Source organism: Branchiostoma belcheri, unplaced genomic scaffold (assembly GCF_001625305.1).
Source record: "Branchiostoma belcheri isolate BF01 breed outbred unplaced genomic scaffold, Haploidv18h27 scaffold5, whole genome shotgun sequence".
Classification (NCBI taxonomy): Eukaryota; Metazoa; Chordata; class Leptocardii; order Amphioxiformes; family Branchiostomatidae; genus Branchiostoma; species Branchiostoma belcheri.
Window position 1 is genome coordinate 447,108 of NW_017804131.1, and position 144,179 is coordinate 591,286.

At 42.6% G+C, this 144,179-nt stretch overlaps 8 protein-coding genes across 8 annotated transcripts in view; 7 read left to right on the forward strand and 1 right to left on the reverse strand.

Moving 5' to 3' along the window:
* The first annotated feature begins 7,827 nt into the window (after positions 1-7,827).
* On the forward strand, positions 7,828-10,180 carry LOC109479615. Its single transcript, XM_019781602.1, has 3 exons — positions 7,828-8,097; positions 9,432-9,464; positions 9,600-10,180. The coding sequence occupies exons 2-3, from the start codon at positions 9,449-9,451 to the stop codon at positions 10,178-10,180; spliced, it is 597 nt and encodes a 198-aa protein (XP_019637161.1). The 5' UTR covers positions 7,828-8,097; positions 9,432-9,448.
* A 34,382-nt stretch (positions 10,181-44,562) lies between these two features.
* On the forward strand, positions 44,563-65,798 carry LOC109479933 (nectin-4-like). The gene is made up of 8 exons (XM_019782005.1): positions 44,563-45,384; positions 52,049-52,399; positions 59,883-60,176; positions 60,680-60,958; positions 61,805-62,038; positions 63,801-63,869; positions 64,316-64,498; positions 64,869-65,798. The coding sequence occupies exons 1-8, from the start codon at positions 45,336-45,338 to the stop codon at positions 64,943-64,945; spliced, it is 1,536 nt and encodes a 511-aa protein (XP_019637564.1). The 5' UTR covers positions 44,563-45,335; the 3' UTR covers positions 64,946-65,798.
* Positions 65,799-74,344: 8,546 nt separating this feature from the next.
* LOC109479972 (hemicentin-1-like) lies at positions 74,345-89,699 on the forward strand. Its single transcript, XM_019782055.1, has 8 exons — positions 74,345-74,911; positions 81,898-82,248; positions 83,692-83,985; positions 84,404-84,682; positions 84,951-85,193; positions 87,778-87,846; positions 88,227-88,409; positions 88,623-89,699. Exons 1-8 carry the CDS (start codon positions 74,860-74,862, stop codon positions 88,697-88,699), a joined length of 1,548 nt encoding a protein of 515 aa, XP_019637614.1. The 5' UTR covers positions 74,345-74,859; the 3' UTR covers positions 88,700-89,699.
* Positions 89,700-91,593: 1,894 nt separating this feature from the next.
* Positions 91,594-107,121, reverse strand: LOC109479931 (hemicentin-1-like). The gene is made up of 8 exons (XM_019782003.1): positions 106,938-107,121; positions 97,576-97,929; positions 95,149-95,442; positions 93,622-93,900; positions 92,982-93,227; positions 92,732-92,803; positions 92,370-92,552; positions 91,594-92,203 (listed from the first exon to the last, which is right to left on the reverse strand). Exons 1-8 carry the CDS (start codon positions 106,993-106,995, stop codon positions 92,136-92,138), a joined length of 1,554 nt encoding a protein of 517 aa, XP_019637562.1. The 5' UTR covers positions 106,996-107,121; the 3' UTR covers positions 91,594-92,135.
* An 11,092-nt stretch (positions 107,122-118,213) lies between these two features.
* Positions 118,214-126,482, forward strand: LOC109479616 (death-associated protein kinase 1-like). The gene is made up of 14 exons (XM_019781603.1): positions 118,214-118,334; positions 120,094-120,196; positions 120,503-120,598; positions 120,805-120,906; positions 121,150-121,248; positions 121,744-121,842; positions 121,989-122,087; positions 122,494-122,550; positions 122,758-122,901; positions 123,224-123,466; positions 123,753-123,858; positions 124,531-124,694; positions 124,824-125,015; positions 125,409-126,482. Exons 2-14 carry the CDS (start codon positions 120,095-120,097, stop codon positions 126,480-126,482), a joined length of 2,577 nt encoding a protein of 858 aa, XP_019637162.1. The 5' UTR covers positions 118,214-118,334; position 120,094.
* Positions 126,483-129,305: 2,823 nt separating this feature from the next.
* LOC109479955 lies at positions 129,306-133,122 on the forward strand. The gene is made up of 7 exons (XM_019782035.1): positions 129,306-129,375; positions 129,883-129,933; positions 130,382-130,516; positions 130,950-131,063; positions 131,371-131,563; positions 132,042-132,214; positions 132,849-133,122. The coding sequence occupies exons 2-7, from the start codon at positions 129,886-129,888 to the stop codon at positions 132,945-132,947; spliced, it is 762 nt and encodes a 253-aa protein (XP_019637594.1). The 5' UTR covers positions 129,306-129,375; positions 129,883-129,885; the 3' UTR covers positions 132,948-133,122.
* A 2,997-nt stretch (positions 133,123-136,119) lies between these two features.
* On the forward strand, positions 136,120-138,037 carry LOC109479958. Its single transcript, XM_019782044.1, has 3 exons — positions 136,120-136,777; positions 137,173-137,367; positions 137,657-138,037. Exons 1-3 carry the CDS (start codon positions 136,343-136,345, stop codon positions 137,741-137,743), a joined length of 717 nt encoding a protein of 238 aa, XP_019637603.1. The 5' UTR covers positions 136,120-136,342; the 3' UTR covers positions 137,744-138,037.
* Positions 138,038-139,031: 994 nt separating this feature from the next.
* The window catches only part of LOC109479925 (threonylcarbamoyladenosine tRNA methylthiotransferase-like), a 6,071-nt gene continuing 923 nt past the window's right edge, over positions 139,032-144,179 (forward strand). Inside the window, exons 1-13 of the mRNA XM_019781992.1 lie at positions 139,032-139,186; positions 139,457-139,569; positions 139,947-140,056; positions 140,353-140,424; positions 140,530-140,578; positions 140,795-140,915; positions 141,146-141,249; positions 141,683-141,849; positions 142,236-142,381; positions 142,704-142,764; positions 143,044-143,226; positions 143,539-143,622; positions 144,072-144,179. The exon at positions 144,072-144,179 is cut by the window's right edge and continues 63 nt beyond it. Coding sequence (XP_019637551.1) covers positions 139,032-139,186; positions 139,457-139,569; positions 139,947-140,056; positions 140,353-140,424; positions 140,530-140,578; positions 140,795-140,915; positions 141,146-141,249; positions 141,683-141,849; positions 142,236-142,381; positions 142,704-142,764; positions 143,044-143,226; positions 143,539-143,622; positions 144,072-144,179 — 1,473 coding nt within the window. The remainder of the gene's footprint in view (positions 139,187-139,456; positions 139,570-139,946; positions 140,057-140,352; positions 140,425-140,529; positions 140,579-140,794; positions 140,916-141,145; positions 141,250-141,682; positions 141,850-142,235; positions 142,382-142,703; positions 142,765-143,043; positions 143,227-143,538; positions 143,623-144,071) is intronic.

Below are 144,179 nucleotides of genomic sequence, written 5' to 3' on the forward strand. Positions count from 1 at the left end.
GGTGACTGAATCTATTACTCAATGGGTCACCTTTACTTTCATCTAAAGTCAACTCTCAAATACTCAGCTATACCTTTATGAAACCAAGCGATTTAATAACTGATTTATATAGTACTGTATTAATTTATAATACCTGGACGTTACCCATGTGACAATGTTTTGTTGTAATTTTTATTTTATATGTCTAGTGGTGAGCCATATTGCTTGAGTGTATGTATTGTTTGTATGTTGAAAATGGTGACTGAACAGTCTGACCAGCTTTAGACCACGCCTACATGTAACTTTCTATTTGAATCGAATTTGAGTTAAGTTTGAGTCAAATTTGACTGCCAACCACGCCTCGATCTACCCCAAACATCAGCCAACCACTCAGTTCAGTTCAGGTCATCCTCTATGAGGTGCCATTCATAATGTCTCTCCACGAGACTCTGTCGCGCATGGCGGACAGAAGTTCCTCACCCCGTAGTCCAACCTCTTCCTCGATCAGTTTCTTTAGCGTTAGGCACGGGCGGCCTATCGGGGGCCAAGTGTTGCAAAATTACACACACACAACTCGTGCGCATCACACACACACACAGAGCATACATCACACACACACACCGTAAGAGCATACATCACACACACACACAGAGCATACATCACAGACACACACACAGAGCATACATCACACACACACACAGAGCATACATCACACACACACACAGAGCATACGTCACACACACACACACTGAGCATACATTAAACACACACACACACACTGGCAGCATACAACACACACACACAGACACAGAGAGCATACAGCACACACACACACTGGCAGCATACAACACACACACACACACACACACACACACACACACACACACACACACACACACAATGGAAGCATACAACACAGTCACACAAAGCATACAACACATACACTCACAGCATACAGCACACTACCGAATGTTATAGCTTTAATCTGCATCATTTGCCTTCTACTATATAGCTATAATCGGTATCATTTGCCTGGTTTGTTTACAGATACAGAGTAATCTGTGTCGTAACAAATTGCGATAAGACTCGAGGTCACTAGTCAAACCCGATTCGTACACGCTTTATCGATTAGCAGGCAGCTAAGCAGCCCGTTGTTTGGTCGAGAGAGTCATCGAAACAGCCTATACTGGTAGTCTAGACTACCTTAGCGACTTAAAGCCGTGGAGTAAAGGCAGACGACAGCGCTGTGATTGACAGTGGGTCAGAATGTACGAAATGACGCACATCTATTTTAATAAATAGAAATGAAAACACCAATTAAAGGAAAGTCACCTCACACACACACTGACAGACACCCACAAAGTACACAGACACTCACACAGACACCCACTCACAAACACACAAACAAAAAAAAACGTGCGCACACACGCAATCACAGAAATACTTCTGCAACGCACACACAGAGTGCACTGAGCCACACACGCATTCTCTGCCTGGCCTACATGTGTGTGTTGCATGATGATCGGTATCTCGAATACCTTACACCATGATACGGCCAATAGTTTCAGCTGAGGATGTGCCTAACGGGTCGTATTAAAGGCAGATGATTGACAAGTGACAGGTTCAAGGCAACATAGAAGACATCAATAAATGCAACAAGATACATTTATACACACACACACACACACACACACACACACACACACACACACACACACACACACACACACAAACGTAGATATACAACACACACCGTGACTCTGCGCACCGCGACACACACACACACACAGTCGGGGCCTGCCAGACGTGTGTGTTGCATTTCGCTCGGTGTGTGTGTGTTTTGACTCCAGTGTGTATATCTGTGTTTATTTACTGAAGTTTATTACACTGAGTCTTACCTCAATTACCAATATCTTGTGTTGAATGATTCATAAACGAGTGTATGACCATTGACATTATCCCGGTTAAAAGGCAAAATGACAACGTTGTGCCGTATATTTTACAGCTGGATCAATGACAAGATGACAAGTTCAAGGTCACATAAAAGACGATAATGGTATCTTACCCATCATAAAATGCACGATACATTCTTGACATAATACACACACACACACACACACACACACACACACACACACACACACGGACTAAACACCACACACACTATGTGCACTAAAACACAACACACACACTCAGGGCCTGCCGGACATGTGTGTGTTTCCATTCGCCCAGTGTGTGTGCGTTTTGACTAGTGTGTGTGTCTCTCTCTGTGAGTTGCTTGTGGGGCGTAGTACCATAGCTGATTTGGTTTATAAAAGTTTGACATTGAGTTCTCCGTCACCACCATTATCTTTCATGTGGTTATTTATACACTTGAGTATGACCAGCGAAACACACACACACAAACGTACGTATAGACACACACACTCACACACACACACACACACACACACACACACACAAACGTACGTATAGACACACACACTCTGCGCACTGCGACACACACACACACAGGGCCTGCCCAACATGTGTGTGTTGCATTTCGCTCGGTGTGTGTGTGTTTTGACTCCAGTGTGTATATCTGTGTGTGTGTTTCTGCGAGACGAATTATATTGCTCTTATCAATTTTGAGTTCCTCAATTAATGCCATAATGAACATTAATACCCGACGTTTGACAAGTAGTTTTGCGTCATCACAATTATCTTCCCTTTGGTGATTCGTACAATCAGCAACAATATCGCGGTGTAAATATCAAAGGGGCTAAACCGAGCGGTGCTGTATTTTACACCCGGATCATCGACAACATTGCAAGTCTAGGCCACAAACACACTAGGCGATATAATGGTATCTCACACATTTATCAATAAATGCACGATGCATTTATCCAACACACACACATACACAATCACACACACACAACACGGACGTATACAGCACACACACACACAGTGCGCACTGCAACACTCACACGCAGGGCCTGCCTGACATGTTATTTATATATATGCAAACATACACACACACACACACACACACACACACACAGAGAGAGAGAGAGAGAGAGAGAGAGAGAGAGGCAAACAGACACAAACGGACCTACACACCACACACACTGTGCGCACTGCAACCCACACACACTCAGGGCCTGCCCGACATGTGTGTGTGTTGCAATTCGCTCAGTGTGTGTGTGCGTTTTGACTACAGTGTGTGTGTGTGTCTCTGTGAGTTTCAATGAATTATATTACTCTAGATGATTTAGCGTAGTACAATAGCTGATTTTATTTTAAAAGTTTAACTACGTCACCAACATTATCTTTAATGTTGTTATTTATACACCTGAGTGTGACAAGCAATAATACCCCGGTGTAAGGAGCAAAGGTGCCTGCCTAGCGGAGCTGTATGTTACAGATGAATGACAAGATGGCAATTTCAAGCGAATTATTAAGAGACTGACGACAACGGTATCTCACCGGTATTACATATAAATTTATCCAACACCTACCTACACACACACACACACACACACACACACACACACACACACACACACACACACACACACACACACACACACACACACACACACACACACGAGACGACAGAGGCAAACAGACACAAACGGACCTACACACCACACACACTGTGCGCACTGCAACACACACACACTCAGGGCCTGCCCGACATGTGTGTGTGTGTTTGCGTGCCTGTGAGTGTGTGTTTTGATTTATATTTCTCTCATAATTTTGCGTTGATGCCATAACTGATATTATCATCTGAAGTTTTAAACAATACGTTCTACGTCATCACCATTATCATAGTTTCATTGCTTGATTCAGACAGGGCCTGCCCGACCGTCGATGAATGTCCTTGGTGTGTTGCATTTCGCTCAGTGTGTGTGTGTGCGTTTTGACTCCAGTGTGTGTATCTACGTGAGTTTCTGTGTTCAGTGGATTATATTGCTCTAGATAAGTTGGCGAAGTACCATAATAGCTGACTTAATTTTCATAGCTGACTTCATTTTAATAATGTCTAGCCATGAGCTCTACGTCACCAACATCATCTTTCAACCATGTGGTTATTCATACACTTTTAGTATGACCAGCGATAATATCGACAACGGCATGTCACCCACGATACATTTATCCAACACACACACACACACACACACACACACACACACATACATACACGATCACACACACACACACACACACAAGGACGTATACACAACACACACTGTGCGCACTGCAACACACACACACACACACACACACACACACGGAGCCTGGACGACAAGTGTGTGTTGCATTTCGCTCAGTGTGTGTGTGCGTTTTGACTCCAGTGTGTGCGTTCCTACTTCCTACTATGTGTGTGTACGTGTCTTTGAGTACGATTAATTATAATGCTCTTATTCATTTTGCGTTAATGGCATCACTGATATTAGTTCATATAATAAGTTCTACATCATCACCAGTGTCTTTCTTTGGCTGATTCATACACGAGTGTATGACCGGATGGTATTCCTGTGTAAATAGGAGAGCTGAACGTGTCGGACCTACATTTTACAGCCGGATCCGTGATTACAAGATGGCAAGTTCAAGGCAACATAAAAGAAATACATTTGTATAATGTTAAAATGTATCGTCACACACAGACATACATATACATACAAAACACACACACACGCACACACACACACACGAGTACAACACACACACACACACACACACACACATTGTGCGCACTGCAAAACACACACACACTCAGGGCCTGCACGACATGTGTGTGTTGCATTTCGCGCAGTGTGTGTGCGTTTTGGCTACAGTGTGTGTGTGTGAGATTACGTGTCTGTGAGTGTGTGTCATGAATTATATTGCTCTTATGAATTTTTCGTTGATGCCATACTAAGTAACTGATATTATTATCTGAAGTTTAAAGCAATAAGTTCTACGTCATCTCCATTATCATCATTGGCTGATTCATACACTCGTGTATGGCCAGATAGTATCCCTGTGTAAATAGGAGAGATGAACGTATCGGACCTGCATTTTACAACCGGATCTGTGATTACAAGATGGCAAGTTCAACGCTACATAAAGGAATGCATTGTTATCTCAAGTATTCAGCAATTGATGACAGATACATTTATACAACACACACACACAGATACACATTCACACACAAACACACACATATACATACAAACAAACAAACAAACACACACACACACACACACACACACACACACACACGTGCGCCCTGCAACACACACACACTCAGGGCCTAGCGGACGTGTGTGTGTGTTGCATTTCGCGCAGTGTGTGTGTGTGTGTGTGTGTGTGTGTGTGTGTGTGTTGGCTTGCCTGGATTGCGTGTCTGGATTTATATTCCCCTCAAGAATTTATGTTGCTCATAACTGCCATCTTAAGTTTTAAACAATACGTTATACGTTATCACCATTATCTTTAATTGCTTGAGTCATACACTCGTGTATGGCCAGATGGCATCACAGTGTAAATAGGAGAGATGGATGTAACGGACCTGCATTTTACAGCCGGATCTGTCATTACAACAACGTAGCGTGCGTAGTCCAGTGGTTAGCGATCCTGCCTCTGGACTAAGAGGTTGGGAGTTCGAATCCCGACTGATGTCGCTCACCCGACATGCACGCTACTGTTTAGGGTCGCAGTCCTTCGGACGGGACGTTAACCGTGGTCCACTGTTCATTGTGCTTCAAAAAAGCTAGGGGAATTTCCCCGGTACAATGAACCTGTAAATACTGTATATAGCGTCTGTCTTCTCTGTCACGACCAGTGGAAGCTCTTCAATGAGCTAAACTGGATCGAGATCACTTTCATCACTTTCATTTACAATATGGCAAGGTGAAGGCCACGTAAAAGACTGCATTGTTATCGCAAGTATTCACCAATAAATGACAGATACATTTATACAACACACACAGAGATACACATTCGCACAGAGAGATACGTATACAACACACACACACACTGTGCGCACTGCAACACACACACACTCTGGGCCTAGCTGGTGTGTGTGTGTGTGTGTTGCATGTCGCGCAGTGTGTGTGTGCGTTTTGACTACAGTGTGTGTGTGTTTGCGTGCCTGTGAGTGTGTGTTTTGATTTATATTTCTCTCATAAATTTTGCGTTGATGCCATAACTGATATTATCATCTGAAGTTTTGAACAATACGTTCTACGTCATCACCATTATCATAGTTTCATTGCTTGATTCAGACACGATTGTATGTTTAGATAGTATTCCTGTGTAAATAGTACAGCTGAACGTACCGGACCTGTATTTTACAGCCGGTTCCGTGATTACAAGATGGCAAGTTCAAGGCCACAGAAAAGACCGCTTTGTTATCTCACGGTATTCATTAATAAACGCACGATACATTTTTACAACACACACACAGATGCACATTTACACACACACAGATACATACAAAACACACTCACACACGTGCGCACTGCAACACACACAAACACCCAAGGCCTGCCCGATGTGTGGTTACTTGTCGCTCAGTGTGTGTGTGCGTTAATCACCTTTTCTGTGTGTGTTTACGTTTCTGTGTGTGTGTCAATGGTTATATTTCTCTTGATAATTTTTCGTTGATGCTATAACTGATATTATGATCTGTAGTTTTAAACAATACGTTCTATGTTATCGCCATTATCTTTCATTGCTTGATTCATACACGAATATCCCACTGTAAATAGGAGAGATGAACGTATCGGACCTGTATTTTCTAGCCGGTGTTCAGGAAATACCGGATCCGTGATTACAGACGTTGTGAGCCGACAGACCCACTAGAGATTGCATTTCGTCTTCCTGCATATTAGGCCATCAGTGTTTTAACAGTCTTCTGTTTCTTTGAATTACCGACTTGTACGATGACAGTTTCTGCTGAATAAGAACGTAAAGAACTCGAGGGAGCTGCCGGACGGGACAATAACACAGATCTATTATGTAGCTTGCACGAACAAGAGATCAAATGAAGATTATACAGCAAAAATGCATTCAACAGTATTTTCCCCTTCTTTCACAATCGCCTACGTACACCCGCAAACGGACGTATGGCACTTCACACTGAAAAACACACTCTCGGGTCCTGCCCGACATGTGTGTGTTAACGTTACATGCAGTCGTGTATAACTACAAAGCCCGCTGGACAACCCACTGCGTCCACTGTCGGCTAACTGATGATCACTGATGCACTGATGAGCGGCCCAAACTGGAGCAGAACTCCTACCTTTTAGCGGATCAAATTCTTGGCGTTCTTTTTTTGTCTCTGACTCGGAGTCTGACGGTGAAAAGACTGACGACAGTGGTAACGTTATCTCATACATTATATTTACGATTTATTTATCCAACACAAACTCACAATCATCTACACGCACAAACGGACGTATACACCACACACACGGTTCGCACTGTAACACACACACACACACACTGGGCCTGCCCGACAATTTGATACTGTATGAAACATCTGCTTGGAGATTAGCATTGCACCATCCGAGCTTCTAGTTTTACTTTAAAGTCAAATTTAATTTTATTACTGCAAGGTTTTATCTGTTTTCGCCAGATAGTTAGAACTGTCATAAAATCATATGGGTTCTTTCAATCACAGTGCATCTTGGGAGGTGAATTGATCATGAAAGAGTGCCAGTGGAAAGAGTGAAAGAAGATAAAGCATTACACCAGGCCAGGCTGTGAGCCTGCAAGGCTTTTGGTTTGACCCGGAAGTAGATGGGATCATCGCCATTCAGATTCCCACAATTCCTCGCGCCACCGGAGACTTCTTAGTTGTTCTACCGTTGACTGTCGAGCTGATCGAGCTGCTGCTTTTATTTGGTTGAAGATCACCAGCTAGGCTTAAACTTAAACAAGGTTTGTTACCTTCGAAACGAAGGAGGCCAGGGCTTTGACAGTGTCTTCAGGCAGATTGTTCCAATCCCGGATAGTTCGGGGGAAGAAGGAGTTGAGTTTGTAGTTTGTACGGCAGGCAATGTGCTGAAACTGTCGGCTGTGACCTCTCCGACTTCTCCTGTTGTTTCCGGGCAGAGGGTTCAAGAATGGTGACTCGACGGAGTCGTCGTCAGCGTGTCGTAGTGGAAGGTTGCCAGTCCAAATGGCTCCCGGTGACATCAGGTGTTCCACAGGGCTCCATTCTTGGGCCCTTTCTCTTCCTTCTGTTTATCAATGACTTACCTTGTGCAGCAACTCAATCCACTGTAGCACTCTTCGCTGACGACTCTAAATGTTTTAGGGAAGTCAGCAAGCTAAATGACTGTGTTAAGCTGCAGAATGACATCACTGCTATGTACAACTGGAGTCTTACTTGGAAGATGTCTTTTCATCCTTCCAAGTGTAAACTTATCCGTTTAACTCGCTCTAAGAGTCCTATTGTGTACTCTTATCACATGTCTGATACTACAATTACATCTGTAGACAGTATGCCTGACCTTGGGGTCATTGTCCAGTCGGACCTTCAGTGGAACAGTCATATCTTAAAGATGGTAGCCAGGGCCAATTCTATGACTGGTTTCATCAAAAGAACAGTCGGGTTCAACTCTAGCACTGATGTACGCAAGGCACTGTACACCACATTGGTGAGAAGCATCTTAGAATACTGCTCACCTTTGTGGTCTCCTCAGTCCCGCAAACTCATGTCCCTTGTAGAGGGGGTGCAACGGCGGGCGACTAAATTCATTCTAGGAGCCCACTCGAACACCCTGACCTACAAGGAACGTCTCTCCACCCTTGGTCTGTTGCCTCTTGCGCACAGGCGTGAAGTTTGCGACGTCATGGTGTTTATTAAGTCTAAACCAATTGTTCACAAGTATGTATCCTTCCCTTCCAGACCCTCTAGATACCTCCGATCGCACATGCTTACCCCCATTAGAGTAAGGACATCAGCCTTCAGCTCTTCTTACATACCAAGGCTGGTCACCATCTGGAATCAGCTGAGTCCTGTCCTCCGTAATATTGGGGTTCAAGCCTCTGAAACGTCCAACATCTTGACATTCAAGCGATCGCTTGTGAGTGCCACGTTTATGAGATTTGACACCCAGTTCAATATCGACGTTCCCTGCTCCTGGTCCACATCTTGTGGGTGTGCCTCATGCACTGCTTTAAGGCCGCATTAGTATCATAATTAGCTTTTTAATCTGTACATAATGACATTTGATAATTTTTGTACATAATCAATTCTCTGTATAACTTTTACCGAATTGTATATTTCATGTCTACTGATTTTTGATGTCTTATGTCTAATGTTTATTGTTTGACTTGGTTCCGTATTGTTTTGTATTATCATTTCAGGTTTGGGAGGACAACTTGTAAAGGCGTTGATACACCTGTTTTGTCCTCCCTTCCACTTGTTTTTTGCATGTGGTGAATTCAAATAAAGAAATAAAGAAATAAAGAGTGTGAGTGAGGCAGAATGGCAAGCAGTGCAGGTAAGTACTCATTCACCTGTAACTGAAGAGTACAGGGTCGACTCTTCGGTTAGGAAGTTGTTGTTGTTGCAGTTTGATTATTATGTGATCATAATTTCAATAGCCTAAGAATGAATGGATGGTCTTATTTTCCAGAAAACAACTTCCGTTCATTCACAAGACATCTAGAAGGACTGATCAGAGATTGCGATAGAAGAATAGACACGAGGGACATAGCCGAGATAAACGTTTTCATAGAGAGAATCTTCGCTCTGACCACAAAGGCGACGAAATTGCAGAAAGCATGCCCCAGCCTGCCAGCTAATGATGACTTTAGAGTTGCAATTTCGGATGTGGCAGGGGAACTTCGAGCCCGTCTGAAACAATGGAACGGGAAACGTCAACACGCTCTTCCCAAACCAAAACGGGTAGAAAGCTTCCATCCGGCTGGGAACGTGGAGAGGGAAGGACCTGGGAGGCCACGGAAAGACATTTCTGTTGAAGATGTTCTTCACGACATCCTGGACCTAGACTACAGTGTCACTGACGTTGCCAAAAAACATCAAGTAAACCGGTCCACCATATACCGCAGACTTGACGAACATGGACTCAACATACAACAGGAGAGGTACACTGACATTTCCCAACAGGAAATTGAAGAGATCGTAGAAAGGGCGCGGGTTGACTATGGATTCCGGGAAATGGGCCAAAAGGTCATGTTTGGTCACTTGCGGTGAGTCTTTTCTTAATCGTGTCAAGTTCTACATATTATTACATGCCTATAAAGACGGCACTGGCACCCAGACAAGGAAACGTTGCGACCCGAATTTCTTTCCTCTTATACCATAAAAGTCAAGTTTATTGATGAGCCTAGTATGTCAAATGCTTTAGAGAAATGGAGAGTAACGATGTCTACAGTATCTGTCTGCCTTTGTCGAACCACGAGGTCAGATCGTGCAAGGTGCATACATGATACATAGGAGTGTTTTAGCGCGGAAACCGTGTTGGGCGGGGAGTAGGATGTGGTGGCTGTCTAGGTGCTTCATAGTTGCGGAATACAATATGTGTTCAGGGCAAGTAGTTAACAACTGACACTGGTTAGGGATACTGGACGGTAGTTAGCGGTGTTGCTTCTGTCACCCTTTTTCGTAAGTAGTGTGCACGTACATACGCGTTTTTCCAGTCTGCCGGGACCTGTCCCTTATCTGGTGATAGACTGAAAATTTAGTTCAGTTAGTTTAGTTAGTTAGATAGTTCAGTTAGTTACTATTTAGTTTGGAAAATTTCTTTTGCCAAATTTTGTTTTAAGAAAAGGGCAATACTGCCTGAGCTTCTTTTTGACCGTTTCCAAAGTTTCGGGTCACTTCGAAAGCATCGATAGCCGTCTACATGAAATGTATCATTAGGTATTTACAAGGTCTCCTGAATACAGACTACGTCGTACTTACGTATACTCTCTCCAAAATCTACTTCTACCCATTTCTTACTAAGACTACCTTGTAAATTCCAACTAGTTAGGCGGAAGGCCACATCACCAGTCATGTGAAGGACTAGAAAAGCAAAAATGTCAAGAACAGTTACATGTGTTGAATACACACAAAGACAGTTATGGCATACAGTTTAAAGTGAGTACCTTATATCGTAACTTTGTATCTAAGTATGCAATTCTATAGTTTGACTCGATGTATTGAATGACTTTATCTTATGTGATTGTCATCGATAAAATTTCCCTGTGATGGGATGTCTTACTTGTCCACGTAGATTTAGCCTATTTGCATGTATTAGCTTTTGTTCTGCATTTAAACAGATTAATATCGTGTTGAAGATTAAAGTATACTGGTTGATCCACCAATAAATGACCGCTACGTTTTTACAACACACACACAGATACACAATCACGCACACACACACACACACAGGCGCACACACACACACACTCACAGACACTGTACGCACTGCAACACACACACACACTCGAACAGGGGCCTGTCCGACATGGGTATGTGTTGCATTTCGCGCAGTGTATGTGTGTGCATTTTGACTACAGTGTGTGTGTGTGTGTGTGTGTGTGTGTGTGTGTGTGTGTTTACGGGTCTTAAAGTATCTTTCTTTGGTTGGTTCATACACTCGGATGGTATCCCTTTGTAAATAGGAGAGCTTCCCGTAGCGGCATCAACGAAAAATTAATAAGAGCAATATAACTCTTGACACACACACACACAAAGAAACGACAAAACACACACTGAAGTTAAAACGCACACAACACTGAGCGAAATGCAACATACATGTCTGGCAGGCCCTGTGTGTATGTGTGTGTGTGTGTCTGTTGCGAACGCTAATTAATAAGATTAATATAACCCTTGACACACACGCAAACACACACACACACACACACACTGTAGTCAAAACAGACACACACACTGCGCGAAATGCAACACACACATGTCGGGCACTGCTCAAAACACACACTCACAGGCACGCAAACACACACACACTGTAGTCAAAACGCACACACACACTGCGCGACATGCAACACACACACACACACACACACACACACACACCAGCTAGGCCCAGAGTGTGTGTGTGTGTTGCAGTGCGCACAGTGTGTGTGTTATACGCCTGTGTGAATGTGTATCTCACGGTGTGTGTTGTAAAATGCATCGTGCGTTCATTGATGAATACTTGCGATAACAATACAGTCTTTCATGTGGCCCTGAACTTGCCATCTTGTAATCACAGATCCGGCTGTAAAATCTATGAACGACACGTTCAACTCTCCTATTTACACAGGAATACTATCTGACCATACACTCGTGTATGAATCAAGCAAGGAAGTTAATGGAGATGACGTAGACTGGCTTATTGCTTCAAACTTCAGATAATAACATCAGTCATTCCATCAACGCAAAATTAATAAGAGCAATATGATTCATGACACACAATCCCAGACACATAAACACACACGCACACACACACTGTAGTCAAAACGCACACACACTGCGCGAAATGCAACACACACATGTCAGACAGGCCCAGTGTGTGTGTGTTGCAGTGCGCACAGTGTGTGTGTGTCAACGGTTGTATACGTATCTCTGAATGTGTGATTGTGTGTGTGTATTGTGAAAACGTATCGTGCGTTAATTGGTGAATACTTGAGATAACAATGCAGTCTTTTATGTGGCCTTGAACTTGCCACCTTGTGATCACGGATCCGTCCGTGAAATCCGGGAAAGACACGTTCAGCTCTCCTTTTTACACACTGACAGGAATACCATCCGGTCATACACTCGTGTCTGAATCAACCAATGCAAAACAAAAGAGATGACGTAGAACTCACTGTTTACAACTTTAGATAGTAATATCAGTTATTGCATCAACGCGAAAATGACGAAAACGCGAACAATACAACTCGAGTCACACACACACATACAAGTAAACTTACACACATACTGGAGTCAAAACGCACACACACACTGAGCGAAATGCAACACACACATGTTAGGCAGGCCCAGAGTGTGTGTGTGTTCACGCAGTGTGTGCGTTGTATACGTATCTGTGTGTGTGTGTGAATATGTATCTTTGTGTGTGTTGTGAAAATGTATCGCGCGTTTTTAGTGAATACTTAAGATAACAAATCGATCTTTTATGTGGCCTTGAACTTGCCATCTTGTAATCTCCAATCCGGTTGTAAAATACAGGCCCGGTACTATCAACTCTCCTATTTACACTGGGATACCATCTTGTCATACACGAGTGTCTGAATCAAGCAATGAAAGATAATGGCGATAACGTAGACAGTGTATTGTTTAAAACTGTAGATGATAATATCAGTTATGGCATCAAAGACAAAATTAATAAGAGAAATATAACCCTTGACACACACACAGAAACGTAAACACACACACACACACCGTAGTCAAAACAGACACACACTGCGCAAAATGCAACACACACATGTCGGGCAGGCTCTGAGTGTGTGTGTGTTGCAGTGCGCAGTGTGTGTGGGTCTGTTGTACGCCTGTGTGTGTGTGTGTGTGTGTTGTAAATATGTATCATGCGTTTATTGGTGAATACTTGAGATAACAATGCAGTGTTTTATGTGGCCTTGGACTTGCCACCTTGTGATCACGGATCCGTCCGTGAAATCCGGGAAAGACACGTTCAGCTCTCCTTTTTACACACTGACAGAAATACCATCCGGTCATACACTCGTGTCTGAATCAACCAATGCAAAACAGTAGTGATGACGTAAAACTCACTGTTTACAACTTTAGATAGTAATATCAGTTATTGCATCAACGCGAAATTGCTAAGAACAATACAACTCGAGTCACACACACACACTGAGCGAAATGCAACACACACATGTCAGGCAGGCCCAGAGTGTGTGTGTGTGTGTGTGTGTGTTGGAGTGCACGCAGTGCATGTGTTGTAAACGTATCTGTGTGTGTTGTAAAAATGTATCGTGCGGTTTTGGAGAATACTTGAGATAACAAATCGGTCTTTTATGTGGCCTTGAACTTGCCATATTGTAATCACGGAACCGGCTGTAAAATACAGGTCCGGTACGTTCATCATTACTATTTACACAGGGATACTATCTAAACATGCAATCGTGTCTGAATCAAGCAATGAAGATAATGGTGATAACGTAGAACGTATTGTTTAAAACTTCAGATGATGATATCAGTTATGGCATCAACGCAAAATTTATGAGAGAAATATAAATCAAGACACACACTCACAGGCACGCAAACACACACACGCTGTAGTCAAAACGCACACACACACTGCGCGACATGCAACACACACACACACACACCAGCTAGGCCCAGCGTGTGTGTGTGTGTTGTAGTTTGCGCACAGTGTGTTTGTGTTGTATACGTATCTCTGAATCTCTCTGTGTGTGGATGTGTATCTGTGTGTGTGTGTTGTATAAATGTATCTGTCATTAATTGCTGAATACTTGAGATAACAATGCAGTCTTTTATTTGGCCTTGAACTTGCCATCTTGTTATCTCCAATCCGGTTGTAAAATACAGGTCCGATACGTTCAACTCTCCAATTTACACAGGGATACCATCCGGTCATACACGAGTGTATGAATTAGCCAATAATGATAATGGAGATGACGTAGAACTTATAATTATTGCTTTAAACTTCAGATAATAATATCAGTTATGGCATCAATGAAAGAGCAATATAATTGATGACACACACTCACAGACACGTAGTCTCTCACACACACACTGTAGACAAAACGCACACACACTGCGCGAAATGCAACACACACATGTCGTGCAGGCCCTGAGTGTGTGTGTTGCAGTGCGCACAATGTGTGTGTGTTGTACTCGCTTGTTTGTGTGTGTGTGTGTGTGTGTGTGTGTGTGTGTGTGTGTGTGTGTGTGTGTGTGTGCACGTGTGTGAATGTGTATCTGTGCAGTCTTTTATGTAGCCTTGGACCTGCCATCTTGTAAATACAGATGCGGTTGTAAAATGCAGGTCCGATACGTTCATCTCTCCTATTTACACAGGGATACTATCTGGTCATACACGAGTGTATGAATCAGCCAATGATGATAATGGAGATGACGTAGAACTTATTGCTTTAAACTTCAGATAATAATATCAGTTACTTAGTATGGCATCAACGAAAAATTCATAAGAGCAATATAATTCATGACACACACTCACAGACACGTAATCTCACACACACACACTGTAGCCAAAACGCACACACACTGCGCGAAATGCAACACACACATGTCGTGCAGGCCCTGAGTGTGTGTGTGTTTTGCAGTGCGCACAATGTGTGTGTGTGTGTGTGTGTGTGTGTTGTACTCGTGTGTGTGTGTGTGCGTGTGTGTGTGTTTTGTATGTATATGTATGTCTGTGTGTGACGATACATTTTAACATTATACAAATGTATTTCTTTTATGTTGCCTTGAACTTGCCATCTTGTAATCACGGATCCGGCTGTAAAATGTAGGTCCGACACGTTCAGCTCTCCTATTTACACAGGAATACCATCCGGTCATACACTCGTGTATGAATCAGCCAAAGAAAGACACTGGTGATGATGTAGAACTTATTATATGAACTAATATCAGTGATGCCATTAACGCAAAATGAATAAGAGCATTATAATTAATCGTACTCAAAGACACGTACACACACATAGTAGGAAGTAGGAACGCACACACTGGAGTCAAAACGCACACACACACTGAGCGAAATGCAACACACACTTGTCGTCCAGGCTCCGTGTGTGTGTGTGTGTGTGTGTGTGTGTGTTGCAGTGCGCACAGTGTGTGTTGTGTATACGTCCTTGTGTGTGTGTGTGTGTGTGTGATTGTGTATGTATGTGTGTGTGTGTGTGTGTGTGTGTGTGTGTGTGTGTGGATAATGTATCGTGGGTGACATGTCCGTTGTCGATATTATCGCTGGTCATACTAAAAGTGTATGAATATCCACATGGTTGAAAGATGATGTTGGTGACGTAGAGCTCATGGCTAGACATTATTAAAATGAAGTCAGCTATGAAAATTAAGTCAGCTATTATGGTACTTCGCCAACTTATCTAGAGCAATATAATCCACTGAACACAGAAACTCACGTAGATACACACACTGGAGTCAAAACGCACACACGCACACTGAGCGAAATGCAACACACCAAGGACATTCATCGACGGTCGGGCAGGCCCTGTCTGAATCAAGCAATGAAACTATGATAATGGTGATGACGTAGAACGTATTGTTTAAAACTTCAGATGATAATATCAGTTATGGCATCAACGCAAAATTATGAGAGAAATATAAATCAAAACACACACTCACAGGCACGCAAACACACACACACATGTCGGGCAGGCCCTGAGTGTGTGTGTGTTGCAGTGCGCACAGTGTGTGTGGTGTGTAGGTCCGTTTGTGTCTGTTTGCCTCTGTGTGTGTGTGTGTGTGTGTGTGTGTGTGTGTGTGTGTGTGTGTGTGTGTGTGTGTGTGTGTGTGTGTGTGTGTGTGTGTGTGTGTGTGTGTGTTGTATGCTGCCAGTGTGTGTGTGTGTTTAATGTATGCTCTGTGTGTGTGTGTGATGTATGCTCTGTGTGTGTGTGTGATGTATGCTCTGTGTGTGTGTGTGATGCGCACGAGTTGTGTGTGTGTAATTTTGCAACACTTGGCCCCCGATAGCGGCCCCTCCTTCTTTTTACATCCGGTTGCCAGAGAAGCACTTTGGCCGCCATCTCTTCGTGGCGTACCACATGACCGGCAAGGGCCAGTCGTCTGTTCTGAATGGTCTGGGTAATCAGGGGTAGACCGTTGTAGAGTTCTTTGTTACTCATGTGGCTCTGCCATGGAACATTCAGCACGCACCGAAGCAGGCGTGTGTAGTTACCATTCAATTTCTTGGACAAGGCTTTAGTTAAAGTCCATGAGTCGGAACTATACAACAAAATAGGCTCTACACAAGACTTAAAGACTTTTAACTTAGTGTTATTCTGGATGGGGGCCTTCCACACCTTTTTTAGGGCGTGGCATGCTCCCCAACATGTGGTGGCAAGCCAACCACTAGCTAACCTTGACCCAACCCTCCGTCCACACTACAATGTTTTACAACATTTTGAAACCGTGAGTAGCCGAACCACAGCCAACTTGCTCCCGACCTACTCCTAACCATGGTTGGGGAAGTTCGCCTAGTGTTCGGGAGGCCATATTCGGCTATGTGTGACAGGAGCGTTACGGATCTAACTTTTACAGAAGAATAACGCGATGTCTTTTCATTTATAGTTGCATTAAGGACAACATTGATTGATTCATTAAACTTTTACAGTGCATTACGAGGGATACTGAATTAGGGAGTTTTATATTCACTACATAAACGTATGTTTATAGTCAGCGTCATTGTAATATCGGTGGTTTATTGTCAGAACTGTCCAATTAACAAAACTGTGTTTTTGAGCTCATAAAGGTTTTATCAGCGTGTTAACACCAGACTGGCTGCCATGTGTAAAAACCTTGTAAATGTCGACGTTAATGAACTCAGTTTTGATAAGATAGGATGACTAAGCACTCTGCATAGTAAAGTGTGCCACTATTAAATTTAGCTATTTCAGGAACAACGCATATGAAGTAAAGAGAGACCCGCATATTTAGTACTTGGGACGCTCTTTAATTCATTGAGCAGACGGTATGACAACCAAAACAGAAGTACTCAGTGCTTCTCATGTGGCACTACTCGCAGGGACTTGGGATTATTGGGAAGTCTTACCACTGTCATATTTCATCAACCAAAGCCATTCACCCATTCATATAGCCAAACACTAAGAGCTTTCAGTTTGAATCCTACAGTTTAGTGGATTACACGTAAATTGGCAAAAATTGCACCAATGACGTAGTTTTAATAGATGGTTTTAACTTGTTAATTTCTGTCAAATAATAATGTTCCTTACAGAGAGACATTTGATAGTCAAAGAAAAGTTCGCTTCCCAGCATGTATAAACTTGTCCGTGGCTTCTCGTCTCCAGATAGATACTCTTTTATTGAAAATATGACAGAAAGTAATCTGCTAGTCGGTATCTAAAGCCACAGCTGGATTGGCGGCCGCAAAATGATCGATACAGATTCAAGACGTTTGTCATTTGCCGGAAACCTTAGATAAGTAAAGTATATCCCTTCTCTATCAAGGCTGGATGATTGAAAATATTGAACGGATGCTGTGACGACTGTCACCTCAAGGAACGTTCTCACGGTTGGATATTGGTTAAGAAGGGAGATTAAGCATTAACTTTAATCTCATGGTTGAGGGCGATGCGCCTACTCTGAAAAAGTAATCAAAGTCTTTCTAATCAGATAAAGGCATGTGCTTTGGTACAGTAAGAAAATACGCCTTTTGTACGCATTATAACTGTTTGTTTTCCAGCGATACGAGAATCGAAGATGCAATAATTGCCTCTTTACTCCCAAACGCCAGATGTTTTGCGGATTATTTCTTTAACGCTTGGATTGAGGAGGAAATATCAGAGGTCGTTCCGCGGGAAGTAAATGTAGTCCTCCGCGGCGGCATTGGTGATAAGACGAGCCGCGGCGTCGCACAATCAGACGTGATTGATACGAATTACTTTTCGTAGACCCGACGGAATGGCAGATAACGCTGCTACGTAAAGCGTCGATGTAAAGCTAATGAGCATCTGGCGGCAGGAAAGTCCTTGCGTGATCGATCTTGGAAACTTTTCCTCTCTCTTTATCTCTCTTTGCGAAATTAATTGTCGGAAGTCTGCCCTAGACTTGCCGTCCAAAAGAAACCAGGTGTATACTTGAATAGTGCGGCGTTGATCCCTGAGATCCATAGGAGCGACTTCAAAGAGAGGGATCTACCGTGATATCCATGTCTAAGTACACGATAAATTGAAGGGCCACCGGAAAGCGACAGGGTCATCTCCGTAAGTCACCCGGTTGCTCTCCGTAAGTCCCCGGGCATATCCATCCGATAGACCTGAATACGCCCGGAATTTTTGCGACCTTACACAGCGTGAATGCAGTCACTAGGTACATGCGTCACCGGCAGATGCAGCAGATGTGCCAAGCAGATACAGTCTACAATCTAATACAAACGGAAGCCCCTAGATAATACTTTTATGCATTCTGACGTTCACCTATTCCTGTGCGTACAAACGCGTGCTTTGGCAGGCTATATTGGGAGGCTGAGATATCCCAAAAGCCATCTTAAATTTATTTGATACAATAAAATTTTATAAAAGATCTGCGGTAGTTTTCTACTGCGAGGAAATTCGGCGACTCCCTCGATTAGATGTATTCAAAGTGATAGTAACATACAATACATCATGCACTGATGCTGACTACTGACTACAACAGCCACGTTCGGAAAAGGGGGCAGTCACCTCGTAGTAATTACCATTGTTTATGGGGCTTTCGTAATTACTGCAGGCTTCACTTGTGCTTTCCTTGGTGCTGAAAAGTGCGCTGTTGTCATTTTCTTTCATTGTCAACAGTATGTTTTATGTACGTGTGTTTAAACTATCCCCAGGTGCTAGTCTTGTCTTATTTGCACAGCTTATTCATTTCTGCATATAACTTATACATTTCTGTACACTGTATATAAAGCATGAATACACATTGTGGTTAAAGTTGCCTGTACTTACACGCTCTTGACGGCAACCGTGTCTGACTGCGCGATTGAAGCACTCCTATGGCAAACATGTACACTCGTGATGACGGATAATCCTCTCGCTATCAGTTCAGTCCTCTAGCTATGAAGGGGTTTAATTCTCTGTGAGCCAAAGAAATGGGACTTTTGAAGGGGCCATTCATTTGCCCGCCACTTCCTATCCGCTTCAGCGAGCACCGCATGAGACGCGGATCAGGATTCTCCCTCGCGCACACGGGACATGTTTGAATGACTTTACTCGACCTTCTGGAACAAAGCAGGAGGGATTTTCCTCGAAACTATCCTATTATGATTTAATTACAGTCATCTACAATATCATCTGGTGACGAACCTTTAGTGATAACAAGGGCTTAACGGTTGACACGCAAGGCTGCCTACGAAAATCCAGGTAATTCAAATACGACATAGCAGAAAACGTTACGGGATTGTAAAAGTGAGTGAACCGTGGCGCTGCGCGGAGGACAGAAATACAATTTTCCAGATAACAGCATGATACGTTCATGCTATCTTTGTTCTAATGTGGCCATTGACTGGTGTGCAATTGAAATTTATTCCCGCAGAGGTAACGAGATTGTTACCACAGTGAAAGGTTCAAACATGATAAGCCGGGAGGTAGAGCCCTCGTATATTTCTTCCGCCTTCTGAATACGCCCGTCTTCTTTGGCTTTCTCCACTCAAGCCGCTTCTAATTTCCGCCCTAATGTCCCACCACAAGCTATTTTTGCTCCAAATTAGTGCACAGCATCTGGGGCGAGACTAACCCCTGATTGAATAGCGTGTCACACGCCAAATTGGCACCCAAGAACGCAGCTGCGCGTGCGGTGTTGACTACCAATACGTCACGTGTACCAAGACAAAGTACACACCGTAATGGTCAATCTTCAACACACTTCCTACACCTGGAAGATTCTACTCATAACCCAAAAAACTATCTGATCTCTCGCCTTAAGCAGGATATGCCTGGACTTTTGCAATTACAGCAAGACGCACGGCACTGTTCAGAAAAGTAATAACAGCTAAATGATAAAATCAATACTGCAAACTCTGGATCTTCACCTCAACGCCTCATTTGACCAGAGGGTACAGCACGTTAAGTCTGAGAGATTAGAGCAGTAAAAGGTGTTGTTCACTTTTCTCTTTCCTGTCATGTTCAGAAAATGAATACCGTTTCTGTATTGTGGGCGCGTATGTTGATTATTTATCGTATTTGCTATGTTCGTCCTATACAGTTTTTATGTTTACCGAAGGAAAACATATTGTTTTTGCTATGTTTCCTCTTCTTCTCCAAACCAGAAAGGTCAGTGACCTGAACCAGACTGTCCGTTACCATGGTAACTAGTGTTGGGTTACATCATGTTGCAATTTTATAGCAGGAGGGATTTAGACTCCTGTCTGACCATATATATGAATGTGTTTGAGTAAGAATTATCAGAGCAGACGATATTCGAAGGTAAACATTATGCACTTGCTTTGCAAATGTTACCTTTCTATTTTTTTAATGAGATCTTCGTAAGAAAACCACGAAACGTCTTATATAGTTTGCACTTTACAAAAAACTGTGATGATTAAATGTTCGACTTTCAAAGGTATTTATCTCAATTTTACTAGATGGAAAAATGACGGTGCGTATAAAACCGTTAGGTGTTAAATGGCTTGCCTTTGATGGCAGTTTTGATCTGAGGAAGTTCGATTTATTTTTGTTCAAAGGTGCGCTGGATACACAAAATCGTCCCGGGGCGGCTGTGATTTACAACTCCGAACAATACACTGACGGGAAGAAATTATTCACCAGAACGTATAGCCCAAAAATGTCAATATTTCCCCAAGAAGCATGGCTCTCACTAAGCCGTGTGATATTTTTCCGTGAATCAATTGAAACATACGGCCCGACTTTATTGGACGTGAGTGCACCACTGTGTCTGAAATTCTGACTGATTAATTGCAGGGCATTAATAAGGAAACGGGAACGAACAGCCGGGTCAAAATAAAGAATAATGGATTCAAGGCGCGACGTAGAGCAGACTGGGATATCTGAACAAAGGCACATCAATCTTTATCGCAGGTCAGACAGAAATGCGATGTCTTTCGTCCTTTGTTGTACTTTAAGCTTCTGTCTGGGGCTTGGGTCAGATAAAATGTTACAGGTCAACGTCGAATCGAAGGTTTTAACAGCGGTATTACAGACGTACAATGCGCCAATCAACGACACAGACACGTGGGTGAGGCAGAACGAAGCCTTTTGTACACCTGCTATACAGTAGAGCTGTCTACAGATCCAAGCTATAGAATTCGGTATCAGAAGTCGCTGCCATATCCTTGCATGCAATGGAAGTTCTTTTAAAGTTTGATGGCTCACAATACCATCCACAGCTTTAACGTGTAACGGTATGCATACGTCTTACCGCACCAATGTCCCCACATTGATGCTGTTCTATACGGCATTGACAGATGCAACCGTCCATGGATTGACAAATCAAAGCAGCATGGCGGGACCAACGTGTTCCATCAGCGAAAGGTGATGGATGTCATCCAGTCTTCCCGGGTGTCTTCACAGAGATAAACCCATCTGGCGTTGGTGTGGAGATCGGGGTCGCACATCGCTGGAGGGACAGATTGGAAATATGAAAGAATATGACATGGACGTGCACCATATTCTCTCTACACAACCTTTATGATTCCGTCGGTATGACTATAAAATGACTCTGCCATCCACATGAGAATATCTCAGCACCTTGCCAAACCCATTTCAGATTGTAATTGTGTTCCCGCAAGCTATTCAAGAACTAGGGTATCTTGACGCGAACTGACACCAGAGCCAGACCAACTTTTTTTCTCAAAGGCTTCTCTCAAGCCTCAAATATGCCAGGTGCCTGTGATACAAGAAGTGAAGCACTAATAAATGCTGGTTAGTGTTGAGGATAGGTTCGTGGTAGCGGAAATGAGATTGTGTACAATATCATATCTTCAATATCAAGTGGGTCAGACGGTCATACTAGCATGCAATGAGATATTGTTGAGACTCGCCACCGGCAATGGTTGGTTAATAGAAGCTCCCAGACGTTTAAGGAAGGGTTATCCGGCCATATTAACCATTCAGGTACAGGGAAAACGCGTAGGCGCGGTGAGGATAACCTTGACACGTTGTGAAACTGTAGGAGATCCTTCCGTTTCCCGCAGAGTTGGCGGGTACAATGATTTATGACAGGATCTACCCCCGGTTCAACAACAACCACATCATCAATCATCGACTCCCACAGGTCTCGTCCTTACCTCAATCCCCGACCTACTCAAGCACACGTTCCCAGGGGGCCCATGGGCGCGAACACGTCCTTGGCTAGACGGGAACATGGTGATGATATCGGAGAAGGTGGGAGATCACGAGTCCGCGGAGCAAGGAGAGTTCACTTCCGAACATGGAAACTTCTACCATCATTGCCGTTGCTCCTACTTTTGGAACTAGGCCATACTTCATCCCAACAATTTACTTACTATTTCAATTCAGTTCCAGTACGAAAGGAAACTACGTATCAAGACGCTAATAAAACACTCGTTCTTTCACCTACGACTAGTTTGATCAGCATACATCTTAAAGGTTCGTTTCTTTCTGCATATTGAGAGTGATGACAAACTGTGACCTTTCTGCAGCTCTTTGCAAAGGCAAACTCTTACGTATATCTTTATTCCTTCAGCTGACGATAGTTACAAGTACATCATACTGTAGCCTGAGACATTCAGAGAGTTCGGCCTTTACTTTTTTGACTTGTTTAATGGGAGAATGGTACGTACTGATACACACAGTTGCATTTATTACATATGGCTAAAAGAAAATCTGTGTTCCCGACACGTATGTACCATAACTCCTAGATACACCAGCCTATCTTCCGAAGCCATGCTTTTTGCAACATTTTTTATGTGAGGCAGGGTCACGAGAAATGTGCTGTTATGGTAATACCAGATATACTCCTAGCCTGTTTTCCCCAGAAGTTACTAGAAACACACAACCAGGGATCACAGTAACGGCAGCGGCAGTTTTGAACGTTATCCCAGTTTAAGTAATATTATGCACAGAGTCAATAGACGCAATAGACATATCATCAAAAGTCCACTTTGCCATGCAAACTGTGCCTTCTTAGTTTTCTGTTTCCCTTGTACTACAAAGAGTGCAGGAAACTATGGGCAAAGAACTAACCATGAATAGCAAGATTGCGTTTTTCTTTTACACAAGCAGCGTCCATTGAAGTCTTGGTTTTGTTACTTTGCCATGCAAACTGTACCTTCTTAGTCTTGTGTTTCCCTTGTACTGCAAACAGTGCAGAAATCTAAGCAAAGAACTAGCCATGAATAGCAAGATTGCGTTTTTCTTTTACACAAGCAGCGTCCATTGAAATCTTGGTTTTGTACCTGCCTTTTTATCGTACCTCAGCCGTGATATAGGCCGACATTTACGAGGAAAGCGGGCCGATGTTTACGGTCGGACTCTGAGTACAAAATCTCATGCCGGACCGTTATTCTACACAGATGATTTGTGGTGCAATCTTCTGGGACCTCCGAATATGCTGTCCACCTTTTTTATCACTTTTACCGGTCTGTTTACTACGTCGTACATGCTGGGCAGATTGAAGGCTGGCCGGTTTCACTGCTGAGTGTAGTATTTTTTTACTGCTTTACGTGGGGGCTGTAAATGTAGAAAATGGAAAATTTGCACACTTTAGTACCAGTGGCCTGGTTAGTGACAAGCAGGATAGAAAGTTACGAGTTAAACTTTTGTAAGAAACATTTCCTCGTCAGCAAATATGTGCAGTCTAGTATCCAAACATTGGGAGTATAATGTGAGAAATGCATTACAGTTTAGTTGGAATATTTTGCATCCGCTATCTTTACTTCCAGCCGAAATTTCCCGTCTACCTTTTCCTGAACATTTGACCGCAAAATAGGATCATCAGCTTTTACGACGACTTTGTCTGAGTTTGTCAATTTGGCGAACGCTCATTAACCACGTCGGGATCTTATCATAGCATAGCACGACTGGAGTTTATATCAGCCCCATTTCCATTCTTGGAAAAAGGCAGCGTAAAGCTTTTGATAGACATTACAAAAGACATTAATTTTCAATCGGAAATCTGTGGTGCCCTTTTTGGTCGATTTTCCATAACGCCTTTAATAGCCTACTGATGATGATGTAGCAACTTTATACAGATCTAATGCTATAGACTGTCTAATACATCACGTGGCCGTAAAATGTCTAATGACTTCTAGCAATCTATTCAAAGACGTTAGGGGATATCATTACACCGAAAACCTTTTTCCGTGGTGAACTTTAGAATGGATCGATATGACCAGGAGAAAGGAGCGGAAGAGAGGGCCGTTCAGTCCGCTTTCCCCAGGAGAAATTGCGGGGATATGTTCTTTTTATGGCCACATTTACGGCGTACTTAATAAGACACGATATGGAGAATGATTAGGACCCACCACTGCTGACGCCCACCCACTAATGTCCGTAAACTGTGTCTGACTCCTATGATGAGCCGGGTAGGTCTTATTGTTTATCTGGAGAGAAGAACATTCTGGATATTTCGTGCTCGACGGATCTGCAATAATTGCTAACAATCCACTTCTACCCAATTTCTGGCTCCGCTCTGCAAAGTTCACTCGCTTGACATCATCCTAACTACCATCATCCAGATTTGCCCTAATCTTGCAGCTTCTTCTTCAGGCGTCCGAAAAGCTCAGAGTAAAACACATGGACTTTATGAATAAGAACTCAGCTCTGTAACAAACTTTGGCATCTTTGTTCTCATAGGATTACACGGCGTAGGCATAACTGTTTCTTGTTCTTCTCTGGGCTGGTATCAGATACTTAGTGGTTGGTACGCCCACCAGTTTGTTAGTGAACTGTTTTTGGCAATGATGTTTGACAGAGACAGCTGAAGGATTCCCCGTACTTTGTGAACCCTCGCGGTAACTAGTCCCGTGACGGTACTTACCCGCCCGTTTTAACGTTGCACCAAATGAAACGTTTTATAGTCATTCCCACAAAACGTCACACGGAGTATAACACAAAATTACATCTCGAGTGGATTCGATATACAGGTCTTAACAACGTCATTACATGCTATCAGTGGTTCTGGGATGAGAAAGTGACATTTTTAGGCTACTTTTGTTTCAGTTGATTTTATGCTATAGTGACTACATGCAACAAGACAACTGAGCTTGAACATTTGTGACAGGGCTACGGAAGACAAAGTGCTATGGAGGAAACTGTCTGGATTGGTTCGATCGCGAGCTCTAACTAAGTAAGACTGTACGTCTACGTTAAACCACAGCACTTCATATATTCTGTTTATGAGAGACTAGCATTTTGCCGTGCATACATCAAATACATTCCATACAATGTCATTATACAATATCAGAATAAGCCGATGCAATCAGTAGCAATATTGTCGTGAGCGTTTTGTTACTACAAAGAAATTTATCCAGCACCTCCTTGCATTCAATACTAGAAGTGCATCTTTTCCCTTACATTGCCAAGGTACATGTAGCAAGCGCCGCCTACTGGTGCATTTTCGCACCACAGAAGATTACGTATGTCTATAATTTCAGGGGTTTACTTTCTTCTTTTTCAAAGGTGTCCTTTTATACTGTTCACCGTCGTAAGGCCTAGGTGGATCATACATGATTATTATAATTTTCACTACGGACGTCAAGCCGTAAGGAAGACTCATGAAGAAATTTTCCCATCACGGTGGATCTAATCACTTCGTACTGTGTAAAGCGCATTGGAGTAAGTTTTCATTTCTCTGTGCTCTACAGTGTAGGTAGGGAGGGCTATTCAAAAGTACAAACATGACTAATTATTCTACAAATAAGGCCACACCGACTTAATTTTATGGATGACATCCGCGCGCGCATTGATTTTCGCCTGTTTAAAAAAAAAAGATCACGTCCTCCGAGGCTCTGGCCTAGCTCTAGGCCTGGGTAGTCCATGGTAGCATGCGACAATACGGCACCTAGACTACAGAAGCTCCACGACTCAAGAACTCAATACATACGTACTGTGCCGATTCATTAATTCCGCAATGTGCCGGCTTGTCGTATACGTACGTCGCTATGTACTGCCGCAAATTCACAATACCAGCTTTGTATTCCTGTGGATTAGTAGCATTTTTATTTTTGGACGAAATTTTTTTTTTATTCGCCCGCGCGTACTAATTTTGGGGTCTTCGGAGGATGTCATCCATAAAATTAAGTCGGTGTGGCCTAAGGTGTCCCTACTTTAAAATCAGCATAAGTGTAGTAACGTCAGACGCGCGGAACGATACGTGTTTTCAACAAATGCCAAGCGTATCAAATCAGACGTCAGTGCTACGGATTAAGTCTATTAATCACGTTATAAACTACGTGTTCCTCCGCCCCAGTATACTAGTAATTATATCTTAAGTACCTAAACTGTTTCGTCCATAAAGATCTCCATGGCACGGCGAGCGCAACTAAGGGGGTTATTTGACCCACTCTAGCGAATTTTATAATGATTTTTGCCAGTAATACGTCAGTCAGGTTCCTGCATGATAGTAATTTTACGTTCATGTATCAGCAAAACTAGACAAACGGGCGACAATTTTGCACGCTCGATGCACACTTATCCTCCTGAACTTAGACAGATATATAGCAGACAGATATCATGATGTATAATTGCAAGGACGTTTAGAAATCACACTGCATTTAAACCCTGTTGATGGGCACTTGTAGATGGTTGTTTCCTGGCAGCTGTTATCAAGAACAGAAATGACGGATTACAACAGTCGGCGGCACATACGGGATACCTGTAAAAAGGCTGTAATTATACAAAAGGTACGTCGATGAAGGTTAGACATGCAGGTAATACGATACGCCCAAAAGCAGTTACTCTCAGTCACTGACGAAAGCTAGTGGATACTAGCTGAAACGTCTGACGTTTTCAAAATCATATACAGAAGGTATTACAGAGAACTCATTTGAGTCGACATTGTTTCAGCCGTCCACCCCCTTCCTGTCGACATGTCTTTTACCGATGCTGACATATAGGTAGTCTCTTATATTTGTTGATGGAGGGCTTTTAGAGTAAAAACTGGAGGAAATTTCACGTTTGTCTGTCAAGAATGTAAAGAACGCTGTGTGTTTTGTTTATTTTTGTTTATGAAGGAAAACATGTTTTGCTACGTTTCCTCTTCTTCTTCTTCTCCAAACACTGACCACTGACCTGGTCAATGACCTGAACCAGACCGTCTCTCTGGTGCTGGGTTACATAATGTTGCAGTTTTATGGCAGGAGGGATTTAGACTCCTGTTTGACCATATATATATATGAATGTGTTTGAGTAAATGTGTTTGAGCAGACCATATGCGAGGGTAATCATTATGCATTTGCTTTGCAAATGTTACATTTTTAGTCTTACTTTTGTGTTTGAACAGGATCTGGACCTTCCAAGGTACTTTTTCTGTACTTTCCAGCAGTCTACTTCTGATGTAAAACTTTGTCTGCTATTACTGCATGCTTTTCGATGAAGTATGGCCATCTAGAATGACTACTCCAAGAGTAGTACACATCGAAGGCTGCAGGAATATTACTTACTCATAGAGGGCGCTTCGGGTACATCTCGCGTGATGTCCATTGGACGCGAGTAAGCGATGTATGGATCCGTGCCAATAGCACATATGGTACTGGCAAACTTTCTCATGACTGGACACTTACTAACATTTCAGAAAGCTTCAAACTTAGTGAAATGGTTGCAGTGATACCAAGGAAACCCACTTAACGTACTATCTGTATATCACTGTATACAGACTAATAAATCAAATCAAACCGAATCCTCTTATCGGAAAAGTGGATAGTAGCTTCCTTCTTTATCCATATAGGCTACTGTAGGAAAATCAATAGTGTATAGCAGTTATAGGATAAAGGGTTTGAGTTGCCCACCGTCTGAGCCTAGAAGCAAACCCCAAAGTTAAACGATGGTCTAAGTCATTCACATTATTTTATATTACACCAGAAACAATATGACAGGAGGCAGTATGCGTATTTCACAGATAGGAGTTTGTAATTTTCACATGGTGCATTTTTCCTGGGGGCACTGAACATTTTGATGGAATCTAACCGCTTGTAGGTTGACGGAAAGTTATTACAAATGGTGCAAATAAACCGTTGGGCGGCAGGGATTCAAATATCTGGCGACGGCCCGCTCACAGTGGACGATGGCGCTAGAGGGAACGACGTAAATTGTGTAAAAAAATTCCCTAAGGCCGGGCCACCGATGAAAAATGAACAAATCAGCAGGAACCTACCACATAGCCCGGGGACGAGCTGTAATATCTCCGTTTACCATGCATGCTACAGGCTATGGTGGGACCCGGCAAACGTACGCTTCCTTGGTTTACTTATCTTCTTCTGAGCAGACGAAACGGAAGACCAGACCACCATGAATAATTGTCTTAAGCATACAAATCACTTGAGGCAAAAGAGAGACGGTACACTGTTTGTCCATCAATCAAGATTACTCGGATAGGCGTTTTTTATCTTCCCTTCAAACATACTGAAGGGAGGAAGTTATGAAAGTAACCGTGCGTTTGTGCCTTGCGTAACAATATCCTTATCATTTGTCACTCAGAATCAAAGCGATTGCTTGCAAAGGTCAGCCATGTAAACGGTAGCGTTATCTGGTGCATCTCTATTGGATCCCGCTATCAGTTGTGGTACATGTAGAATTTGTTCCTAGAGGTCCGGTATGTCCACGGGCATTTTTGATGGTACAGAATCAACCCGCCGTACTTTGCCAGAGAAATACAGGCTGCTATTTCTATTTTCAATTTTTCAGCTCAAATTAACACACTAGAATGAAAAGCTTGTAGTTTTGTTGCGTAAGAAAACAAAATAATCTTTAAGTATAAATATCTTTTACTGGGGTTTATTGATCGACTCAGGGAACCGCGAAATGGCTTCAAACCCTCCTTTCTGTTTCACCACAATGCTGCTATTACTGTTTTCAATTTCTCTGCAGCTCTAATTAACACACTAAAGGTACAATCAAAGTTGTTGAAGTAATTAAGACAACCGTTTTTAAGTACGTATATGTACGTATTTTGATATCTTCTGCCGGTTTATCGATCGACTCAGACAACTACGAAAGGGCTTCAAACCCTCCCTTCTGTGTCACCACAATTCTGCTAGATCTGTTTTGAATTTTCCTGCTTCTCTAGACCCAATTAACACACTACAGATGTTCTGAGTACGTATTTTGATACCGTTCGATCGACTGAGACAACTGGAAAACAACTAGGACTGAGGCAACTAGGAAAAGGCTGCAAACCCTGCCTTCGATTTCACCACAATGCTGCTATTTCTGTTTTCAATTTTAATTGACACACTACAGATAATATTAAAATTGTAATTCAGACAAAATCTTTAAGTATGCATTTTTATATCTTCTACCGGTTTATCGATCGACTCAGACAAGCAGGAAAAGGCTTCGAACCGTCCCGTCGGTTTCACCACAAGATAAATGGCAGCGACTTTAAAAGTCATGATCGATCTGCCACAATATTAGGTTTGTCCTTATCTGTCTTCTGGCATCTTTGTAGTTTGGAAACGCTATTTGGATAGCTTTAGGCTGCCATTGCTGTTGATGGTGATAGCATCTGTGGATAGCTTTCAAATAACATGTGTACTGGCCGAGAGGGCCATACTATCGGTGCTTTGGTATGACCAGAATGTAGTTGAAAACGTGTCATTGTCAAGCCCGAAGACTTGAATCTAAATCAAGAATTTATTTATGGAATTTGTAATGAAAATCATTTATTCCATGTATATATCATTCAGTCCATGTGAGCCATGGTCTGGATTCTAATCTTGGAACAATATTAGCCTGATGACCAAACTACCATAATTGAAGACCGTGCGCCCTAGTTCCATGAGTAAACATGCATAATAAGTAAGGTGATAGTCAATACGGGACCCTCTTACTGAAAGTGAGCAGCAGATATCAGTTATTCCCTCCGGACCGAGTCAGCTAAGGTTAACCCTCAGGTCAGGTCATCATTAATCAATAGTACCTCATCCACGAGCGTGTATCTCGTCGCTCAAGCTTCAGGATGTCTAACTTTATTTTCAGCTAACGCAATTATATTCAAACGTCGCCATACGGTCGAATATAACTGTTTACAACGTGATGCCACATGATAGGGGATCTGGTGTACTAATACCCAATAAATAAGACCATCTGTACCATGTACATGATTGATACGCTCCACAGTTTATAACCTAATAGAACTGTAATAACGGGGCACTCGTTAAGTTCTCAGGTCGCGACCCACTTCCATAATTTTACATGCAGGATTGGCGCCTGTGATCAACAAGGATGAGATGGGAGACCTAGTTTTACTTATGAAGGGTCGGTTTTTATTTCTCACGTTACGGCGCTCCAGGGGCTGGTTGTCTTAAAGTCACCCTCGAGATGTAAAGGATCTGGCAATTGATGAAACCGACACTTATTCAGACAGGAATACTGTTATGTATGCCATCAGCTTTGAAAGAAATGGGACACTTATTGCTCACTTGAAATATTTGATTCCATGAAGATTTTGGTGAAGTAGGAGGCTAGCCAAAAGCTATTTCCTTTGGAGAGCAATTTGAGATTATGAGTCCATCCGCTTCGCCTGTCAGAACGGCACTGTCCATTTCCAGCGGCTGACATATCTGCTCTCTCAAAGCGCCGTGCCAGACACGAAGGCAACAGGGCTTCCCGTGAAATCATTTTGAACTGCGTCCAAGAACATCACTTCTGTCTAAAAGTTCAAGTCATGCACTTTCACCATCAATCTCACAGCTTCTAACACAAACGAATATAGAGTGTTCTGGCAGCTCTTGAGATGGAGACCCACAGAACCCATATATCGCTTTGGAGAAATATCAGGCAGGTCTCTGACTTATCTTCTGTAGTTTCACAAAACTGCTAAGTCAGTGTGTACTGCTACTCTTTGATCAGCCAATGTGTTTGAGCACACTACCCTGATAAACGCCATATAATCCGTCTCTGTCATCATGAAGGGTTTTAAATCTATCTCTTTCAAACGCAACCGTCCTCCTTGGTCTTCAACGCTTTCTACATGGAAAGATAATGAACGTTTATTGCAAGTTCTTGCCCTGAGGCTAGTTGCAAGTACATGTAATATAAAAATTTGACACTAACTTCTAACTTTTTGGCTTCTTTCCGAGACAGTGGAAGACGAAGAATTCCACCTTTTCTGTAATGTGTGGGTTTTGTGATGTTAAGAGGGGAGTAGTTGTCTTTGTTTTTGTCTATAAACATGCTCGTTGGGAAATGCTCTTCATCATTTTTCGCTTCGACTGCAAAGAGGGGAATTTCACTTCACTTTGCAGAAATCCAATATCACCTCACGGCCCCCTCACCTCTCTACACGCCCCGGCACTTTCCAGAGTTCACAAAGGTAGGAGCACTTAGTACGGTCTGCAGAATCCATCCAAAGATTTCCTCTAAAAATACGCCTATTCCTCAAACGGCCTCGCCGGAAGGTAGACTCCGTGGCGGAAGCCATTCGTCACGTAAAGATGTTTGATGTCCTGTCCTGTAACATCGCCCCGAGGAGACATCTGTACGGGGGAGACGGATGTTATAGCAGGGTCTGTCAGAGAGAGGTGATACGGCTGGACCTGGGGTCACTACTCTTCTATATCTGTGGGCAATGGCCAAGCGGAGGGGAGGGGGTTAAAGGTGAAGTGACATTGGTGCTGTGTACCGGTTCGCTGGATCCAGCCTTTTTGTTTGTTCTAAACCACCTGAAATCTTCAATAGTCAAAAATTTGCGATGCCCCACAAACAACATATCTTGCGGTGCTCGCTACAAAATTTTGCGATGAAGATGCCCCATTTTCCGATCCAGTTGGAAATATTACCTGAGAAATCCCTTCCGTATTTTGTATATGCCCTGGGTTTCGCTCCGGACTTACAAATCCGGAAATAATATATAAACCTAAACGTCATGAATCCGGACCTGGACCTGAACGCGGAATAGGTACACAGCACTAAGTCGCATTCGACCAAGTTGAGTTGATATATTTCTTCGAAACGAAAACCTAGAAAAGGGGGCAGAGACCACAAAAACACACGTAGTTCCAATTGCCACCTTGAGATTAAAAATTGCAGACCATGTAGCTGACACATACCCAGCTTCAGTACTTTCGGCAAAAATACAGCTCAATACAATCATGCTCACAGCACAGTTATTGCTGTTAATTATGTTAATCTGATGTTGACTAAGTATACATATAAATGCTGATGTACCATGGCAAACATGTATTCGACAACCAACCTATTTAGTTTTTGTATCGCCATGCAAAAACCAGGTTGAAAGAAAGTTACCGTCCAAAACCTTTTGAATAATTCTGTTCACATGCACGAAACTGAGTTGTTTATCTTCTGTAAAGTGTTGGTAGTTGAATAATACCTGTTTGTTCCTCTCCACACACGCTGTGAGCCTGCAAGCCTTCTGACACTGACCGATCAGCTTGACCACAAAATCCCGGCTTGTAAAACAAATCTCCATTCTCCTGGAATCCGCAAATCCCCGCCAGAACGCAGCCGAACGTGAACCAAATACAAAATCCACCTACAACCCAGCGGTGGATTCTTTTTCTCTGTCAATTTTTATTTATGTCAAGAGGAAGATTCTGAAGGCCTGCACCTACTCTCACCTTGAAATGAGGTTTAGAAGTACTCCATTACCCCTGTGACCCCTCCTCCAACGCAAATCATTACCACATCTAACCACTACCACGTATGAGCACTTGCTGATCAATCATACTCTACAAGCAACCGTTATTGTGAATTCTGTGCGGTTATCTCTACTTAGGGTTTGATATTTCAAAGAGTTTCTTTGAGCAGATATTACCTGTTAAGTGTACGTTTTCACTGAGATGTGAATGGGGTCGTTCTAAAAGGAGAACAGAATTCGGAATGAAGTGCAACACGTTTTCTTCTCACAGTTGCAGCAACGGGAGGCATTGGAGACTAAACAGGTGGTGAGAGGAACGGGTTGTCAAGCTGACGTATGGATAAACTAACACTTGTGTAGAGTGAATCGAAGTGAAGAACCAGTAAGATGGAGTGAAAAATGCAACACAGAGACAATGTATGGATAAAGTAATAGTTGTGTAGAGTGAATTGCACTGAAGAACCAGAAAGATAGAGTGAAAACTGCAACATAGACAAATGTGTAATGGGTATCACCGGATGAGGCTTTCTGCAGAACAAACGTGATATACAATGTGGATAGGCCATTGTAGAGGAGCAATATATAAGAAAATGCATGAAAGGAAGTTGAGCATGTCATCTACGATGCGCAACATATCCGTCGCCACAAAATATAGGCGCACTTGTAGAAGTTGTATGTACATAAAGATGAGAGAAGAGAGAGCTAAGACATAACGATGTACCTTCTTTCCCTACGGGGGACGTAACTACACCGTGCGGTGCTTTTACAATGAAGGATTTATGTATGGAGAAGGCCTTTTGTGTTGGTTCCCGGCCATACGTTATGAGATTATTGACCCTGCTGAATTAGGGCGCGCCCTGGCGGAGTCGTCAAGTCCTGGTGAGTCACAGTTTACCGTTCCGCTGACTGCAGAGTAACGGCCGCCCATTTGAACCCGCGAATCAGGGCGCCTGTCTCGGACGACCGCTCTGCTGGGCAAGTTGACGAAAAGGGCAAGTTTTCTTTGACAACATAACTCAGTGAGTAATAGGATTTTTTATGCTGGAGACATCGTAGTGAAGACATAAAATGGAAGAAGGTATTAAAGCTTATAAGAGCGGCCGCCCGCTAACTTTTTAAATTGAATCGCCGTTTTTACGCCGATGTGGTAGTTTGGTCACAGAAAGTTGCAAACTGCAAATGGAAAACGTTCCGAATTTAGACCGTATCGCGTGTGTGGAGAGCCATTTATAACGTGGTTGTCTCTATTTCATTAACTAGAGGTTCTGCATTGTACGATTCCTTACATGTATTGACCTCATAGAATCAAGATTATCAGATTTAGTCAAACATAACTGAATTTGGCCTCCCGAACACTGGCCGAACTCCCCACAACCATGGTTAGGAGTAGGTATGTAGAAAGGTTAGCTGTGGTTCGCTGGTGTTCGCCCAACCGAATGTTTCAAAATGTTTCAAAACGCGGGTGTAGACGGAAAGTTCGGCCATGGCTGGCTCGTCTCCCGAAGCATGGTAGAGGCTATGTTCCCCATCACACTTAGGGGATGCGGACACACGTATAATGGAACCTTTGATGTAGCATATTGTGTATGCACTTCGCGAAAGAAAAGGGAAGACTGTTCCTATTGCAATCCCGTTGGGTCGGTGGGATTAAGGCGATTTCAGTGTTCAGAACCCAATACACCACACGGAGTATAGTGATACATAGTGATACAGGAAAGTGCACTCTACATCATTTGGTCTAAATGGCCGGCAGACGTAGTCAGGAAAGTTGATTCTTCAGTTCAATCATGTTGGGTATTCAAAGTCTCAACTGATGTCTCTCGCTGTAGAAACTCTCTTCCATATGTAATAAATAGTCAAGCGTCCCTACATCGGCTGTATAACGTATCCTTACACACATACCCTATCACGTTTTCGACCCCCACAAACAGCCAATTTTTCTCAGAAACCCCTTGAGAGCCATCAGCTTCACCTCAGTGATCGAAGTATTGGCGCAATCCCCTCGTGTAGGGACACTGCACTTCAAAAAGAGGGGTGAAGTTTTCATTTATGTTAAAGAAATATGATATACGCGAAAATTGTCAACAATTTAACAAAATATGAGAGCTTACATGTGTGTGTTTTGAATTAGAACACAACGTAATGTAGCAAAATAAAACTTCCCACATCCCTTCCCAATCCTCCAGAATGGACTCACCCAGACGCTCTTCGTCGTTCTCTTGTAAAAATGGCAGCACTTCACCCGCTCCTAATGGAAGTGTGTCTTTAGCGCCTCGCTGGGACGTACTTGTAAAGATCACGTTGTCGAACCTGTCAGACGGCAGGTTTAGAGAAGACCCTGGAGAACCATTACAAAACCAGTCCCATCGCGATCCGCCCATTTCTCGTGCGTCGGTTCAGAGAAAAATGGATTTCGACGTCGAAGAACATAATCCAGACCAGCTTTATCATTGGAGAGTGCACAAACAGTTTGTATATGGTTAGAGCGAGCATCAGTTCGGAGAAAAATGGATTTTGACATCGTTGCAAAACACGGAGAACATAATCCAGACCAGCTTTACTCTCGGAAAGTGCACAACATTTTTGTATATGGTTATAGTGAGCTAAAACATCGTTGATGCAAGGTATTTCTCAACTTGTCAAGCTTGGGTCACGATGGCTTACCTATGCTCTACACGTCCCTGGATCATGAGTATAGCTATCGGGACTACGATTCGGGACAATGCATAACAAGAAGTCGGAGATCTCAGACCTCCATGAAATGTTCAATCTCGTTTAAATGTTATATTTTAATTTGGATGCTATTCTCATTCACCATGTTGTCTACAAGTCACCACTCACAACAGACAAATGCCATCTCCTTGGAGCGATTGCCTTGAATTGTAATCAATGCTTGTTCACCATTTCCGAATGGCTATAACTTGTAAGCAATCATTGATCGATGACAGGCTACAACTTCAAGGATTTCTACGGCTGGTCAGAGTATTGCTGAGAGTTTCTTTAAACGAAGTCAGTTAAGATCTAGCCAGGTAGCATATATGGGCATATGGATATTCTGGCAGGACCTTGGATGGTTGCCATATATGTATGCTTGTTATGGAACAATCATATGGATATTCTGGTAGGACCTTGGATCTTATCTTATCTAGGACTAAGTTTCTCCTGTTCCTGATTTGGCACACCAGGCAGCAAGTTTTATGGTGAAAATTGAACTGTTCTCTATCTCGAAGAAATTGATCTTTCGGTCTAAGAGAACCGGGACGGGGGGCGATACCGACTTCCGACGAACTTTGATCCAGTGCTAACCTCACACGTGCGAAAAAGAATCACGAGTGTACAGCACTTGGGTCAGGTTGCAATTGCTGATGAAGACCGAGAGATTCTGTAAAACATTCCGGTCAGTCAACTAAAAACGATGAAATACACGAAAGTTGTCAACAATTTAACAAAATATGAGAGCTTGCATGTGTGTGCTATAAATTAGAACACATTTGTGTGTTATAAATCAGAACAAACTTGGGTCAGATTGCAATTGCTGATGAAGACCGAGAGATTCTGTAATACATTCCGGTCAGTCAACTTTCTTTGAGTTGGAAAACAGTTTGATTTTCACTATATGGTTTACCATCTCGAAACAAAGATGAACTTGTAAGTTTCCCTGTCCTCGGATGGCTTCGCCGCTTTTTTCTGAAATGAATTCGTGGCGTTTTACCTTCTGGGATGCCTTCGTGGGGTCTTGTTGCCTGGAATTCCATAGAAATCGGTGATGGGAACGGTCTCAGCTACTGTCGCACGGAAATTACACTCTAGTGGCCAATTTTCATTCTGTTACCGACCGAGTTCATTCAATCTCAGTCTTTCAGAATTGACAACAAAGGAATAAACCCTGGCAGGTGGCTTAAATGAAATATTGAGATTGAACAAGGGAGGGATTATGAAGTCCATATTTCTGTGGAAATTAGGTAGTAACAAAGGAAAAGGGCTTAGCAAACCGCCTACATTTCAAAGTAATATTGCAGCTCAAGAGTTACAAGAGCCTCCTTCTGAAGGTAGCATCTTTGTGACTATCCACAAAAATCGATATATTTTATCTGTTTGGACACGAAAAATTATGCTATTAAATTGTTGCCAACAATATTTTAGGAAAAGTCACCAACTTTGGTGGCCCTAGCGCAAGTCGTTCGGGCGCTATTCGACATCAAAGTTGGCGCGGGCACTTTTAGCCCCTCCCCCAGTCTAGACAGGGTTAAAGCGGATGATTTTATTCGTTATACTCTCCCTTTGACAGTTAAGCCCGATGGTACTCCAAGCAATCATGTCGGTTTCAAGGTCTAAGCAGACTCTTTGGAAAGCATCAGTACGGTGTTAAGAGTGCTGAAAGGTGGATTACAGACCACTCCAAAGCTGTGATCAGACTACGCAACAACATATAACTGCACTATAGTTATGATTCTGTGAAACCTAACGGTTTCTCAAAGGCGTGTGATTGAGTGGCGAATACATGCAATACGGTTCATTCAAAACCCTCGTCCTACATGGAAAAATGTGAAATTGTAGAAGAAAAATGTGCTTCCTTTTTTGTCAGACAACCACAAACCAGAAGAGAAACATTTGCCTGCAAAGCAAATGCATTATGTTTGCTTTCACATGGCCTCGACAAACAAGGTACTGCTCTGTTTATTCCTATTGAAACACATTTATACACATGTATATATGGTGACCAGCCCCTCCAACCCTGCCTGCCACTTGCTACATAATGTAATCCAACACCACAATGTGTCTGCTACAGCACCGGTGCCCATGGTGACGGCCGTCCAGGTCCAACTGAAAACTGTGCAAAAACAAAACGTTTTCCTTCTGCGAAGGTAAGCATAAAAACGGCACCATTTCCGAGACTGGGAACTAACCCAAAGCCCAATTCCACCCACCTCACCTTCTTGTGAAATAGCTTTGTGACAGAGCAATTTATTACACTTTGGTATTTACTTCTGTCTTTAACCCGTGTGTTCCATCAGCGGAATCATCAAGTCGGTAGTAATTTACAAATCCCGTTTTTCTTATCTCACTAGAGAGACTACAAGCGCTGCACACAATCAGCGCGGATTCCAGGTGGCTTTAGGATATCAACGGTGACTTTAAACCTCATTATGTTGGTGTTTGGCAGCGACCCAGACCATCATTGAAGACTGATTTGTTCTGTCTGCCCTGATAATACGGACGCCGGCTGGCCGACATCAAAGTAAGGATGTTTAAAGCTTCAATCCTTCACTCAACTGTCAATTCTCCTACAATCAATGGGCTATTTAAAGTGTAAGACTAAAATCTTCCAACAAGCACTGTGTGAACTGTATATTTTAGCAAACTTTTTGAAATGTGTTCGGATTTGTAAGCTTCAATCCTTTTACTCAACTGTCAATTCTCGTACAATCAACGGGCTCTTTAAGATTTAAATCTGACAAAGGCACTGTATGAACTACATATTTAAGCAAACTTTTCGAGTTGAATGAGTATTCTTGGTGGCCAAATGAAGAAAAATGTATATTCCACGACCGCATTTATGGATGTAAATATATCTCATTTTTCTTGACAAATTCTTTGACGAATATTGATAAGCCTGCAAAATCCAGTTCAAAACGTGATTTAAGCTTGGAATCAATATACCCGTCTCATTCGACCCTCGTACCACCACGATTCACAGCCCATAGATCTGCATGGAGCTTACAAAGATAGCTTGTTCCCTTCCTTCTGTTATACTTTCTTCTGTAAACCTACAAATGTGCCTTCTATACATCCCTGGCATTATCGCCTACTCCTGTTATTTTCACGGCCAGTGCGTCATCGATCTCCCCCACGTCTCCAGATCCACGCGTGTTCTGCTAAAAGCTTGTCCAGTAACTCTCAAAGTAACTCAAGTGCTTTTTACTCCGGCGTCAGAGATAGACCATTTCCTAAGACGAGGATACTTCAAGATCCACCAAAACTCTCTCAACAATGAGACATTATCAGCGTGGGATAACATTTGGATAAAAAAAGAAACGTTTCTGTAGAGTCCCTCTCACCCGACGTTATCTTATATTGAGCCTGCTCCGGAGACGGTGTGTGATGACGGCTTTAGACAGCGCTGGGTCGAACTTGGGCGGATTTTCCGATGGTGAAGAGGAACTTGTAGCTTGAAGCCACTTCCTAAATGCGAGATAAAGAAGTAATGACGTTCTTGAAGCAGCTTAAGGCACCCGAGACCGTAACTCTTCTGTTTCAGGGCGTGTAAAATGAGTTTTACAACCGTCTCAGACGTTTGTGTCTTGTTTATCGTGATGTAGTTGGTGTGAAAAATTCTAGCACGGACAAATGAGTTCGGAAAGGCCATTTGTTATGATATCTGTCGTCGTGTCTGAACATAAATCAAAGTCATAAGAAAGCCGCTGTAAAACGGTGATAAGGAGTAAAATTGGCTTTTTCATTTAGAAAAGCGTGAAATATCCCCCCAAGTGATGGGAAGGGTGAGAGGTCAAGCGTGATGCAATCTGGGTAATGACGCACGTTAGCGGGAGTCAAGAGCGCCCCCCCCCCACCTCTCAGACACTCAATCAACAGATAATGAGGCAATTTAACACCGCTTTACGCGAAAACATCGCACTAAAACCTACGCCGCAGCTAATCAGTGGAACAAACCACGTCTCCGGGCTTGTTCTGCCAGTCAAGAGTGAAAATTGTTTGATTTGAGAAAGGTCATCTGGGAACTGCAAGATGCGTTAAACGCGCTGTTACCAATAAAATCAGGCACGTTTTCTCGGTATTCAACGTTTGATAAGGGTTATTAATGGTCACATTTGTAACTGAGATTACAGTTTGACAGTGTATGAAATAATAACGGCTTCTGGAAGCGATATTGAAAGTGTGGCACGTGAAGTACTAGTACATTTATTTCTAGTACAGTATTACTGCCTCGCGGCCCTTCAAGCAAACAAATTGGAAACCTTGGATGTACAGACTAAATAAACCAGGCAAAGAATGGCAGTCAGCTTTTTGCCTAAACATAGAATATGATTAGTTTGGTTCTACATGCAAATCCAAAAAAATTTATCCACAAATTCAGTTTGACCATGGCATACCCATTCAAGAAAGGGTACCATTGAAATTCTTTCAATTAACAGTGTGATAACATTTAAAAATTACTATCTAAACTCAAACTCTAAAGTAGTTTTCGAAAGCTCTGTAAGGTTGTACCAAGGACAAGATACAGAATTCTGCATGATGTCCTTGGTTGTACAGCAGTTGTAGTTTTCAGAATGACAAGGAAAGCCTCACGTAGGTAAAATGCTCAAACGCCTTTGACATTTTAGACCACCATACTCGTTTATCTTTCAAATGTAGCCGTTAATGGCAGTAGCTCCGAGGGGTTCTCCGAGATGACCTAACCAACAGGGCGGTATAACGATGACAGATGAGGCTGCTGGGCTGAGTGCGCGGTAATAATGAGGGTGTAAATGGGCAATTTACCCCAGACATCAGCGCCTGTTAGACCCACTCACACGAAACGTTTTCGAGGGCCTCGTTAGAACTGCTGCAAACATCGTAACGCCATCAATTCTCGGAGGAGAGTCTTTTCCAAGAGCTGCTGACTGCTGTGAAGCGAAGTCACAATAATGAGGAACACGGAGACTTGGCACTAAGTACGTGAGCTGTGCCAGTTCGGTAAGTCAGGGGTGTTATGTGTAATAAACAACAGCGTTATGACTTAACTGGATCCAAATCTTCCGAGTTCGGCGTTAGGGCATGTATAACGTCTAGTCTGTAACTCAACGTTCTTACTCTTTGTAACATCTGATAGGACGGGACGGGGTAGCCTGTTATCCAAGCGGTTTAAGCTACAGTACGCTCCCCAATTGCTGAAAAAGGATGGATGTCTCTAGCTATTTGTGGAAATGGCTACAGGCCAATCTTTCTGGCAGAAATTACGTGTTACACTTGACATGAACGTACGTAGTACCCAAACATCCACATTTACACACCATCCTTTACCAGAAAAGCTACAAATCTGTCACATTTCTCCCTATAAACATTGACAGGGACATTTTTCCTCAGACCTCCGGTTCCTGGGAATTTGGTTTCATAGAAAATGAATTTGGATTTCCGCGTTGGTTGAGAAAAAAGGTCGGGACCTTTCCATTTCCAGTGACGTTACTCGCCAATGATGGAGTTAGTGCAAACCGACGTCCTACTATGATTGAATCGATTTTCTATCAAACAGGTGATGGGTAGGAGAGGGATGTGCCTGGCGGTAACCTCTGATGGGTTACATTTGCCGAGCTGAACTTCACGTGGTCCAATCAATGCCACATTGCTTAGTTCTGATGACCCTTAAGTGGAATCCGACATTTAACGAACTCTGCTCCCGAGGTTTTACCAGTTACGTTTCATCAGTCTCGCCGTATGAACTTTCATCTCTTTTTGTATATCAGCTCTGCTGCAAATGTTTGAGGCAAAATTGACCGTTTTATCGATATCTATTCTTAGTTAATTTAGGTCATGAATAATTAAAGCTGCGTATACATGTGGATTGTGTAACAATAGGACCATACAAAAGTTTAATCAACTTGCATCAATTGCAAATCAGTGGAGGGGCCAAAATATGATGTCTTACCACTGTGTCTGTAAAACCTGGAACACAATTGTCAGCTATTTTTTTACATTCTGGCAGTGGTGCCAAAAATTTTGAGTTCGCCTCGTGTGGGCTGTTTAATGGCCAACCATAAATGTGAGAAATAATTGCTCAAATATGTTGACAATTGAACGTTATTTACAATCACACAAATATTACAACTTTTGGTGCAAAAAATGTTACATAGTGCCTCTTAAAACGAAGCACGTTTTTCCTACTTTCCTCACGGGACATATTAATGATTTTGTATGAGTAAACTTCATTTTTCTTCCCGTGTCTGCGGAAAGCTGAGCCTCGGGCGACTGGATTCCCGTCTGCCTCCCAACCATACCGGTGGTTCAGACTGGATAAACATACCCTCACCGGGGCATTCCTTCTTCCTGCCATACATCACAGTTTTGTACTAAGGCCACAGTAAGTAATTTTTATGGATGACATCAGCGCGCTCATTAATTTTCGCCTGATTTGGGGGGAAAAAAGAAATTTTGTTGCCTTCTGACAGTGGTCAACATGCCGAAAATGGGCAAAGATGTCTGTTGTCATGCCGGAACGTGGATGGCAGATAACTATGAAGAGAGGAGACAAGAAAAGGCTCTGATTTAATGTTTGTTTCTTACTTTGATGCAGTGATATGTGATGGTGGCTGTGTATATATGATGTTCCTACTGAAGCAAAACCATTTGTACAATGATTGAGTCAAAATTTTGAATTGTAGGAACCTTGTTTTTTTCGGCCAGCCTTGTTTTTCTTTTCACCCGCTCGCATTAGATTTGGAATCAGAGGATGTCATCCATAAAATTTACTTGTTGTGGCCTTATGTCATTAACGACAGAATATGTAAATATTGTACAGAAAACGCAGTGGAGGATGAAATGCACTTTATTTGTCATTGCTCTCATTATAGTCGAAAGAGATAAGTTACATCAAATGGTCACCAAAATGTTCCCTAGCTTTATTCACATTCCCAACCTATAAAAAACTGAATTTCTATTAACAGCCCCCAATTCATACATCTCGCAATGTGTCGGCCATTTCATACTCCACTGCACACAGAAAAGAAATCAAACCCAACAATAACTATATCCAAAGTAGCATTAGCATTACTTATTATCATTTTTACTGTTTATTTTGTTATCATGTTCTTGTAATTAGCCCTTGGGCATGAATTTGCAAAAAACTTTCTATTATATTATATTATTCCTCAGACACAAAAATTACAGAAAAGATTTGTAAGCACCTTAAGTTGGTAGATTTGTACTACCTAATTCTAAGTTCCTCCCAAATTACAGAATAAATTTGGAATACTCTGTGTCTACTCCTTAGGCTGGGAGAGATTTGTAGGACCTAATATCAAGTTCTTTAGAGTTGACAAAATTACAGAATAGATTTGGTGTAAGCACCCTGGGCTGGTAGAATTGTACATGTACCATCTTATTTTAAGTTCCTCCAAAAATTACAGAATAAATTTGGAATGCTCTGTGTCCACTTCTTAGGCTGGGAGAGATATGTAGTACCTAATATCAAGTTCGAATTCCTTAGAATAGACAAAATTACAGAATAGATTTGGAAAGCTCAGTGTAAGCACCGTGGACTGGTAGATTTATACTACCTACTATCAAGTTTCTTGGAGAGAATAAAAATTAAAAGATAAATTCAGAGCCTGTTACCTGTTCCTTGGGCTAAGAGATTTGTGCATCCTAATATGAAGTTGATCTGGCAAAGAAATAAATAAATTTACAGAGTAGACAAAAAATACAGAATAAATTTGGAACGCTCAGTGCCTATTATCATTTAGGCTGCGAGAGATTTGTACAAACCTAATACAAAGTACCTTAAAATAGAAAAATATTACAGAACAGATTTGAAACCCTCAGTGCCTATTATTCCTTATGCCGGGAGAGATTTGTAAAGCCTAATATGAAGTTCCTTAGAATAGACAAAAATTACAGAAAAGATTTAGAATGCTCAGTGCCTACTCCCTAGGCCGGGAGAGATTTGTAGTACCTAATATCAGGTTCCTTGTTGTTCGACACCTTGGGTAGTGAAGAGATTACCAGGGTGTCACGGCGTGTATTACTGTCTAATAAACTCCCAGGAAAACAAAGCCGACTTTTCACCGCAGGATTCGGTTTTGTGGCAGATTTGATGAGTCGTAACCCCTGCACTGTCAGTCAGACATAATGATCGGTATATTTCCGCAACATTTGCCAAACCTACATTTACAAACATGCATTAAGAATTCTTCATGCAGAAATCTTGATGTAATCCTCAATAATGCCACGTCAGAGATAGTTTTTTAACATGCAGCAGATATCTGCCGGGATTCTCCACCCATATAATTGTTACAAATTTGAAACTGTGCATGTGGCAGCTTGAGGAGGAGTAACAGCTTCGGGACTTACGAGCACACGGGTGACTCGAAAACCCCCATGCCCATCCTCCCGACTCAGCGGCAGTGATGCGGATCCGGCTCGCCAGGCTCCCGGTGCGGATCGGCGCCCGACACTGAGCAGCGCCGCTCCCGACGCACCCACCCAGCGGTACCCGCCGCGCAGGACTCCCGACGTAGCTGCCAGAAAAACTCTCTCATATGCCGAGAACCACGCCGCACGCTGACCAGTCGAGTGTTTTCTTTCGGCTGAATACTGAAGCTGCCGCCCTTCTAGAGGGATTTAACTTCTGTGCGGTTCTGTGCAGGAAGCATTAAGTTTTTGTAGGCGGTGTTAGCGGTTGCGTGTTTGCAGTCGGACGGTCGTCTCTTCTGGATACCCCGAGCTTCACGCTTGGATAGCGTCTGTCACTTACCAACACACGGTGATGGAAGACCGGGAGCGGCCGTCTCTAGCGCGCAATCCCCACTCATGGGCCACTGAGCAACTTTAGCGCCACTACCAGCCACTTTCATCCGCGGGTGCTCAGCGGAACACATCTACGTGCGGGGGATTCGCTAACACAACCTGCACTGGACACGGACCAACTACCGGAACGAGCACAGCTGGACATCGGGGGCTTCACTCATGTGAAAAACGATATTATCTATTTTCTCGGGCGCGTGTTTGCGGAAGAAATCGTCGGACAGAAAACCGCCAGAAATTAGCTTTTGTAACACAAGAGCGAGCGCGATGTAGTTTGGTAGTTAAACGGAAGGCCATTCAGCACCAAGGACGGAGACGGGATCGAAGGAACACCGGTGAACCGATATCAGTAGACGGACCAACAGTTGGTCAGTAATCCTTCTACTTTACCGCAGCCGACGGTTCCGGGTGTTCTCATTAACTTAGAATGGATTTTCGGCTGCTCCTCGCGTTCGGACTGGCCCTGGGGTGGCGAGGTAAGAACTTCTCATTTAACGCTATGCTGATCCGCCTGTTTCAGCGTGAATTGCACGACCTTTTCACGTAAGCCAAGAAGACACCAAAACATCGTGCGACCTCTCTTTGTTTCACCTTTTAACCCTGGTTTGTGCAGTCTGATCAAGTACTGACTTTAGAATCTAGAATTCTAGTAGAGAATTTTGTGGAGACCAGATAAGGTACGGTTAAATTCTCAATAGTCGACAGTGCGTTTCTTTTGTGTGTGTAGAATTTTCAGCGAGTCTATGACAGAACCAATCGTCAACAGGGATCTAACGTTACGGGGCTGTAGAATCATGTACGGCATATCCAAACTATTGAAAGAACGCCCTCAGTTTGCTGTGGTAAACCCTAAGGCACGACGAATGTGACCAAACCCTAACGCATGCCGTACTTGTCCCAAGAACGTGCTATAGAATATGTAAAGGCCAAACGTTCCGTGTGTTTCGTACATTCTGCTCCACTACTCAAATGTAGGAAAATAATTGGATTAATTGCATGAATCCAAACTGCGATTTCGTGACAAAAAAAATTGAATATCAAATGCATGGTTTACATAACGTAGTAGTTGAAAACAATACGAACGTTGGATGATTCACGTAGCATTCTACTTTCGTACTATTTCTCTCTGTCTGACGTACCTTGTCCCTATGGGGAGTCCTTTATCAGTATTCTCTCGGACTTGCTCTTGTTCGGAAATAATGACTTCATCCTACTGTGAAAATATTTGATTCGATTCCGACATCATGCAGATAGTTATCACCCTTTCCATTACACTTTTTAAGGAAACGTATAGATTTTTGTGTCACATTATCCCCAAGACGCATCCTGAGACTTCCCAGGCCCGAACTAAATCCAATATAATCTCCAATACGCAATATGGTATATGTTTCCCTCCTAGAAGAAATGTCTCCTCTGAGAGGCATAATGGATAGACTGATTAACATAATCCGATATTTCCCCGACCCAGGGGTCAGCCTAATGTCAACCAGATTTTTAACTAACGGGACCTCTATTGAACGTCTCCAGGCGACCTCGCCGATGATAACTACGCTCAGAGCCTGATCTCATCTTCACAGTTATGAATGTGTGTCTGATTTCAAATTGCTCATCATGGCCCCGCTTCTAACTCGGTTCCAGCGACGGAATGGCGTAAAATAACGAGGGGAAATTTGGGTACACTGGGCGGTCACGCTCTGCTTAATTCTAAATCCTGCCCGCACTTAGGCGAAATGAGAATCTGGGATCTTCGCCGGGAGGAGGATGCATCAGTATTTACGGCGGGAATCCAGTTTGCCGGGACCGCGGCGGGGGTAGGCTCTGACTGATCGTTACGGCACACAGGGTGCATTTACACCGGTATTTACAGTGCTAAGTATGAGCGATGGCAGCTCACCTCTCGGCACCACTGCCCCAACGTACAGATATCAATTCTAGTCAACTCCCAAGTATAATGTTCTTTCATATTCCGTCTGTATGATATATGGGAATTTATACATAGATACTAGAACTTTCAGAATCCCCAAAGCTTGCTGGATGTAGATTTAGAGAGAGATGTATATCTTTTAGCTGAAGTTTCCCATCCGCGAGCATGAATCACGTGTGATGTCCCCATCGCCTGTACATTAAGGTTCCAGTCGAGTTGAGAAGTCCGCACACAAACTCCATTCCACAGCGCCCCATGGGGTGCTTTTAGCAAAGCTACAGCAGAAGGCAGTGCTTACTCGTCACCTGATGTCTTCATCTGATATCCGTTCAGTACCCATCCCCGGGTACGCCGTTTTTCCCAGCGGTATTCCATTACACTTATCGCATTTTTCATCTATCCAGAAAATGATCGACAGGGTGATTTTTCGGAGATAGACGTCAAAATATGCAACGGGGCCTGTCTTTCAAGGTATGGTGAGGAATAGTTGTGTCAAGTCAGCTGCCAAGCACCTCTTTCGCACCGAATATTTCATCGGCGTTCGCACAATGGGGAGATGGTATCGTGGTTTCGTGCCTGTGCCCAGAGACTGCCCCAGGGTACCACTATCATAACTTTTCCCCGAGAGTTTACTTGATCTATTACGGGATATAGAGAGGGTATAAAGCGCTGTCAAGACTGTTTACTGTTAAAGAGATAAAAGGAAAATCGTTTACGTTACAGATGTTTTCAAAACTAGCTTTGAAGCATGACGTATGGATTTTTCTTGCCGCTGCAGCGATACCGAAGTTTTTTTATCAGTTTAGTCAGCACGCTATGCACTTTTTAAACTTTGATAAAATCACGCCGCCGCATAAAACGGCCTGAACAAAGGAAGACTATTTCTGACATATTGCCAAGACTCTTTTGTCTACTGATATAGAAAAAACTAGAGCTAGGAACAGACAATCTCTACTTGTAACCCATTTAGGCTGGCGTATGACGCCAAAGAGAAAATATAGATACTGATACAGACATCGATAACAACAAAGATATTTTGCGATTGTGCAGTTAAACAATGTTTCTGTCCTTCTTACTTATTTCCTCTACGCGTCTTATCCCATATTCACGGATTCAATAAGATAGAAAGTTAGATTTCTATGTAAGTCGTCCCTCTCATTCGTGTTTAGGGTGTGGCTTATTGCTTTTCTATCTATTGCCTATCGATTTTTTCAGACGTTGTCCCATCTGAATTCCTGTAAAATGTTTTCCATACATGAATATGTTGACCTTCTATGATTATTTTCATAAAGTGCCACGCTATCGTGCCCGGATTTGCGTATTAGGACCTTAATCTATTTCATTATGCGATAGCTTGTAACGCTAATGCCGTTTCCGATTCACGTCACATCTATTCCCGGAACATGTTTCAGTTTATTGCTTCCAAATTACTACATCCAAACAAATGACGGGATGGGAGCGGCCACCTGGATATTGACACGAAGGTTCTTTTATTTAAATGTAAATTATTATTTGCTTAGAATATCTAAAAGAGAATCAAGTGACAAAAATTCAATAAAATGTCAGGATCCCCCCACCCCATTTTCTCATTAGTTGTAAGGACAGACGGCTTCAAATCATCCTTTCAAATTAACCAGGATGAAATGGAAGCGTAAAATGATTCCTATCCGTGTCCAAAAAATCATATTTGTACTATTTTCAGTGTCATATTTATACATGAAATATTCCAAAACTATTTCCTGAATAGCTCAAGGCCTACATCTGGCCTGCAAGTGATTTATAGATCTGTCGTCGAAAAATGCTTCCCATGAAAAAAGGAACGTCGAATTCATAACAAAGGTCACGAATGGTGCAGGCTATAATAACTTTCCAACACTAAAAGAAATAAGAGACTATACATGTGGATTACACAGCGTATTAGTAGTATTTCCTCCGGATTCCACTACATTGACTCCCATTCCATTTATCGTGAGCGTTTATAGTAATACAGTTGATGATGAACGGCAATGCGAGGACGTGCCCGACACGGGTTGATGGTTCAAACAAATCACCTGAGACTTCTTCTAATGAAGTCAGCAGCGTTTCCGTAACCGCCTTCTCCTGCTCATTATTTATTGAGCTTCAAACCACAGGGCTGGAAATACTGGGTGCATGTGCACCTTAGTGCACCCGAAATTAGAGCTGTGCACCCATTTTTTTCTGCGGTTGCACCAGTGCACCCAAAATTTTTCTAGGTATTTTTGTACATATCAAATGTATAATTGTATACAGGACATTCTTGGCATCTAAGTGTCAGATAAAATAATAAAACCTTTGTTGTAGTACTTTCTTAAGATTTTGAAGTTAGTTCCCATTTCAGATTCAAGCTTTTAAGAAAAGCAGCAGTAAGATCTGTAACTAGGTTTTGTTTTATATGGTGCACCCAAAAAGTTTTTTGTGCACCTAATTTTTTAGTGCACCAGTCCACCTATTCCCAAAAATGAATTTCGAGTCCTGAAGCAAATCATCATGGCGGATGTCTGACGGACTCATCAATACCGCCCTTGATGTCGTCCCTCCGCGGCATGGCTGCCGTCGACGTCACGCCCGTCTTTTATGAGGCTCGCGTCTGTAACGTAGTTATCATGTTGGGGGGAAAACAGCCTCGGGATTATGTACTTTGATTAAGTCCTATTTGTCAAGACGCTGCGCCGACGACCTGCGGATGTCGTCCCTTTTTACGAGCGCACATTAGGGAGGACGCTTCAACCCAGGGACGCGGGCAACCGCTCATTTCCGCCGAGCCGAGCCTTAATTGGGTCTCCCGAAAACAACCAGACAGAGCTTTACCTCCTTAGATACGTCAATCAAACCGAGAGGAAAAATCCCTTCTTAATGCGGATGGGAAAACTGTGGTGCCAATGCGTGCCTCAAGATGGAACATCTCGTTATCATCCTTGTACAATATCGCTCCGTTTGACATAAATAACATCAATGACAACACCTTAATATATGCTTAAATATTCTCAGAGGCAACCCTTCATTATCGTTTGTCAACAACTGTAAAATATTTGATGTTTTGAACTTTACGTTGCAGACAGATCGTTATATACTTCGGATTAGCTGTGATTTGTACACCAACACATTCTGTACGTCTTTGTATACTTCATTTATTATTGGCACCTTGTTTTTGTGTATGTGTAGATGAGATGACCTCGGCAAGTAACGTATACTTTTTGCCCAATCCTCTAAAAATATAATACATAAGGTGGTATATAGAGAAAAGAAGAGGGGGCGAAGTCCCACGGTTTTCATTTGTTAGATGAACGAGTGGAACCAAATTACCGTCAGATCGATGGAATGAGGTGCGGTGTAATAGACATGACTGAGAGAGACTCATGCGCGTCTGTTTGGCATAACAAAATAAACGCACAGCTCACAAAGAAAGTTTGCTCAAATCAGACAGTAAATTTCCTCTGATGGTCCCACAGGACGATTCTGACATAACGCAGTCTTCCAGTTTCATCCTTAAAGTGGTCTAGCAGCAGGATCCTGGCGCCATTCTCTGACTTGTCTGCACATTCAACAGAAAATAAAAAAGAGGAAAACCTTGAAACGCCAGAACAGAACAGCTTTGGTAAGATCAGGGTGGGAAAGGCAAAATCGATAGCATAGCCAGCTGTCGTAGCGGAGCGGCTTAGTCCGGTTAACCGGGCTATCACAAACAGCGTACCGCTTTACTGCAATCTCCCCCCGGGTCGTCAAGTCATCATTATCCATCTCCCAAGAGGACTATTAGTCGACATCTGTAAGATAACGCTACAAAGAGCACTAATTTCTGCCCACTTTTTCTTTCCGCATCACTGCGTTTCCCCCTTTAAACTCTCCGTGTACATTACCTTCATGAGTGGGTAGTGTTCTTTGAAGTCAAATTGCTAGCTAGGCGTTCGTTTATGGCCCAAACGTGCTGATCATGATGAAAAATTCCCAGCCCCCTTACGGCACAGTTTTTACTACAAGGCTATAAGAATGAAATTTCGCAGTTCGATGTAAATAGCCCTAGCGTTAAAGCCCGACATTTGCTAACAGTTTTGTAAAAATTATAGCCTCCAGTATGTACGTTCTCTCCTGTGTTTATTACCTCCACTAAACTTAATGATGACTTGCAAACAACAAAAAATATTGATTTACGGTTGTTGTAATTGCTCATTAATTTTCATGAGAAAACCTGGAAGTATTAACGTCAGTGGGTGATAAATGTTATTGTCATTTTACATCGTGCAACAGTTCCCTATTAAGCTGATTTGTACGTCGATATTTATGGCAAGGGAGATGGTTAAAATAACGTTTTTAAATATGGTATGGAAGACGCAAACTTGGGGAGTTTTAAACAGTCGACACAACTTTCTATGGCTAATTTGATTCTGTTAGAATGATTAGAATGCACAGTTTACCGGTTATGCGAAACAAACAAACAAGAATCATATGTGCCCCTCACTGATATTATAGAGAGATATGGGGAAAATGGTATCTGTGTGCTCCATAAGACACACACACATACAGACGTACACATATGAACACACACGTGCATGCATACAAACACACACATACACACACACAGTCACACGCACACACACACACACACACACACACATACACACACACGCACACACATACATAGACACACACACACACACACACACACACACACGAAGACACAAAGAGACCCAGAGTCATAATTGCGATATAAGCGCGCCCTGCATGAATAAAGAACTCTGTACACCTGCCACATGCCTCTGATTTGTATGCATTAGCAGGTTTTAAGAGAGGGTAATTTCCCCGCAAAGTGGAAGCTATACGCAGAATTAAGAATCTCCCTAACCTGACAGATAACGCCTGACGGCTTCATCTGTTTGCCGGAGTCTCCCGGCAGAAGATATGTGTATTCCCCGGCCTGTGTGTTGTACGATAGGACGGATTTATCGCGCTACGGCAGCCGAACTGTGCTGCATATTCATACCCTCCAAGGGTAAACACGCGCCGGGGGAACTGCACGTATAATCACGATGAAATATTAACCATGTCAGGGCCAGATGTAGGCAGTTTGACGCCTGCTGCCTCAATCCCCATAAAATTGTCTACAATTTAAGTCGATTTTGTCTAACGGCCTTCGCTCTTTTGTGACCAGAAATTGGATTTGCATTGTCCGAATGACAAATTTGTGTTCTTGTTTGCAGGGGCCGCGGGACAAAACGATATCGGGCTGACCATACCGGACTCGGTCAAGGCCGTGATTGGAGATCCGGTCACTCTCCCCGCGACTTACACCACAAAGAACCAGGTCATATCGGTAGCGTGGTTCAAACTTGACCGCCAGGACAGGGCAAAGAGGACGCTGATCTACTCCTACTATCCCATCTCCGGACGGGGAGACGTGGAGAGCGCTTACGCCGGCAGAGTGGAGCTTGTCGGGAAGGCGTCCTTGAGAATCAAACGGACCAGACTGGAGGATGACGGGACATACGTGCTCCTGGTCATGGTTGAAGGGTCAGGGGTCGCCGACGGCTTCGTCACGCTGTCCATCATGGGTAAGTGTCCGCCATGTTTGAAATTGGTCATTATCTCCAGGACGTCATTCACGTCATCAAGGGTTATCATGATCCACTCTTTATTCTATCACCTTTTTCTATCATCTTTATTCTATCTTTTATCTTCATTTTGCCATCTTATGCTGACACAACTGCCCCTTCTGCGATCACGAACGAAAGGACCTGTCTGTTAAATAAATTTTATCCTAATTTCTCCACGCCACAACTTACATACAAAAAGTACTCTCCTCTTAACATAAAACATGGACATTATAGAAAAAAGGGAATCATTCCTCTTCCACTGTCTTGGAAGAAGAACCCAATGATGTCTTGGAAGAAGAAGAAGAACCCAATAAGTTAGAATGTCCAAGTTTAGGCTAGAGTAGGTGCATGTTATATTGTTATTCATAGTTTCTTTTTTATTCTCATGTTACATGTACTTGCAAGTAGCCTCCGGGCAACGAACTTTCCATCATCAATCTTCGAGATCTTCTCAAAGGACTTGTTATATTCCAACACTACAGTCATTCCGGAAGTTTGAGAGAAGTTGTAGCTATATAGGTTACTGGTGCGTGGAGGCAGCCCAGCGGGCTTTTCCCTCGAGACACCTGATTGTAATCATACCAGAGCGGAGAGGGAGGATATCAGTCAGGTTATATCACTCGGGAGGGAAATACAATTATCATGACCTTCTGATTCACCGGAAGGGTGATGACTACAGGTTTATATATGGAAGAGACATATTTGTACAGAGGTCTATGAGGAACATTCAAATAGGTATGTGAATAGTTTCATCAGGTAGGTAAGTCACTGAATAAAGAGACTCTTATATATGTATATGTGTAGATATGTAAATATTGCAAATATTGTAAAATACATCTATAGCGGCGACACATGTGCTGCAGTGCAATGTGAGCCAGTCAGAATTACCCTGAAAAAGGTGACAGACGGTCACCAAAACGTCGTCTTAGTGTAAAAAGAGTCTCTTTACTCATTCAAATAGGTAGCAAGGGAGACAAACAGAAAATTTATCAATGCTTTCGTTGCAACTCTTACACCAATTCTCTCTTGTTAGTAGTCTTTTAAATTATACGATATGGCATACAACATCCCGAGAAGTATATTGTTACAAATTTGTATTCATTGCCAGAGATCCACTTCTTGCTTATAGCCTAGTCTTGTTTCCCATAGAAGGCAAGTTCGGAATGCAACTAACAGTTTATAGAACCTTAAGCAACTGTGACAGGCTCACAAATATCCGGCAACTCAAACATGAAAATACATCGGATTCCTCGGTTGACCCATACGACATTGAGACGACTACATTATGGAGTAAAGATGATCCTACGATGAGCCAATTTCTATACGGCCTTTTCATCCCAACCTCTCGTAACAGATCATTACAACATGGAATGAGTTAGGAACTGATGTAAGACATATTTTTCCAGTGAGGTCAGCAGTTCAAGGGTACGTTAGTATGAGAGGGGGTTTAGCGTTGATTATTGAGTAGAGGTTTCCGTATAACCGTCGTTTCCGGGTGGTTACCATTAAAGTTTAATGCCAGAGCCGATGTACATTGCCCCCCGGAAAGAGGCAATGCCCGGTAATTACATTTGCTGTAAAGGGACATCCACCATCGCGTTAGTTTCTACAGCTATTGGCACTTTGTCGTTTCAAACATGGAGGAAACAACAGCCGTGATTATGAAGGACAGGAATAAAACAACTAGAAAGGTAACATTTGCAAAGCAAATGCATAATGTTTACTTTGACATATGGTCTGCTCTGTTATTTCTTACTCAAACACATTCATATATGTAGTCAGACAGGAGTATAAATCCCTCCTGCTATAAAATTGCAACATTATGTAACCCAACAGTTACCACTAGTTACCATGGTGATAGACGTCTGGTTCAGGTCATGGACCTTATTTGTTTGGAGATGAAGAAGCTAGGAAACAGATCAAGCACAACACGTTTTCCTTCGGTAAACATAATACTGGGGACTCTCTCTCTCTCTGCGCCAGTGCAGTCCCATCGCTCTCTGACTGGTGCCCGCAGCTGCTGACAGCAGCAAGCCTCAAAAACAAATCCTTTAACCGGGCTGCTCCAGCTGAGGAAAAGACCTAATCCTCTTCGAAGCTTCAAGGGCTCCTGACGGATGTGGGAAGTTTACAGATACATCAAGAAACGTCCGATTTCGCAATCACTACTCATGTCCAAAGCCCCTGTCACACATTTAGAACCTCTCCCGGAACACCAGCCGACCGATGTTGGCCGAACTTCGGGAGCATTCTGGTCAGATTCAGGCCACGCCTGCCTTTCTGTACCATTAGAGTCGAATTTGAGTTAAATTTGTGTCAAATTTCACTACCAAACACGTCCCAACCGACACGTATTTTGGAACACAAGCCAACCATGGCCGAACCTCCCGTCAACACCCGAATGTTTGAAACATAACAGTAGCCACAGTAGCCAGGATTTTGAGTGGGGGGGGGTCCTCCCACTGTCTGACGGACCATGAAGCGCGAGACTCCTAGAGGGGTTCGGATGAATGCTCCCGAGGGAATTTTGAAAATTGAACCTTCTGAAATGACATTTCCTGCCTTTATATATGTGAGGATTTCAAAGGAAAATCAGAGATAACTTGTGGACCTAAAAAGTGGACCTTTGAGCCTTGTGGGGGGTTCTTACGTCCCCCCCCCCTCGAACACTCCCTGGCTACGGGCATGGTCTTTTCCGGTCTGTGTTGTAGCCGTGCTGAATGAGTGTTTGGGCCGGTCTGGCTTATATATGTGGTGCGGAGAACTGTTTAGTCACGGAGTGATCGATTTGTGATGATGGATGCTGCTGTTCGCCCGGTCGTGCTGACAGTGAAGTTATTTCTGAGCGGACGGTCTGCTGAAACAAATAAGAATTACACACTGGATCTGATACACTTAGAACCGCGGGGAAAGGTCAGCATATATATGACGAATGAAGTTTTCACAAATCGTATCTTTCCAGGCGTGTTTGCCTTACTCGGCCCAAGTGACCATGCAATAAAGGAGCTGCAATAACGCAGCTACAGCTAGAGGGCGCTTGAGACGCGGGGAAAACCGTTATGCCAATGAGATGACATGTGGACACTGCCCATGTACCAGAATAAACGTTTTCTTTAGCAGGTTAAAAGAGATGTATTCAAGCCAGGACTGAAGCAAGGAGATTCGATTTTAAACCTCCTTGACTGGACCTATCTACATTCGCTGAATTGAAGACCCTATAGAACTAACTAAATGATAGAAAACCACGACTGAATGCCCACTGAGTCTATAGAGATAAAACACACTGATACCCCATTGCCCAGCGAAAACGGCTCATTTTTCTTCACTCGGAGCGCTTACACAGCAACAAAACACTTATCTCGGCAATAAATGCGATTCCGCCGCTTTCTAAAAGATGATATGATCTTTCACAATCAATATGACGTTCTTTTGGTCCCCTTGACGCCCAATGTTGCTTGCAAAGCAAGTCATTGAGAAAGACGTACTGCTGATTATTGCGAGTCAGCTGAATGTCTAATGATGTTCAATTACGTGTACGTCCGTTATAATCTATGCTCCACGGGTTAGACTCTAAAGGAAAACAACATTAGCGTCGATTTTATGATGACGATAGAGCCATCAGCGGTGCAATAAAATCCATTAAGGCTTCGGCAAACAGGAGTAATAAAAGGGAAAGTTATGGATATTAAGGTCGGGGGTTAAGCCCCGGGCGACCCGTTTACTGCGATGGGCGATTGCTTCCGAAAATTGAAGAAACTAAAAGCGACCGTGTGTCACTTTTAAAAGTTTCCTATCATCTTTTCAATAACATGGTGACAACGGTGATGAAGTCTTTGCACGCAAATGTAATGCTGATCCAAACGTTCCCGTATTCTGAATGGATCTGGCACACTCTTGAAGTGACCTTGGGTTTTAAGGTTCAGCGGTGCAGAAAACACTGGCAATCTGTCTTAGAAACTGGTCTTTCTTTCTGGTAGGTTCAGAACGCATAGCAGCGTGTACGTTAATGATATCCCAGGCGAATTCATTATATGCGTGTGTGAGTGAACTAATGTGCCTCGTATGTCATAAAAAATCTTGCAAGAAAGCATGATGATTATGATTGAAAATCGATCGCTCATCGGCGTTTTGCCAACGGTTTTCGGACTAATCGATATGGACAGCTCATAAGTCTGTTCCTCCGACCGGACGTAAACAGGTTTGATCGGATTTAGTTGGACGTCAAGTCCAGCTGCGCCAGGCGGGCCTCAGCTGCCGGGGGCGGGGCGGCTTTCAACACCACTGCCTCGGTAATCCACCTCCATCTCCGCCGGTCGGGCCGCTGACGGGTTAATGGTGCCTGTCACAACCTTCCCACGAACACCAGCCGAGCAACCAAGGTTGGCCGAAGTTAGGGAATAGTCTGACAGGATTTAAGCCAAGCCTATACTTTTCGTTACGAATCGAATTGGTGTTAAATTTAGAAATAATTGACTGCCAACTCCGCCCCGACCTACTTTCGAACACCAGCCAACCACCAGACAACTGTTGCCGATCCTCTCGACAACACCCGAATGTTTTTACATTTTAAAACACTCGGCAACCGAACAGTAGCTGACGTAACCAAACATCAGCCGATCCAGTTGACCTTGCTCCCGACCTACTCCTAACCATAGTTGGGGGGAGTTCGGCTATGTGTGACAGGGGCTTTAATGGTGCCTTCATCCAGAACGTAACTGATCTCCCAAACGGCAAAAACACTACATCAACGAAAAATATGTGCCGCATCAACAACCACAGTGCGATGATTTGGATAAAAATCAGGGGGTGTCAGCTGGGGAAGGCTATCTGTAGACTGTAATGTTTCATAATGTCAGTATAATGGCACCATGCCGGAACTTCCACATTTGAACTTACTAGTTGCATCCTAGAACAAATTACAGACCACTATGTACATTACAGACGCCACAGACTTTTGTGTAAGTACAATGTATCATCACATAAACTGAAACAGTGAGAATTTGGTCGGTCTGGTCTGCAGCTGGTCTAGGTTCCTTTTATCATTTTATCATTGCAAAGTTTGTAGAAAATTTGCGTCAGATATAGTGTAGTGAATGTTGATAAATCTAGTTCTAGCTGGAGCTGTATGTAGATCCGGTGACATTGATGACCATTATCTAATACTTTGAAATGACATGGGCGTGGCCCAATAATTATTATGTGGCCTACTGCCATGTAAGGGTGGTCAATCAGGACAATGCCCCACGTTCAATAAAGGGTCAGAAAAACGAAGGGGCATGGTGATGGGCCCAATAACGTCGCTCTTGTGGCAAAATCTGCCCGACAGTATTCTAGAATCCTCTTCAAGTTTTTGGTCGATAGCTCTACTTGTGTTTTACCCTGCACAATATCTGGTTGATGGACACGTACTTTCAATAGTTTCACGTATATGCAGCAACAGGCTAGCCGGGCGCATCCTGTAATGAGGAGCGGCATGGATACACATGAGGCGTAGCCAATCTAAACATCGATCCGTCAAATGCGCAACGGTTGGTGTGGCCTGATTGGAATTTAAGTCGGGGTGAAAAAGGTACCCTAACGTCTCTCTAGTACGTTTCCCTAAACGCTGTTCTACAGAGAACTAAAGGGTCCCTGCCGCAACCCCAGATTTCTGTACAGCACGACGACGACAATGCCATCGTATACTGCCTTTCTTCAAGCTGCAGATCTCCTGCTGCCACACCGCCGGACTCCATTCTTCATCTGCTAAAAGGCCCGCGTTCAGCCTCCTCATGGGACAAAAGTGCATCAGTTGCTCATTTGCATTTAGAGCACCCCTAACCCTGGGGATTTCAGATTTATGGTAGTTAGTTTGCAGATACCTCCATCAGCGAGTGTTAATGAACGACTGGGTAGGATGTAGACTTGAGGACGGTAAACCCACAACTCACACAAGATAGACACTCCGTAATGTCGTGCGTTATAAAAACTCACTAATTCCTTACACGTGTAACCTGCTAAACGAATAGGGACAATAATTTTCAACAGCCTTAACTATGAAATGATTGTTTACACTTGCAGTTATAACTTCCATAACTTGTAGAACCGAATTGAAACAACTTTTGACCTGAAACTTATTTCAAACCGTGAATACTAAATCTACTTGGAATACTACACGTAAACAATTTCATATGACATATTTCAACATTTAAGGGAAGTCAGCAGTCTATTTGAATACATACAATTAGGTCACATGTTACAGGTGCGCATGATTATCATCATTGCAGACAAAAAGTAATGCTATGTACATGTACATGCTCCTTTCCAATTTGGGCCACAGTAACGGTCCAATATCCCATTTGGTTCCAACTTTGTGCTCATTCAAGGCAGTTTTCTCTATGCAGATGAATTCTCAACGTTCCTTCAATCCACACTTGAGAACCAGAAGCGTTTGTTCTATGGGGTGTTAGCGGGATGGACTCTGTGAAATGGCTATTGCAAGTTGACCGCCCTCGGGGCTCTCACGCCTAATGGGTGCCGGATTATCTAGACAAACATGCGGGTCGTTCCCGCTATGATAGCCCATCGCCTGTCACAGTCAGCGCCTTGATGGACGTATTGACCGATGGAGGTCGTCTCACCTCTCAGACGCACGGACTAGTTGAAAGGCTGGCTATTCCTAGTGACGTTTGTTATCTTGATGAACGTCGGCAGGCTAAATGATAGGGTGCCATTTCGAATAAGACAATCAGTTCTAGTTGATTGAAAATGGCTTCGTTGTATCACACTTTGCCAAAAACTGTCGACTCAATGTCACATACTTGAAACAAGTATAATGTAGAAAAATGGTTCTGTGTGAACCTTCAATACAGTTTCCTTAAGTTTCCTGTGCTATAATTTGGCTAGTTATTGTCAGTCTGCATCAGATAAAGCTTACATCCCTACATGTGCTTAGTTCTCTATCTCTGTTATCGAAACTGTAAATCATGGCCATTAATACAGAGACATTCTAGTTTGCCTTTAGACGATTCGCTGTAACTTAGCATAGACTAACAACTAACAACAGAAATCGTTTCTGCACTGTTTATAACGATATAACAATCTTTATTGACATAACAAAAGAACGATGACTTTCATAAGGTCTTCTACAACCTAACATACAAACAAATGGATACAAATAAATTGACCTATGTAGGAGTATAGGAATTAATCAACATGTTGGATTTGAAATATGCTTATGTATTAAAGAATGTTTAAATCTTAGAGACTACATGTTAGAGAATAATTACACCTTAATTGTTGCCTGTATTCTGTACGCAGTTTGCCGCATACATATAGGATGACACAATTCATACATTTATTTAGCTTTGTTGGATCGTTGATTGTAGAAGACCATACAAAATCTCTGTACGTTTTGTTGAGTCGATAAGAAATCTGAATGTATTCGTTTTCTACTTTTCAGTACCCCCTGTTGTCAAAGTGGGACCGTCCGATCCTTACATCACGGCCTGGGGTAGGTCCGGGGTCCTGACATGCGCTGTGAAGGACGCCAGACCCAACATTACGTCACTACACTGGGAGAAAGATGGCGAAGTCATCGACTCTCTGAGATACAGCACCAAGTATTCAGGAGGAACGCTGGCCTCTCCCGCGCTGGAAATACGGCACATCAGCAGGACCGACTCAGGCGTTTACGCTTGCGTGGCCGGTCATACCGTGCGAAGCTCAAGTGCAAGTTTAAGGATGAAAGTTCTCTGTGGGTGTTTTTTTAGCATATTATTTGTTTCCAAGAAAGCAACCGTCAAAGTAAGATACATATACTTTTCAATGAACAGCTCGAATATATACATATGACTCAATATACTTACTGGAGTTTTCATGCGATAGTCATATTATACAAATGAAACTATTCACGATTGCTGTAATGTTTTTAATATTTGGGGTTTTCAATGATTTCTTTATTGAGTTCTTTATTAATAGACAAATAGACATTGACAAGAACATTGAGTACAGAATGCAGTGATACAAAACTATATGCTAACAGAAGAAGAAGAACTTTATTGCGCAAAAGATGTAGCGGGTACAACGTATGGCAAAATATACATACATAGTTTGTGGTGTTAACATACACATATGGTGGTGTTGAGAATATCTAACAGTTCTACTAACTGTAAAAGGAATGAATTTCTACGTATACGATCTACTTAATAACTTACTATCTCTACTTAAATCTAATAACGTTGGTACTTTCTGACACAGATCCCGCCTCCATAATCAGCATATCTGAACCCGTGACGGCCACGGTGTCAGACAGCGTCACTCTGCAGTGTGTGGCAGACGGCAACCCTCCTCCTAACATCACGTGGTCCAGGAACGGAATACTCATGCGCAGTAACGTGGGCACGGTACCACGTGATGTTATCATCGGGGCTATCCAACTGAAGAACGTCCAGACTAACGACACGGGGACGTATCTCTGTAAGGCCAGCAATGGTGTCGGGGACATTAGCACACGGTCCACAGCACTCACCATTAAAGGTAATCTTAGTCTTTATTGATCACTACGTACAGGAAGTAGCAGCTGATGGCATCTCTGATTGTACCTCAAATGGACTTAAGGATACTTACACTTAAGCTGCCATCTATAAAACAACATTTCTTAGGTACATTTGCTAACAATACAAATAACATACTTGCAAATGTAAATTACAAAGATGTTAGTTTCTATTTTGGTATCCTTTTTGGTAATTGTCTTAATTGTCGTTGAATTTAGTTGATAATGCAAAGAAAATGCGTTTTAAAATGTTTATCTTCGCAAAGTATAGCTCAGAAAACTACTGCTGTGTTTATTCTAACTGCAATAACACATGCATATGATATACATGTGTATGGTGACCAGCCCCCGAACTCTGTCCTGCTACATAATTTAATCGACCACAGGGTGTTTGCTACAGCACCAGTTACCATGGTGAAATTTTAAAGCCAGGTCATTAATCTTAAGTGTTTGGAGAATAATAAGCAGAGCAAAAACTATATGTATGTCGATGATAGTATTTGTGTACTGTGTCCATGTGAACATATATATAATAGATGTTTGTTTAAAGTTAAAACGTTTGGTCCAACAACTTTGGGTCATTGAACCGCAACGGGGGCCGACATTGCCTACCAGATACCTTTGACCCAGTGTTGACGTCACACTTCAAAGAAGCCACGTGACAAGCTTCACTGGGTCAGTCTACTGAGGAAGACCAGAGTGACTGGTGGAAAGCTCTGGGTGAGAGAATTTTTTGTGTTGGACCAAAAGTTTTAACTTTAATCATGTAACTACCAACACAGATTAACTTTCATGATATCATTATAGATGTCTGTTGATCCATATTACAGGGTTGAGGGACCGGGTTGGCGCCTCCACAGTTGCCGTGATTGTTGGCCTGACCGCGGGGCTCCTGTGGCTGGTGGTGTGCGTGGGCCTGGTGGCCTATCTGGTCAGGCGGCGCCAGCGGCAGAAGGAGAAGAAAAAGTTCGCCTTCTACTACAACATGGGCAGGAGGGAGCCTGGTGTAGGAGACGGAGGGGTGGAGGAGGACAAGGAGCCGCCGCCGTACACTGCAATGCCCGGTACGAGTACATCCGCACAGTATATCTTAAGTAACCGTTTACTCAAGGCTGTGATCTATCTACATCTATGTGATACTGGACAATGCCCATCTCGGGTATAACGTCCAGGGGGTCAATGCCCTGGTGCGACTGGTTATGGTGGTGCAAAAACAAAAAAAAATTGAGACAACAATATGTCAAAATGCGGTGCAGTACCTACATTAAACATCAAAAAGTGATGCTGTGATATGTACAATATAGTCACCCAGGGCTAAATGTACGTAGCTAATGAGTGGCGCTGGGGTGGTCATAGTACTTGGCCACCCCAGCCTTGAACTGTTCAGTTGATGTTGCGCTAACTAGATTACCTAGCTTGCAGGGTATTCCACTCTATTACAGTTCGTGGTAAATGGCTACCTCTGTAAGTCTCTGCTTTGCAGGAAAGTGTGATAGAATGCTTTGGTAAAAACGGTAATGGTCCCGTAGCCTGATTGAGGCCGTAGGGACATTGGGTTGTCCAGGGGCCGGTATTAGAAGATTGAGTCCATTCCTCTCCTTCCACCGCCTTTTACTTTCCCAACCGTAGTGAGGTACTCATTTTACACCTGGGTGGAGTGAGGAAAGTTGAGAAAAGGGCTCCAAGGACACAACCTTTTCCAAGGACATAGCGTCTAGCCAGGAATGCAAGGAATCGAACCCGTGACCCCTAGATCTTACCTTAGCAACTCGGACATACGACGTCATATCCCACCACCCAAATTGCTTTGACTCATCCTCGATGTTAATCTCAGTTCAGACATATCGATGCACCTCAAAAACATATTTTTTTGGTCAGCAGAAAGTAAGGATAGTTACTGTGGATGGGCACTATTATAAACCGACTCGTCCACAAAATAATGGTCTTATCCCAAGCAATAAGGGGGAAAGATGGCCTCGATAGCGAACTCTCCGTTTCTACAGTTCATTTGGGGACCGTTGATTGCTCGTGTATTGAGACAAGGCCGTCAATCACCCTTAATCCTCCGGCTTATCTACCTTACGCCTCAGCTGCTGGAGCTGTTGCACTAATCCGCAGAGCTTTGCGTGGGGATTATAATTTACACTCTTATCCCGACACTTCGGTCATCTGGCGAAATAGCACCGCTATCTTCTATCTGACGACTTCATAAAATGTACAAGGGGTACTTACTGCAGTAGGTCGTAAGATGCTTTAAGACCTAGTTTTCTTTATGGACTTGTAAGTGCGTGGGGTTTATGACCACTGAAGACCATAAAGTTGCCTTGGAAAGTCAATACGAACAAACATAATGGGTCCAAATGCTTCCCTTGCGTATTTTAAAGACTTTTTAAACAATTGATGATCTATAGTCCTTGTTAAGTTTGTCCTGGTGACGGGTGTAGCATACATTGTTGCTGTAAAATCGTTTTCGTATGATAATCTCTTTTACTTGTATTCCATAGTTTGTCTCCTAAGCCACTGTCATCGACGTCACACATAGCTGAATATGGCATTCCGAACACCAGCCGAACGCCCCTCAGCCATGGTTAGGAGTAAGTCTGGAGCAAGGTCGTCTGTGGTTGGCTGGTGTTCGGGAGTACGTCAACAGTGTTAGGGGTGTGACAGGGGGCCAAAATCAATTCAGACTGCTCCCGACCTTTAGCCAACCTTGGTTGGGGGACGGTTCTGGATGTGTGACAGGGGCTTTACTTGTGACAAAATTTTAAGATACCTTGAGCACAAAAATACATTTCTACAGCTTTTAACTGACTGTTATTCTTACAGCCAAACCTGAAACGAAGACATCAAGATATGGTGGCATCAACACCGTACGGAGATCATTAGGGAAGAAAGGTATGCAGTCAAGCATTTCCTGACATGGTAATACGCGTGGTACAGACGTATTGCCATGGTAAAATGGTGGTACCGACGTATTGCCATGGTAAAATGGTGGTACAGACGTATTGCCATGGTAAAATGGTGGTACAGACGTATTGCCATGGTGAAATGGTGGTACAGACGTATTGCCATGGTAAAACGTGGTAAAATGTAGAACTCATTTTTGCCTACCCCACAAGAAACTGGTCGTAATATGTAGATCATAGAATATATACAACGAGAATTCCTTGTAAGGTACATCAAGATACATCTTTAGAATTTAGAACTTTTCTTTCAGGTGAACGTTATGATATAATGTTGAAACTACATTATGGAGACATGCTCATATTGTACTTGACGCTGTTTTGTACTGTACATGAAGCCCCATACACCTTCATGAATTGTGTATTCTCTATTATAAGACAGGAGATATGCCCGGGCCTTATATGGTTATCGGCCCCGAGAAGACAATGAACTGACCCTTGAGGTAGATGACGTCATCGAGGTGCTGGAGGGGGAAGATGGCGGCTGGTGCCTGGGTTACCTGAGGGGCAGGATAGGCCTGTTCCCCTCCAACTACGTCAGATTCATTTCCGGAAGTGAAGGTAAATCTATCCAAAGAGATACGTTTTCCATTATCCATCACAATTTTTCCCATACCTCTTTTATTCTCTTGTTAACGTTTTCTTTTATAATCACAGTATATTCATTACGAGACGGACAGAACAGATTATTTTCAAACATTTGCCAAAATGTCCTTGTAACCTCTAGAATATCTCCAGCTCTTCTATCTTCATTATCCAGCTGTATTCAAAGAAGACGTCATCCCCATAATAGCAAACATTGTAGCATTATATATAAGTTGATGGGATTTTTATGTTGTCTATTGCTTTACTTTGCTTCTTTGGTGCTGTACATGCAATGCATTGGGCATGATTTGGCAAATAAATAATTTGATTCTTGTTCTGGCTTCAGCTCTGGCTATGAAGTCCGGAGGAGCCTGCCAGAATGTTGTGCTGCAGGAGTCTGTCGGCTCCCAGCGGAGCATATGAAGAAATACGCCAAGATTGTGTTCCATAAGGATGGTAACAGTTCAGCTTAATAGGACCCTTTATCAAACACGGTGAGAAAGACTCCAGAGATGAACACACGGCACCCAGGTTCTTAAAGAAGATGATCGTTTCCCCACGAGGGAACGTCTGGAAGAAGCCACTGTACGTGTGTTATAGACATCTGCTTCATGCGGGCAAGAATCATTTGGACGTATAAATGACTAAGGATTAAAGTTGCTTTCAAAGTCAAACAATCTTTCTACTTAAAATCAGCTTTAATGTCACTCAATCTCCATACAGGCACAAATCCAGGAAGGGTGATAGATAGATACTGTACGAGGCCCGTGTAACCTGGTTTACCGCGTGTTTTGTTAATATACTTACAGTAGAGAGTTCAAAATCATGGCGATCCGTATAACCAGCTGAATCATATTGAAGGTGACATGGTGCCACATGCTTGTAGGCTGATCGGACTGATTCGTTAACTCACGTCGACGTTTCGCGAAGGTTGTTGTATCCGATTCTGGCAGATAGCAAGACGTGCTGACTGTCTTGAACATATCACAGTAACGATAATGTATTTGATAATTCATAAGGAGAGAAGGCGATCGCCACGGCCTATCATATTCACGTTTGCAGACAAACTCGATAGCTCAAAGATGCTGATGAAGTCTGATGTTTTCATTGTCCCCCAGCGACACTACGCACGCTCCTTGAGAGTGGAATCAGGCATTAGGAAGTTATTACGAGTCTCTTGTGTAGTTGATAGATGACTGCACAGGTGATGCAATTGTACCCACGGCACACATAAGAACGTCTAGCGCCATCTTGTGACGCTTGCTGCAGTTGTAGGAGCGAGAAATATTAAGTATTAGAACAAAACCTTGGAAGACAAACTGTAGTAGAGGATATGGTAATAAGATACATAATTGTTTCTCTGTCATAATTTGTGTAAAGTATGAATTTGTACGTTGCCGTGTTTACTGTGGATCTGGCATTGATCCATACTCCTTGCAATGCAATATATTTTTGTACATTGTATTCTTACAGCGGCACGACTAAATCCCTCTTCCCATTGCGAATACAAGAGCACCCAAGTGGGCCACAAAATTGAACTTGCTATTGAGATATCATAAGATTTTGTCCGACCAAGTCACTGTACCTGAACTTGCTGTTTTAGACGTTATTTGGTGCGACCAGTTTACGTATCGACATTAAAATTAAATGATTATCGTTGCATCTGATCATGGTAAAATGTTTTAAAAGACTTTGAGATTGCGGTCGTGAATCACTAAGTTTATGGAGTAAGATGAATGTTGTGGCTGGGTGTTCTGTAATTATTTCCCCAGCACGACTCTGCAGTAATTGTGTGGGTTTAACGAGGCCGGTTATTTATGACCTTGTTAGTGTACGGTTCATATGATACAGTCGAGTCTTCAGTCGCATATCTTTAATGTAAAAATGGTGAAAACGTAGTTCGTCCCTTTCCTCGAAAGCGCATACGACATATACATAAGTTGGAATTTCATAACTGTAAAAATGACCAAAGATTCGTAAAACATTGCTCAGTTCGCAGTTCTATGTCAACGGTACATGTATGATGCATGATGTACACTGAATACCAAACACATCACACAAACACACACACAGAGAGACTGAGAGAGAGAGGGAGGGAGAGAGAGAGAGAGAGAGAGAGAGAGAGAGAAAGGATACAAAGCATGTGTTGTTGGTGAAGGTTGCACGATTGACGTGACTATCTATCCACAACAAGTCATCTATACATAGTCATAGATATCGGCTTTTCTCCAGGGCTTTGATAAAACATGCATCATATCATCATTCACCCGTATCACTCCCAGCTGACACCGATTTCATTTCAGTCTTCCTTCCGATTTCAATTAGAATATTTCTTTAATCATCCATGTGTGCAGTGAAAAATATTTACCTGTCAAACATAAGGAATGTTACGGAACTCATAAGCAATATTCCTTTCGATCATTAATATTCCGAACATAATCATAATTATAAGTACACCACACTAGACTTATTAGCAAGAGTCAAAACATGTGAGCCAAGAGACATCTTCCTGAGTCCACTAATGGTTCAATGCATATGAACAGTTAAGTATCAGTGTTGAAACCATGCTCTTGTCTTTGTAGTTCAAAGTACCCTTGGAAGATTGAGACTTTGAAAGTATTATAACTATTCCCTGGAACATCTTTGACGGGCCATTAAAAGTATCTGACGGTGAATAGTCAACATTCGCCGCATAGCTTATTCTCAAAGGGAGTAGATCAATCTTATCAAACGTCTTTCATCTGAAAACCCTCTCAAGAAGTTTTTCTGATTTTCGTTTGATACTTGATACTTTATTGAGGTATTCATTAGTTGCAAGATCAACAGCTAATTAAAAAAAGCAATTAATCTTCCTGGATTACACAACAGTACTAGTTACACATAACAACAACATTGCACATACCACACAATCATATAAAAATGACAACATTACACTGCTATACATCATGTGTAATGTTATCATTTTTATACGATTGTGCAAATTGAAAAAGTGAATTTGTCTGCGACAAAACTACATTGTTTTTGCACGGAAATACTGAATGAGTCCTGATTTGAAACTGTCCTTTGTTCTTAAATGTTGGAGATCTGATGGAAGGTTGTTCTATGTGAAAATGTTTCTGTATCTGAAGCTTTTTTTTCGTTTGACGGTGGTAGCAGATTGCATCTTCACGAGTAGGCTCCCAAATTCATGAGAAGGCTCTTCTCTGGGGAGGTAGATCGTGTGTTGTTGTCCAGATATATGTGCAGGTGTCATTTCACGTCTAAGCATTCCATTAGGCACCGATCTAGCATGAACATCTCGGGGCAAATGGAGTCTGAAATAGGCGCGGCGGGTCGGCGTGAGAGAGCGGCAGGGACGTATGCATCAGCAGGCAGTACGGGGACGCACGCCCGGGGGCTGGAGCTATGCACGGCTGGCGGAGTCGGCCTAATTACATATCAGCATGACACGGAGAGTTTCCTGTGAGTAAAAGTAGTGAGAGGCGCTACAGGGAAGTGTCGCGATATGATCATCCTTTATGTAGTGTTTTGTTTTCAGTAATGAAACTCCTGTCTGACTCGGTCACTAGTACTCTTGATTAAGTCTGCGCAATATGTTATTATATGTGATTATATATACCACCCGTTTCATTTTTCCGTAAAGAACCACCTCTTTTGTCTTTCTAACCCTGAACGCAGGACAGCAATACTTTCAGAAATAGAAGAGACTGGACTTCAAACATGTCCAGTTGATTGAGTCGTTTTCTTGTTAATCACCTTCTATATCGTGCAGCGAGCGCATGCTGACCAGATGTAAAAATGAACTAGAAAGATAGCATTTGCAAAGCAAGTGCATAATGTTTACCTTCGCATATGGTCTGCTCTGTTAATTCTTACTCAAACACATTCATACATATGGTCAGACAGGAGTCTAAATCCCTCCTGCTATAAAATTGCAACAAGATGTAACCCAACACTAGTTGCCATGGTGACAGACGTCTGGTTCAGGTCATTGACCTTATGTGTTTTTTGATAAGAGGAAACTGAGCAAAAACAGTGTTTTCCTTCGGTAAACAAAATAACGACTTTCTCCTCTGGAAAAAACTGAACCCAATCATATACCTTCCAACCGGCAGAAACACACAAACAAACCCACACACAAACTAAAACATGTATATACCTCCATTTTTCATGGTCATAATAACGTACATACCACTGTACGTACTGGGGAACAGGAAAGCTGCCCTGAGCCAATTATCATAGACTACAAATTCCACACGCTAAGCCTGTAATCATACATACTTGCGTGTTGAGGTCACGGGAAGGCAAGGGCATTCAAGACGTGGGGAGGTGGTGTGTGCAATCAATATGCATACAAAGCTAGGCAACTTGATTGAAATATTAAATCATAAACTTCGTCTCTACAATTTTAAGAGTAAGCGGTTTTTGGGTGACAAAAATGTCAAGGTGTTTTAATGACAATGTGTTTGTCCCAGCAGCGTGCCAGTTAACCCTTTGTCGCCCCCATGAACACTCCGTAATGAAAAACCCCAACAGACTCCCAATCCTAGCGAGGCAGAGTGTTTGGCATCGCTTAGGGATCCTCCAATCTGATTAGCGCCAATTTGTCAGGAGAATATGTCCTCACCTTCTTAACCCCCCCGGCTGCCAGCCGCCGGTAATTCGCATGAATCAGAAGATGGAACGTACCCAGGAGTGCTTATCTACGCCGCTCTCTCACGCTAAGGCGGACTGTTCGGTCCCCCGGCACCGGGAATCTCTCTCCGATACATCCAAACTGACCTCTGCCGGTGATCCGATTTAAATTTCCCAGACTCTTAATCCTCTTGCCTATCATTAAGGGGGATAGGTGATCTTTCAGGATGTAAATTTATGTTTAATTCCCCCGTGGTATTTGGCACAAAGCTACGCATAAGCTCCGGTGTTCAGGAGGTCAGTGGCGTGCTCTGTGGAATGACGAGTTCGGTGTTGTTTCAATTACCCGGGTGATGTGGCGAGGGGTCTGGGATACAGACGCCGTCAGTGGCCATTAGGTCTGCGGGTCGTGATCCCGGGCGCGACGTTAAGAAATGTCTTGTAGGGAAATTGTTATGCTGGTTGTCCTCGGAGCAATAGACGACATGCATCTGTCCAGACTGATCCAAATTGGCTGTAGCTAGTTTACAGAGCCGTACTTGATTTGATTTTTGTATTTATTTGCACTTATACAACGAAATACATAATCAAATAATAAAAAATGGACAAATATGACAGTGGAGGTCTGAAACCTAAGTGGTTTTCATGGGTCTCTCCGAAACGAAACAGTAAATACATTAACAAGGAATAAAATTTTGATACAGAATAACAAAAACACATGATCTAGTAACTTAATCATACAAAATAATGAAACTAAACAATCCGTGTTCAGATTGGTGGCGTTATTACGACAAGAAACTGATAATATAAATGACATAAATAAAACAAATGACTATAATAGATACGCCTATGATTAAATATAATAAATAAGACCATAAGAAAATACTAACATAGATTTTTACAGAGTTTGGTATCAAAGATATAGATGAAGGCCATGGGTAGACAGGCGAAACTTTATGTCTGATTTCGACATTCGCTTCTGTCAAAACTAATCGAAATAGACTTCGGATAGTCACGTTTTAAAACGTAAGCGTAGACACAATACAGTTTAGAAGACCACAAAGGCCGACATTTGCCGATCCGTACTAAAATTTCAGATCATTTGGGGGTAATACCGGGTCTCCAGGGCCACAAATGTACACATTTTGTCGGAAAATCGCCAAAAATAAAACAATTCTAAATGCCTGTATAAAAAAAGTGAAAAAAACGCCTGGTGTTATTTGCCCACTATACCTCCATACCAAATTCTGGGTCATTTGGTTCAAAAATGAATAAATTGAATTCATTTAAAGAAATGGCAGGAGAAAAAGAAGAAGAAACATGAGGAAAAACAATATGTATGGTGTTGGTGAAGCCATAATACATGTAATTGTAGACAAAAACTGTTCGTTGGACCACGGAATGACAATTTAACTTTACGCCTGGCCAAAATAAGTCTGAAGTGTCTTGATGAATCACAGTCTCCAGGAGTGTACACGATAGCAAGTTACATCGTCCTGGCAATGCGCCATCCCATTGTACGTGCCCGGGTGAGCCCCAATGTACAATTCCAGATCTATATACATCAATATTGCAGCACGTACAGCAGCATCAGATCGGTCCTGTGGGCGGCAGACACACATAATCACAGCATGGGCCGGACGAACATTCAATCTGTCCTCACGTGTAAAATACACTCATATCATGCACGCCTGGTTTCCTTTAAAGGTGCCTATACAATTTCATATGCATAGCGGCAATACAAAAAAATCTGAATAAGGAAATCTGTCTGATATTGACATTTACTGCATATTTCTTATATTTTCGGCATTATTTCATACTTGACTCTTTTGAAATAGAACCAAAACAAGTTATGTGAGTAGTCTCTTTGTTTTTTTGGTACCACCAATATATAGCTGGACCCAGTCTATGATACGAAGCAAGCAACTTCTTTTCCATCAGCGACATCGCATTTTTGCCTCACAGATATCAGTATGCTCTGGGTTAGGATGGATTCAACTTACTACTGCATTCAAAGAATTACCAGGAAATTGAAAATCCGGTTTTACTGACCTGAAATCGGTTTGGGTTCCTTCAAGGCGTCTTCAAGGCGTTAGGCCATGTTGATTTGATTATATGGATGGCATCCTCTTAGAACCCCAAAACTGATGCGAGCGTGCGAATAAAAAAAGTTAAAGTTTAGCAAAAAAAGTTGTTTTCATTGTGAAATCTAGGTGGTTATGAAGGTCGAACAAATAACACAGAGTATGGTATGGTGAATAATCTAATCTTTAAATTCATTTCTTTACATTTTCGTCTTTATCGTTTGATTTTGGCATTCTACGACATTGGTATCGTTTTCCAATATTTTTTTGCAACTTATGGTATATATTTGCTCATTTTGCAACTGTTTTGTACGATTTACGGTATGGTTGAATTTTCTTCTTTTTTTTTTGGAAACGGCCGACAATTCATGCGCGCGCGGATGTCATCCATATAATCAAATCAACATGGCCTTCCAAGAAAACTTTACGACACACTCTACAAGCTGTTTCTCGCTCGGGTTCACATTAGAGTCATAACGGTTACAGAAAGATGTACGCATAACATGTACTCCTATCCTCCCCTGGTCTATAAACATGAGAAAGGTTGGCTACACTAATTGGGATCTTCAACCTTTATAGTGTTTTTCATTAAAACCTCTAATTGGACTTTACAGTCGAAAGTGTTTTATAAGCTACATCGTTACCGAGTACGTATCGATCATAGCACTTAGTTTCACAGTTAGGATCGACCAATTAGGTGAATTCTCAATCCTGATTGGATAGTTAAAAAGAAACCTATGTGGTTGATATATCATAAAGTCGTTGGTGAGTACGGTTGCCTTTGTTTGTATCTACAAAAAACATACCCAAGTGACCCCCTCCCTATTGACTATACAAGAAGAAACTTGACAGTGACGATCGTTCCTGTCTTTATCCACAGACAGAGACTGATAATCCATCCACGTTCTCTTTTGTAGCCGGCCAATTTAAATTAGGCAATGTTGATTTGATTACACTGATGACATCGTCTGGGAACCCCAAAACTGATGCAAACGTGCGAATGAAAACGTTTGGCAAAAAACAGTTGCCTTCATTATGAAATTAAGGTGACCATGAAGGTTAAACAAATGACTAAACACACGAGAGTAATATTTTATTGGCATGGTGAATTCCTTCACATTATCTTCTTGTCCTTTGGAACGGATTTTGGCATTCTGCGATTTAAGTATCGTTTGCAATTTTTTTTTCCAATTTTCGGCATGTATTTGCTCATTTTGCAGCCACTTATCTACGATCTAAAGTATGGTCGAAAACGTTTTTTTTTTCTCGAAACGGACGAAAATTCAATCGCGAGCGGACGTCATCCATATAATCAACTTAACATGGCCTTAGCTTAGAGTCAGTCATGTCAACAATTTTATCTTCTTTCCTCCATAGCGTTGAACTTCCTTATTTCGAACTCTTACTGTTGCTGTCATCACTAAGTGATCATTTATCTGTCTTTTGAATGTGACCTTTTAAAAGTTCCATGACAAACTTCTTGGCAGCGGTGAAATGAAGACAAAAGCGCCCACGTAGGCCGCCACACGGTTTACTGTCTTATCAGTTCGTAAATCTGAGTTCGTATATCGTTACGGCTGACGTACGTTGACGTACACTTGAATGTCGAGACGTAATCCTTTACATCTTTCACCAGGAGGGTATCACTTCCAGCTAGATATAATCAAACAAAGATGTACGTTAATTCATTAAAGATATCACGGGTAGAAGCATCCTCACGGCGCAACAAGTAATGATACTGTAGGACACCCACGCAAAAACTCACGTATCACGTAGCAGGACAGATGAGCTTGAAGACCCTGTCACACAGAGCCGAATATGGCCTCCTGAACACTGCTGAACTCCCCCAACCATGGTTAGGAGTAGGTCGGGAGCAAGTTGGCTGATGGTTGGCTGGTGATCGGCGAGGTTGGCTATTGTTCGGCTGCACCAGCCGAATGTTTCAAAATGTTTAAAGCACTCGGGTTGGCGAGTTGTCGGGAGTAGGTCGGCAGTATTCCGGGCATGTTTGGGGGTCAGATTTGACTCAAATCTAACACTAATTTGATTCTATTCGTATGGAAAGGTGACGTGGCCTAAATCTAGTCAGACTGCTTCAGACTACCTTGGTTAGTTGGTGGTAGGGGAGATTCTGATTGTGTAACAGGGGCCTGGGGATAACAAACTGTACAACAAACTACCACCTAGAGTGAACAGAAGGGCTGGATTAGAGTTAGATCTGAACACTATAGACCATGCGTCTTTCTCAAGCCGAGCTGTCTCCACAAATCTATAGACTGATGCAAGGCAACGTGCTAAGTCGGAAAAACACATAACTCGTCATGCACGAACAGGTATCTGATCCGCGTAAATTCAGATAAATCGGCTCGGTGAAAGCCGTAAGAACGGGGCGGGTAGAGTAGGAGTTAGTACTCGTGTAGATAAAACCTGTTTTATTGTACGCCTATGTCACTATCATTCACTCAGCACACCTGGATAAGCCGCGGCTTACGACGCTCCTGTGAGGGCTAGTTAGGGTATAGGAGTAGCCGTGATCTCAGCTGTGTTCATTAAGGTCAAACTGCAGAAGGTATTTCCATATGTAACGAAGGCCAGTTTAACTAGATTCCAGACATATGTTAAGCCACCGTCGCCTTGGTGACAGATGGATGTACTGATACATGATATGCCAAGATTAAGGTTTCTTGTATATTAATGGTTCTCGTCATACTTTAAATGTAAGATGGGGCTCTAGCTTCACATGCGAAAAGGTCGTTTGGCCGAAAGTGTTGTTTTTTTACGGGTTTTTGCCAATCAGGTCGCCTTGATGAATACAGGCGGATTAGGTCGATGACTGAGGGTCTGATACATGCTGTATTTGCGAGCACGCAATTCGCTTGGGGTCCCAATCAACCGGTAATCACCACTTCAGCTCGCGCGATCAATCATCGCCCGCCGTACAATTACAGAACACAGGCAAATATAGGGGCGTGTTGCTCGGTCCCGTCCGTGCACTTATCATGCGGCAGCAGCCTCCGTGGCGTCCCGAGTCGGACTTAACAGGAGGAACGGACCGGCGTGGTTTTGACGCGCGCGTTTCTTTTATCTAGATGAGAGACAAAGTCATCCGGACTCGGGCGGTTCTGTAGCGGAGTGCTGGAGGGGAAAGCGCGCGAGGCAAGACGTATGGTTGTCTCCGTCGGTTCTGAGGGATAACCGTGAGGCTGGAGAGGCTAGCCCGGAGGCGAGGCTCCCTGGTGACTCTCGAAGACCGTCAGTACGGCGTGGAAACCAACACTGACGGCCTGCAACACTGACAGGTCCAGACGCCAGCACAGGGACCGACGTGCGCAGAGAACACGTACTGCCGACTACTCTCTTGTTTGAAGCTGCCACTCACGGCGAGGGAACCGTACTTTGGGCAGGTCTATAATGTAGTGACGTCTTATTCACGGGAATAATCAGAGTGATTGCGGTGCCACAAAGGAAAGGAGCGAAAGAGACTGATTCGTAAGGAACGCCTCGCCTGCTCCGGCGCCTCAAGATTTGGAGCAGACGTGTGATACCTGACGGCTGGGACGTCCAGTGTCAGTTGCCATCTTCCTAATTCGATAAACCAGTGAGCGACATCTTTGAACCATGGCCAGTTTTCAACCGTTCTTCCTGTGGATATTGGCTTTGTATGTGGCAGGTAGGTGCTCCCTTCGCCATCTTTCAGTCATGGATTTCTACAGCGGCACAACCGTGAAATTTGCTGTGGCATTTTCTCTTCCTCGCTGACCGTATCGTGTCGCGACGCAACGTTTACTTGAATGAAAAGTACCGTCAGTTCTGAGCTAGCCTTTTTGTTGTAACACAAAATGTATTTCGCATGGCTGCCTACAATGTGTTGAGTACACCCACACGCCATGTCCACTCAAATATCACGAACTCTGCACCATTTTTATACCTTGTTCTTGACGCGATGCTTGCCTATAAAACCACGGCCTATCAAACCTATCATCACGTCTCCCAGTGTTCCTTATGACTTCACCTTCGTCATAGCACACTCCTTATAACCCGTAATTTTACAAATGGCTTTTTCACAAGCATTCTCATTACCTACTCTTACCCGTATTTGTCAGCAGGATGTAGCTCCACTACTCCTTCCCAACCCAGCAATTTTACTCCATCCGTCTTTCTAATAAATACACGGTTACCCACTGGAAAAGATCTTGTTGTTACTTCAATATCGCTTCCACGGCTGTGGAATATATCCACCCCATTATCACTCTTCCAATCAAACTTTACAACTCATTTATAACCCTTTGTTAAGCTCCATCAGCCGTTCATCTATATCCACTAATGTGCTCGCTCTCACATATCTAATAGCACCTCAAGCGGAGTTCGTTTATATGTAAAGTGCATTTGCTGAATGATTGAAGAAGTTTACCCTGATAATCTGGAGTGCGTGAGTGATATAAGTTTTGCTGAGCCCATACGCACATAATGTTGCTTTGGATAATCTGTACCACAAATTACAAGGAAGGCGAGCACAGCTATAACCCAATTTGCGCTTATCTTCGCCATACGTCTTCGCCAAACATTGAAATACTATCACATAGACAATTCTGAATGCAGTCAACTAATAGCGAATAGCAAATCCTTATTGAATATTCATGCCCAAGGGGCTAAATGCATGATATCGCAGGTATGATAGTACTGAGTAGCATATGGTAATCAAAAGAATAACTCAAAGGTCGTAGATACTACATTCTATTTAATCTGAGTCTTAACGGTTTAATTTTTTTAGCATATGAAGATAAATTCACATAATTTTTTCTATTGTGATAGTCATGAGATAATATAAAGAGAGGATATTACTTTAGTGTTCCATTGTGCTGGTGGGAGATATTATCCCTATCGTGCATCTTCAAGCATGTCTAACAGATGGACCTGAATACCGTAGATTTAGTTGTAATGTTTGATGTCTTCCTATGATTGTGACGGCTTCATGTTTAGCAAATGTTGCGATACATTCTACAACAGGCTTCAGTGAAGTCGAATCTGTCTTCCTGCCATCAAAATGCCGTGAGCGTCGCGTTGTGAACATGGAATGAAAGGACGCTGGCGGTCCAAGTCGAATGTCCACGGTGCCGTATCCTGTGTGCTAAGTAGCTGTAGGACACTGGTCAAGCCCCTGTCACACAGTCAGAACCTTCCCCGAACACCAGCCGACCAAGGTTGGCTGATGCTCGGGGGTAGTCGGGCCAGGTTTACAGGCCATGCCTATGAATCGAATTGAATTTTTAGTCACATTTTACTGCCAACCAAGCCCGACCTATTCCCAAATACTTGACGACCTCCAGCCAACCATGGCCCAACCTCCTGTACACACCAGAATTTTGTAAAAAAAATATTTTTGAAACATTCTGTTGGCGCGGCTGAACAGAAGACGACCTGTCCGAACATCAGCTGCCCTGCCACCCGACCTTGCTCCCGACCTGCTCCCAACCATGCATGGTTGGGGGGTGTTCGGCTAGTGTTAGGGAGGCTACATTCTGCTATGTGAGAGGGACTTTTTAAATAGTAGCACACCCCCATCCGAGCGCCCAGGCTCGAGCTGCGACCAAATTAACCCAGGAACCTTCAGCGGGGGGCATTAAGAATTAACACCGGGAAATTGCGAGCCATCCATTCTGCCAACTGCTTTGCCAGATTTACCGCGGCGAGGATTGGGAGACTTGATTACGCACGGAATGGGTTCCGGGAGCGGCGATAGAGAACCGTAACTTCGCCCGGGGTCCCCTCCCGCCGAGACAGGGGCGGGGATTAAGAACTGTGCGGCAAAGCGCGGGGAAGCGCCGGGTTTTCCAATTTGCCTCGTGATTTGAGGGGTCATCCCCAGGTCGTACTGGTACTGCAAACTTCAACTTCGATTTGGTTGAAACTACATCGTTGTCTATAACAGTACATGTACATGCCAGTAGAGTTTGCCAAAGCTCGTAGCATGATTCTAGGATCCTGAAAAACAGGGAAAAGTGGCAATCCTTGGTGGCTGCAAAGACAGTAAATTGGCCAGGCAGTATCATTTGTCATGCAATTACCATACGACACCCGAGGTTATGCTGACGTAAAAAGAAGGTAACAGTACAAAAAGAGTCCGATAAAAATGCTAAAACAAGCTGAAAATACGCCGAAGAATATACCTCTACTTGGAGAGTAATACCAGTAGTTTGTACAAAAACCTCCCAAACAAAGGAAAACTGACGATTGATTGCAATCAATATAAATGAAGTGTGGTAATCATCTTTCAAAACACATATCTATAACAGCACATCCCAGTCTAAAGGCGCGACCAGTTGCGCTACTTTTAACTCGTATGGCATCAAAGGCGCGGTGTCCCTATTAACTTTTTATGGCCGTGCTCTCAGCTCAACCTGAGGTTGTAAAAGCGAATTTCTCCGTGTATCCTTCCGGGTTAATGTGCTACAGACTAATGCCGTACTCCAGCCCCTGAAAACCCGCTTCTCCATTCGACAAGACACTGGCAACATTTCCCATTCCCCGTGCCAGTCATGTCAGGCTGTAGTAATTACTCCGGCACTCCCGGGCCTGCATCTCAACACGGAAACACGCAGCACACAAGAAAGCTCCCAACTCTCCTAAGGCCTCCACAGGCAAAGCACAGACTAATCTCCGCCACTTTTGACGCATGGTTGTGGAATGATACGAACACGTGCCTTGCGATTAGAGGCCCCAACTTGATAATGAAACTCGGGAGCGCTCGAACTAGGCGCTTGATATTATAATAGTCGAGTAGGCGATTTGTGAGAAATATCGCTACAACCACTCACTCAGGCAGTGATAAAACCACGGAATTTGGCACGCTGAAGCCCGGATATATACTCCACAGTTTTATGTACCCATCACTGGGACTATAAGTCATAACCGTACGGTGGTGTAAAACTGTAAAACATCTCACTCGCCTTACTTTATCTGCTGCCTGTAGCTGCTTCACCGTTCATGATGTATTGGTGCACGGTCTACGTAATATTTTCTTCACATGTGGTGTTTCTTTATTAGTGAACAAATCACATAAAAAGACTTTAGTTGACCTGTGTTTAAAAATGAATGATGAACACACAAGGAAATAGTTGCTCAAGCAACTGGATAGCTAGGTTTTGAAAACTGTCAGACGTTTCAAGTAGCATCCACTACTGTTCGTCAGGGGCACTGAAAGTCTTGTCACTGACGAAAATTAGTGGATGCTACTTGAAATGTTTTACTGTTTTCAAAATTTATCCAGTTGATTGAGTAAAAATTTCCTGCTGTATCTCAATACCTGGAGGTCTAATCTTCATCAACGTTACGCTGGTCCATCCGTTGTAGGTAGCACTCCAATAACGATGTACTCCCTTACATCATTCGTCTGCCATTGCGATGTAAAATTGCCATTGAGCGTTGGGCACGCACTAAAAACACTGGTCCTCTAGCCCTAACCTTGTATATAGTACCTATACAAGGCCATGACGTGAAGCAATAAAATGCCTGGGTAATGGCGCATAACGCTTGGGTCATGTGGATATCAAACACAGATATTGCTAAGTTCTTGAGGATGTCCCATTGCAACCAATTCTTTCATCGGATCTGGTCAAAACCAACCCAAATCACCCACAATTGCAAAAACAAAACGTTTCACTGAAGAAATTGGGACAAAAAAGCACTCTTAAACTCGGGCTGCTAAATTTGTATGATGCTGGTAGTACTCGGTACCGTTCCTGGAAAACAGCGGGCCAGGTTAATTTTTTCCGGTAAGTTAATTTTCCACTTACTATATCGTAACGTTTACCGTCTTTACATAAGACAAATCGTTAAAAACGTAAACATGTGCGGAGCACACTTAAGTCCCAAAGGCATCGTTCTCCGGTTGATCTATCCCTCTGTGAATCACTATATAAACAGTTTAAGATTAAGAAAGCATAGCGAGAAACAGCTAAATAAAATAAGATTAGGTTTGCCAATAAAAGGTGTATAAATGGTAATTACTGCAGCAGTCATATATTTCGGCCATAAAGAAGTGATTGGGATGGGTCACAGGCGAGTTGGTTCCCTCACGAAGTCAATTAAAGGGGGATTAGTCGGACTAATTGAGGAGGTAAAAAAATCGAAGCGACCCAGGCAGTAGGACTGGTGCTGATGGTTGGTGTTCCTCGCTACTGCCGCTGCTTCTGGAGATGTTATGGAGATGTAGCCATCTACATTTCTCGAATCAAGATTTCAAGGGTCTTGATGCTAGAGGCAGATTTGAATACTAAGTATATCTTAAATGATTCCCACAGTGCAAAAATATATAAATATAGATAAAGACTGCTTTGTTGTTAGAAAATATACCGAAACTCGTAACACTATAAAAAAAAGTCTTGTGCTATCCCTTTTTGTTTGAGTAATTAGAATTCATAAGGTTTTATTCTATATTATCATATAGCCAGATGACGTCGACCAATCAGAAGGCTCCATTTCCCCCATAACCCAGGTCATTAATATCCGATATACGGACCTGCGGGTCCGTAACCGACGCTACCATTACATGACAGGGTGGTGTTTTCTTCTAACCTACTTCTAATTCTAAAGACCTTTCTGATAGACTTATTTATGTAGAGTAGTAAATTAATTTAGTTTTGATAGAACTGCTGAGTTGTCGTCAGATGAAGTAAAAGCAGTGTTTGGGGCAACCGCAGAGATGGATTTGGACAATAGTGGTGGAGAAACAGTTGAGGAATTCGAAATTCAGCGGTAAACTTCACCGATAAATTTAGTTCATATCTGTAACTTTCAGCTGTAAATAATTGGTTTGCTGCGATGGGAATTCACATCAATGCAAGATAAAAGATCTATATGTTACACAGAAGTTGTTTCTCTTATGTGTCAGCTTGATGACCCTTGATGTACATGCATATGTGACAATGTCTATATGATAATAATGTTAATGACCCGCTTTCCTTCGGTGTATACGGTGTCATAATTCATGGCCGGTTCCTATAACCACCTCATAAACGACCTCGTCCGCTCCGCGGACTCGGTCGTTCATTCGGTGGTTATAGGAACCGGCCATGAATTATGACACCGTATTCACCTCAGGGCGGGTCATTAACCCTATATTATATTAGGTCTCATTCAATACATTTTTGTACCATACATTTTACCATGTGGCATTGCCGTGCAATAAAGTTCTTTTTCTGTGTTATATACTGTGCCGGGTGCCGACAGACTATTCAATCTACAACCGATCCATAGAGCAGTAATGTGTCTGATGTGCACTCAATACAGCGTTATTACGCGATATGGAGGTATAAATTAGAACCCCGTCTCCACGCGCACGCCTCCAAAAACGTGCCAAAGATTTGTTTCGGTGAGGTTTCTGAAATCCTGGATCGAGTAGGATATGATCTCCAATTATTAATGAAATATTGCAAAAATTATATGGTTCGAAGTATGAAAAATATTTTATTATATATGAAAATATGATATTATTATCTGTACACAACATAATACTTGGTTACAAACTTGAAAAATTTCATTATTTCAACCAATGGATACTATACAATAATATAACCATAAAGCTTAGATAGAAAATATTGTAATATTGTTTGAAAATGAATGTATTCTCAGAATTTCAATGTAATAATTGTTTAGCAAACGTTATTATTCTGCCTGTTATGAAATGTAAATTTTCTCTTGTGATTTTTTTAATGATCACAACCCACGGCGAGGGACCATGGGACGTCTTTTTAATGATCCTCACCCGATCAAATAAGTTCGCAGCGAAATATACTAGGCGGGAATCGGATAAATTTCTTCTTAAGTGATGAAAGACGAAGGCGCCGAACTTAAGCAAGACTATTAATAATCATTTCATTCATATACCTTCATAAGTGCTACATATTGCAACGATGCAAATGTATATGCTTACTTAAGGCACAATGGTAATATTATGTGCAATACTTGCGAAAGGTACCGTGGATTGATGTTCCACTTTTCTATCAATCTTTTTTCTCATTTTCCATTCATGTTTAATTTTGGCAGTACTGAACACATTACATCGTCTTACGGTATTCACCATTTCACTTTGTAGCTTAAGTTCAGAGGCAGTTATTGCGTACCAGATCATCAAAATGGGCACGTTTGAAAATGTGCACTTAGTTATCCTGTGCCGCAAATCTGTTTTAAATCCACCACGCACAAAAACGGAATTTAGAACACAGTAATATCACTGATGTGCTTCTTTGAAGTACGTACCTTACATGTATATCACTGTGTAAAATGGGCTCATAAATATTACTAAGAATATTCTGTGTCCAATGTTTTACTGTACTATTCAAAAACAAATAAATCTCTACTGTCCCTTGGGCGGTGGCAGGGCGGAGTCCCTTACCATAAGAACTACCTTATCCTCATTTATATAACAGTGACACTAACAGGTCTTGGTCGTGTTCAACTGTTTTCCAGTTCCTTCGCATGTGATTAGCGTCGACTTGTTTATTTTAGAGACACTGAAGGAGAGTGTCACTCGAAATGTCAGGAAGTAATCTTCTGTAACTTATCCAGTAGTAGAGTTTGATTTGTATGAATATTTTTACCTGGATGTCTAACCTTCATCAACGTTTTACTGTCACGTTTCTCTATGTTTGTGCACAGGCTGTGCTGGGCAGACACAGGTCGACTTAAAGCTCCCTGACACAGTGAACGCCGTGGACGGAGACGCGGCAACCCTCCCGGTAACCTTCAACACACAGCGGAGGATCATGTCCATAATGTGGGAAAAGTTTGATAAAAGGGATGTCAGGAGACGAACATTAGTCTATTCGTACTACCCGCCACTTAACACCAGAGAACCGCAGAGAGACTACGCCGGCAGAGCGAGCCTCGTGGATCAGGCTTCTCTCAAGTTAAACCCAACCGTCTCAGGGGATGACGGGACCTACGTCATCACCATCATGGTGGAAGGCATCGGGAAAGAGGAAGGTTTTGTCAAACTCTCCATCCTGGGTGAGCGTCTTGCTGATACCTTTAGCACTGCCGGAAAAGTTGGATGTACCAATGGTAGTAAATACCAGTGTAGTCGGGTAATATTTACTATTAATGATATAAACGGCACTGGACTCTACAATGGTAGTAAATAAAAGATCAAGTACGGTGATTTCAGACATACTTGTACCAAGGGTTGTAAATGAAATCACCATACATGATTTTAATTATTATTGACTGCCATTGTAAAGCCAAGTGCAGTATACAAAGTATCATTGGCAAATTCGACTTTCTGTGCTGTGTAGCACACGGTGATATTTTGTACTGGACTCTACAATGGTAGTAAATAAAAGTGATGTACGGTGATTCCAGACATATTTGTAACAAGGGTTGTACATGAAACCACCATACATGATTTTATTGACTACCATTGTAAAGCCAAGTGCAGTATACAAAGTATCATTGGTAAATCCGACTTTCGTGCAGTGTAGCACATGGTGATATTTTGCATTCCGACCCCGGCACCGAAAGCTGCACTCCATGCATATTTAAGCTGTCCAAGTGATTACTTACCCGTGGATACAGTCCGCGCTATCTCTGCATCTGTTCCGGCCTGATGATCCGTAGTCTAATTTGGCGTATCTGTCTTAGTGAAGCAGAGATCCATCTCTCTCCTCGTCTCTCCGGGTGGAGAGCTGACTGATGAAAGCTGCTTCTCTGTCTGCCAGTTGGCGTTAATCATGAGGCGGGTCTAAAGACTTAGTTACCCCGCAGTGATCAGGGACCAGCGAGACAATACATTCCCGTCAGGTCCCTTCCCATCTCGGCAAACCTTGAACGGCTTTAACCTTGCAAATGTGCTTATTCTAATTTCGGCTTTGTACCGCATAACTGCGGGGCACATGTCTTAGGTGTTTTCAGTCGATACATGGATCCTTATAGAAATGAAGGATCTTCATTCAATACAAAACATATCATTCTTTATGTATGTTGTACATACGTACTCAAGCAGTGCGTACAAAATGGATCACATTGCTTCATGAATGTTAGAGGCTCTCCTTATGTGCAACCTACTTAGGAAATATGACAAATGAAAGGTCGTTGTTGGGGTCCGAAGCTTTACATTTTTTTCTACGCCACAGGAAATGACTTATGCCGAAATCTGTATAACATACCAAAATCTTTCTAAAGGACGACGAAATGATGCTTTGGCGGTTAGATTATACATAACTCTCAAGAAACAGGGCTGTGACTTATAGATAATGTAGTCAGGGTTTAGCATGAAATGCATTTCAAGATTTTGACAGCAGAGTTTATCTTTAGCTTTGACGAAGTTTTATTCCTAATTCTCAGGAAACAGGGCTGCGACTTATAGGATATGTGCCCTGGGTTTTGCAGTGCAATTTTGACAAAGTTTGTCTTTAGCTTTGACGAAATTTTTTTCCTTGTGTTTCTCTTCTGTAGTCCCCCCAACAGTGCAGGTCGGTCCTTCTGACCCCTACGTGGTCACGTGGGGTCGAGCCGCCACCCTGTCATGCGCAGTACTGAGCGCCAAGCCCAACATCACAGCGCTCCACTGGGAGAAAGATGGCGAGATCATTGTCAGCTCCAGACTCGGGAAGAAATACTCCGGAGGAACCGTTCAGACGCCATCTTTGTTGGTGCGGAACGTCAACAGAGAGGATGCTGGGATGTACACGTGCGTGGTGGATCACGTGGTGCAAAGAGTCACTGCGAGTCTTCTGGTGAAAGTACTTTGTGAGTATGTGAGGCACTCGTTTTTGGCATTGTAAAAATAACAGAATCGGTCGTGGCTCTATACTTTATGGTTAACGTGTCTAAAGTAACTGTAATCGAAACTTACACAGCGCTTCTGGGTCTATTTGACGGATGTACATGTCCGTCAAATAGATACAGTACATCTGTCAAATAGATATAGAAGCCAAACACTACATTTTCTTACTCATCAACTTGTAACTAGAGTGTACGTTACATTGTCCATGTCATTTGTGTAATGCTAAACTTCTTTGTTGCAATGACTTTAGATCCAGCTGCTATTATCAGCATTTATGACTATATTATCAAGAACCGATCGTGGGTCTATAGCTTATATAGTTTACGTGACGAAATCAATTAGAAGCGAAACTTACAGAAGCTTTTTTTGCTATGACTTTAGATCCAGCTACTATCATCAGTATTTCCGACTCTATTTCTGCGGAAGAGGAAGACACGGTCACCCTGCAATGTGTGGCGGACGGCAACCCTGCTCCCAACATCACGTGGTCTATCGACGGGCGGCCCTTACCCACGCAGCAAAGCAAGATCTCGCGAGACATGACGGTAGGATCGGCCGTGCTGGATAAGGTGTTTCTGAACGACAGTGGGAACTACATGTGTACAACAACCAACGGGGTGGGAGAGTCCAGATCCAAGTCACTCAGGCTCACTGTGTCACGTGAGTAATTTTTGTCTCCTCAGATGACTGTCGATGATTCCCTTCAACATAAGTGATCAGGACAATACACAGGACAAAATCTCAAACATAGCTAGAAATTACAATGATGATTCTAAAAGCACATTTTCATTCCATACCAATAAAAAGTTTAAGAATATGCAATAAAACGTTGGTGAAGGCTAGACATCCAACTAAACGTTTCCCATAGGAAGTACCTTATCTTATGAAATTTCTACGAATATGCAATAAAGTTTGTGTTGTTCCTTAGTTCCCTACCAGGGTATGAGAATGACGCCGTCCACCATCGCGTTGATCGTGGGTGTGTCAGCGGGCGGTCTGTGGCTCATCGTCTGCATCACTCTGGCCGCGTACTTCCTGCGCAGACGACACCGCCAGAGGGAGAAGAAGAAGTTCTCCCTGTACTACAGCGCCGGGAGGAGAGACATGACGGAGGAAGGGAAGGACGCCACAGACGGGGACAAGGAACCACCGCCATATTCCGCATTGTCTGGTATGTGATAAATGGGCACTATGTAACATTTTTCACCCAAAAAAAATTACGCATTTTACTTAGAAAAATATTAATGTGGTTGCAATTTATTAATCTCCAAGTAGATCCTTTTCGGTGGCAAGACAGTATCCATTAGCTACTCTTCGGTGGCCGTACAAACTCCTCTGGCTAATGGATACTGTCTTGCCACTGAAAGGGATCTGCTTGGAGATTAGTAATTTACGTTCGATTTTCAAAATATTTCAAAATATCTCCCATTTCTGACATTTATAGTTGGTGCAGTTTGTGGTGCCATTGCGAAAATAATAAAGCCGGTGAGAAAAATATGAGTAAAACAGAATTAGACATTCTGTGACAGACCCAAATTTTCATAGCAAGCAACTTCCTTGCACACAGGCAACATATTGCTCTTTCAACAATAACTTGTGAATTTTTCATGCATGCACTGTCGGATTCATATGTGGTAAATCCGACAACCAAGAGATTGATTTGTTCTGGCTTGTTACGGAAACTTTTTTCCAGCATGTCGATAATTTATTCAGTGTCATCGAACTTTCGACCTTACTTCATCCCTTCAGCCAGATAACTGACCCTATGGCTCAGGACACGCCTCATCTCACTTACCTGATATCTGCAGAACAGCCCTCACGCAAAATCAACTCAGACACATCCCAGTCTGACTGGCTTAGTTCCAACTTCCGATATCAGAACCTGCTCCACTGCTTCAGGCGAGGATTGTATCGCATCAGTATCGCTCACAGTAGCAGCCGGCAAGAACCGTTCTGGAGCTCTGGCAAATTGGGCCTCTAGGGAGATCTCTATTGCCTCCATTGAATAATTGGACATGTTCCCGGGTTTTTGATATCATGGTAATCGTTCCGTGTAGATCTACAAAGCATGACACTTGCAAATGCAACTTACATAATTTGATTGATAGATAGCTACAAATAATAACTTCATTGCTCAACATATCTATAAAGTACAACGTATTGCATTTTCTGTTACTTATGTTAGTTACAACGTAAATCATTTTATTATATAGGTCACTATCAGACAAAATTGCATCAGACTTAACCAACACCAGATAACTTTTATTGCCGCTTGTCTGTGAAGATGAATTATTTATTCAATGAGTTGACTTACTTGACTTAGTCCTCCTCGCCCACTCGGGGCCTCTGAGAGTAGTCTCTAGCGTTTCCAGTTCTTCGCAATCTTCTTAGTCTCTTGCCAGGTTACGTTGGCTCTCTCTAGGTCTTTCCTCACGCCTCTTCTCCAGGAGAGGCGGTCTGCCTCTGTGACGTTTCCCCTGGGGATTCCAGTCTAGGGCTGTTCTTGTTATGGACGTTGGTGGTTTTCTCAGTGTGTGTCCAATCCAGCGCCACTTTCTTCTTCTAATGGTGATTTCAATAGGTTCCTGGCCTGTTATTTTCAGCAGTTCTTGGTTCTTAATCTTTCTAGGCCACCAGATTCCAAGAAGGTCCCGGAGTCTTGCATTAACGAACACTTGTAGATTATTCCATGACAAAGGGATAAACCTTTCCCTGTAGAATTTACACCATAGCAAACCCTGGTTAAATCCCCCATTTTTCACTTGGCGTCTACATTTGACATGAGTTATAAGGGTAACAGCTTGGAGCATATACGTCAAGGCACGGTTTAGATACGTCAACGTGATAAATGTTCTATACTTTGACTAGACAAAAAGGTGCCCTCCCTCTGGTTATTTTTGTAAGTCTAAGTTTCTAAGTCAATCTAGTGTTAAACCTTTGAAATAGCAGTTTCAAACTTTTGCAAAACTTCTGTAAACTGGTCCTAAATTTGTGCAAACCGCACGCGTATACAACGCAGTCAAATACAAATATGTAATAATAGATACAAATCAGTAATAACTTTCACAAGAATAAACGCGCCCACGCACAAAACATTTAAAGGCACCAAAAGCGATTTTAGGGCAGTAAAACTGGATTTTCAAAGTCAATTTTCTGGTCATGGGATCATATAATTGCTGGTAATCGCGCTCATTCCAACAGTAAGGCAAATGGGGTCACTGTACTTTTTCATACATATTGAGAAACACCCAAGCAGCCCCGAAAACACGTTCATCGCCACTACAGTCACTTGTATTCACTGCTCGTGTTATCTGGGAAAACACCGTAAATGCCATGTGTAAAGGGGTGGAACATCCGCAAGGAGCCATGGCATCATCAGTCATTCTCAACGTCAGAGGGATTGCCCTGAGAGGCAATCTAAATTCATCAAAAACAAATTGATTTCTTGTCCATTTAATCTTTAATGATGGCAAAGTACGTAAGAATGTCAGAAAACGTGCCCGGATTGGGGATGTATCCCAGTGTGTTTTCAAAGACATCCAAAGCAATTTCAGTCACCTTTCTCTGAGTTTTTGCACCTAGCTAGTTTACGTACATGTATGTGCTAGTTTGATTCCTATGGAGTTCATGCGTCAATTTAGATGCACGAATTACTTTATCATACCATTACATGTATACGTACCACAGGCAACAAATGCAAAATATTTGGCTTGAATTAAGGTACTATATCACAATCGTTGTCTGTCTCGTCACAGCCAAGCTGTCTGTGAGGGGCTCTACACGCAGTGGAATCAACACCATGCGGAAGTCGCTGGCAAAGAAAGGTGTGTATTTCAATGCGACAATTCGTAATTAAACAGAATTTGTATTCGAATGGAAGGTAAGTTGAAAAAGTAACAAGTCAAGACAATGTCTCAGAAATAGAGAAAAGTGGTTATTGCCATATAATGCCACACATCATAATAGCATATTTTCTTACGTAGATTTATCGCTAGAACGGTGATGGTTCTGTTATTCCGTCAGTATGACATGTAATTTTCTCTCATAGCCCGCAGGTCAATGCGATCTTACAAGTCCCCACCTCAATCAGTCACGGTTACAGTTTTCTCCTATTCAAAATTCCATTTTATATTCCTGGAGGTTAGTAGAAGTTTTAATCTAGGCTAATGGCCTTAATAGGGTTTGCCATAATGTATTTGTGTAGACAGAAGATACGCATGCGTGCTGTACTCCTACCATCCGCGAGAGGACAATGAGTTGCCTCTGGAGCCTGATGACGTCATCGAGGTGCTGGAGGGGGAAGATGGCGGCTGGTGCCTGGGTTACCTGAGGGGCAGGATAGGCCTGTTCCCCTCCAACTACGTCAAGTTTGTGTCAAGCAACGAAGGTTTGTATGGGAGCTTACAAACATCTGCGACACGATGAAATAACAGTAAATATATTTTCTGAACTTCATAGAAATGTAGGTCTTTTATGCTTGGCAGTTGCAACGACTCTGCCAACGTATCTCTCTCTCTGAATCTATTACTAAATTCAGTTCTGATATCTCCCAACAAGAATGATATTCTCAACGGAAAATTGTGTGCTTTCGGTTTTCCAGTTGCTGCAATGAAGTCCAGAAAGGCCCTGGAGACCCTGGAGTTGTCCGACGCCCCCGGCTCTAAGCGAAGCATATGAGAAACGCGCGAGGAATTCGGTTACTTCCGCTCATCACTGGTACACACGCCGCTGGGGAGTGCACTGACAAGTTATAATTGTTTCCTGTGACTAACGTTATGACTTTTACGTCGTACCAAGAACATGACAGTTATTATCTGAGAACGATGTGGAAAATCAACATCTCATGTGTATATTTGAACACTAACATTCATGGAGAACATAGAAAACACATGACAACTGCTTTGTGTACATGTGGCCAGACAAGGCCTGGGAGGCTTCAACAATGGCAATATGGGTGGAAAGGACAAAAGGAAAAATTGTGGATTGAGTTTGCTGAACGTTACGATACACAAACTTGTCGATTTCTCCAGTGTCTAATGTGCACGCTTAGGAAACAGTTTGAGTTGTATACTGTACATGCCGTTTGACCCAGGCATATTGTACCTGTACAATGTATGTTCTATGTGTAAAGGATCCTTTGTCAATGACCTAATGCTGTTGATGTATATATATTACATGTTCAAGACACAACATACATGGCATTGTATCATAGTTATCGATAGTGCCCTGGACTGCTCTATATTGTCGATTCCTGTGAGGTGGTACTACAATATTCTTTGCAAAGAAGTACTGATCAACATCAAACAAAACCTGAATGACTCCAAGCTTTTAAGATGAAATCGTCGTAAATGTGGCGTCAGTATTTTGCTAACATCGTGTAATCTGGTGCACAGTGCCTGCGTCAGTGTACAGATATGTACCCCAACTGACACAAGTGGCTGACTTAAAGTACCGTGTTTAAAAGTGCACAGTGTCTGCATGGAGGTAGTTTTTCTACCTCCATGGTGTCTGTATGTTTCCAAGACTTTGCTTCCACACCACCAAGCGGAATCTGTTGGTAGTTCAACTCTAGACATTGATCTTGAGTGTACTGGACTTTGGGGGCATCTAGCGGAACTAAGAAGAGACGCAACGGCGTGAAGAGTTCCAACGTGGTCGTTTTGTCTGTACTGTTGTAATCGTACTTTTCGTGATGATGATGAAATGTGAATTTAACGCATTTTTTTTACCTGTGTGGTAGTCCTTTAGGTTTTGATTAACTATTACAACAAATATACATACAGATCTTGGGCATGACGATAGATGTACTGGTATTTTAAATCACGAAGTTCATAGATGCACTCACCATTTCAATAGATATAACATTTATTTCAACAGTAGGTACTATAGAAAACATCACTTGCGTACTTTGATATATTGAGGTAATTTTAATCTCACAGATAATTTCATATCTTACATTGGTGATACCTAAAATTAGGTCGGAAAGTATAGATGAACAGAATAATAATAATTGTTTATTGATTGATCGAAGATAAAAGAGTACAATCGCTAGCATGTTGCAGCGCAACAAATAAGTAGTGCTGAATTATATGCTAGTTTAAAAACAAAGAAACAAATATTGCACAGTTAACAAATACACGACTAGACAAGTGAGTATTTCACATTTAACATATAGACAGCTAAATATTAAGCGAGTAAAATGAACTTAACAATATTTACAATATCAACATCATCAGTGTAAAAATTATTAATAAAAATATATAGTATGTTACGTGATAACTGATCTTGGGTGGGCCGGTCATGGGAGATTTACTATGTGCCATATTTGTTTAATAGACTTGTAAGATAGGGGATCGGGCTATTTTTGTATCGATTTGTTCTCGGGAGGGGGGCAAAGAGCTGGTTAAACTGTTTACATTTTCTAACATGGATCGTCTCTCGGCAAGGTGGGAGCCAGGGTCTAAAGGGAGAGTTAAAAAGGGATCTGGCAAATTTCAAACTTAGGTCCTCCCTCCTCTTTTCAAGGGAGGGGAGACCTAGGTTGGATAAGGCGTCGTTATAGCATGTGTACTCAGGACCAAGGGTTATCCACAATGCACGTTTCTGAATGCGTTCAATCTTCCTGGTTTGTAGGGCCGTAATGCCGGAGGTCCAGATGGGTGCTGCATATTCAAGAATGGGGCGTATATACATTTGGTAAAAATCGATTAGGTCATTTGAAGGGAGCCCAAAACGTTTCAATTTCTTTAGTAGGAAGAGTCGGGGACTAGCTTTGCTTATAATGGATTCAACATGCTTGTCCCATTTCAAATTGTGGGATAGCCATAGGCCGAGAATACATGCGTCATCTGTATATTCTAGTGGCTTATCATTGACGGAAATTAATTGGGGAGGGGGGCAATCTCGCATAAAGGTAATCATCATTAATTTACATTTGTCAGCATTCAATGTCATGTCATTTTTGGAAGCCCAAACATTTAATTGATCAAGAGATGGTTGGATAAGGCTGGGTTCATAGAGAAGTCTACTTTCACAAACAGAGAGGTCGTCGACATATTTGTATCGATTTAAACTGTTGACTTGGAGAGCATCATTTACATAAATCAAAAACAGAATGGGACCTAATTTCGTACCTTGCGGGACTCCAGATGAGATAGTTTTCCATTGTGAGGTTTTACCATGATATCGGACACACTGCGAACGGTTGGAAATGAAATTGCAAAGCCAAGGCATAACCGACGTACGTATCCCACATTCCAACATCTTATTTATCAATTTTGTGTGATTAATCCTATCAAAGGCTTTGCTGAAGTCGGTTAACAAGATGGTCTGTATATTGTTTGGCGTTTCAGCGTTAAGGAATAAAAAATGTAAAAAAATAAAAAAGAATGATCATATCTTAACACAGCACGGGTTGAAGTTCACGTAAAAATCAGTAGGTGGCAGCATTGATAGCCTGACTAAATCGCGCTCCTGGCGGCCGCCGCCCTAGGTTGCCGCCCCCCAAGTGGGGTCATTAACCTCCAGCCGAGAGCTTGTGTATACACAGGCTAGCAGCATTGAGTGGCATAGAGAATAGACAAGTATTCTACCAAAATACAGAAACGTTTCATAGCAAACAGCGAACGACAAAATAATGTAATACATTCAAATGTCGGCAGGAGCGCCTCTAAACATTTGTAGAAAAGTTACATTGGCAGAGCCTGCTTGGGTAGGGTACGGATGCTGAAAGCATGGAAAAATTGTCTTTTTTTGTGACATACTATGTATATATTTGTATTGAACAATAACCAGTTTTCTCCTTCAGCGTCTCAGTTGTCTAAGGTATCTATCTCCGATGCTTGTTTATCGTTATCATACTTTACGTTTGAAACGAAACTACATGTACAATAAACATAAATACTAATATAAATATCTGTTCGATAGTACATTTCAACAATTAAACAGGTACAAAGATTGATGAGTACTGTTATTTCTCAACATTTTATGATACAAGTGATCCTTTTTAGACTTATTGCCATCAAACCTTCGAAACATTTTATCAAGTAGATGCTTTTTTCTAAGACTAGTCTATAGTTTTCATGATTCTTTTCCATGTTCATCTGTGGTCCCGTTAGATACTTCTCTTTGTCCCAGAAGCCTCTGCGACATCAACATGGCGGCCAGTCTTCATCGCCAGAACTGTCAAACACGAAAGTTTGGTCAGTGATTTGAGAGCTAAAATCTTGCACAATTCGATCGCAATTATAATATCCTAATAATATAAGTGTATAAAATTGCGTAAGACACGTTGTCAACCAAAAATGTATAATCATCTAAGCCTTAGATACAACATCAAAACCCTTACCCTCGCTTGAAGACAGGAACTTGACGTAGTTGGAGGGGAACAGGCCTATCCTGCCCCTCAGGTAACCCAGGCACCAGCCGCCATCTTCCCCCTCCAGCACCTCGATGACGTCATCTACCTCCATGGTCAGCTCGTTCTCCTCGCGGGGCCGGTAAGAGTACAGAGCGCATGCGTAACGTCTGTCTGTGAGAGGTGTAAATAGATATGATATTATTAAAAAATAACAAAATTGCATATCAATATCAAAACTGCATTGAATACCTATATCCGTTCGTGCCAAGTGGATGTAGCTATATCAGATATTTACACCCTAAAGAAAAAAAGCCACAAATGTTGATACATGTATTAAAAAAAATTCTCACCTTTCTTTCCTATGGACTTCCGTATGGTGTTGATGCCACCGAACCTGTTAGGCGCCTTGTTCTGTAGCTTAGCTGTGAAGTTGGAAAAACAAGCGTTACAAATTAATTTCTGAGAGAGGCAAAATTCAGTAAGGAAAGAGATAGATATATACGGCACTGACCTCATGCCGTTAATAAAAAGCTGCCGATTTGAATATTTCATTAATAAAAACGTTTCAAACAAATAACTCAGACGTAAATGTGCATGTACCAGGCATGGCGCTGTACGGTGGTGGTTCCTTGTCCTCCTCGTTCCTGCTCTCGTTCCCAACCCCCGGTTTCCTATGGGACGCCATGTTGTAATAGAACGCGAACTGTTTCTTCTCCTTCTGTTTCCGGCGGCGGCGGAGGAGGTACGTACCCAGCCCGATGCACACCACCAGCCACAGGCCCCCAGCCGTCCCGCCCACGATGATAGCGATCCTGGACGAGTCTATCTCCTGATCAATTCTGTACTCTAGTCAGAACAAGGAGGTGAAAAAATTATCATTTACCCCTTAGTCTTATCATTACTTGGAACACAGAATATGTAACAACCAACTATCTCTCTCTTCTTTTTTTTCTTTTCCTTTTTCTTAATTTTTGACATAGTATCGTGTCAGTCTATTCTCTGATATTATCCTCCCATCTTTTCGGTTCTCTTTCCGTTTTTCTTTGTCTCTAGCACTGTTCCTTTGCAAAATAGTTTTGACTAGTCCCTTTGGCCATGATATGTGGTCATGTCACTAAACAAATATGTGATAACATATTGAAACGGACAAAATCAAAGCTTGCTGGAGCTTTTGAACCAGTTCAAAGACTATTTTCAAAAGTTCGTTTTGCAACACAAGACAAGGAAATGTTGCCCTTACGCTTTACTGTCAGTGATATGGACTTTGTGTCCGTCTCTCCGATGCCGTTTCCCGCCACACACAGATACATCCCCGTATCGTTCACTTGGATTTTTTTCAGGAGCAGCGTGCTCGCCATGACGTCCAATGAGAGCGGGGTCTTCAGGCTGCGCAGGCGCATCCCGTTCTTCGACCACGTGATGTTAGGAGGAGGGTTGCCGTCTGCCACACACTGCAGAGTGACGCTGTCTGACACCGTGGCCGTCAGGGACTCGGAGACACTGATGATGGAGGCGGGGTCTGTAAAAGATAAAAGTCAAACAATAATTTCTTACGATTTCAATATCTAAAATCTAAACTCTAATTGCCTGTGGTGGTGCCATTCATAATTTGCTTGGCATATCAATGCGATCTACTTGTTTGGCTAGCTCAGTTGCTAGAGCAGAAAATCTACGCCAGTCTTGAACTATGATGAGGGGAATGCAACCTTAGTCAGGTTTAGAACCGCTCTCTCCTCACTGAAGCGCCACCTAGCAATGCCAGTGGGAATCACAATGTAATACCAGCCAATATTGCCTTGAGCAAGAACGTAATTGCCTTGAGGAAGCAAGCAAAGGAACTATATAAACGTGGAAAGGTGAATTCCTTTTGGTATGTGCAACATTGAATTGTATTATAGTAGCTCATTCGAATGAAAGCTCATCTGTGTTGGTAGAATCCATAGTTAAAAAGTTTGACTTGTTCCAACACAAGAAGGAGAACTCACCATGAATTTTCGGCTGATCCCGTCAACCTTCGTCAGATTTGTGATGCAGTCGCTGACTTTCCGGACTTTACAATATTTACATCAGGGCCCACCAACCCTCTCTGAACCGTGATGGTGGGAGATACCGTCTTCCCGCCACTTTTGATGCACTCCTGATGTCATCACGTTTCCGACTTCCGGAAAGTCAGCGACTGCATCACAAATCTGACGAAGGTTGACGGGATCAGCCGAAAATTCATGGTGAGTTCTCCTTCTTGTGTTGGAACAAGTCAAACTTTTTAACTATAGTAGCTCATGCTTTCAATGCACAAGTTACTCGGGCCTTTGTGCCATTCGCCAAGCAAGCGTATCACAGCGGCTATCCTTTGAATATGATTTATCAAAGAGGACAGATCTGTTGACGGACGTCCTTGCTTCAGACAGGAGTCAAACGTGCTACGAGCGCATCCAGAGTCAACGGACATAAGTTACACGTTGGCATGTATGTTTTATGTTACTTACTCTTTCGTCAGGAGTGTTGGAACTAGAAAGTCAATATTTGCTAGCTAATGCAGAATATTCCCCTGTCCATGGTTTTCAGGTGTGTTGTCCCTTTTAGAACTAGCTGCAGTACAGTAAGGCAGGATAATTTCTTTGTTTCTGTTAATTAAGAGGTAGAGTAAAAATAAGTCTTCGTAACTTGAGTGCCAGTTTGTGCTGTATTCATCTGTAATGTTTGAAATAAAAGCAGTTCAAAGGCAATTTTTAAAAGTTTGAAAGGGAAGTATAAAAAAAAAACTTACACTGTACATTCAAGGTCAGACTCGCTCTGGAACCCCTGACCACGTGATCAGCCACGCATGTGTACATGCCGGCGTCCGCCCTCCTCATGTGACGTATCAACAAAGATGGCGTCTGGATGGTCCCGCCCATGTACTTGTTGCCCAGCCGTGCGGTCTGTAAGATCTCGCCGTCTTTCTCCCAGTGGAGGGCGGTGATGTTCGGCTTGGCTCCTCCCACTGCGCATGTCAGAGACGCCGTCCGTCCCAGGGAAGTGACGTAAGGGTCGGACGGGCCGACCTGGACGGTGGGGGGAACTGAAAAAAAATGCGTAGATTTTTTGTGTTGATAGATTATTTGTTTGTGTGACGCAATAATAATCTGAAAAATCCTCTATACATAATAGCCTAGCAGCCATGTGTATGTAGTAGTAGTGCTTACAATTAACCATATTTTACTATAACTATCTGTGAACATATCTGTCATACCTAGACTACAAAAGTAGCATGTAAGTAAGGAAGTAAGCAAGTAATGTATTGTGCACATCACTTGGGCAGAACGTCTCATTTAAGGTCGCATTCATGTAGTATCTAAGGATAACATCCCGTCCCGTTTTTTTTTTCAAATGTTGTGTCGGAAAAGATATCTTCTGCATCGGGTATTGTCTGCAATTCTGATGCAGCATTGACCAAACATTCAGCAAAAAACATGAAAAATCCATGTTTTGCGCAAGCGTTTTACCCTCTGCCGACATGCCACAAAAAGTGGGCTATACCTAGAACATAACATCTTCTCATGATGTAGTAAAATCTAAATGCCGTTAGGAAAAAAATGAATATCCAAAGTACCCCAGTGTTCTCCATTGTACAAGTAAACTTCATTTAGCCCCCCCCCCCCCCCAACCATTCCGCTACACCACCGACGATTTCCATTATCCAGCTGTGTCTGTGTAATTGTCTGTGAAAACGCGCGGGACAGTTCTCTGGGCGCTTGTTTCATGCAAGGGGAACCGGAGAAGGGCCACGCCGGGATTTTAATCATCCTCACATATCACGGAGAGACACAAGATCGATAGAATGCCACAGGCGTTTGCAGTAAGTTCGGTATCCCCAAGTTCCCAAAGCTGTGAGAGCAGAGGATGTTTTTCCTTATTCAATGGAACTTTTCTATCTATCACAGAAGAATATGTGTCAGTCGCAGATCTGGAAGTCCATTATACTGTATAATTCACTGCTGCCATAGTGTAGACACGGCAAACTAACCCCTTTTATCTAGTTTATAAATGCAGCTGAAACGGCGGAGAACCATTTACGAGTGTACAAGGTTAACGTCTGGTGTCCGTTCTTTCAAACGAAGGGCGTTAAGTGATTGATTTTGTTTGTAAAAGATTAGCCCGGTGGTAGTTACCGCTGCTCCCTACCTAACAGTGAAAGGGGCTCGAGGCGCAAAGTAGAAGTTGATCAAATACCGCGGCATTGTGAGGCAACACAGATGGATGGCTCCTCGGGGAGCTAATCTTTCTTGGGAGGAAAAAAAGCGTCTTGGGGCGAATATCGATACCAGGGTTGATCCGGTAATGGGACGTTTTGACACATCTACCATCGCCGTGTGATTATGTTTGGGACGGCTCGTCTGAGCTGCCTTGAAGCGGAAGAAGAGGTTTAATTACGCTACCGTGTATTCAGCACCAAGGACAGTGCCAACCAAAACATCGCAACGCCCAGAGGCTAGTCTTGGCTAAAATCCCATCCATGCCTTCTCACTCTTTATTACAGTACCTTTATTGCATTTTTAGCTTCCACGGAAGATAGCGTAAGACCAAATTCATGTGTAGGAAATTACAGTTTAAACTTGCTTCAATGACTCTTACCAACACACTTGATATGGAAGATAACGTGCCGTATTCAGGGCACAAAAAGTGCTGCATTCACTACACATATCAAATGGTTATTGTTTCCAAGCAGTGACTTATTTTGACTAGTATCTACGGGGGTACTATATAACTGTGAAAAGGTATTGTATAATTCTCAATGATAGATTATAGATATATATCTAATTCGTTAGTAATGGTGTCGTAATTCCCTGGAAACTATGAAGATTAATAACCCATTGAAGATTCTCATTTCCCGTTACTTAAGGGAGAAAAGGAGAGGAAATTGACAAATTGGATTTCAAATTGTGCTACGTGGTGTAAGAAGAGGCACGATCTCATTTAATGTGTGCGAAGCCCCAGATTGAAACTAAAGTATATGGATGTGGATTGCCAAAGCCCTGCGGATTGCCGCGCGAAATGAGCCTACTAGATACAAGGCCACTAAGGAGATCCCCTGCATTAGGACGAACAGTGATGAACTCCTTGACAAATAGAGCTCCCTACCCTACTTAAGGCTGAGACCGTGCGTAAGTCGATACTCAAAGGCTAAATAAGACGTTTGTGTACTGTATCTCACCCAAGATGGATAGCTGCACGAATCCCTCCTCGTTACCGAGTCCCTCTGCCATCACAGACAGCACGTACACCCCTTCATCTTCCAGACGTGTGGGATTGATCTTTAGCGAAGCCTTTCCCACGAGCTGGGTCCTCCCCGAGTACTGCCCGTGCGCCTCCCGCCGGCCCAGGGGAGGGTAGTAGGAGTACACCAGCTCGCGCTTCTGGATCTCCTCCTTCTTGTCGACTTTGTACCAGAGGATGGAGATGATCTGGCGGTTCGTTGTGAAGGTGGCTGACAGGGTGGCGGGTTCTCCTAGCCGCGTACTGATGGACTTTGGAAGTGTGATACCTGCAGAGGATTCAGCTGATGACCCTGAAAAGTTGGAGAAAAAAATTGAGAGAATTACTGAGATCGTACATGTACCTACATTGATACACTGAATGATTTGTTGTACAAAATTCATGCATTGACCAGGAAAAGAAAATTTCTCTCTCATCCTGATTTATATAACTACCACATTATCACAAACCGGGATTAATTATTACTAGTATGTCCTGCAAAATTGGGCTCTCTTGTTATGGAAAAATACGGTATATCCTTTTCTGTTGTTGGTTCTGTCACAGCCTACTTGAACATTTCACGGCATCAAAATCATATGACGACCTACTAAGAATGTGACCGCGCCGTTACTAACATGTACCATCTTATTCAGATGTCAGAAATGGAGTCAGAGTAGCGAAAGTTGTTTTCCGTAATTAAGGAAGGGTAATTTTTCAAAAACACAATAAGTGATAACATATGGCCGCCCACACAAGTGGAGAAATGTGAGACGTGGAAAATAATAACTTCTCGGCAGCGCCAATCTGCAGTCGAAACGTACTTTACTCCTCACCCAGAAATTGCTTTTTCTATCCCCAGCGGAGACATTACAGCCCATCCCCCTCTCGAAATAGCTGTTATTCCATCGGCACTGTGGATCTGGGCCGTTAACAGCTCACAAACACATTCATGCTTGCAAATCAAGCGGAGACGTAGCTGCATTGTCCTGCCTAGCACGCAACCCTGCCTTCGCTCACGTGAAAATAACTAATTGTTAGGGTAAGCAGAGATGCTTCCTTTGAGCATAAATGTCAAGCTCCGAGTAAAGCTTACCATAATCACCACTCTTGCTCGCAGTGTAGCGCTAACAGCAACTTTCGGGGAAAATTTGCCGGAAGATGACACCACGAGAGAGAATGATAAATTTCTGAACGTGTCTTCCAGGCTCCAATGGCCCATTTTGATTCCTAGGCGCGGTATTGGCGCTCCCAAGGGTACTTTAGAATCCATCTCTGTTGCAAGATAGCTGTCACAGAATGGAGGATAAATCTCTCTATAGCCTGACAGCTACAAGAAAACAGAGAGAGAGCGAATAAGAAATATATATACGGTGTCATAAATGGGACAGTTGGTGACTTCTTGCATGAGATCTTGGCAAAGAACGTCGACAATCAAGGACTTAGAGAAGTTGGGCCTCAGCTGGAATGATCGGAAATCTGTAGCGATAAAAAGAGATTCTGGAGATACGCTGGAACTACCTAACAGTATTCCAGAATTAGGCCATGTTGTTTTAACTATATGGATGACATCCACGCGCGCATGAATTTTCGTTTCCAAAAAATGTTTTCGACCATACTGTAAATCCTACAAAATGAGCGAATATATGTCGTATGCTGCAAAAAAAAGTATTGGGAAACAATACTAACGTCATAGAATGCCGAAATCAATTCAGAAAAGAAGACAATGCGAGGAATTGAAAATGAAGAATCTATCATTTCTTATCTATCTTTATATATCTACTATTATTCGCCATACCATACTCTGTGTGTTAAGTCATTTGTTTAGCCTTGATGGCCATGTAGATTTCATAACGAAGGAAACTTTTTTTGCCAAAACGTTTTTTATTTGCACGCTAACATCAGTTTGGAGTTCCAAGAGGAGGTCATACATATAATCAAATCAACATGGCCTTAGATATAGAAACTAGGTATAGGTCTCACCATCTCGGTCTTATGTATTATAACACTGATGGAGATCCAAATAAAACAAACAAACGCATAGCGCCAAGGGGATTAAAACAGCAACATGAGTGTAAGACCTAGTTCCCGACAACCCATTAGTTTTGCCGTTGGCATTTCTTCCTTGCTTATACTGATGATTCCAGTTCGTGGCTTATCCCAAAGCACGGTTGCTAACTCCACGAAGCAGCCTTTCCTAGGTATGTGAGTTGGTTAAACCTACATGACGCCTGTCTAAGTCGCTTGTCAAAAAGAGCCAGACGTTCATTACATCAGATACGCCTACTCTTCCCCAGATTAGCGAAGCAACACGGTCTTCGCCTAGTTTCCAGTACCGAACTAACAACGCGGGTTCGAAAGCAGTACAATTTAGCCAAATAGGGAGAATAATTGGCCAGGGGAGTTTGGCCACCGTAGAGTTCATTTATTCTCATCGGAGGGGAAAATTAACCTTCCCGTACACAGACTCTCCTCGCCAATTATTCCTCCCTTTTTTTGCCAAATTCTAGGATCCGTAGTCTTTTCCGGCTCTGGCTCGTATGGAGTGCAGAAGCTAGCCGGACTCCCCGCTGGTATTGAAACGACACTCCTAACGATTCACACAGTTATTTCTGTACACGGGAGAGTCTTTTATTCATCCCTGGTATTCAATCAATCATTTTAGATGGATTGCCATCGCTATTTTTCACGCGGTGAGACATATGGAACAAAGCGAAGTCAATGTTTGTTCTGAAACTTAAAGGAAAGGAGTTGCAAAAAGCATCTTGAGCTTTATACTTTAAAGGCATCATCATTTGAAGCTTATTTTGAGAAGCATTTGGTGTCACATCGTGGTATTATAGTGCCCCAATGTGGCGCACACAAAAAACGTTATGAAATTGGCGAGTACAGAAGTGTCGGATGGTGCATCAAAACACAATAGAGCATTCCCTCGAGCATGTCAATTACTGTTAAAGGTGTTGGAAAGGCACAATTATCTAAAGCACAATCGTCTCGATACACGCACCCCCTGTGGTACTGCGTCTTCTTTCTGCCCTGTCTTACATTGTGGCGAACGTCTGAAAACCTTAGAAACATCCAATGCAGCTTTTAGGGTTTGGAAACCCAATTTTTCAAAGTCAATATTCTAGCCACTTATCTTTATACTGAGTTGAAAACACACTGCTGTCTGTATATTGACCCTCATGGAGCAAACATACCCAAAATTCTGACGGAAAGTGCATGGTAACTGGAAGGGCCCTTGGCTGATTTTAGGGTACCAACCATTAAATAAAATACTCATATTGGGGCTTGTTTCTGCAGTTTTAAATACCAAAGTATGAACTGCTGATTGAAATCTGCTATATCATAAAGATTGTCTTATTCAGAATATTTCCAGTTTTGCTGCCCTGAAATCGCATTGGATGCCTTTAAAACGAGATAAAGCTAGTATATCAAGTTCGATGTACATAATGATTTGACCAAAAAAAAATATGAGGAAACCAAGACAGGCATTGATCTGCCTAAGTATAGTATGTGGATATTTGTAAATGCTCTCTTGGTCACAAGGAAATAGCTACTCTAGCAACTGGATAAGTTTTGAAAACTGTCAGACGTTTCAAGTAGCATCCACTACTTTTTACTATTAAAGTGGATGCTACTTGAAACTTCTGACAGTTTTTATGCCTGGATGTCTAACCTTTATCGACGTACTTTATTCGTCATTTGTAAATCATACGTCGTATTTTTGGTCATTCTCCATGGCTTACTTTGAGTTAAACTGCCACTGAAGGAGCTAATGATTTAACCATAACCGTTATGTCAGCTTCACTTCGTTCTGAAGAGTTATTTATAAAAGCTGCCTTTGGGGAATCACAACCAGCGAATATCAAAAGCCTGAAAACACGATCCGTGACACAAAACGTCATATATTTTTGTCCATTTTCCGTGGCTCACCTTTAAGTCCAATTGCAGCTGAAGGAGCTCATGGTTGAACAATAACTTTACTTTGCTTTGACGCGTTCTAAACCCTGCCTGTGGCGAAACCCTAGCCAGCAAATATCAAAAGCCTTAAACACCTTTAGTGATTCATGACATAAAAACGCATAAAACGTCATACTCTTTTTCCATTTTCCGTGGCTTGCCTTTCAGTCAAATTGCAACTGATGTGGCTCGTGATTTAACAATAACCGTTAAGTCAGCTTTACTTTGCTCTGAAGAGTTTTGAACGCCGCCTGTGGGAACTGCGGGCCCGTAAACGCCATGAGGTCCGCGGGCCGTGCAGTCCGGGGCAGGGATAATTACCCTGGTGGGGCGGAGATAGATGGAGACTGACACCGTGATTGTCACCTGTGTACCCCCGGGGGCGAGACTGATGTATGAAACTTGTCATAACCATCAACACGATTCTCCGGCTTAGCCACGAGTTTCACGGGTGATCCCGCCTTCATATCAGTAGACCTGGAGATGACGGCCGGTAGCCGATAATCCTGATATGTGTCTACAGAAGCTTTTCACGAGTATACCGCGTTTTAGATTGTGTCAAGGCCGTCAAAAAGTTGTCGCGTGACGCAAATATGACGCGAATCCTGCTGTGTTGGACATACCTAAAACTGCGTTTATCGTCTTATACCCTGTTAAATAGCCTTACACTTACATATTCTCCTCGCTCTGTTTCCAGCAAAACTTTTTGTAAAAGTACAAGAAAATTTTTATTCCAAATAACTGCACAATTTATCATAGCCGATAGCCGATAATCCAGATATGTGTCTACAGAAGCTTTTCACGAGTATACCGCGTTTTAGATTGTGTCAAGACTGTCTAAAAGTTGTCATGTGACGCAAATATGACGCGAATCCCGCTGTCTTGGACATATCTAAAACTGCGTTTATCGACTTGTATCCTGTTAAATAGCCTTACACTTACATTTTCTCCTCGCTCTGTTTCCAGCAAAACGGGTTTTTTTGTACTAGGACTTTTTATTCCAAATAACTGCACAATTTATCATAGTCGATAATCCAGATATGTGTCTACAGAAGCTTTTCACGACTATATCGCGTTTTAGATTGTGTCAAGACTGTCTAAAAGTTGTCGCGTGACGCAAATATGACGCGAATCCTGCTGTGTTGGACATACCTAAAACTGCGTTTATCGTCCTATACCCTGTTAAATAGCCTTACACTTACATATTCTCCTCGCTCTGTTTCCAGCAAAACGTTTTTGTAAAAGTACAAGGACTTCTTATTCCAAATAACTGCACAATTTATCATAGCCTATAGCCGATAATCCAGATATGTGTCTACAGAAGCTTTTCACGACTATACCGCGTTTTAGATTGTGTCAAGACTGTCTAAAAGTTGTCGCGTGACGCAAATATGACGCGAATCCTGCTGTGTTGGACATATCTAAACCTACATTTTATCGTCTTGTACATGTATCCTGTCAGCCTTACAGTTATACATTTCCTCGCTCTGTTTCCAGCAAAACTCTTTGTAAAAGTACTAATTTTTTTTTCCAAATTCGAGTAACGACACAATCTATCATAGTGCCACACTTAAGGATACTAGATGATACTTTCATGGAGGGCCGAACTAAGTCTGATATTGAAGATGTCTCAGAAAGTTGATTATGTTACCAGTATTACTCATAATAGCAGACAGTGAATGTGTATCGCAATTAAGGATTGCATTATTTGATGACTCAGTATCTCGGTGTATACATGTACGCCAAACCAAATCCACTATTGAAGATGTCTCGGATAGATATTTGAAAAGTTGATTACTAGGCTTTGTCTTACAGTGCAATACATTATAGCAGACAGGGAATTCGAAGGTCTGTCACAATTAAGGATTACATTTTGATGATTCCGTATCCCGCGCGCATTTTTACGGTAGCCAAGCCAAGCCTTTTATTGAAGATGTCTCGTCTAGATACAAGAAGTTGGTTATTCTAGTTGGTCTTATCGCGGCGATCGGCGATTTCCCCCGGACATGCACGATTTCTTCCCGTACAGGCACTTTCCCATGTACGGGTCCGATGAATGGAAGCCATAAAACCCGAACCTCTAGGGACGACATTGTGGTTGATAGTACTATCCAATCTACATCAGGGGCGTCCTCGCCGAGCGTAAATCTGGTACGAGAAAGATGAGGCCACACTGACTTCATCTTATGAGTGACATCCGCGCGCGCAGTGATTTTCATCAATAATTTTCTCCAAAAAAATCACCTCCTCCGAAGCTCTGGCCTGAATGCCATACTCCGTAGTCCATGGTACCTTAGTAGCGACAATAGGAAGCCGACTATAACTACGTAGGATGGCACTCAGGCTACCGAGGCTCCACGGAACTCCAGAACGCAGTACATTACCGACTTATAAATGCCGCAAAAGGCCAGCATGTGCCGGCTTGTCGTATAAGTCGCTATGTACTACGTAACCGCAAATTAACAATTCCATCCCTATGGTTTAGCAGCATTTATTGGCTGAATTTTTTATTCGCCCGCGCACACTTGTTTGTCTTGGATGGCATCCATGAAATTAAGATAGTGTGGCCTTAGATTCAAACATATGACATCAGGACCGTGCACACCATCTGTCAGTAGCGGCGCTGACGCGGTGCGGTCAGCCCCGGTGATGGAGTCATCCTTCGGGTGACTAACGCACCAACCGCGCCGCGTCCCACGAGAACGGCGGTGAAGTAAATGGATTTTTAAAACATTACGTGTTCTCTTCCATTGCCCTTTATGTGGCCTTTATGTTAAATCTATGTGTAATAGCATTAGCCTAGGTTTAAAATCCAATATACGGGAGATGCCGGTAATCCTTTAGATCGCTGATGTGCGCAATATTCGCCATAAAGCGGCCTTATCGTCTGCCTGACGCCGCTGACCAACCATAACAGAAGGGATACTGGAAAAAGTGTGCCGTTCCCGCCAAGAGTAGACCATTGTTGGTAAGCCTTTATGCGGTCGCTGAGAGGACGCGACTTTCATGCTAGATTAGGACCATAACAGAGCGTTATGATCGCCTTTTTACGGTAACGCCGAGCCGACTGCTCATGACAAACGATGCCCTTCCTCCTCATTCTATTTAGGAGCTAGAAATGAAAGTTTGCCGCCCACAGAGTTTGATAACGCCCATCCGGTACGGCAAAATATATGACGTGTATGTACAACTGCACAGACCCGTCCTACAGATAGTAGTGAACGATGCGGTATTCCGACAAACCCCAAGGGAGCCATGACGAATGTTCTTATTACAAGTCATAGATTGAATCATAACTCAGCTTCCCCATCTTTTCGTGTGAGTTAATTTTTCAATCGGTAGCAATATCAGCAAGTGCTCTCCAAATAGCATCGTTTGAGCTGCGCTTCCGAATGACTTACAATAGAGACGTATTGTCTGGCCGCCTTGGGATGATAAAAACCTCCGGTCATCCAAGTTCGGACGTTACTCGTACCTGTGCGGTGAATACAGTAGACGGACGGTTTTAAAGATGGCATCCAGGGAGGGAGGTAATGATATTTTCACGCTCATTTGATTCACCAGTTCGGTCCGTATCTCACCGCTCAGTATGCCGCTGTGTCAGGCTATACTTCACACATCCTTCCCTCGGAGGCGGTTTGAGCGGCGTTTGATTTCCTAACTTCCGTCACTTTGTCATGATTTAGCCCCTACGATAGACATAGCCGCTAAACCGAAGCGACGGGACATGATTCAAAAACTTTTCCTGCGTGTAATAATTTCTGGATCAATTACGTCTACCCGCCGGCCGCATGTACGGGTGTCATGCCGCCGACACAAACCGACGAAGATTCATGCCGTCCGCTAAGCCGTGACTTCTTTAATAATAGCCGGGTTTATCTTTTATTCACCGTTTCTGCGCTATCAGCCTCCTCTCACAGAAGAGCAGCCCTGACAGTGACGTGCCCTGTACTGATGACACGCGCTGATTTCATTTCGCAGCGGCTGCGTTTATTTATTTCCGAGCTTCAGGGCTCCGCCAGCCCGAACCACGCCCGCGGTTTATTGTTAAAACATCCCCTCAATGTTAACCGTGTTGCTAGAGGCTTCAGCAAGCCCGGAATAAAACAAAAAAAAACTCCAGTCATGCATGTCTGGACGTGATTACACGCGGCACTTAGCTTCACACAGCCGTTGATGAGTCATGAATTATTCTAGCGAACAAATCTCGCGAATCGGTCAATAGAAAAGTCTTGTAATGATCGCGGTTCTAGTGCCTCCTCCGCGGAGGCAAATCGAAGGTTTTCAGCTCCAAGGGCGGCGGTTTAAACAAGAAAAGTCTTAAGTTCTTATCTGGGAATTATTGATTCCGAGGCGGAACACCTGTGCCCGATTGTGCGGGCGGCAAAGAACGGCTTCGTCTTCGTTTCCTTTCTTAGTCCGGATGTCAGGTTATATAATTTAGAGATATTATTAGCTGCCTGAACGGTACAAAGAGCTAAACCAGAAATCCCGAATGGGGAAACGGAACCATAAAACTAAATGGCATGACACAGTGGTGCGATTAGCCCACAAAACAATATGTAAATGCGTCCATCAATCAATCAATGACAACTTGTTTAACCATGCCATAAATGGAAGATGGAAAGAAGAAAAGGCGAATGGTAAGAAGGAGTAGACGGAAGGAAAAACAGATGTTCGAAGATGAAAAACATTTCACGGCAATAAACCAATTAAAGCGCCCCTTGTCAGAATTGTATCCAGGTAGAACCGGCGCGGTCGCGCGCAATTAATTGCCATTCAGGAAAATTGACTGTAGCGTAAGAAGTCCACTCACGTTTCAAATTATCTCACTCCTTCTCTTCCTCTTTCAATTACTCCCATATTAACTAAACGTTCTCTCCTGGGTCCAATCTGATCCGCTCTGCCGGGTTTCTGATCGCGCGAACGGTTTGGAAAATGGGCGACATGTGTAGCGTTTAAAGATGGAGGAGGGCCGAGAGGATGGAAAATTGAATCTGTACTTAATCAAACCCCCTTAAAGTAAACAATCGGTTGTCTAAACCGCATTGACAGCTACGTATGCGCCAGTTTTGATCATTGTCGCGCCACAAAAAGCGCTCTTAATTAAAAGACTGTGGTATAAAGTGTGTAGCCTGGATGCCAGACGCGCAACACATAACACGCTAGGCCTAGAGTTAGCCAGCGTACCTGTGAATCAGGGTCTATAACTGAGGGAGCTGTGGTACAATTTCCTTGGGGGCATGTTGGCCCTGGAGCCGAGGAATTGGCCTGTGTAGGCCTGGAAAAAGCATGGCGCCCAGGCTACAAACTGTGAGAATTTCTACTGACGGAATGGTCTTTTCTACAATGTTCTCTTACCTTTGATCAGTAGAAGGGCGCTCAGTGCGATCCATGTGTTGTAGTCTAGCCGAGCCATGGTGAGGACTGGTTGCGGTGAAATCTTGCTGATCTGTACCTGCTGTAGTCAACCCGCGTCTGACCGCAACAACGTGTTCGCCACAAAATCCGTTCCGCGCCTCTCCCAGAAGTAGTCGGCCGCCCGCCTCTTCTGAACGACTCAGCGCGCGTTGTTTCTTAGTACCAACCTGTGTCGCTGTTGCCTGTACAGCGTTCAGACAAGTGTAAAAGGCGCGTGTGTCGGAGTGTGGTGGTCGAGCAACACTTGAAAGAGCAGCTAGGAGGAGACCACGTCACGTTCGCACGGCTCGCGCTAGTCAGACTCGCTGAAGAGCGGGGGATAATTGTGCCGCCACACGTACGGATGAGTCAACTGTGAGGTCAGCCGTCAGCGATGCGCGGTCTCAACTCATGACGGGCCGACCGCAACAACGTGCCCACTGCCGGGGGACTGACGGCCGCGCGCGCGCATGCGCCGGGGCAACAAATGGCGTCCTTAGAACCAACCAACCAACTGCTGTTTTACGTTCCTGTTACGTTACATTTAGTTGGTTAAGTGAAAATCGTTCCCATGTTTTACGGTGTATACGGCGGTGTCCATCTCAGTTTGATAGGCTACAGGCTATTTGCAAGCAATATATACAACAAATGGCGTTCTTACAACCAACCAACCAAGCATGCAACTGCTGCAGGTTTACGTTCTTGCTACGTCACGTATGTAGTTGGTTAAGTGAAAACCATTCCCATATTTTACGGTGTATGTGGCGGTGTCAGTTTCTATGGGCCATACAGCTTTGCAAGCAAGCACAATATACACAATCCCTGTTCATCTTACCCCAAGGGAGGGGTGTTGCACAGTATACATCAAGAAGAAGACTACATCATAGCCGATCGCTCTGTGTTACATTCTAGCTAGTTCGCAGTTTGTTACACATAAAACCATTCCCATGTTTTACAGTGTATACGGCAGTGTGTCCATTTCAGTTTCTGTTGGAGACACAGTTTTGCAAGCAATACAACAATTAATGGCATCATTATACTACAGTGTATTAGTCAACCACTCTTTGTTACGTTTAGTTACTTCACAGTATATGTTACATTTAGTTTGTTGAATTTAAAAAAATCATGTGCACACGGTGGGGTCTATTTCGGTATCTATGGCCTATACAGTTTTTCAAGCATCGTCAAAATAAATGGCATCGTTATAACCGTCCGCTCTGTGTTACATATAGTTTGGTCCCAGTATGTCACATTTAGTTAGCTAAATAACAATCAATCCTGTGCTTTACGGTGCCTATCCATCCTTCTATAACCCTTGGGCCACACAATTGCTCAAGCACGACGACAAATGGGGTCGTTATAACGGACCAACCGCTGGTTTTACGCGCCATGTATCATACGTTTAGCTGGAATCCTTCCCACAAGTGCTATAACGAGGGGGGGGGGGAGTTCTAGGTAGTGGCGTGTGTTCAACTACCATACTGAGAACCTAGGGAAAGCTATTGCATCGATCATTATGTTTACCGAAGGGAAACATTGTTTTCTCTCGAGCTCTGTTTCTTCTTCCGTTCCGTTGTGACCTGGTCAATGACCTGAACCAGACCGTCTATCACCATGGTGACTGGTGTTGGGTTACATAATGTTGCAATTTTAGAGTGATTTAGACTGCTGTCACCATTTACAATTTCTAACATTTTGTCTTATTTTATGTATATACCTATACCAAGCTTATTATACACTTATAATCACCATGACTACTTTGTATTTTATTTGTATCGCCAATGAAAGAAAAAAATCGTTACAGTATAGGATATATAGCTTCGTTCCGCCCAAATATTCAATATGCGTGCATGATATATGTATGAATACAGAATACAGGGACGTATTATATGTATTATATCGATACGACTGTTTTTGTTCAAGGTCATTGGCTACTGTCGCACGTGCATATCGTTTGTTATCTAACTCTGTCATACCACACTTCATGCAGAATCCATACCATGTGAATAGTGTACTGCCATATAAAGCCAAGGTCGCATAGATTCTATGATGCACCTACGCATCGTAATAGAATGAATGCGATCTTTCGGTGCCTACAAAGACAGTATCAAATTGGCCAGACGAACGGCTTGGGACGTTCTAACTTGCCTGGGTACCATCCGGATTTTGGCTCCGCAACGCTCGAAAAGATCCTGGGTACCATCCGGATTTTGGCTCCGCAACGCTCGAATCGTGATTTTTTTTTCGTGTGATGCGGATGTTACTCAGGCAAAGTTCTAACGGTAACGCCTTTGCCGCCAGACATCTGCAAGAGAGAGTAAGGAGTTCATCTTGTACCTTTACGCTACAGTTATTTCTGTTCTCTGTGGTTTCAGTCTAAAGTCTCCCCGCTGTTTTGCTGTGCACGGTGTACTGACGACTCCATTACAACTCAATCGGGCTCTCATTATGACGGATGTGCGCCGGATTTCTTCGCCACGTCAAGCGTGGAACCAAACAAAGCTCCAGTTTCCAACTGACATTTAGAAGGATTTCGGCAAATGCAAACATACGCCTCCGTTCGAACCGACGATTTTTCTTTCAAACCGTGGCAAACTGCAGAAATTATTCAGCATTATCGGTCTCTATCATTCTCCTTGGCTTGCTAAGAAATTAGGAGAAATTGGCAAAAGATGCTGAGTAGTTTGCAGAGGAGCTAGAGGTTTTTAATCTAGTAGATACCAACTATGCCAAGACGAGGTCTTTTATAATTTCCCTCACGATGCAACGTACAATATGTTTATCCGTAAAACATGCTGTAAGTGATTTTACAAATGCGCAGTTTTATTATATGCATCGTATACTGAAAATGACCTTAAATATATGGCGTCGTTAAATATTTCATTATAGTTGTGACAAAAATGTGCCTCTAATCCAAAACCCACAAGATGAATTGGCACAGCTTTACGAGAAGAGTAAAACGCACCACGCTAATACCGGCGGGTATGTTACACAGACAGCTCCCCTTTGTGAAAAATGACGATAAATTCACAAATCCCTACACGGACTAGCCAGATATAACGTCTGTTCGCTTTGATATTTCTAAAACACGTGTTTTCTGCCCTGCAAATTGAATTTTTATTCCCCATACAGGCACATAACGTTCCTTCTGTCGTCGATTTAGGACGATAACAGAATGGAATCTGTAGATAGATTAATCTAAAACTTAACCTAATAGCATGTCTAATTTCTAACGTTAAAACTTTGACAAGAAAAGACGTTTTTCACTGCCCTCACATCCTCCCGAACGAGTATTTTTGAAACGTTTTCTGAGCAAACCTAATTTTTCGGTCGGCGCGCGGTTCCTATGAGAGCAGGGGCAGAGATAGGCAACCAAAAGGTTACCGTAAATTCGATTCGCTTCCATATGCAGGATGCCCCGGGCCCTTCCTCAGATCACTTAGTTGCGGCCCCGGAGGAGACGCATTCTACTCTCAGGCTTGCGAGCGGGCAGAGTTGGCAGAAAACCTAATATAACGTCGTAATTTCTGAAGGCATGAACCTTATTAGGTAGTCAATAGCTCTTTCTGCAGTACGGAAACGTAACGCAGAGACCAGAGAGGTGAATCAACCTAGAACCCGGCTTCCAAAGCCTGCAATTTTTTCCCTTGAACACTGAAATCACGATTTTCTTTTGGTGTGTTTTAATACTTACCTTCCCAAGGCTACCTTTCCTGAAGGTAGCATCATACTCCGGCCAGAATAATTGTGAGCTAACCGTAGGCATGGCTCTCATGCAAAACACAATGTAGTAAATATTAAAGATAATGTATATATATATATATATATATATATATATATATATATATATATATATATATATATATGTGACATATACATAGTTTGATCCAGACCAATCTTGAAAACATACCTGGGGAATCACATCTTCATCTAGGGTTATATCTATACGTCTCTGTAATGTAGATCCATATTCAAAGAACAACATATTTACAAGGCAGATTCCGAATATCAATTTTAGATGACTGTATATATGTACATCTACAGGCATCTAGAACACACAAAGTTGGATCCCCATCAACCACGAAGTTTTGAGATGGCGCCCAAGTTTCAACAATCCCTCAGCTGTCTCTCCACCACGCCTCTTCCATGTACACATCTCCCCACCGCTATTTTCTTCGGAGTCTATGAGTGATGGATGTTTTTCTTTCCAAAACCAGAAAACATCTCAATGCTTTAATACCAGTACCAACTCTTGAGAGAGCCTCGCATGCATGGATGGGAATTGGCGTCAGATTATTTTTACCACCGGAAATTATTCTTTCCGCCACACAGCCGATATCTGATGATGAGTACTTTAAGTTAAACCATCATCATCTTCAATTACGGTTGGTTTGATTTAGGGTATAGTTAGGAATAATTGAACTGTCTGTCAGTTAGGAAAAGTAGGTCACCCACGGGCCAAGGGAAGACCTCATCTTCTTCCTGCTGAGATAAGGCCACAGAAAGTAAATTTTATGGATGACATCCTCCGCAGACTCCAAATCTAATGCGAACGGGCGAAAAAAAACAAGGCGGGCCGAAAAAAACAAGGTTCCTACATTTTAAAGTTCTGATTCAATCATTGCACAAATTATTTTGATTCGGTGGGAACTTCACATATATACAACCAGCAACACATATCACTGAATCAAAGTAAGAAACAAAACATTAAATCAGAGCCTTTTCTTTTCTCCTCTATCTCTTCATAGTTATCTGCCATCCACCATCCCTCTTCATAGTTATCTGCCTTTTTTTCAAAATCAGGCGAAAATTAATGCGCGCGTTGATGTCATCCATAAAAATTACTTGCTGTGGCCTATAGCAAGAAGGATGATCCTGAAACTGGGATGATCCGATGTTACCGCAGCTGACAACCGGGTCAGGGCGGCACTTCAAGATGAGATTAGCTGGGTCCTCGGTCTCTTCATGCTGGTTATATATCACAGTTGGCCTGGGTTGAAAATGCCACTATGCGTTCCAGGAAAATATACGAACGTTCCAGGAAAATGCACTTTCATTCTTGTAACCTGCCACCCACATAATTAACCTGTATCACTATGAGACAAGCTGACACGCGGATGGTAGGCGGCATAAAAAGTAGCCTCTACCAGGCTTCGGGAGGCGGCCAAATAGAGGGATAACATGCCAGGGGAGTTGGTCGCTAGACATTACAGTTTGCCGCTCCCGAAGCCTGTGCGGAGTCGCTACGATCAAATGGTATAAAAGTAATCCCCTTATTATTTCAGCAAAAGAACTATCTCAGTGCTGAAGATCATTTAACCAGCACGCCGTGGGGAGCCGCGCCCATGTGTGTATACATCTAGAGAAGACGGGCGGCCCGTACAATGGTCAAACAAACTGTATATTATCGAGAATGAAAAAAGACAAATACTGTAGTAAGTTATACCGATATTGGAAATAAGAGCGGCAAGCTGATCTCTCTAGCGCACCAACTCCCCTGGCATGTTATCTCTCTATTTGGTCTATTTCTACTCTTTCCAGCCGCCTCCCAACTTGGCCTGGTAAAGGCTACATAAAAGAAAGTACTGTTGATTTCCTACCACCGTGGTCCTGTCTATAGATTCTATAGATTAGGAAGTATATAATATATCTGCGTTGAAAAAAGAAAAAGCCGTTGACTTCTTGAAGCGTGTTCCATCCAGGACGAATCACTTCCCGCTGCTATCACTAGATGATAGAAGAACTTTATTGCACGACAAATGCACATGGTACATTGTATGGCAAACTACATAAAGAGAGTGACAACAATAAAATAAGTGTGTTGAATAAGACCTAATGTCGAATAAAACCTAACATATCTATATCATAATCATTCAAACAATAAGGGATATCACAAGTCTTTGATATAGTGTTACAATCGAGTGGGCTAATCACAAGTTACGGTATTTGATAAGCTTCCTGGTCGTGATCCTGGCTATAGATTAAATGGTACATTCCCGGGAAATACTGTGGCGTTTCCAGATTCGAACCTGTCAAGCCAAAAATGAACTAGCCTTGGCTAAGTAGATTACTTGGATACATGAACTGTTCAAAACTTGATACTGTATCAATACTTAATGTTGTCGGAAAATACCTTATTGTTCTCGTAACATTCCATACCAAGAACAAACTGCTACTATACTACCAACTCCTTTGTGGTCCAGGAAATTGCTTCCAAAATTCTACAAGCTTCCAGGAAGACTCCTTCCAAAATACTGCAAGCTTCATATGCATGGAAGCTTCCAAGTTTCCAAAATACTTTCACGACGTCCACGTCCAAATACGTCCAGGACGAACTCCTGCCCCGGCGATATTGATTGCCAGTCGGAGAGAGGAAGGCGTTGAATACCCTCTCTTCACCTCCGACAGTTAGCGTTCAAAGTGGTGTTGAATAAAACATGGCCGGGTGAGGTGGAAGTAGAAGGAATGTTTCCCTGTTGTTAGTCCATCCATCAACCTTTGGTAAATGCTGCTTGTTGGCAGAGACAAATGCGAGACGCTGAAACCGTCGATGCGCGTCCTACCAAAGTTGCGCGCTAACACATATCATTTTATTCCGAATGGCACTTTAAGAAATGGCCTTAAGGCTAGCGCAACTGAATGTATTTTTCTTACCCGCAGTCTGTCCTTTTTTATTGTATTCTTTTCTCCACCAACAACCATAATTGAGATCCCAAAAGGATGCAGTGATAGCTTGTGACGCACGCTTCCTTTCTCCTATACACCATATCGCTTTCTTATATAACAAAATAACGCTGCATCCATTCAAATACCCTTCTTACACAAAGGTCTTCCTCCATAATCTCCATTATTTGCTTGATAAAATGTACAGTTCTCGCGCGTTTATATCGCAATAAGATATCTGTACGTGAGTTACAGTGATAGTGCGATCCCCGGGAACCTTCCCATTACACGGTAGAATCACTCGGCAGAGTCCGTCACATATTCTTCAAACGTGCGGTATTACGGTGACTGAACGGCCTGCGTGCTAACCGCGGTCTGCCGCCTGGTTCTCCATACATGCATGTGAGATTTGTCTGAGCATAAGTGAAGCGTAATGAACTCATCTGATCCTCCGTCGTTCTTCATTAGAGCGTTGTCCCAACTCGCTGATTGTAGCGACTCTAGAACAATCTGGCTGTAACGGTAATAATGGCTCTCTAGATCTGCAATGGAAAAACCTAAGTCAATTACACAGTAAACGTTTTCCTACGTGATTCTACTGTGATAATTTTTATTCCAACATTTAACAGGACATGGTGACGGCACGCTCAAGTTTTTTTCCAACTAATTTTTATGCCGCCACCAACGCAGAGGACAATTGACTTATACGGTCAAATTCACTTATATATACATGCAAAATATCGAATCATGAAAGTGACTGTTACAATGTATATAACGTGAGTGAAAACTTGATAAACAGGTATTTGGCATTTATCCAGGATCTCGTACAGAATCTTCAGAACATTTTTTTCTGGCAACTTGCCCATGATCCTCAAACTACCTGTATCACAGAATCAATGCACACCTAGTAGTCAGATGGATGAATGCTTGCCGTAAGCCTTTCTCTAGGATTCCAGAGCCGTCTGGTACAATGTGTGCAAGCCGGGCCTTTATTCAAGTGCCGACCATCAGGGTAAAGTATTATTGGTGAAGGACGTTAACTGCCTGGGAACCTGCTATCAACATATTTCAACGTTCCGACTGACAAAAGCTTAGTTAAAAGTAAAGTACACATACGCTTGGTCACTGTCCGTTAGTTGACTTTGTCGCTAAATCTTTGTAACAAAATAGAAAGTTCCAACGTAGTGTTAACACAGTATATTCTGCAAACTCAGTGTCTTGCTTTAGCAAGTTTTGTCACTAATGATATAGAGAACTGTAGCATGTAACGAACCATCCACCGCTGAATTCATTTAGTCACTAAGCCCTCACATTTATATCATTTGCAATAAAACACATTATATTCAACGTTAGGTTTCTTTATGCTCCTCTTCTATAATATATTCCTTCTACAACCTTTTCTATTACATGTAGGTGTATTTCTGTATTATATACTGCTTCATATTCAAGGATTAGCTTTGGGTTGTGATTATCTTATTTTATTACCTCCGTGAAAAAAGGAGGTATTGTTATTAGTTTGAACGTGTTTCTAGAATTCTGCAGCCGATATGTGCCCACAAGCTCAAGTTGCAATTAATCACAGCCCCTATGTTACTAGTAATACTAAAACGTATTTCCATCAATGACACAAATAAAACAAGACCATGGCATGTTCAGGACAAAAGATACAAGAACTGGAAATTGTGCTGTAGTACCAAGGTCAGTCAACAGGAGGCCCATATTTGACCTTGACCTTTGTCTTCCTACGACCTACCAACATACCAAATATCATCACAATCCATAACGGCGTTCTGAAGTTACGCTGACTACAAATGTGCGGAAACACACGTACACGTACACACACACACAGACAGACAGACACACCAAAAACAATACCTCCATTTTTCATGGAGGTAAAAACAATATTTTTAAACGCTTTAAGTGTCTCATGGAGGTATGATATCTACTAATTCTTGTCTTTTTTATTTAATTTCAAATAAACGTTACATGTACAAATGCAAAGACATGGAAAAATCCTTGTTAGTCTTTATTTCATAAATGTTGTAAGTTTTTCATGGAGGAATGATATCTACTAATTCCTGTTTGTCTTTTTTATCTATTTTCAAATAAACTTTACATGTACAAATGCTAAGACATGGAAAAAAATTCTTGTTTGTTGAATACTACAGTATCCAGAACAGAAAGGTCGGACTTGTCACTTCCGTATGTAAATTGGATAATGTGGTTATGGATGATCCCCGGGCGATAGTTACTAGCTTCGCGCTCCCGAAAAGCACTTTTAATGAACGGTACGTTTGACGCGACAATTCAATAGAAACTTCTGATGGCTCATTTAAAAGCTCGCGGTACCAGCAATCATCCCTGTCCCTGCGGTTCGTACAAAAAGCAGGCTGCCTGGGTAACCACGTTAGGCCACAGCAAGTAAAGTTTATGGATGACATTCTCTGCAGACTCCAAATTTAATGCGGGCCAAAAAAAAGGTTTCTGCATTTTCAAATTTTGATATTGTAAACCTTGTTGAACAAGAAATGATACCTATATTGTGCTAAGATTACTGAGATTCATTTGTGACTGAAAAATAAAAGTTTTCAATCACTGTACAAATGGTTTTGAGTTAGTGAACATCACACATGAAAGGAATGGAATGCATCACTGCATCAGTAACAGACGAAATAATAAATCAGAACCTTCTCTTGTCTCCTCTCTTCATATTTATCTGCCATCCACGTTCCGGCATAGCATCAGTCATTTTGCCCATTCTCAGCATGTTGAGCACTTTCTTGTTGTTGTTGTTTTTTTTCAAAATCAGGCGAAAATTAATGCGCGCGCTCATGTCATCCATAAAAATTATTTGCTGCGGCCTTAACTTCATTACAGTCCCCATAATGTATGAGTAAGCCGTGTTTCATAACGTGAACATTCTGGGAGCATTATTCTGTTCTATTTCTGTGCATATACTGTATAGCTGGTACAATCGCACCCTTCGGCGTAACGCAAGGGTAAGATATATATTAGATATTATACATGTACAGATAGAGTTATTAGATACGGTAAGCCATAATAAGTATTCTAGGCATACAGTGGTTACTCTTTTTCCTTTGATTCCTGTGGCTTACATGATAGTGTTTTCCTCTCTGGAAACATGGTATTTAATCGATGGTAACGCCCTAGTGACCCCCTTTCCAAGCGGTCGCTCTCACGAAAGTAATTTGGGTGTGCCACAATAATAGCACCTGACTCCGGGGCGAAAAAAAAAAACACAGAGAACAATTATCCAAAGTACCTCTCTCTGTCACTGCATAAAATATTTATTGCTTCGCAATGTACTACCTACTGTCAGTCAGCCTAGAGCATTGAAATCATACGAGATGGTACTGTACACATTTCCTTCACAAATCAGATTCGAGATCAAATTCAAATACATATACAGTATCTACCCTGAAACTGCATGGAGTGCATTTGAATGAATGACGACGACCTCTATTGCATACTTTTGCCTGGTCACAACAAAGCATGATGAACAGATACAGCTAACAGATACAAATTAAAACTAACTATATCATTAGATATATACAATTTTCCCTCGCTTTTTAGTTATAGTAGAGATAAAAGAGCATGTATGTTTGGCGATGGAAGATTTGTCTAGTTGCATTAGGAATATGATTTTTCTACAGGTCTTAAGTGTATGAAATCGCAGCCGCGGTCGACCACTTCGGGACCTTGACCCCTCTTTCAGTTCAGACTATATCGGTCCCACGGCAGTCACTTCTCGGTGTAATGGTGCCCTAAAAACAATGTCCCTCTCAAGGTTGGACCAAAGATAAGCCTGGGGTGCGCTCTAAATTTCTTGTCGATAAGAGTAAACCCATTTGTGATATAAGGTTGCTGGGTTTGTGTTTTAAGGCTAATGGCAAAAAGTTTGTTTAAGGTTAGAGTCACTTTGGGGCATGGATAGAGATGGGAATTTGTCTTTCTAACTCTCTACGTTTAAGTAAACGCCCCCCTTCCCCCACAGGGAGAGAGAGAGAGAGACGGCACACGAACATTGTGACACACAGAGAGAGAGAGAGAGAGAGAGAAAGAGAGAGACGTGCACACACAAACATTGTGACAAACACACACATACACACACACGCATACACACACACACACAGAGAGAGAGAGAGAGAGAGAGTCAAACAAATACTTTGTCCTTGTGCCTTTAGTAGTCTCTAAACGTGTTTAAACCCCACGGCTGGAGCACTACTGGTTTAGCCCCTGCAAGTCAGTGATGACACAACAGTAGCTTGTTGTGTCTGCCAGAAACATTCATGTATCTTTAATGCGGAACTTCTGTTGACAAAAGAATCAACCGACTGTAACAATTTTGGCTATACCATTCCGAAAACTATGTATGCATGCGGTGTGGTCTTAAAGAATCCTTTTTTTAACTGTACATGTACAAAAATGTATGTCCTTGATGTTCGATGTCAAAATATTATCTAACACGAAGAAAACTATCTTATAGTAGGGAAAGTCTTCAGGATTGTAAGATCAGTAGGCCCTCCCCCAGAAATAAGTGGTCTCGTCCGAGCAGGAAGTTGCAGGGCAAGTTCTGTGACACAATTTTGGCAAAACCTTCGCAATCAGCTGTGGACAATGTCTTAAGTCTATAGACCCATACGTCTTAGTCTCCTAAGGTGGTGCATTAAGAAGGTAGGTGTTACGTTGAAGAAGCTACCAGGCTACTCTTAGTGTATATAGAATGGATGGACACACATAATGTACACAGTGGGTGTGTCTGTGGTACATATACGCAGCTACTGGTTACAACATTTACATGCTTATCATGTCAATACAACAAAGTGTGAGTGTGGCATGCCAGCTAAATTATATCGTATTCTACTGTCTGCGGTAAGTACGTATATGAGGCATTTAATCAGCACACAAACAGGGAATGAGCTATCGCAGACTGCCTAGTTCTGCATGCATATACGGAGCCAGTTTATGGAATGTGCGTAGGCATATCCTTAATATAGTAGATGAATCAGCCAGTGACTTAGAGTGTGGTGTAATATTTCAGCCTTCTTAACCGACTATAGCTATATCGCGTGTAAACAGCTTGAGAGCGGGTTTGACTGTTCTAGTCGTTAATACCACATATTCATTACAAAAAACGGGGCGACATGGAGGATAACTTTAGGCGACTGAAGAAGACACATGGGTGGGCTAGTGTATTGATAATGACGTGAACGACGTGGATATAAATGTGTGTATAATTCTAGTTGACGTTTACGTGTCTTTGAGTTATTGTCGAGAGGAACAGAGCTTAATCATTGTCCAGTGTCCTTGGATGAAGGAGTACAGTAGTAATCTTGTTGTCATTGGGAGAGGATTTCATACAAGTTTATAGTAAGAAATGTATTCGATTCGCTAAGGTGGGCTCTAAAAATACTACACGTCTTGTATATATGTATATATCACTAACGTACTAGATTCACTTTGTCTTGTCTTTTACACCCGCATAATCCGAATTTATGTTCCTTAGTGCCCTTACCTTCATTTCCCTTTGTTTTATTTGTACCGGTTACTTGTTTTGTAATTAATACATGTGTAGCTGCTAATGTCCAATTCTTATTGGGATAAGCACTATGAAAGACCAAGGACACGTGGAAGCTCCTTGGAAAGACGAAGAAGAAGAAAGATATCCACAGACAATATATTTGCGTTGTTGACGTTTCGTGGAACACTATACTTGTTTTCGGAAGGGGGGGGGCTAGATCTTCTCGGAGCAGATTGCTTTTAATATTTTGTCTCTGCATGTACATTTGTAAGTCGAAGAAATTCTAATGTAATGTGCAATACAGGTGCTATATATCTTTACTCCAATCTCTTGCTGTTAAAACATTTTTGGATCAGCCCTGGCCTTGACTTTACTTTACATTCGGCTCACGTCCACGCATGAACTGTAGCAGAACGACATGTTTTGTGTGTCCTCCTGAATTATTTATGTGTACCACTAATCATGGGTACTTTGTATCTCGATTAACTGCCCAATACTCACTCATTGGAGCAATTGTTAATAATAAGTGATGCGTAGGGTAGACATGCGTGTGGAATAGCCTTCACTATGCCTATTAATGGCATGGCAATAAGATGTTGCACTGTTTTTTACTACTGACATTCCTTACTTTAGAACGCAATATCCACTCCTGAGGCAATATCCAACAGGTCTTTGATGTGTATTATGGGCGTTTAAAACAAAGCAAAGAGGTTCCTACTCATTTTTTTGGATGAAATATCTACAAGAGTAGTGATAGTAATAGCAATGTCTTTTTGATACTTATATTGGAATAGAGTGGGACGTCAATGATCCTTTGTGCACTGTTCAAATCATCGCCATTGAACTAAGTGGCCCTGTAGCAAAATACTGGAGATGAAACTGGACATTTCAAAACCTTTCTTATATCTACAGAATGGAGAAAAGTTTCTTCCAGGCGTCCCGTGAGGGCGATGTGTCCGGACTGAGGGCATTCCGGAAGGGTGGAGGGGACATCAACATTAAGGAGAAGGGATCGGTAAGTAAGGTTTAAAAATTGCCGGTACATGGTATTATATATAGTCAGTTTTAAGTGTACATATATAGTCAGTTTTAAGTGTACATATAAAAACGATTCTGCGGGTACAATGTTTAATTCCTCACCTACTACAAAAATTTCAGATTGATACCTATGTTGTGAGTTTTTTTTTATATTTTGTTGTTGTATGTTTATAAGTGTTGTTGGTGTATGTTTATATTTTATGTTGTAAATATGTTCATATTTTATGTTGTAAGTTTTAATTTTGCATATTTACGAGTAATTTTTGGTTTTTGTTTGCAAAAGATGAGAACCGCGTTACACTACGCGGCGTCCCGAGGTAAACTCCCGGCGGTAGAGTGGCTGGTGTCCAAAGGAGCCGATGTCAACGCTAAAGACGCGGTACTTTTGTTTTCTAGATTTCATTTTCTTTCTTTACCTATTTTGTTACCCTTTCGTACATTCGCGTTGATGTGTGTATAGATTACTTGTGATCCAGGTACTAATTTAATTGTTAGGAGGAAGATATTGGATGCTGAAAGAAAACTAAAACGCAGACAGGACCACGGTTGACGTTACTAACTACCAAAATGCCTGTTTCCCAACAGCTGAGAAGGACTCCCCTGCACGAGGCAGCCGCCAAGGGCCGGGTCAAGATCTCCCAGATTCTCATTGGGAAGGGTGCAGAGGTGAATGTCAAAGACTTTGCGGTACGTTCAACGTTATGTTCTTGTAAGACAGTAACGACCAAGAAGAAAAAAACTATTCTAGGTCTCTTCCTTTCCAAGTTCTTGAATAACGAATGTATTCTGGCATAAGAGCGATTGACATTTCTGGGCCCAATCTCGAAGTCTGACATGACAGTGCCAACTATTGTAGCTGTAAATGTAGCAGCACATTCGAGACACAGGTTCATGAGACTGAATGTAGCCGCACATTCCTGACTCACACAGGCTCACGAGACGCCCCTCCACAGCGCAGCCGGGCAGGGACGGAACGGCGTGGTGGAGCTACTGCTCACGAAGGGCGGCGTGGTCAATGCCACTGACGAGGTGAGATCTCATACTAAACGTTTGCCATCGCAATAAACAGACAATCCCCAGATCAGAGTCATCCAACCTAAACCAGGGCAAAATGAAATGACAAAAACACTGATTGGTCAATATCTAACTCGAACAGAGCGCCATGCACTAGAGAGGCACAGAAAAAGGTGTAAAAGGAGGAGGATCTCTGTCATTCTTGAGAAAGACGAAAGTAAGTTGAAACCTGTCGAATTCCGTCTCGTCTTGTCATTTTCACAATGCTACGAATGAAGAGAACCCGCAGAAAAGTACACAGCTTTATCAACGTTGATGTGGGTTGAACGTCCAGGTAATATATGAGATACACAAGAAAATCTTTACTCAAGACGCTGGATTAGGTTTAGAAAATTGACCTATGTAGCGTTATCAACTTTTGATGTATGAATCTATTATCTAACCTGATGGTCTAAGCATTTTCTGAGCAGCTCATTTGATTGTTGTTTGGACTATCGTTCTTTTTTTAAGGAACAAAAAACCCCGTTACATCGCAGTGCACAAGGTGGGCACGTGAGAGCAACCCAGATAGTCCTGTCCAAGGGAGGTAACATCAACATCAAAGACAAGGTATGTGGCTATAACTGGCTAACTCTTTGGTATTTGACTAGCACATACTAGATAAAAATTAGGAATCGTTGGCGACCCCTAAGTTAAAATCGTTATCTTAAATACACGCTACGTTTTTTGTTCATCGCCATTTTTCAAAATCTCAGGCGGAGGATGCTCCACTCCACTGCGCAGCCGCGGGGGACCATATCGAGGCTGTGAAACTGCTGTTGAGCCAAGGCGCGGATGTGTTCGCAAGAAATAAGGTAGGAAATGAATAGCAAAGTTCTTTATTCACAGCCAATTGTTTAACAAGAACCAGCGTTTCGATGACCGTCTGCCATCTTCAACAGTTTACCTTCACGAAAGGAAAACATATTGTTTTTGCTCTGTTTCTCCAAACACATGACTTCTGTCACCATGGTAACAAGTGTTGGGTTACATCATGTTGCAATTTTATAGCAGGAGGGATTTAGACTCCTGTCACCATATATATGAACGTGTTTGAGTAAGAATTAACAGAGCATACCATATATTCAAAGGTAAACATTGTGTTTTTTTGCAAATGTTATCTTTCTAGTTATGACAGGTTCACAGTACACTGAAGCTAGGTATTACTGGTTCCTTGTGCACTGTGCTTGAATACTCATAGAAGTGCTACATTTTCCACAGGAGAACCTGTCACCTCTGGACGTGGCCGGATCCCAATCAGTTAGAAAACTGATCAGGGTGCGTCACGTTTACCACATGACAATCAAGTCATTTTTGATAGACGCAACGATACACCCCAATGCATGTTTGGATGACAGGAAATCCGATACTCTGACAGAATGATTTATTACCAACTTTCCTACACAAAATGCTGCGTTTTTGCGTAGATTCCTATCTGTAATGATCAATAAAACGTTGCCATAGAAACTGCCAATTCTCTCACAGGCGAGGCAAAAGCAGATTGACAGGCAGGTCATGCAGCATGACCTCCTGTCCAAAGATGGCGGCGTCAAGATCAACAAGATCAAGTTACTGGTCTGTGGGGACGAGGCGACGGGGAAGTCTACGCTGATTGGCTCGCTCTGTCGGGTAAGACCACGTCACTAGTACTACTACCTTATAAGAAAGTTGAAGAATATTTGTCACCCATGCATATATCTAACACTTATTTTTGTATAAAGAAAATCAAACTTGCCCAATTTGAATTGTTTGGAAGCACTTTCTTTAGTTTTAGTTTTTCAAGAGATTTAGTTGTTTTTAATTCAAGTTTCTAGGGGAAGATTTCTTCGTTAGACGGAGATTTAGACCTCTCAAAACGTTTCCCTTGGCATGATACTTGTATTGCATTGTTGTTTCGCGCTTCATCTCACCTAGGCATCTACCTTGATTTTAACGTATTTTCTGTTTCCAGACGGGAATAAAAGCCGTGTTTACCAGAGAGAAACACAAGCCGACAGAGCCGGACGCCCGTAGCCCCACAGCCGGGGTGGACGTGGGGACCATGACCGTGCCGAATGCAGGCGAGTTCGCCATCTTTGACTTCGCGGGACAGGCTGAGTACTACGTCACACACGCCATGCTGATGCACGCCAAACTTGGGGTCTACGTCACAGTCTACAACATAACTGATGACGCCGAGACGCAGACACAACAGGTATTGGATAATATTCGCCTGCCATGTGTAAAAACTGAATAGACTGTCACAGGGCCTTTATGCACCACATTAGCCGACGTAGTATTGCCTACTTACGTAGCTGTGTGGCCCAAGGGACAAGTAAACGTAGATGGACGCCGCCCTATACACCGTATGGTGTGGGGAAGGTCTTCAACTTAACTTATTTATCGGTGTACGGTGATGTACAAGCGCTAAACTTAGTTCCGCCACAGAGACTAGCACGGATACTCAGTGCATGACTTCTCTTCTTCTCTGACTTCTTCAGCTGCAGAGGTGGCTTCGGATGATCAAAGCAGGCAACGGGGACCCGAGCTTCACACCGAAGGTAGTCCTGGTCGGTAGTCATGCGGACAAGATGGACAAACAGAAAGGTCAGAGATCTTACCGAACAGGAAAATTATCATAAAATCACCACTGTTAAAAATGTAGAAACGCCGGGTGTACCACTTCGTCCCCTTTCCAGTAATGTTAATGTTAGTTTATCATCTCACAGGATCTAGGAGAGGAGGAGAGTATCTCTTTCACGAAATTACGTGTGACGATGCCTGGCAGTATCTAGCAGTAGTTACTGATAACGCTATCTTGATGAAGATTAGGCATTCAGGTAGAACATTACGCAATACCAAATTAAGCAAGTGGCTAGATATGTCTCTGAAGAGTCAGATCTTTCAGGCTATCTTTTATCTTCTCAGTCACTCACGAAGAATAGCCGATGCTATCTGAAAGGTCTGACTCCTCAGATAATTCATCTAGTTGCTTGGTTTGTCTTGTATTACGTAATAACGGCACATGTGTCTGGAATAGTTTCCACCAGACTCTTTTGCAGGCTCAATAGATAGTAGAAATCGGCCTAAAAAGATTGTAGCTGACGAGGGGAGTTGGCCAGTCATAGAGGGTCCAGTTTGCATAAACTACATTCTTTTAGGCCGATTTCTACTATTTATGCAGCCTGAAAAAGAGTCTGGTGGAGACTATGTCTGGTGCACACAAACATAACCTAGAAAGTTCAATAAAGGAGGTTGATAGAACACAATCCATCCCAGGTATGTCTCGGGCTGCTGCTCTGCTGAGGTCCATGAGGGAACAGTTCCGGGGCCAGCTGGACATCTCCACCGAGGCCTTCGTCTTAGACTGTGAAGTGTCTCAGTCTCCAGACATGGACAGACTTAGGAAACACCTGGCGTGCCTCAAACAGGAAATCTTGAAGGTAAGTCTTATCTACAATGTGGTCTGGCATATTATATGTCACCCTGTAAAGGGTGGTATAACCCCGTTTAATATAGGGTCGACCAATGATGATGATATGATGATGATGCATCTCTCTATGACCCTATAGGACCAGCCACAGCTGCCGAAGCTGTGCTCCGAGATCGTGAGGAAAGTACCGGGTTGGTGCAGGAACAACCTCGGGGGCGGAGCGCCTGTCCTCCGCTGGCCGGAGTACGTGAAGGCTGTGAAGGAGATCGATCCCCTCGTGCAGGAAGACTTCCTTCTGAAGTCGACAGAGTATCTCAACGACATAGCCGAGGTTAGAGAACCACGTAGTTTGTTACTTAGAACACCTTTACATTGCTTCGGTGGATGTTTTATTAGAAATCCATTGGATTAGACTTAAAAATCGACATCTAACCTACTTTCCTGGATTCATAAACACACAGTGTGCATATACATGATTACAAAAGTACGTAATACTACAGGTACATTCATAAAACTTCAACTCGCATAAACTACTACAGAGCAACATACAATATCTCAAGATCGCTTTTTGGAATCGTTAACTGAACATAGTAATTTCTTATGCCATTTATAGCTATTTCAATTTTCGTATGTACTCCATGCTTGTACACAAGTCAGTTACGTTACATGTAGTACTGAAGTTTAAACTTTTAAGTGCCACGCTTCAGGTTTGTTTGTTTTTCAGCTACTACTCATCAGAGCAACCTCCTCTGAACCGATCGTGGTCCTGACGCCTCCGTGGCTGTGTGGTGATGTGTTCGGACCTTTGCTCGCACCGGAAAACTTTCCTATCGACCACATCGAACGCGAGAGCGACGATCACGTGACCTTCCGCGAGATCTCGCGAGTGTTCGCCCGGACGGTTTCCCCCAAGCTGCTCATCTCCATCCTACGGGAGTTCCAGATCTGCCACTCATTCGACGGGACTGATTTCATCTTCCCGAGCCTTCTGCGCAGACTGCCTCCACTCAGAGAAATCTGGAAACCGACCAAGTCCGAGTCCGTCGTCTATTTTGGCAGCCAAGTCGCCTGTAAGGACGCGACGGACAGCTTTTCCCCAGATTTCTTCCCGCGTCTTCAGACGACGCTGCTGAAGGAACACCCGAGCACCTTTCCTGTCAAACCGGCCGTGTGGAAAGACGGCATGGTCTTCACAGACGGCAAGAGCGAAGGACTGATAGCGATGTCGCAAGACAACATGGCCTGTAACATCGTTGTGAGGAACCCTAGCGGCTTCCGCGAGTACTGCTACTACCTGCTGGAACGCCTTCAAAAGAAGTTGAACAAAGTACTTGAAGAGAGCAGTCCCGGGACGAGTGTTGTCGAAAAGGTGATCAGCAGTCGCGCCTTGAAGGAACACAGAGACACTTTCTACACGTACGACCGGAAATCTGTTCAAGAAGCCGCCCGCAAGAACGGGTCTCTATCGCATCCTGACCTCCAGTGGTCAGAGCGAGTCTACGACCTCGTTTTCAGCCAGGAAGGGCCCAATAAGCACACATTCCAGCTCGTTGCTAAGCAACTGCGAGCGGCGGAGTGGCGGGAACTGGGAAGGGAGCTGGGGCTGTCGGACTCGACTTTAGACCGGCTGCAGAAGGAGTTCAGCGGCGACCTGCGGGAGACGGTGTACAGGATGCTGAACAAGTGGGAGGAAGAGACCGACGGTCCGCGCGGAGAGGCCCGGGAGAAGTTGTCAGACGCGCTGGTCGCTGTGGAGAGACGGGACATCGCCGATGTGCTCATTTGCGACGAAGGGTAGGAGTCTTGAGTTTATGATCGTTTGGAAAGCAGACGGAGGGTAATTGTTGTTTCCATAAGTTACAGAGAGATTAGAGGAAAAAAGGCAAACATCGTAATTGAACGTTCTATCTCCTTTCTTTCTTTCTGACACAGTGCGTCAGATCCTCAGCTCGTGCAGCCCCAGACGCTGCAGAAGGTGGCGGAATCTCTGCAGCTGCAGGACTGCAGGAAACTGGGCCGGGCGTTAGGTCTGACAGACGCGCAGCTGGACGGCATCGAGCACCGCTACCCGCACAACCTCGCCGAGCAACAGTACCAGGTCCTCATCACAAACTGTTTACTTACTCCCTATTTGTAGTCGTGATTTTACTGTCTTTAACACATTTTTATAAGTGCACAGTTGAAAAGCTAAGGCTTTGCTAGTCTCCAGCAGATCTTGGAAACCGACCAAGTCCGAGTTTGCAAATTGGCATGCGGCATCTATTTGCCAGACAGTTACCCAAGGCGACTGAGGACTCTCTCTCTAGATGGCCAGTTCTAACTGTAACGCTTTTGCCGCCAGACATCTGCTTGGAGGTTAATGCTTTGAAAACTCCTAGGGAATGGTAGGAAAATGTCTCCGTTCATGAGGCGTTGCGAAAAATTTTTCCCACCAACTTCTAAGAAAGCTGAATCTGAAACCTTCACCATACCTTTGAATGCTTATCAATGGGACTACGCAGGGTAAAACGTTGACTAACGGTCTCTCCGTTTTACATCAGATTTTAGTTGCCTGGAAACAGCAAGCTGGCAGCGCCGCCTACCGAGACGCCCTCGCCTCTGCACTGAAGGACATCGGAAGGCTGGACGTGGCAGAAGAGATCCAAGAGGAGGAATGAACCTGGCCAAAGACCACTAACAGCCTTCCCTATGTAATACATGCTAATTATGTCAGGAAAAGTGGTGAAAAATAATCGACGTACACCTGCGTTTTAGTCCTTGCGAAACACACATTGGGAAGGGTTCTCCAAGTTCTAACATGAGAATGTTCTATTAGCTGGAAGCCTGCGTTAATGCTACCTATTGCTATTTTTCTACCTTGTCAAATTTAGGATGCAAAACAGGACCATGTATTTAGCAAGCTTGTCCTGGTAATTGTCACTCGTATATTTTGCTATATATGGTGCAGTTCCCACCATTCCCGCATGGAGAGCGAAGAGTTTGTATTACGTCACTGTCACGCGAGAAAGTCCAAGGTCATTCGGCATTACAGTGCTCGATTTGACGTCATCGCCGAGATGGCACGCCATTGGTCCAAACCCCGCCGCCTGTCAGCTGGGACCTTCTCACGTTAAAAACTAGTTACGTATGACATCAGAGATGGGAGGACGGAGTGAGTAGATTAATTGTAACATTTACGTACGCTGCAGAAATGTCCGATTCAATGACACAGCGTGTCATCAGGCGATTTCCTCTATCCATGCCATGCTGATTTGCCAGAGTCAGCAGTTGCTGTGTCAACACTCAGTCAAAATTGGACGTTTCTGACGATGACAAAATAGCATTTCATAAAGCGATTTCCTCTCTCCACGCTATGCTGATTTGCCAGAGTCAGCAGTTGTTGTGTCAACACTCAGTCAAAATTGGACGTTTCTGACGATGACAAAATAGAATGTCATAAAGCGATTTCCTCTCTCCACGCTATGCTGATTTGCGACAGTCAGCAGTTGCTATTTCAGCACTCTGTCAAGATTGTACGTCTCTGAAGATGATAGATCTGTACCAATTATGTTCACGTCTTTATCTAGCCGAGGCGAGCACAAAAATGAAAGCTAGCTGAGAAGACATTGCATAACGTCGGAGAGGTACTAGTAGTACTATCAAACATAATGTACAGGCTTCACACAGCAATTTTAAGACGTATATTTTTTTTGTTAATCAAGAAAGTAATATGATATGTCATTAGCGACCTGTAATATCTTCTTATCTCTTGGCTAAAATTATATGGGGTACAGAATAACCTTCATTGACCTACATACATGGCGTATACAGTATTTGACATATAATGCGTGTGTACTTTGTGTGTTGATTGAAGAATATTAAATACGTGACAGTAAAAATATCAGTATTGGATAAACGGAGACTATCCAGAATCATGCCTGATCCAAATTCTAACCCATTCATGCATAAAACTAGATGGGCACGGTTTTGGATACAATATCCTGCTACGGAGATGGTACATCGCTTGCCTATCAACCGGTAAGTTTGTGTAACTATTAGTTTTACTCGTTGACCCCCGCTTTTCATGTCCCCAATTAAGCACCAACAAAACTGAGAATTACCACAGCATAAGTACGCATTCCCTTGCTTATCAAGCGGCAAGGCTGTGTCAATAGTTGTCTTGTTCATTTATTGTAGCATTGGTGACCCTAACCTCGTTACATTTCCGACAACATGTTCCAAAAGGAACAACTCGATGCTAAGTATCCGGTTAGATTGTACAAATATTGATGAGAAATCTTCCTCTATTATATATCTTTCTCCTTAACAAGAACATCGGAACACGCAACGAGCGTCCTTTGCATGGGAACATAACTTCGTTTGAAAACGCTTTGGAAATTCCACAGAAGTAATGGTATTGTTCAAAACGTAAATACAGTTGCCGGGCTGCATGCAAAGTACGCGTGTTATACAATCTTCGATTAGTCAAATATCACATCTTATTATAGGCAAATCGCACTATTTAATATGGGAATGGCGCAGGTGACAAGCGACTATTTGGTGACAAGCCAATCTTTTATCCGCTTCAAAATGACAAATCGACCTGGGTTATCTATTGGTGTCTATAAATTCTGGGTACTGGTGGAGTTTGTACAATCTGTAGCTGGACTCAACTCGCCCGTGGACAGCAGACAGGGAGTCGAAACTACCAGGTAAGGCTGTGGCGCTGCCGTTGTTACTGTAGTAAATTTCTGTGTCATGATGCTCTCTGACGGAATGAGGTCATGTTTCCTTCGTTGTTAAGAGTAGAATATTAATAGTAGATTTATAGCAAGGATGTCTGTATCTGCATAGCTGATGGTGTGAAGTACATATTTCCGCTGTAAAAGTACTAGTGTTCTTATTAGGGATCAAGAGCCTATAAACTGATGTTACAGGCATAACTTTAAACAATGCAAACCACTTCTTATGTATACGACATATACAAATCATTTCAAGTCGTTCTGCCTTTCTGAATAATAACGAAAACGATAACAGTACGTAAAACGCAATGAGGGATGTAGTCTGGCGCGATATAGAAAGTCTATGCTCCGTATGTCACGATTTCGAACTCCAGCTCCTTCTTTCAAAAGTAGTCTCAAATACCTTTCTCAGTTCTGTGATATGAAGACGCGTTAATAAAGTGACAGTTTCTTTACTAATTTTTTTTGTCATTTCAGATCATGAAGTCGTTCGTGTTCATGTGTCTTGTGGCCTTGGCCACTGCTAAGGTGAGACTTTTATCCTTCATAACACCATAACTCGGTCCGAAATCCTTACCATATGTTCTCTAAAGTTCATATCGCTTGTTTTCTGACAGGAACGTCAGCCAATTGCTGATGTCAGGCATAAACGACAATGTTGCCAGAAAATAATAAATGAATGAAGACCTTTATTGTACACACATATCCACTGGGTTAAGTACAGGTCACAACAAAAGGATGGAATACAGATAACGTTACATATATACCTCGTTAAGTAGCAGGTACATTTAAGTAAATTAGGTTTCTTCTCGTTTCTTAGTAATGGAAAAAAAGGTAAGAACAGGTATGTTACAATATAGAAGGTTTGTCTAAGCTCATTAGAAATATGAATTTATCTGTACAGCTTAGATGTATGAATAATGGCGCATGATCTTACGTAGCATGTTTTTCGGCTCACGCTGTGGTATCTTTGCAGTACTACAACGTCCGTGTGCAGGAGAAGGGAGTTCAGTTCCGGGAAACAGTCCAGACGGAAGGGAAGTACCAGCTGGTGGAGGTCCCCGCTCACAACGATCGGGACCACATCCTCGTACTCAGCAACCTCGAACTCGTGAGTCTTACGTTTTATTCCTGGTTTATTTGCTTATTTCCTCCGGTGAATGAAATGTCCTTCCGCGACAAAGTACTGTTTTCGGTCGTGTTTGTGTGTTCGCAGCTGTAACTCACGGTGGGCAAGTTGGCGGATTTCTTTGATTTTCGGTATACGGTTAGTTATTGGGATCCAGATGATGCGTGTTTTTTTTTTCATTGTATCTGTAGTTTCAGGTATTGAGATAAAATGATTTGACACCCAGACTAAGTTTCTTGTTTTGTTATTTTGTTAACGTTTTGCCTGTAACAAGGCAAAGGAAAGGGGGAAAAGTCATTTCCCCGGGGGATAACACTTATAGAGTATATCCATCCCAACATAGTCAAACTGTGCGGCAAGGCGTCTATCTGATATAAAATCTGAACTTGTGTATTTTCCTGTGTCCGTTACCCAGGACCAGACCGTGTACTGTTTCCCTGAGAGGGGCGTGTGTTTCCTCATCCCCGCCTCTGAGCACGGCGCCGAGCCCGACTCTCAGACCCTGGAGGCCGGCATGGACCAAGTCATGGTAATGCTAGGATAGAGTTTCCTAACCCTATACATGCGGGCCTGAACTTGCATGAGAGTTCATCAGCCTGTTGTTAGGGGTTACTACTCATAGTATTTGGAGTCCTAACCAGGGTTAAAAATAAGAGCGCTTGTGTATGTAAGTGTATGCCAACAAATTATGGCTGCAACACTGAAACTTCCACCTCATTTGCTTCAAGGTCTCGTTCGGACAAAACTTTTGCCAAAACCATCTGTAGCGCAAGCGTACAGGTCAGCCAAACATTTTGTAGATCTTAGTACTAGTATATTTCCCTTCTGTTTATCAGACCCAGCGTTCCGGGCAGATCGGAGACTGGGAGACCGTGGTGGTGGACAACAGGTGGGCGGTGGTCGAGCAGAACCTGGACCGCAACATCCTCACTGACGCGCGCCTGCGCAGCTTCTACCCCAACCTGCCCCTGCATCGCGTGCAGAAGCTGCCAGAGGGCGCTGTTGTCCTGTCCGGAAGCACGGATGCTGGTAAGAGCAGGGGGACTGACGTTGTACATTTGCCTACACAGCTAGACTAGAGGATGAACACTATTTTGAAGTAGAATGGAGTCTATACAACAGTGTGAGAATTGAACTCTATAGACCGATACGGAAACACAGGACCTCTGGCTTAGGTAGGTACTAGTATTCATTTTTAGTATTGAGTCGAGTGAAGAAGTAAGTATAATGTCCCATTCCTTACTTCCAGGGATTCGAACTCAAAACCTTCAGATTAAGTCTAAGTCGTCAAATCTTAGGTGGCTGGAAAGAGTAGAAATTGGCCAAGTAGAGAGATAACATGCCAGGAGTGTTGGTGGTGTGCGGCAAACTGTATTCTCTAGCGGACCAACTCCCCTGGCATGTTAACGTTATCTCTCTTTTTTTGGCCAATTTCTGCTCTTTCCAGCCGCCTCCCGAAGCCCGGTAGAGGCTAGTCAAATCTAACCACAACACCATATTGTTACAGTTGCCGCGGCCAAGCGCCAGCTGATCTCCGGAGCGTGCGCGGCTAACGCGGACCCACAGCGCATGTACGCCGTGTCCAACCCCGCCGGCTGTGAGTACCTGGTCTTCTGTAACGGACAGAACGACCAGTACAGCGAGTGTCCCCGCCGTCACGTCACAGACACCTTCTTCATGGTAAGACACACTCGCTAGGTTAGGTGGGGGGGGGGTCAATAACCATGGCTTAGGGCTTAGGGTGTCCCAAAAGTACGTGTCTTATCCCAAGAGGGAACTTGGAATTTTTATGATGTCAAGATAACGTTATTAATAGCTTTGAGACTTCCCCTAATAGTATCAAAATTTCCAGGCTAGGGCTTCACAAAATTTTTTATGATGTCAAGATAACGTTATTAATACATGTAGCTATGAGACTTCGCCCATCAAAATTTCCAGGCTAAGGCTTCACAAAAATCCGTAATGTACATAATAGTGATAGTAAAAAAAAGGCTTATGGGAGAGTAGTATTCCATATGTATGCCTGCAACTTCCGCCTGCAACTTTCGATAGCTTGGTCACACTATTCTCCCAGCAGATTTTTAGGTGGCTATAAGGACAGTCATTAGCCAGACAGTATCCATTTGCCAGTTACCATGGTGAAAAAAGACACCAGTACAAAAAAGATGACCCGATAAAAACGCCTAAAACACGCAAAAAAAGCAAAGCCTAAACCTCTGCTTGGAGAGTAGGTCACACCACCATCTTTTCCCTGACCGGTCGACCATCAAAGAGTTTGCCCCTGTTCTGAAGGTGTAATCTTTCCGTTTGCCAGGTGTGCCTGTGCTGTCCCGAGCATACCAACAGGGAGCAGTGTCTCTTCTGTCAGAACCTGGAGTGCAGCGGGTACTTCGACAACACCGGCGTCTGCTAAGCGCAGCAGTTCAGACACAGAAGTTCCAGCTACTGCTACACCCTGTTTAACGTCATGTTAAACTTGGTACTTGTGAGATTGTGCCATGATTTGCCCGCTAGTAGAGATCTGATCCCGAAGAAGTGACAGGGGAGGAAAACACTATTGTTGCTTCGAATAAAATTTTGGAACATGTCATGCTTGTTTGTTTGTTTGTTTGTTTGTTTGTTTGTGTGTTTTTTTGGTGAAGTGTACTATAGTCAGTAGATTAGACAGACTAGTGCAACATGCGCCCACCCAATTCGATATGATTTAATTGAAACTAGCTATATAGGTATTCATTTTCAGTAATGTCCGTACAAGAAGATTCGAAGAAGAAATGAGAAAGCGCCCTTCACGATGTCGGATGTGTATAAAAATTGTAGCAATGGAATGTTTAATTTCATCATCTACTTGTAGGATATACAGAGCTGACAGCAGCTATTTGAACGTTTCTAACTTCCCGTAGCGGGACCTTGGGTTCACGGTGGAACTGTTCTTAATTAGCCTCTACCCTTACACAGCCGAACACGAGCTGTCTGTCTCACACTAACCAACAACAGGATGTGAGAGTCAATGTCATTAAACTTCAACAACGCGACACGCCTTAATAACTTCTTGGCAAGGCCTTACGAAAATGATAAGGTGGCAACATATGGTGAAACAAATTTTCGTCCCAATAACACAACGTCTAGAGAGGAGTGCCAGGGATATCCGGATAGAATTTGCGACTTCGACCTCGACGTCAACCTCGACTACAAGAAACTTACAAATTGCCTTAAAACTGTCCTTTCCTTCTTCGACGCATCCTTTCAATGTATTACTCCTGTAGCCACTGTCTAGTGCTTGAGAAACAGACCAAGCGTTCAATGTAACATCTGCAAAACTAAAGTGAAATTTCACAGACTTAAAGTAGAAGTCCCAGATAAATTTGGGGAAAATAACGTTCAGTCCGTCCATCGTAGAAAATTGTCTTAAACTGGTTCGACGCGACTTGTCAAAACAACATATAAGGCCACAGCAAGTAAATTTTATGGATGACATCCTCCGCAGATACCAAATCTAATGCGAGCGGGCGAAAAAAAAAAACAAGGCGGGCCAAAAAAACAAGATTCCTACATTTTAAATGTTTAACTCATTCATGGTGGTACAAATGGTTTTGATTCGGTGGGAACATCACATCTACACAGCCAGCATCACATATCACTGCATCAAAGTAAGAAACAAAACATATTAAATCAGAGTCTTTTCTTGTCTCCTCTCTTCGTATTTACCTGCCATCCACCTTCCGGCATGGCAGCAGACATTTTCAGCATGTTGACCACTGTCAGAAGGCAACAAAATTTCTTGTTGTTGTTGTTTTTTTTTTGTTTTTTTTTTTTCAAAATCAGACGAAAATTAATTCGCGCGCTGATGTCATCCATAAAAATTACTTGCTGTGGCCTAATATAGATTTCTGGTGGTCTTAGTAGAATTCCTTGCTGCCACTGTCCGAAATCTGTGAGTTTACCCCAAAACAGGATGTCGTGTCGGTATGACAGCTACCCGCACAAACATTGACACGCCTTCGGGCATACTTCAGCGGATCGGGCCGGTAAAGTCTGTAAACAGTCTCGGCAGAGGGGCAAACGTAAGACGCGAGGATTAACACATGCATGTTTTGCTGGGTGCTGAGGTCGAAAACATTAGTGCAGAGAAGAAATAACACAGCGTCCTTTCTTTTTCTTTAAACAGAAGTTAAAACGAAGAAGAATTTGTAAGACCCAGTCACTGAGAGTGCCACCCTGGTAAAAGAACACAGAAATAGATAATAAATTAATGTATCCAGTATCATTCCATCTTGAAACATGGAGGTAGCACTGAACGTCCTACATTTTGTCCAGGAGAAGGCTGAAATTGTTTTATTTTCTTACATTTCCTTCGAGGTGGTCAGTTAGGGTGACGTGAAAAAAACACTTAATTTGCACACTCTTCGACAAATAGATTTTATTTTGACAGCTCGCAGTTAGTATTAGACCATTCGCCAGGAGATGATGAATTCTAGTAACAGGTGGAATAATTGGCTGGTGCTGTCCCAGAAAGCAGGATGTTAACACGCCACATTTCAAGAATTGTGTGACCACATGTCGCCTATTGAGAAAGTAGCTGCCAACAACGCGTCACATACAATCAGTGAGGTTGTACATGTGTGGCTGTATTTTTCTGTACACTTTAATAAATATCTCGACACAATCTCTTTAACCCGATGATGAACTTCTAAAAAGGATCCTCCTAGCCACGACGCACGATCAAACAACTTTGCACATCCGTAGGCTACTAAAGATTAACTTAACTTTAAGACAACTAACAGGAATCTTTATTTCCTAGTATGCCCATTTTTTGGCGTCATAGCCAAATGATAAGAATTTTCTGTTGTATCGCTTTTCCCGCCTATAACCGAGGGATTTGTGGAATTTCTTTTGGCACAAGACCGCATTTTTTCCGGTTAGTTGAAAGTCCTTGTGGTGTGAGTGGGTTGGTATGTCGCGTGTTGTGGGTGGAGAAAAACCTTGTCATCTCGCCAGGACAGCGGATAGACTCATCATAACTTCCGGTCACTTTCCAAGGCCGGAGGTGGCTTAGCCATTAAAGGAAAATAATTAAGACGTCTTATTGTTTATTTCTCTTTGATAAGAATCGCGGAGGTAGTATGGGACTTGTTCAGTTGTTGTCAGAACTGGCCGACTGGTTGAAAATTGCACTTAAAAACAAAGCTAATAAAGTTTAACAATCTTGTATAAGAAATAAACAGCAAGAGAAAGTACGAAAGAGATGCCAGTATTGGACGAATAAATCATAGAAGGTAGAAATCAGGCAAAGGGATGAAGAAAGAGACCTAAACGAAAGAGTGCATGAAGGGAGATGGAGAGCTAGAGACAGAGAGATATATATCTAGACGAGCAGGGCGCCGGCGGATGGGTGCTTGGTGGAAAAGCCACAAAATTAAAGTTATAAAGTAAGTGTGATCTGTTATTAGTGCACAGGGCTGCTGAGTTCTAGTGTTATCAAGTTCATCAGCAGCTGCCGTGAATTCCAAACGAAGCAGAGATCACGTTTGCGTTCCTGACAGGAGAAAATCACCTGTCACAGGCCGGAAACCTCGCGACATGGCCCGTCTCGGACCTTCAGCTGCAGACACCTGTCGCCAATCTCCGGTCTGATCTTGGAAATCACGTCACGTCGTCTTCTTCCTTCTCAAAGAATGAATCATCGGACCAAAATCGCTATAAAATCTGGCGCGAAATCGGCTTGCTTCAGACTCTCTGTCGCTGTGGAGAAAGACAGTCAAGCCTTTGGTTTCAAGATTGAACCTTTACTCTCGCCACTACCTTTCGACGATGAAGTCCTTTGCCCTGCTGTTCCTTGCTGTCTTCTCGCTGTCGTACTGGACAGCAGACGCCGGGCGGGGGGACACGCTCCCGCCTAGCAGCAACTATAGGCTCGCAGCCAGGCGCGGGGACACGGCAACCACCTACCGGAGGGGCCCGGGCTGGTACCGCGGACGGGGAGACACCGCCGCCCCGAGCAGCTACAGGAGCGTCGGCCGGGGCGACACGAGCATGAGCCTCGCCAGCCCGGGGATGAAGCTCGCCCGCGGTGGGAGCGCCTCCGTCGGCGCCGGGAGCACCCGAGGAGACATGTCGCTGTTCGGAGAAAGCCGAGAGGGCCCGAGGGCTGACAAAACCGGAGTCGTCGGAGATCGTCGGAGGCCGAGCGCGGGCCGAGGAGACACGAGCATCCCCGGCACCTACGCGAAGACAACCGAGCAAAAGGTTAGATGACCCATCTTTTTGTGCATGGCCGTTTGATCATTCATCAAGGTCAGAGAAGAAAGTGTGTGTGGCAAAACTAATCTGCTACTCTATTTTCACCTTTACAAGGAAGTGAGAAGAAATTAGCCCCGTAAATATTTTATGTTGTACGTCTGGTCTACGTCTGTGCATTGGAGTTTTTCTGCCTCCATGGTCTGTGTAATAAAAATGACTGTTGTAATCAAACTTCAGGATTTGCAAGAAACTTCTAGTATAGTATACTGTACAACATAAGTCTTGTATTGAGACAGCGGTTAAAAACTACTGTATTCCCAACTACAAATGTGAACACTAGCCAAGCAGGTCAGATGTCCCGCCAAAACACAACGTTAATTGTTGACTTTGTTTTCCCGCAGATGTCGGGCCTGAGAATGACCAACTATGTAAACAGCGAGGGCAACTGTGTGTACACCTTGTACCTACCCCGTGACGTCAACACCAGCCCCACCTGTCCACCAATGGCAGACCGGGACGCCATGTGGCGCGCACAGGACGACCTGGTCGCACAACTGGCTGCTGCGCGTGCGCAGGTGGCCAAACTCATGTCAGAGGTGAGTAAGTTTCATCGGTATTCATTTTTAAAGGAAGAGGCTATCTGCATTCTTTAGTGAAAGGCATATTGACCTATAGTATATAAAAAGGGCAAAATAAGTACAATGTAGTATGAGTGTAACTTGCACTGTCACTGACCGTTTCGTCTGGTCAAATTGTGCCGAATATTTCAATGTTGGCATGGAGTTAACTGGGACTTTCTATAGCTAGTACATTTTCACATGGCTTTTGTACAATAATACTACAATTGTAAACTTTTTCTTTTGTTTTCCCTTTTCTCCTTGGCAGGTGGATCAGTTGGAGAACCGTCTAGTAGAGAAAGAGCGTCATCTAGCGGAAGAAGGGAGCGATGCAACAGCCGACATTGTTCCCTGAAGCAGTCACTGTGCAACTCAACCTCTTATTCTAAACATTTTTCTTACGTGGAGCAAAGACAAGAAATGTCTTTGCATGGAGTAAAATAGAACGAAAATACGTCTTTGCTTTTCCTCATGCACATATGCAGCTGTTATATAGCTTTCAAATGCACGCACAAATTGTATCGATGTAAATCTTTTTGTTTATTTTTTTCAACGACAATGTTGTGTGGTAGTGATATGCACAGAAGTGAACTTCGGTACACTCAGTGTCAATGAATTGCTGTTCAAATAAAGATGGATTTTATGTAAACCAGACAATATTTTGCTTGTTTCTTGAATGTCCATATTCATGGTCCTTTTTCTACGTTGAAATAACCCGCAAGCAATCAGTATTAGTGCAGTAGGGGTATTACTCTGAGTTCTTTATATACAATCATGTAACTACAGCTGATTTACTGACAGCCGTGCAGTTCAGATGATGGGTGGAGGGTCCTGGATGCCTAGCTATTAAAGACAGTTTTAACTTGCATGCTAAGTTCCAGTTACTCTTCAAGACACGTTCCCTCTTGATTCAATTTTAACGGAAAACTTGCACCCCACAATAATGCAGAAGAAAAATCCAGTCTCTTTTGTTTTGATCCCCTAGTGGTCATCTTTAAATTTCCCGCGATGCGCAATGCTTCATGGGAAATAGGATGTACCACTACAACCTTTCCCCTCTGACCTGTGTGACCCCAGCATGGCGACGAAACGTGGAATTTCGTCAGTGTAGTCAGAAAACGCCGTGAATTTTGTCCTAGTATACTCATATACGACGGTATATCGGGCCAAAGTTTCAACTGTGAATACTTCTCAACTCAAGGATTCTGTTGATCTACCAAAGTGAGTTCTAGGTGATAGTTTGGCATTTTTATCCAACTTCATATGTGGGCGAGCTTTTTAAAACCTTCTGTACTAGTACTTGGTAGCAAGACCATGGCCACTCAAACGTCATATATATAATTTGCTCAAAATAGGACATCACTTAAATGTATGTAAACTTGGCCCTTGGAAATACATTGTACTGGGGAAAATAACCCTGTTTGAGTCTACACCACTAACGTATATATAACGACAAATTATGATTGTACAAGATCTCAAGAAATTCTCGTCATATGTTCCTTGATATCAGAGTCGACAGACCCGGAAATTTTGCTACCAATACCTACTCTCCAAGCAGAGGTTTGGATTATTTTGCCTGCTTGGAGATTAACCAATACCATGAAGACAAAGTGAATTACAGTATAATATTTGTAGGTTCTAAGATGCCTACCTGTGGTGAAGTTCTTGAAGACATTGAGGACATGGTGTCCTCAACTGACCTGACTCCTGAGGAGCGCTTTGGGTCCAGGAAGAATGTTGTTCCTCGGGTGAGGAAGAAGCACAAGGATCCAGAGACGTTAGATCCAGAGTGTGACAGGTAATGTATATACATTGCAAGAATAGTATTGACATATTGTTGTAGAAGTACAAGTACAAAGCTTAGACTTGAACAACCTGTATCTCATATAAACTTGAATGTGACATAAGATTTAGAATCTTGACCCCCAAAATTAGTAACATTGGACTACTATATTGTTTATCCTTTAATGACTTTGATATCTTTGATTCCAGAAGTTGTATTCTTACTAGTATATGCAAGAAGTTGAAACTACAACAAAATTTATGTATTTTTGTTGATGTTGTACAGTGTTATCCCAGGAACACAGAGCATCTATGTGAAGACGTGGGGCTGCTCACATAACAACTCAGACGGGGAGTACATGGCAGGGCAGCTGGCAGCTTATGGGTACACAATCACAGGTCAGGAGTTACAGCGACTTGGGAATGGTTTTATTTTTTGGTCCGTTCTTCGTGCAGACTTTCTACTTTACCCCAAGGATTTAAGTCTTTGTCATGTCTGTCTGTGTGTGTTTTTGCATTTCCCAATATGCACAATACAGCATATTCTGCACCATACAGCCCATTTTGTCAGTGTAACTGGAAGGGTTGCAAAATAGTGTGATTGGGTAATGTGTTGAAATTGACTGCAAGACACATAACTTTAGGGGGAGAATTCCTCTGAAATACAGTTACCAATCTAACCACAAAAGCATACTTTATTCCTTTATCCCCTCTTTATGTAGTTTTGGTGTGTCCCTGTAATTACCAGGATCAATCATGTTGTTCCCTTGTAACAGACACCCCTGATGCTGCAGACTTGTGGCTGTTGAACAGCTGTACAGTAAAGAACCCTGCTGAGGACCACTTCAGGAACACCATCACCAGGGCACACAGGGAGGCCAAGAAGGTGGGGTGCTTAGTAGTTGTCATCATGTTAAACATAGAATTAATTAAGTTTAGGCTTCAGTGATATATTGAAAACAATCACTTGTGATAAAGATTGATCACGTTCATTTCATTCCTTAGTGTTTCTCTGATTGTGTGAACTAATCTTAAGTAAATATAAGAACACAGGAAGTTTAAGACAGGTTACTTTGACCTTTTTTCAAATTATTTTTGATCTGAAGCTACTAGTATTTATATTGCATGAAAATGTATGACACATTAATGTAACATTTGTAGCATCTTTGTGTATTCTCACAGGTTGTAGTGGCTGGCTGTGTTCCTCAGGGCCAACCAAAAGCAAAATATCTTAAAGGACTCAGTGTCATTGGGGTAAGTATGGAAAATCTGTGTCCTCTAAAATTACAGTTTTTACATACATACATTGGTTTTAGAACTGCTAAACTACAAAACCTTGATTTTGTTTTTACATTACAGGTCCAACAGATAGACAGAGTGGTAGAAGTGGTGGAAGAAACCTTGAAAGGTGATTTTTATCTGTTCATAATTGCTAATATGATTATCCAAGATTTCTAGATCTGCTTATCAACAATACTAGTATTGTAGATTAGAATTCATCCTTAATGTCTGTTTGTTTGTTTGTTTGTTTATTTCAATGTCAAATTGAATTATTACAGCTTACATGTACTAGTAAGTGCTTTGTAACCAACATTTTTCTGCTATTTTTTCCCAATCCTTACAGGACACAGTGTGAGGCTGTTTGGGCAGAAAAAGAATCTTGGGAAGAAACTGGGTGGTGCCAAACTGGACCTTCCCAAAATTAGGAAAAACCCTCTTATAGAGATCATCGCTATCAACACAGGGTGAGTCACTTTGGAGACAGCATATTCAGTACAGTCACTGTGGTATACACCGGAAAGACTAGACTGACTTTTCTTCATTAACTTTAGAAAGATACAAGGGTGCATATGATACAATATTATTATATTCTTACCATAGTCTACAATTTGTTGTGTTACACTTTTGTAAGCTTAAGATTTACATGTATGTACAAAAATATCAAGTTTTGTAACATATCATGTTTTCCTGCTAGTTGCCTGAACCAGTGCACCTACTGCAAGACCAAGCACGCTCGTGGGGAGCTGGGCAGTTATCCACCAGAAGAAATTGTCTCCAGGGCTAGACAGTCATTTGAAGGTATATAATCAATTTCTTTCAATGTATGATAACTCTTTCAAATGGAAATCTTGAAATCGTGCACAGAATAACATGAAACACGAAGAAAAACTTAAAAGCTCTACTTGCAGTCTATAGATCAGATGTTTATGTTGTTTTAATACCATTTTGACTTTGTGGAAAATGCGAATAAACAAATGCACAAATAAGCCATTATCATACCAAAAATAATCAGGTTGGTAGAACATAGGATATTTGAATTTTCTTATACATAACCATGGATTCTTCAAGTTGAGAAGTAGTACTTGAGTCAGAAGCTCTGAGGAAGGTGTCTGATAGACATTGAAACGTAAGCAGGGTAGGAAGAATACCTGGTTGTGTATAAGAAAATCCCAATATCCTACCATTATCATATTGTATATGTACTACATGTGTTCTTGTTTTCCTCTTGTAGAGGGAGTAGTGGAGATCTGGTTGACCAGTGAAGACACGGGAGCTTATGGGAAGGACATCGGTGTGACGTTACCTGAGCTACTGTGGAGGCTGGTGGAGGTCATACCTGAGGGGTGCATGTTACGTGTGGGCATGACCAACCCACCGTACATACTGGAACATCTAGAGGTAGGTGGCATTAGTATGTAGTGTATTGATGTAATGTGCATGTACTTATTAGCACATGTTTTGTTTACAGAAATATTGTGATGTTTTTTTAGATCTCCATTCATAACAGTTGTATTTGCAGTGGAGTATTTCCCCTTGAGATATGTTGAAAATATGAGATTGTACACTCAGATTCTTAAGTTTGTTCTTCTATTAAAGATTATTTATTTATTTATTTCTGTGTTCTTTTACCAGGGTGGCACTCTCAGTGACTTTTCAGAGTGGCCCTGGGCACTTACGTACAAACAGTGCAATAGCAAATACAAGACAGAATCAGATCTAAATTGCTCATCAAATATCAAAATTGTTATCCATAAAAACTATTGTAAAATGTATTTGGTTTTCAGGAGATGGCAAAGATCCTGAGGCACCCCCAAGTGTATGCGTTCCTGCATGTCCCTGTCCAGGCTGCATCAGACAGTGTTCTGATGGACATGAGGAGGGAGTACTGTCTGGCAGACTTCAAACAAGTCGTCAACTTCCTCAAGGAGAGGTACAGATCATCTCAGTACTGTCTATGCCTTTATAAGTGATATGCAGTGCCAGAAGGAATAAGTGTTTCCTGGAAGAGAAAAATCACTGATCCTACACTGCTAATGCTGAATGAAAATTGATCTTTTAACTCATTAAAGCACATTCTTTATTTGTTAAGTTACGTATGGAAAAATGAAATTAAGTTGAAGAATGCTCATGAAGATCTGAACCAAGCAGTATATGCCGAAAAATTCATGTAGCTTTAACTTTAGGTTGATTCTTTGTTATACTGTGCCTTTAAGTTTGTTTTCCTGACAAAGTTTTGTTTTTGTTTTCTGCAGAGTTCCCAATGTTACCATAGCAACTGATGTCATCTGTGGATTTCCAACAGAAACTGCTGAGGTACATGTACATTATGGATTGTTTAAATATATGGAATCTAACAGTGTTAGAAAATGCAATGGTCTTAGAATTACATTCATCTCACAATGAAAGAAATGTTGGTGATATAGTTTATTAGAATTAGACATCTCATTTTGAAAGATGAACTTTTAGTAAGTTTCAATACACATTACAAGTCATTGTAATTATCTTCAAGTACATTGAAGTAAGTAGCACACAAAATCCCCAGAATGTTTTTGTCTTCCTTTGACATATGCATTTTTATGTGTTTTTCTTCAGGATTTTGAGGAGACCTTGCAGCTGGTTGAAGAGTACAAGTTTCCCAGTCTGTTTATTAACCAGTTCTTCCCCCGACCTGGTACCCCAGCTGCCAGGATGCAGAGGGTTGATCCTCAGGAGGTCAAGAGGAGAACAAAAGCAATATCAGAGCTGTTTCAGAGCTACAGGCCGTATGATCACAAGGTATATTTTTTAAACTTCAAAGGTATATGCTGTTTATCTCATTCTATTTAACAGAAAAGAATCTAGACCATGTTTGATTATTTCATATGTTTGAGTACTACAGTATACATGTACATTAATAGCAGAATTTAATAAAATGCATCTAGCCCATGTTTGACTACCCATTATTTCATATGTTTGAGTACTGCATTATTTAAATTATATTTTAACTAATACACATGTAATAGCAGATAGATGTGTCAGCAAGTACATGTTTTTATATGTAACGTTGAGTATTGGTATTGATTGTATTGACAATGGTTGTGTTTCCAGGTTGGAGAAATCCAGGATGTTTTAGTGACAGAGGAATCACATGACAAGAAGTTTTATGTAGCACACAACAAGTGCTATGATCAGGTGAGGAAAACCTCTGAAAACAGTGAAATCGTGTATAGGTTAAATGTATTAAAAATGAATAATTAATATGTCCTAAAGTAGGAAATCAGCTCTGGCTTATGATTTGGAAATAACATTCCATCTATGTTTAGTTCTCCTTGTAGTAGCTGCTTGTTACACTTTGTAAATTCAATGGTTTAGAGCATTGTAGGATCACTTTTTATAATACATGTCCTAGTACCTGCATGTTGTCCTAGTACCTGCATGTTGTAGTTAAAAGATGTGGTGTTTTACCAAACCTCATAATAGCAAACATAGTAGTAGTATAAGTTGATTAGACAGTACAAAATGTAGTTGTTTTCTATTGCTTTACTTTACTTTCTTTGACACTGTGCATGCAATTAGCCTTCAGGAATGATTGTGCAAGTAAGGAATTGTTTTGGAACATGAACATCTTTCTTTCCATCCAGGTCCTGGTGCCCAAAGATGAAAAGTTACTGGGAAAGATGGTTACCGTGGAGATCACGTCAACAGGGAAGCACTACCTCATGGGAAGGCTACTGTCAGGTCAGGTGACC

Excerpts from the sequence above, each read along its gene's own strand:
- LOC109479955 (XM_019782035.1), top strand. The coding sequence starts at position 129,886 with ATGAAGTCGTTCGTGTTCATGTGTCTTGTGGCCTTGGCCACTGCTAAG. Across the intron at positions 131,064-131,370 it reads CCGGCATGGACCAAGTCATG|ACCCAGCGTTCCGGGCAGAT; the intron begins GTAATGCTAGGA and ends TCTGTTTATCAG. Across the intron at positions 132,215-132,848 it reads TCACAGACACCTTCTTCATG|GTGTGCCTGTGCTGTCCCGA; the intron begins GTAAGACACACT and ends TCCGTTTGCCAG.
- LOC109479933 (XM_019782005.1), top strand. The coding sequence starts at position 45,336 with ATGGATTTTCGGCTGCTCCTCGCGTTCGGACTGGCCCTGGGGTGGCGA. Across the intron at positions 45,385-52,048 it reads ACTGGCCCTGGGGTGGCGAG|GGGCCGCGGGACAAAACGAT; the intron begins GTAAGAACTTCT and ends TCTTGTTTGCAG. Across the intron at positions 60,959-61,804 it reads CACAGCACTCACCATTAAAG|GGTTGAGGGACCGGGTTGGC; the intron begins GTAATCTTAGTC and ends TCCATATTACAG.
- LOC109479958 (XM_019782044.1), top strand. The coding sequence starts at position 136,343 with ATGAAGTCCTTTGCCCTGCTGTTCCTTGCTGTCTTCTCGCTGTCGTAC. Across the intron at positions 136,778-137,172 it reads CGAAGACAACCGAGCAAAAG|ATGTCGGGCCTGAGAATGAC; the intron begins GTTAGATGACCC and ends GTTTTCCCGCAG. Across the intron at positions 137,368-137,656 it reads TGGCCAAACTCATGTCAGAG|GTGGATCAGTTGGAGAACCG; the intron begins GTGAGTAAGTTT and ends TCTCCTTGGCAG.
- LOC109479972 (XM_019782055.1), top strand. The coding sequence starts at position 74,860 with ATGGCCAGTTTTCAACCGTTCTTCCTGTGGATATTGGCTTTGTATGTG. Across the intron at positions 74,912-81,897 it reads ATTGGCTTTGTATGTGGCAG|GCTGTGCTGGGCAGACACAG; the intron begins GTAGGTGCTCCC and ends GTTTGTGCACAG. Across the intron at positions 83,986-84,403 it reads TCTTCTGGTGAAAGTACTTT|ATCCAGCTACTATCATCAGT; the intron begins GTGAGTATGTGA and ends CTATGACTTTAG.
- LOC109479931 (XM_019782003.1), bottom strand. The coding sequence starts at position 106,995 with ATGGCTCGGCTAGACTACAACACATGGATCGCACTGAGCGCCCTTCTA. Across the intron at positions 93,228-93,621 it reads CATATCACTGACAGTAAAGC|AGTACAGAATTGATCAGGAG; the intron begins GTAAGGGCAACA and ends TGTTCTGACTAG. Across the intron at positions 92,204-92,369 it reads GTTCCTGTCTTCAAGCGAGG|TTCTGGCGATGAAGACTGGC; the intron begins GTAAGGGTTTTG and ends CGTGTTTGACAG.
- LOC109479616 (XM_019781603.1), top strand. The coding sequence starts at position 120,095 with ATGGAGAAAAGTTTCTTCCAGGCGTCCCGTGAGGGCGATGTGTCCGGA. Across the intron at positions 121,249-121,743 it reads TGGTCAATGCCACTGACGAG|GAACAAAAAACCCCGTTACA; the intron begins GTGAGATCTCAT and ends TCTTTTTTTAAG. Across the intron at positions 123,467-123,752 it reads CCGAGACGCAGACACAACAG|CTGCAGAGGTGGCTTCGGAT; the intron begins GTATTGGATAAT and ends TGACTTCTTCAG.